The sequence below is a fragment of the Phycodurus eques genome, chromosome 19 (genome assembly GCF_024500275.1).
Source record: "Phycodurus eques isolate BA_2022a chromosome 19, UOR_Pequ_1.1, whole genome shotgun sequence".
NCBI classification, from domain to species: domain Eukaryota; kingdom Metazoa; phylum Chordata; class Actinopteri; order Syngnathiformes; family Syngnathidae; genus Phycodurus; species Phycodurus eques.
Genome location: NC_084543.1, coordinates 12,339,524 through 12,480,000, shown reverse-complemented (window position 1 = coordinate 12,480,000; position 140,477 = coordinate 12,339,524). Strand labels below are relative to the sequence as shown.

Genomic DNA, 140,477 nt, shown 5'->3' with positions numbered 1-140,477 from the left:
TGAGCATGTTCAGCTCCAGGTTGTGTCGGCCGCACCACAGCTCCAGCCGCTCCGCTTCCTGTCGATATGCAGACTCGTCACCGTCCTTGATGAGGCCGATGACAGTGGTGTCATCTGCAAACTTCAGCAGTTTGACAGTCGGGTTCGCTGAGGTGCAGTCGTTCGTGTAGAGAGAGAAGAGCAGCGGAGAGAGGACAGAACCTTGGGGCGCCCCAGTGCTGATGCTGCGTGTGGATGAGGTGGACTCCCCCAGCCTCACCTGCTGTGTCCTGCCTGTCAGAAAGCTGTAAATCCACTGGCAGATGGCAGGCGAGACGCTGAACTGGAGAAGCTTGGAGGAAAGAAGTTCAGGGATGATGGTGTTGAGCGCTGAGCTGAAGTCCACAAACAGGATCCTCGTGTAGGTCCCTGCACTGCCGAGGTGTTCTAGGATGAAGTGCAGTCCCATGTTGACTGCATCATCCAGAGACCTGTTCGCTCAGTAGGTAAACTGCAGGGGGTCCAGCAGGGGACCTGAGACGCTCTTGAGGTGGTCCAGCACGAGACGTTCAAAGGACTTCATGACCACAGATGTCAAGGTGACAGGCCTGTAGTCATTTAGACCCGAGATTGCAGGTTTCTTGGGGACTGGAATGATGGTGGCGTGTTTGAAACAGGATGGAACTTCGCACAGTTCCAGAGATCTATTGAAGATCTGTGTGAAGACTGGCGCGAGCTGGTCCGCGCAGACTTTGAGGTAGGATGGGGACACAAGGTCCGGGCCTGCCGCTTTGTTAATCTTTTCTTGTTTGAAGATGCGTCTCACATCCTGTTCGTGGATGGTTAACGCAGAAGTCGGTGGTGTGATAGTGGTCGGTGGTGCGGCTGGGTGGGTGCGGGCTGTGAAAGTGTCCTTTTCAAATCTGCAGTAGAAGGTATTCAAGTCGTTGGCTAGTGCGCTATTGTTGTAATTGGTCAGCGATTGTAATGCATGCCAGACTCATTTAGACTGATCGTTAGCGCGAAACTGTTTTTCCAACTTTGCTGCATAATTCCTCTTTGCAATATTAATTTCTTTAGTCAGCAGGTTTCTAGCTCGATTATACAGGGCCCTGTCCCCCCTTTGATATGCGTCCTCCTTAGCTTGGCGAAGTTGCTTAAGTTTGGCAGTGAACCACGGCTTGTTGTTCTTGAATGTGCGAAATGACTTTGTTGGTACAAACACATCTTCACAGAAACTAATATAGGATGTGACAGTGTCCATATATATATATATATATATATATATATATATATATTCATTCTCATCCAGGCTGACACTCCAGTCTGTGCAGTCCAAACAGCTTTGAAGTTCTATCTTTGCTTCATTGGTCCACTTTTTCACTGTTTTCACTCTAGGCTTCACACATTTAAGTTCTTGCCAGTATGTTGGTATTAAGTGAATTAAGCAGTGATCAGACGAGCTCAGGGCTGCACGGGGCATGGCTTGGTATGTGTTATTTAGCGTAGTATAGCAGTGGTACCGTGGTCTATTGGTAAATTGAGTGTCACAACTTAAAAGCTAATGTCATACTGAGCCAAACAAGAGAAAAAGCAATAACATTTCCTCCTTGTAAATTCACACTGATGAAACACCGGAATTAGCAACTTGACGTTCCATAATGTTCCTCCTGGGCAGTTGAACAAGTGTGGGAAGTGAACCAGCAACGTTCCCATTACTTGAGAGCCACTTTCCACCCCTTAGCTTTGCGTGCCAGTCCTTGTGCATAATAAGCATGACCGCGGATGAAAGTTATGTACTTTCCACATCGAGCCTACAGGGAGCAGTGGAGCACTTTGATTTGCAAAAGTATGCTCCTACACAAGAGCTCCTCCGGAACGACGTGCGAGTGAGTGTGTTTGTGTGTGTGCGTGTCCTCGAAGATGAGCAGCAGCAGTTTGATGTCAGAATGACAGCATGATGTCAAACGTAGATGTGACAGCAAGAGAGAGAAAGCGATAAGGAGAGCAATACCATTTAACTTTTTTTTTGTTTTCATTACAGTTTTATAGTACTGTATATGAAAATAAATGGAATGGTCCATAAATGTGCTTGAGGGAAGGACTGTGTTGTGAGGGATGCATTGTCTGGTTTGTAGCACATTTAGGGATTCTTCATGTGCCATCTCTGCTTGCAGCTCACAAGCAGAGATGGCAGAAGTCGTCACATTTTGTACATAAATAGAAGTACAGACGCTTGTGTTAAAAAAAAAGACTGGTAAAGGTACACGTAGTAATTCAACTCATTTTCTTGAGTAAAAGTAAAAAGTACAGACAGACAAAAAGAATATATTTTTCACTGTCAACCAGTGGTGGTCCTATCTTTTGGATTTTGGGGGGCCGCACATATTGCACATACCAGAAACCACAACTGCCATGTGATTTTTAAGATTAGAGAGAGAGCTTTTGAACAACGGAAGCTGCTGATTTATAGGCTGGCACAAGACAATGCATTTGCCATGGATCATTCTTGGAGATGGCAACATCAAACAATTCTCTTGAAATGAAAGTCAGTAATGAAGTATTTGTACATTGTTAATTCCCACCCCTGCTTGCAAGTTTCTATAAGCACAAAAGCGTGCATCGATGCGGCACTGTTGTTAACGACAAGAGAACAGCTTGAAATTGATGGCAGGCCAGAGGATACGATGAAATGAGATATTCAACATTGCAGTTTACAGGGATGAAAAGAAGAGTGAGAAAGGAAAACAGCCAATGGCCGCTCGCAGCACTCATTCGGAAAAGAGCGGCGGCGTGCTTTTTGTTGGAAGTCAGATGCGAAGCCGGAGAGTCAACAGGCCCGCTAAGGGCGAACTCTTCGCCTCAGGAGGGGAACGCACCGTCTATCCCTCTTTGAAGACACCGGCATCTGCCTGCTCAGCTAGTTAGAAGAGTTTAGTGCGTGAGGCCATTTCGCTGAAATCAGCATAGAAATCTAAAACAGTTCGGAAACTAGTTTACTTATCGGAGAGTAATGGCCTTTACCCACCAGCAGGCCTGCAAGGAACCAATGCCTCATTCGAGCCCGAGCACAGGTGGTGCAAAGGTTCTCTTGGAATCGTTGATTATTATGACAAATTAATCGTCTTTCAAACAGGTTTGGCTGAGCATCCGATTAACCTGCAAATTCACTTTTTGTGACATTTTATTCAGTCATGTGGTCTGAGAGTTTGTCCACTGTAAAATGTGTGCCATAGTACACTACTAGACAGATGGGAGACTTGAAACTGCCAAGCTCTTTTGCCGATGGCATATATGTCAAACTCAGGCCCGGGGGCCAAATTTGGCCCACGATGCAATTATATTTGGCCCGCAAGACCATATCAAATGTGTATTAGAGCTGGCCTGCCAGTATCGAGCACATGCGCCACTAATATTACAAATCCCAGAATGTTTTGCTAGTGTATTGGCCCATCAGTCTAGACCGGCGAGCGCCCCTTCCCTTTCTGTCGCTGTCGTTAGCAACTATCCTACCAGTCTCCTCGGGCAAGTTTACACTTCCCCTTCCCAAAAATGGTCAAACAAAAGATGTAAAACGGTTAACTTCCAAGACGGGTGGGAGGCAGATTATCTGTTCACTAAAGTAAAAGACAGACCTGTTTGTCGTGTGCGGACCAACGTGGCTGTAACAAAGAATGTAACATAATTGAATTAATGTCTTTTTTTTTTTTTTTTTAATGCCCTTTATCAACTCCTAGGCAGGGACCATTAATAGTTCGAAGTTTGGATTTATATTAAAGGACATTCTTATTTTTTTGGGTTGTTTTGTTGTTGGCTTTTGAAAAAAGATTTACATAAAAAAAAAAATAGATTTGCAGTGTTTATGCAGGCGATGCATATAATCTGTAAACATTAGATCTAATCACGACTGCTACAACTATATGCTCATTTAACTTTTAGCTATTAAGATCCTTGCCATCATCTCATTGACAGATATTTTCCCATTAATTCAACCCATCCATCAACAATCCTACATTTTATATAAAATATACACATACTAAATATATTGCTAAAGTAGTAGCCCTCCGTATAAATTAAAAGTGAGCATTATTATTTGATTATGTTTTGATATATCTCTTATAATGTACAGTATTCCATGAGTGCAGTGGTTCTCAACTGGTGTAACCATGGGACCTGCCTTTTCCTATTGCAGCCAAATCGCGACCCACTTTTATAGAAGTCAAGAAAAATAAAAGATTTGTTCTTGTTGTTGAAAAAGAGCCAAAGGCTGAACCAGACTATATTTGTTTACTGAATAAACTAGCGACCTGTGCACAAGTAAGTAACATTTCCTGTTGCTTATCTAATATGTTCCATGTGGGAACTTGGTACACCTCTGTCCTGTAAAAATCAGAATATGAATACAAACAATGTAATTTTTTATTAGCGGTCTGCGACCAAAATGGTTCCGCAGCCCGAAACATTTGTATGCTATGACATCGGTAGTCTTCATTCACATCATGCACAATTTTTTTTCTTCCAACGAACATCACCTCTAACCACACCACAGATTGTATCAACCACCCAATAACAATTCACTGAAAGCCTTTTAGTGTTTAAGAGCAGCTCTGGAATAAAAAGTACTCCACTGCTGCACAGATGGTGGCTGCTGCAGGCACTACGTGTGTTCGATTTCAGCCCGTCACGACCCTTGTTACCCCGACGCCTTCACAGAATGGGAAGTAAGGTTATTATTACGGTGGAAATGGCGCCGCTGTGGCTGCTCCATGTTCACAAATTGGGATTATTACCGCACCCTCTTAAGTGCCGATGAGGACGACGAGCACATTTTTAGTCACTCTGAGCTGTGTCAAGTAGCACCGGGCAGATAGCAAAGTCACGAATAAAACCATGCATGAGAAATAAACGTGAATGGACAACTAGTCTATTAAAAGAAAAAGTATGCCTTTTATTAAAGAAATATTTTTCAATAGGACAAGATGAACACATTTCATGTCTGTTATGTTTGTTGATGTTGCAGTTTAAACAGTATTAGATGGATAACTCAAGACAGATTGGAGGTTTGGAGGATGGCGTCAGCATGTGACAGGGAAGACACGTTGGCAGGCCCAAGTGGTACCCGGTGACACATTATGGGATGGTTGATCACTGTGTACTGCATATGTAAGTGTGTGGCAAATCGAAAATACTGCACTGGGACTCACATGCATAGTTTTACAGTATATCGGGCGTCTCAAGAGCGGCGTCATCACGGCAGCCTCTGTTTTTACATTTTACAGCTAACAGCGTCTTACCCGGAAGCTGGGATGTAAAACTGTGGAAACCTTGGTCAATTTTCTCTGTAGAACAGGACTAGTTGATGAAATGCACGTATAAAAGTCACTTGATAGCCCTCAACTGAAACCAAGGCGTATTTTAAGAGCTATAATGTAAAACTCGAAGATGCCTTCATTAGTTTCCAATGTGGGAAATTCAAGTTTTACCGCAGCATAGTGGACTACAGCATCCATCCATCCATTTCCTATAGAAATATCTCAAAATGTACTGTATTTATATTATACAGCATTTGCAACATCAGCAATGACACTGAGCAGAATAAGAGCAGCGGCAGTGTATGAGTCAACTGTACAATCATAATGTTATACACAGGGTGTCCCAAAAGGCAATATGCGCTTCTATTTTGTTTCAGGTATTATTCTGGCAGATGTGAGGCCATCAGCATTTGACAACTTAGGCTTTGCAAATTTTCGAAAGCATATCATTCCCTTGCCCATGGTTCGCCAATTGGCAATGGCGCAGAGTTGCAAAAATGACGTTTTTCTGCCCCCCGACGGCAGTTCAGCGGCAATTTGAGAAGCTTTGCGTACACACAACGTGAAGTACAATTTACATTAAGTTTCTCAAAACAGGATCAGTTCTTTCAACCCACACAGTGCAAGGCCTGCGACTACCACCACTGATGAAAACGACAAACTCCCACAGCAAATTTCCGCACAACACCAGGTGACGTCTATTCAGAACTTGGAACTCTTCATAAGCTTTATCATACAGATTTCTAGTTCAGCAAGATCAGGAAGCTCATGGAGAAAACATGACTTTTTCATATGGTTATTGACACTCGAGTTATTTGCTGACACATTCAAAAGGCTCTAAAAGGTGATGCCGAAGATCGCTGCGGGAACATTTGAAAAAAGTCCCATCTCACTCCCATCTCAAAAGAAGACGAGCTAAGGAGTGTGACGCAAGGTCATGACAGTTGCAACTGCACACATTAGACACATTCCGACACACGTGCATGTGGAAACACAAGCTCCCGTGCACGAGAGTACCGAAATACACGCTTCTCCTCTTAAAGCCAGATATCTGTCAAACGCTTGATGCAGTAGGTCAAAGGAAAGCAGGATTTCAAACACTTGAATTCCTTCATAATTCCGCCTAATCCAAACACTAACAGAGCAGTTGGAAGTTCAATCTGAAAGCCAAGGATTCCCTGTGTGGGAAGAGATATGTGGATTAATTAGCATTGAGATGGCTGCATACGTGTGTGTGTGTGTGTCTGACCTCTGTGTTTGTGTACTTAGCGGTGTGCATGAAAGGGTAATTGTTTCCATGCGCTCAGCGTCCACTCCATCAGCGAATGTGTCGTAAGAAGCACGTTTGATTGGATTTTCCTCTTTTAATCACTCTGCCTCTATTTTTGTGGTGCCTTGCTAATTACAAAAACGGATTAAAATTAATGTTACAGGCATGCAAGCATGGCCATAAACACACAGAGGGTAATCGAGAGGTATCATTTCAAATTAACAAGATTTTTTTCTTTTTTCCTTTTTTAAATTTCTTCAAGAGTAGGGACTTAAATCCAGCTCTATTCAGGAGATGTGTTCTTCCAAAAATGAACTGGGAAATCAAAAGAAATGAAATGAAATGGAATTTCCATCCATTCTGCTTACAGCCGTGTACATTCCACCTGAGGCCGATGCTGCGACTGCCTTAGAGGAGCTCCACCATGTTACTACACTGAAAAAAGTCATCTTATCGTCTGTGAAACCCAGGAGTTACAAGCTATTTCCATCGTGGAAGGAGATTTTAATCATTAATTAACCTACAGTAAAAATGCACTATAACCTTTACAGGCGAACTCAGTGCAGTGTTTGATCCATGACAATTTCCAAGAATGTCCATGCCTTTCTGTGACTCCTCCAGTCTATCTGATGCAACCTGCTGAAAAATGAAATGAAATTCTAAGCTCAGTGGCCACCTTCCCAGATACTTTTGTTTCTCAAATTGAAGTCAAATTAAGTTCACTTGTAAAAGGTAGTGTATTCTAAGTTCATCTTGAAATTTCACCTGAAAGCCAAATATCCCTAACTTTTTGTGAGTCCAGCGTACATTAGAATTATTGAATTCTAAAACTCGACGTATTTAAGAACTCGTATGGCTCTTGCATTGTGCAATGGTAACAGAAAAGGGCCTTCCCCACAGTGTTCCCACAAAGTTGGAAGCACAATTGTCCAAAAGCCATCTTGAAAGTAGCAAATAAGAGGACCAATCCAATTCCTGATGAAGTAATTGATGAAGTGTGATACTTTTTGTCCATTTAGCATACCATACTTATCGGGGATTAATAGAACATCCACAATGCACACAGTATGCAATCTTCCAATCCTTACTTGACAAGGAATATTACATTTATGATGAGTGATTGCTGCCTTGCACCGCAGGCTCTTTTCAGCGACGCACAGCACCTGACAGTTTAATGTATCATTAGCTTCCATCTCCCGAGATGTTGTTCCACTCCGTTTATTGCTTGGCGAAATGGCCCCATTAGTGAATGGACGGCCATAGAGACGACATGCAGATGTGCCCCCGTGCGTCAAGGGTGCTGCGCACTAGTGTTGACTGACAGGCGGGAGGTAAAAATATCTGCATTCATACATCCTGTGTGTGTGTGTGTGTGTGTTTGAAATATTTGCCAATCTTTTTTGTGTCTGCCTGCACTGCAACAACTGATCTTAAATTTCCATCCACCCCTCCATTTTTGTTCCGCTTATGCTCACTCGGGTTGAGGGTGAAACAGTAATGAATGAAATATATATAACTTAATTCTTAAGAGATCTTTCTGCCAATAGAACAGGACAATTTGACTAAGTAAGATTTCTTATAACAAGCAAATAAATATAGCTATTCTTCCCATGTCGTGAGACTAGTGACAACCAGCGGTAAGAGTAAGTCTTAGTCTTAATTGTTTGTGGCAAAATCAAGCAAGTCAAGTCACCTCTAAATTTTCAAGAAGTTGAGTCAAGTGATCACAAGTCATTAAGTCATACAATCTTGCTCAGTCATAATGTATAGACTACTCACACATTAGCTACGTTGCATTCGAGAATGGGTACTTGAGTTAGTTAGCTGTACCAACACATTCACAAGCGCATCATTTATTTAATGGCTCTAAACCATAAAAGTTGACTTTCCTGTCTTTTAAAATGAAACCCATAACCAACATGGACCGTAGCTCTTGTTCGACGGCTACCGATGAGCTAAACTGTTACGTTAACATAGCTAACCTGTCTGTCAGTTTTACAGTGACGGATGAAGAGTTGAGCTGCAAACGTCGCATGTTGCCATTCTCCGTTCTCTAATTTTAATGAACATAATCCTTCAATTCAAATGTAATAATCTTTGGCGCGCCCGCCATGATAGTCGCTTTATAACTTGGAAATCGTCTCTGCACTTTGCATCACAGCATAATGCTGGATTGCCAGTTTTGCGCAAACTACACCAATGTTGTTGTTTTTTTTTTAAAAAAAAAAAGCAATATAAATGGAACTCTATCTTGAAAATTCAGATTTTCAACCAAGCAAGACTTGCCAAGTCCAAGTCAAGTTGGGTATATATTTTTAGCAAACCAAATCCCAAATGCTAAAAACTGGCAATATACAGAAGCGTGACTCAAGTCCCTCTCCACTGCTACCTACAACAATTGAAATATGGTACTTCTTATTTGAAGCTAAATTTAACATGTGAGCAGGGCAAACTGTGTGTGATATCTAAGTGTGTGCAGAGCATACACAAAGGCAGAGTATAAACAAAGACAACACAGCTGTGTGTGGACATTGTGTCCTCAGCCTACCCCCCTTCACCCCCACCCACCCACCACGTAAGGCAGGTGGATTCGAAACGCCGACATTTCCACTCAGCTGCAACACTTTTGCGGCTCCTGGGAGTCTGTGTAGCATTGAAGGGAGAGTGCTGTGGTGTCGGTGGGAATTGCTACATTGCGATAGTGAAAATTGATCTGCTGGCTAAAATAAACCAAAAGAAAAAGAAAAATTTTTTGACTGAGGGGGGCTTGCCAACTTCTTCAGAACAGGCACATTTCACCTGTGCCAACACACACATGCACTCGCGCACACACACGCACGACTCACACACCAAAATCTAGGCAGAACATACACGTTAAAACACAAAAGCATATACGTAACGTTTGCATAATTTGGAGAAACCTGCCCTCGTTCTGGGCCCACCAGAGCAGTGTGATCTGCATGCTGGGAATTTACAGTGTTTGCAAATCATAGACCCCTTCAATCATTCTCTGCTCTCTTTCCACTCTGAAAGGGTGAACAGTTGTTCAAAATCCTGCTTGAGTCTGGCTTTTCGCTACATTACTGGTTCTCCCTCGCTCACCAAAGCTGCACCTTCAGAAATAGAAGACAATTAAAATCAATTAAGGTTACTCATCTTGTTGCTGCAAGCGACTCGATCGCCTCCTCACAAAACAGTATGTCCCGTTTTTTTTTTATTTTATAAATATCACAATGTCAACCATTTGTGATTCTTTGTATAATGTTGCACTGTAGATTAAACAATCTTTTCACATCACTGTACGCACGCATTTGGCTAATGAAAACGTGATCATGAATATACCAGTCCCTAACCCCGATAATAGTGTCTGAAATGTGTTGGGCCGATAATCGTAAATACTGAACGTGTTCATTATCCATCCATCCATTTTCTTTACCGCTTATCCTCACTTGGGTCGCGGGCTGCTGGGATTTGAACCCCTGTCCCCAGAACTGTGAGGCAGATGTGCTAACCATCCACCGGCTGCGTTCAAGATTTACTACTACAAATCTTCATGTGCGTGGGGAAGCCGACGTCTCCCCGACTCATGACACCGAGAATTGTGACGTGAAAGGGAATGTAGCCCATCAAGAAGCGACCTGACTCAGGAACAAGGAAATGACTGTAAATAAAAACAAATATGTCTTACCCAGTGCTTTTTGGCAAATACTTCTTCGCCAGAAGCGAAGAAGTATTTGCCAAAGCAAGTCATTTTTGACATTACCACCATTTTACAAGGCTTTGGCAACCTTCGGAAGCATTTCTTCCTCTGAGGACTTGTTTGTAGATCAGCAGTAGAACAGAATCTTTATGTGTGGTGTTATGTGTTGACATTCTAATTTTTTTTTATCTTCGTGTGGTGGCTGTATCTTTTAGGATTTGAAAAATCCTTTTGTGTGTACCAGGCCCAAGTGAACACAAAAAAATAAGTAATGGCACAGGGTTTTCATTCCGCTCTGAAATGCAGCCCTATGGGGGCTACAAGCCAGTGCAAAATGTAGGCCGGTCCCAAGCCGGATAAATGCAGAGGGTTGCGTCAGGAAGGGCATCCGGCTTAAAACTTTGCCAAACAAATATGAGCGTTTGTCCGAAGAATTCCATACCTGATCGGTCATGGCCCGGGTTAACAACATCCGCCACCAGCGCTGTCAACCTGCAGGGCGCCGGTGGAAATTCAGCTACTGTGGGTCGAAGAAGAAGAAGAAAAGGTGGAAAGCGGGTTCTTTGGCAGAAAGTGAAGAGGAAAGCACAGAGCCTAGAACTGAATGTGGGGACTTTGAATGTTGGGACTATGACAGGAAAATCCCGGGAGTTGGTTGACATGATGATTAGGAGAAAGGTTGATATATTGTGTGTCCAGGAGACCAGGTGGAAAGGCAGTAAGGCTAGAAGTTTAGGGGCAGGGTTTAAATTATTTTACCATGGTGTAGATGGGAAGAGAAATGGAGTCGGGGTTATTTTAAAAGAAGAGTTAGATAAGGTGAAAAGAGTATCAATCGAGTGATGAGGCTGAAACTTGAAATTGAGGGTGTTATGTGTAATGTGATTAGTGGCTATGCCCCACAGGTAGGAGGTGACCTAGAGGTGAAAGAGAAATTCTGGAAGGAGCTAGACGAAGTAGTTCTGAGCATCCCAGACAGAGAGAGAGTTGTGATTGGTGCAGATTGTAATGGACATGTTGGTGAAGGAAATATAGGGGTGATGAAGAAGTGGTGGGTAAGTACGGCATAGAGGTAAGGAACTTGGAGGGACAGATGGTGGTAGACTTTGCAAAAAGGATGCAAATGGCTGTCGTGAACACTTTTTTCCAGAAGAGGCACGAACATAGGGTGACCTACAAGAGCGGAGGTAGAACCATGCAGGTGGTCTACATCTTGTGCAGACGATGTAATCTGAAGGGGGTTACCGACTCTAAGATAGTGGTAGTGGAGAGTGTGGCTAGACAGTATAGGATGGTGGTGGGGAGGAAGATTAGGAAGACAAAGGCAGAGCAGAGAACCATGTGGTGGAATCTGAGACAGGACGAGTGTTGTGCAGTTTTTCGGGAAGAGGTGAGACAGGCTCTCGGAGGTCAGGAGGAGCTTCCAGAAGACTGGACCACTACAGCCAAGGTGATCAGAGAAGCAGGCAGGAGAGTACTTGGTGTATCTTCTGGCAGGAAAGGAGAGAAGCAGACTTGGTGGTGGAACCTCACAGTACAGGAAATCATACAAGGAAAAAGGTTAGCTAAGAAGAAGTGGGACACTGAGAAGACCGAGGAGAGGCGAAAGGAATACATTGAGATACGACATAGGGCAAAGGTAGAGGTGGCAAAGGCCAAACAAGGGGCATATGATCACATGTATGCCAGGTTGGACACTAAAGGAGGAGAAAAGGATCTATACAGGTTGGCCAGACAGAGGGATAGAGATGGGAAGGAGGTGCAGCAGGTTAGGGTGATTAAGGATAGAGATGGAAATATGTTGACTGGTGCCAGTAGTGTACTAGATAGATGAAAAGAATACTTTGAGGAGTTGATGAATGAGGAAAATGAGAGACAAGGGAGAGTAGAAAAGACAAGTGTGGTGGACCAGGAAGTGGCAATGATTAGTAAGGGGGAATTTAGAAAGGCATTAAAGAGGATGAAAAAGGCAAAGGCAGTTGATCCTGATGACATTCCTGTGGCGGTATGGAAGCATCTAGGAGAGGTGGCTGTGGAGTTTTTGACCAGCTTGTTCAATAGAATTCTAGCGCGTGAGAAGATGCCTGAGCAATGGAGGAAAAGTGTGCTGGTGCCCGTTTTTAAGAACAAAGGTGATGTGCAGAGCTGTGGGAACTATAGAGGAATGGGAACTATAGAGGAATAAAGTTGATGACCCACACAATGAAGTTATGGGAAAGAGTAGTGGAGGCTAGACTCAGGACAGAAGTGAGTATTTACGAGCACCAGATTGGTTTCATGCCTAGAAAGAGTACCACAGATGCATTATTTGCCTTGAGGGTGTTGATGGAAAAGTACAGAGAAGGTCAGAAGGAGCTACGTTGTGTCTTTGTAGATCTAGAAAAAGCCTATGATAAAGTACCCAGAGAGGAACTGTGGTACTGCATGCGGAAGTCTGGAGTGGCAGAGAAGTATGTTAGACTAATACAGGACATGTACGAGGGCAGCAGAACAGTGGTGAGGTGTGCTGTAGGTGTGACAGACGAATTTAAGGTGGAGCTCTGAGCCCCTTCCTGTTTGCAGTGGTGATGGATAGGCTGACAGATGGGTTTAGACCGGAATCCCCGTGGACCATGATGTTTGCAGATGACATTGTGATCTGCAGTGAAAGCAGGGAGCAGGTGGAGGAACAGTTAGAAAGATGGAGGCATGCACTGGAAAGCAGAGGAACGAAGATTAGCCGAAGTAAGAATATATGTGTATGAAGATTAGCCGAAGTAAGAATATATGTGCATGAATGAGAGGGGTGGTGGGGGAAGAGTGAGGCTACAGGGAGAAGAGATAGCAAGGGTGGAGGACTTTAAATACTTGGGGTCAACCGCCCAGCGCAATGATGAATATGGTCAGGAAGTGAAGAAACGGGTCTAAGCAGGTTGGAACGGGTGGAGGAATGCGTCAGGTGTGTTATGTGACAGAAGAGTCTCTGCTAGGATGAAGGGCAACGTTTATAAAACAGTGGTGAGGCCAGCCATGATGTACGGATTAGAGACAGTGGCATTGAAGAGACAACAGGAAGCAGAGCTGGAGGTGGCAGAAATGAAGATGTTGAGGTTTGCTCTCGGAGTGACCAGGTTGGATGAAATTAGAAATGAGCTCATCAGAGGGACAGCCAAGGTACGATGTTTTGGGGACAAAGTTACAGAGAGCAGACTTCGATGGTTTGGATACGTCCAGAGGAGAAATATTGGTAGGAGGATGATGAGGATGGAGCTGCCAGGAAAGAGAGCTAGAGGAAGACCAAAGAGAAGGTTGATGGATGTCGTGAGGGAAGACATGAGGGCAGTTGGTGTTCGAGAGGAGGATGCAGGAGATAGGCTTACATGGAAAGGGATGACGCGCCGTGGCGACCCCTAAAGGGACAAGCCGAAAGGAAAAGAAGAAGAGTTTTCATTCCGCTTTGAAACTCTGCCAATGTATGTTATTTAAAATTAACTATTTCAGAGATGAATTTGTCAGAGATCACCAATATTTTGTACGAACTGATACACAGGCTGTTATTTATGTGGAAATATGAAGCATTATGCAACAGTTGGAGCGTAATCATGATTAGCAGCTGCATCAAATCCTGTGACTAGATGCCCCTAACGAATCTCCCAATCATCCAAACATGCTGGAGCTTAACGAGCCACTTAGGAGCCGACCCCCCCAGCACTTGTCCCAGTTTGTCGAGCTGGCTGCAGGGCACAGCGATGCATGTGGGCCGTCACTGGCTCTCTGCTGGCCAGATGGCTCACTCTGTCAGCAGGCCCAGTGCCAGCAGGGGTGGCCACACTGATCATTTGGATGTACAATTTGCAGCCATACGCCCACAACACCTGCGTGGATAAACGACTAGGCGGTGACACGAAGGGCCAGTCAAACGTGTATGTGTGTGCCCATGCTTGTCTTGTACTTAGTTCTATTTGAGAACTATACTACAGTATATGAACAAAAGTATTGTCTAATTAATGTATCAAGGGTTGGGCTAAATCACGTCTCAAATCTTCTCTTTCGAAACTAGACATTCGAAATTATTCTTCACCGGTTAATACGGTGAAACCAAAAGGTGTAACGGTCCGCCACAAATGGTTGTTACATACTTTGGTTTTAAGGTCCCGGTTCGGTTCACAATGGGTACAGTAAGTAGAAAAATGCAAAAGAAACCACTTTTGTGCAAATAGAAACACATTTAATGGCATAGAATGAAAAATCAACAGCTTGAATATTTTATTTTCATAATAATTTAACATCAGTAGTTTGTCTTCTTTTTAGGAAATGAAGAATACAGACAAGTACAAGAGTAACAATTTGAACAGTCTGATTATGCTTTAAAAACACAATTTGTTTGCTTTGCTTTATCGGAAGACATAAAGATAGGTTTGCCAGATCCTGCCAGACCCCTTCTGTTTGTCAATTACTTGAATCAACCACACCTTTCTTCCTTCAACTGGCAATCACATTCACATTTACACAATAAAAACAAACAGGTTTACTGTTAGTGAGATGGTGTTCAGGCCTAAAATGGTTTTGTTTCCACCAAAATCCCTCCAATTAAATGCAAGCCTTTTTGACTCAAGGTATGAATTTAAAGGGATTTTAGTCCCTATCCATACTTTCATGGCAGATTTGTGTTGTGAATTATTTTCTCTATTCAAACAAAAGGAGTGTCATGGAGCATGTCATAGAACAGCCTTTGATGGAAAAAGTGATGAACCTTGGATGAATACCTGCCCTGTAAGCTTGGATCAGCCGCAGGGAGCCGAGGAAATCTGGCACGCAGTCTGCGCTTATCACATCATAAGCACCATGTCTTGGCTTTCATTACGGAAACCAAACACTGCCCCTTAATGTGCGTGTCCCTGATGATTTAGTGGGCTCGCTGCGGCCTACATGGGTGTTCTTTGCCCTCAAGTTCACTATCTTCACTTGAATTGTGCACTCTTGTGAGGGGCAAACATCAGACTGGTACACTCTGGCAGAAGGTAAAAGTGCTATTGTGTCGTTTCCTTGAGTGAAGTGCCGATGAGTGTGCCTGTAATGCACGTTTCATCTTGTGTTCGAGCAGCAGAAAACACGGCTTCGGGATTGATAAACACCTCCTAGCTCTCATCAGCCACAGAAGAATAAATCTCCCGATAGACTGGAAGGGAGCGTAAAGGCCACGGTGCTTATCACGAGCATGTACCAAAAATTGCTGCCTTTTTTTTTTTTTTTTTTTTTTTAGGCCATTTAACTGGCAGTCTTAAAAACAAACTAATGATACAGCCTTTGTTTTCTTTTGAAAAAAATAAGCTTTTTTTCTGACAGGAGCATCATCATTTTGTGGTATTAAAGAAATGTTTCAGAGGAGAATGTATGATAGTACTCAGTTTTGTCTGTCCTCAATATATGCTCAGTGTCGATGATCGCTCAACTGAGGCGGCCTTAAATAACCTTTCGCACATGACCAAACTCAGTAAAGAGTCCGTTAGTCTCAGTGGAACTACTGATGTTCAACACCAGCATTCTACAGAGTGTTGCCAATTTATTTTCAGGGGATGTTGCTAAAGCCAGGTCTATTTGTTGCTAAACGTTGCTAGACCCGGTGATGAAGTTATTGTGTAATTTCATAAAACATTTTGTAGGACCACCCATTTCAACACATCCATCCATCCATCCATTTTCTACTGCTTATCTGAGATCGGGTCGCGGTGGCAGTAGCTTTAGCAGGGGCGCCCAGACTTCCCTCTCCCAAGCCACTTCATTCTGCTCTTCCGGGGAGATCTCGAGGGGTTCCGAGGCCAGCTGGGAGGCATAGTCTCTCCAGTGTGTCCTGGGTCGTTCCTAGGGTCTCCTCCCGGTGGGACGTGCTTGGAACACCTCACCAGGACGCATCCTAATTAGATGCCCCAGACAACTCATCTGGCTCCTCTCAATCCGGAGGAACAGTGGCTCTACACTGAGCTTCTCACCCAATCTCTAAGGTAGAGCCCGCCGGAGGAAAGTCATTTCGTCCGATTGTATCCAGGATCTTGTTCTTTTTGTCATGACCCACAGCTCGTGAGAATAGGTGAGGGTAGGAACGTAGATCGACCAGTAAATTAAGAGCTTCGCCTTTCGGTTTAGCTCTTTCTTCACCACAACGGACCGATACAAAGTCTGCATCACTGCAGACGCTGCACCGATCCCCCTGTCGATCTCCCGTTCCATTTTTCCCTCACTCGTGAACAAGACCCCAAGATACTTGAACTCCCCCCACTTGGGGCAGGATCTCATCTCCGACCTGGAGAGGGCATGCCACCCTTTTCCGATTGAGGACCATTGTCTCAGATTTGGAGGTGCTGATTCTCATTCCAGCCGCTTCACACTCGGCTGTGAACTGCTCCAGTGTGAGTTGGAGATCGCGGCTTGATGAAGCCAACAGAACCACATCACCTGCTAAAAGCAGAGATGCAAGACTGAGGCCACCAAACCGGACCCCCTCTATGCCTTGGCTGCGCCTAGAAATTTTGTCTATAAAAGTTATGAACAGAATCGGTCCGACTTACTGGCAGATATGCGGACCAAACTCTGACTCCGGTCGTACAGGGACCCAACAACCCGTATCAGGGGGTTCGGTACGCCATACTCCCGAAGCACCCCCCACAGGACTCTCCGAGGGACACGGTGGAACGCCTTCTCCAAGTCCACAAAACACGTGTAGACTGGTTGGGCAAACCCCCATGCACCCTCGAGAACCCTGCCGAGTGTGTAGAGCTGGTCCACTGTTCCACAGCCAGGACGAAAACCACAATGCTCCTCCTGAACTTGAGATCTGATGGACCCTCCTCTCCAGCACCCCTGAATAGACCTTACCAGGGAGGCTGAGGACTGTGATGCCCCTGTAGTTGGAACACACCCTCCGGTCCCCCTTCTTAAAATGGGGGACCACCACCCCAGTTTGCCAATCCAGGTGGGGTGCGGGGTGGCGGTGGGGGTGTTGTGCGTTGGGGTGGTACACGTGCCCCTCCCTTTGGGACTGATTGTGGCGCTTCGGTATGCTGGGTTCTGGGGAGTGGGTGGCGTCCCCCACAGGATGGTCTCGCGAGCTTGCCCCCCTCCTTACGGGTGGAGGGGGCCGGACCCACCCTTCCCCAATGTGCCAGCTCAGCAACTCCATACACCAGTTTACTAACATGCATGTGATAGGGTGTTCATTCACTAATAAGTTCCATAGACGCTAAAGTCTTTAATTGTTTGTGCTGGGACCACTAATAATAACACAGGTTATATTAAGATATCAACTCACAGGTTCTTACTGGTGTTTAGACACTATAAAAAGCATCCCACCGCACCACTCGTCAGTAGCACTGGCTTGCTCATTTCCCACATCCTGTCCTGCCCTTTTCTGTTCTCTCTCATTTTGTTCTCTTGGTTAGTTGTTGCAAGTCCTCACCGGGTGTCCCCCTCCCCCCATCCACAAATAAGAACACAATTTGACTGTTATAACATTACTTGTGGTCAAATATCTAGACTAACTATTGTTCTGTTATGGTTCACACCCCTATTCCCCTTGTCTGTTCTGTCCCTCTGTCTGTCCTCTAAAACCCTTTTCTGTCTGGCTGCATTTTCATTAAACATCCGAATCCATCCATTTTAGGTTGCAGCAATGCTGGAGCCTATCCCAGCTATCTTCGGGCGAGAGGCGGGGTCCACCCTGAACTGGTCGCCAGCCAATCGCAGGGCACATATAAAGAAACAACCACTCGCACTCACATTACGGGCAATTTCGAGTCTTCAATTAACCAGCCATGCATGTTTTTGGAATATGAGAGGAAACCATAGTACCCATAGAAAACCCATGAAGGCACAGGGAGAACATGCAAAGGAGAGGCTGGATTTGAACCCTGTCCTCAGAAATGTGAGGCAGATTTTCTAACCAGTCATCACCGTGCCTAAATATCAGAATAATTAAACTTTTTTTTTTTAAAAGCAGTTATTTCAAACTCCCCTGTTGCACAGCAAAACTGTTCCAGCACAAAAGGCATACAACTCCACCATTCTGTATGGCCATGCAGCTGAACAGGACATCCATCCATTTTCTGAGCTTCTCCTCACTAGGGTCGCGGGCGTGCTGGAGCCTATCCCAGCTATCATCGGGCAGGAGGCGGGGTACACCCTGACCTGGTTGCCAGCCAATGCAAGGCCATTTGCACTCACATTCACACCTACAGGCAATTTAGAGTTGTCAATTAACCTACCATGTATGTTTTGGGGATGTGGGAGGAAACCAGAGTGCCCGGAGAAAACCCACGCAGGCACGGGGAGAAGATGCAAACTCCACACAGGTGGGGCCGGGGATTGAACCCCGAACCTCAGAACTGTGAGGAAGACGCTCTAACCAGTGTAAATGCCTGGCCAATCAGTCTATTCTATTATACAAATCTAATGTGGCCCAGGAGCACAATGGACAATTGACTAAACAGCTGACTTTTTGGTTTAGATTCCATTATTGAAGTGATCCTTTTTAATGCAGCCCTATGGGGGGCACAAGCCAGTGCAAACTGTAGGCCGGTCCCAAGCCGGTCTACTAGTGCGCCGAATTGTCTTGTGAGGATAAAGAGCGTACAAGTACGGACCTTAATCTTGATATCAAAGGCTGTTTGAAGTATAGATTGTAATCAACTGTTAGTGTTTCTTTATAGAGAGGAGAGAAATGACAATGTGCAGCAGCAATCACATTAAAATCAACATTTATTATAAAAAATACCACCAATCATGTCATAGGCGTTATATGGCCATTCATTACAATAAGACGTTTCGAACGTGTGACATCTACGACACAGGGTGAAGCTATTAATGTGATTTCAGTTTGGCGATGAGGAAAACTTAAAAAAACAAGTCATGTAAGGTTCTTTCTCAGGCAGGAAATGAAGGAGATTGTCTTCCACACATCATGCTCATTAGCCAGTTTTTCTCCCCTTCACCCTCCCATCACCTGTTGACATTTTTGGAATGGACGAGACAGAACCTGTCAGTGTGAAATGAGGTCAGTGATGCTGATGGAAAAATCACCTGTGAAACCAAGCAGACAGCGGATGGACACAAACGCACACAAACGAATGTTCACTCTTTCTGGCAGTTTCTCCGAGACACACAGATGTGTTGCTAAAAGGTTGTCATGACAACTCTATCTCAGCACGTCTGTGTGATTGTGCGAGTCTCGGTGTGCGTAATTGAATTGAAACATTTGGGACTCACAAGAAAGCAGTTGTTACACTACAGTCATATAGATGGACTGCAACACAGCAAGATGGCTGCAGCTTTGCTCCGCTTCGAATCCCATGAATTTACACATAACGACCAAAGTGTTGAAATCAGCTCTTTTAATAAGGCTTTTATAACACGAGTTCACTTATTATTGTGCTGTGAAGACGCTTCAAATTAAGTGGAGAGATGTTGCAAGAATCACACAGAAAATCCGATCATAGGGATAAAAACACACCAGATACGACTCTGTATTCATTATCAAGCTCTGAAATATAAGAAAAGAGATTGTAATCCTCACCACAGAACAAATTAACTCAGGAGGGATTATTTGCTCAGAATGTTGTGGGAACAAGACATGAAGATTAGTTTATATCTGTGTACACAAATAAACTATTATAAGACCTTAATACTGATTTGATGTATAAAAAAAGCTTATCTTGTGCAATAAGATAACATTCAAAATTAGGATGTTGAAAATGACCAAATAATTCCTGCTTAATGCTAGACATCTGAATCATGTGTAGTATGTTAAGTTCTCAAAAACATGAAAAAAAAAAAAAAAAACGACAACGATTTATCATCCATCATCCAATCAGTTTGCGTTAATGTCATCGCAATGCTGCTCATAGCCCATAGGGGGTATAATTGCATAGATTAATCAGTTTCCGTTTTTTTTGTAGTTCTGATCAATAACATTTGATAATATTAATATGCGAGTTCTAATCGCTTTTTCCATTAAAAATATAGTTCTCTCAGTTTTGCCAGACATAAACAGCTTCGCTTCAAGTGTTGCAAACCTGTGTATTTGTAGCTGCACTTCACATTGCCATAACACTGTACAATGTCATGACATAAAAAGCACCAATATTTCGTTGGCATAGTATGACTTACGACAACACACGACTTTTGCTTCAATTCGGCACAGTTTGCCGTCTGTGATTCCTCAAAAGGAGAATTCACAGTACAGTGGAGCCTCAAAATTCAAACACCCCTACAGCTGTACAATCTGGAGGCTAAACAGGAAAAACAGGCCTTAAAAGTTGTATTAAACTTCAGTGCCAAAACGTTGAGACTTCAGCATATCAATGTGGTTTGGATCTTGGATTTCAGAGAAGGTCGCCAACTATGTAAGATCCATTGATTGTGATCATTTCGACAGAGCAGAGAGGTTATATGCCTGTGAGTATTGTTATATGCGCTGTTTGTATGTATTGCTGCTCCGTGTCTTTGGGTAGCAGTTGTTTGAAGGTTTGTAATTACTGCAACATCTATGCTAATTTCCGTTAGCCTGTCTATGGTGTATCGTATTATATGTCAGCATTAAGGTACCGGACTATCAAGACAGACAAAATTATATGGTTTAGTTACCCATTTTTGTGTTAAAATATACAACGTTCAATTTTCTTGTTAAATGTGTCGGTTTTACAGTAAAAACACTGAAGCATTGTATAAAAGCCAAAAGATAAGAAGAGTTGCAGTGTTAACACAAGATTAGTGTTAGCTATATATATACATATATATATATATATATATTTCAAATTTGAAGTTGTGTCAATGCACAATATGGTGTATCAACTGCCTCCATGCAAGCACATTGATTGCAGAAAGACAAGAACGCTAATTCTTGATGCTTTGGGTATTTTCATAAAAGCATGTTACGGACATGGTGTCAAGACACCTAGGAACTGTTATAAATTGTGAAAAAAATGCATGTCTCCTTTAAAGGTAAATTAAAATTGTTAAGTTAATAAAGGTTTTATGATAGAATGGATTATTTGAAAATTTGATTCTAAATCGTAGCAAATCGGAAATTGACCCAACTGCAATAAAAGGAAAATATGTTGATACAATAACACTAGGGGCCATAAAATATTTATGTTCTAACATTTAGTTAAGAATAATAATGAAAAGACTTGGCAGACCATCAAGCCTGCAGGAGCTTCCTGAGGTCCTCGTCCATCCCTCCAGTTTGCATGCGCTCCAGGCTGTGGTACCGGTGGACCACCCGGTCGGCTGTCACAACGACCACCCTGACGCCGTGGGTGTCCTCGCCCAATTGGCAGCCGATGGCCGAACTCACGACCATGTCGAGGCCGCCGTGGCAACCGCCTGCATTCCGGTGATAGTGGCCAGAGAAGACCGCCTTCACCCCTGGAGTAAGAGAAGATGAAACAGGTATGACAAACTTTTTTTAAATAAATGTGTGCTTATGTTTCACATCTGGATGGAAATATGACTAAAAGAGGCTAATATTATCCTTCAAGTGTCATTTGACACCACACCACGTCTGACCTTGGTAGCCTTTAGTCATCCAAATGACAATGGAAAAGAATAAATAAATAAAGCAGGAACACCTCTAAGCAGAAATTACCAAAATAGGCCAACACGGAGTGACTCAATCCTACAACATAGAGATGTGGATTTAAATAGCTCACTTAGAAGTACAGCGTGTGCTTAAAACGACACCCTGCTGCTTAATTTCTTTGGGTTAGTTATATTTACTAGAAGCTCACTTTCCATTTGTGCAATTCTCAATATTTACTATGACAGAGTAATGGAATAGTAAAGAATGTGGGAGGGAAAGAAAGTTACAATGAAAGATCTCTCAGCCTTCCACTTAAATATTCTAACAAAACAGGTATACGCATTAGGGAGTCAGGATTTTCAATTTATTTTCAATTACAAACTACATTTTCATCAGAGCAGCGCAGGTTTGGCTTCACCCTGCAGCGCTGCTGTGTCACTGTGGTGTGTAATAATCATTGGCCATGTGAAATTATGTGTGTAACATACTTTACCTTGAACAAGGGCTGAAAATTTGTTTATCTATGTAATTATTTTCCCGTGTTGGGAAGGGACATGCGCTTACATTTTGTTTCTTTATTGAAGTTATGCTTTGAATGAGAATGACTGCTGTACAGATGAAATTAATGTGTCAAGTGCTTTCAGGGACAGAATGAATTAGGTGAGCTACGATTTTCCTGCAATTAAGTGAATGTAGTGAACGCATGTACGTGGTTATCGTAAAATGAATTAGTAAATGCATCAAAAAATATTGGCACGGTGGTTGAGTCGTTAGCACATTTACCCCACAGTTCTGAGATTCGGGGATAAAATCTCGACTCTTGGCTGCCTGTGTGGTGTTTGCATGTTCTCTCCGTGCTCGTGCAGGTTTTCCGCAAATACTCCAGCTTTCTCCCACATTCCAAACACATCCATGTCATGTTCACTAAAGACTTAATTGCCCAGAGGTGTCAATGTGACTGGCTCGTGACCAGTCCCGAGTGTACCCTGCTTTTTGTCCCCAAAGTCAGCTGGGATAGGCTCCAGCTCATTCACTACCCTAATGAGGATGAGTGCTAAAGAACATTTAAATAACACAAAAAAGGTTACAAATGAAGATCAACTGCCGGTCTACTGCATTACCTCTCAGAAAAAGACATGGGATTTCCCTCTTGTGCAACTACTGCTGATACAAGCATCAGCATCATGAAATCGCCCTGATTCATCATGTCCACCACTCTGCATAATCAAACAGCACAGAATATGAAGGTGACCCAATTTTTATAAAATTTTCCATGACAGCGCAGTGGTTGCACATGATAGATCATTAAATAATAAATATGCCACAACCTACCTACAGTTAAGCCTGAATGAGTATACAGAAGAAGCTCGGTTCGTGAACGACTATGTTCACAAACAAACTAATTGATAATGAAGATTTGTGAACAAAAATTGTTTTGATTCACCAATTATGCTTTAGCTCACGAACAGTCACAACATATTCATGGAGTATAAACATAGTTAGCTCTATATTCCACATACAGGCTCTGTATCTTTTTTATTTTTTGCACTAAATTAGCCCTCAGCAGCCCTATGTGCATTTGATAGTACTATTAGGAAGCCTAAAGGCCTTTTCACACTGCACTTGTTTTTCTTGGTGTTTGCCGCATTGCAGCACGCAAGGATGAGAGCGCCACGATGCAAGGTGGCCCATAATTGGAAGTTTTTGCATAGCAGCCTACCAGGAAGTAAGGAACTGGGAGGTTTTTCCCGCTGGGTGGTCTTTTGGTGTCAGCACTCTGAAAACACACCGACAGCCCTCTCTCCTACTGGATGGGCTTTCTGACGTAATGGCAACGGTGCGCTCGTTGAATACTTTTTCAACTCAAGGGCATATCGCGTATGGTTTGCTAACTACTTGAGTGGCAGAACACAATGGCTTCAGGTTGATGGTCTTTGTTGAAACCCCTAACCTATTCAAAATGGTCTCCCGACTTCCTGAATGCTGCGAATATTTATGAAAAAATGTTAATAATACTACTACTACTAATAATAATAATGCATTACACTTAGCGCTGTTCTAGGCACTCAAAGACGCTGTAGAATTGCATGCACTATTCATTCACACTCTAGTGGTGGTAAGCTACTTGTGTAGCCAGAGCTGCCCTGGGGCAGTCTGACGGAAGGCTGCCATTCTGCGCCTATGGCCCCTTTGACCAACACCAAACATTCAACCACATTCATTTGCAGGCAATGTGGGTTAAGTGTCTTGCCCAGGGACACAAAAGCAACATGTGCTCGGGCGGGGATACGTACTGGCAAGCCTCTGCTTTCAGGGCATACACTTACCATCTGCACCACACCTCCCACAAACCAGATTGTGAGTTTATTTCTTCTCCATAAAGGATTCCAGTTTCAACTGAATTGCTCACGTTATAGTTCATGTAAAAGGCGGAAAATGTTCTGAAATCAATTAACTTACTACTACTATTTTACATGACATAAACTTGCCATTTTAACAGAGGTGAATGGACTTTTATATCCAATTATTGTATGCTCATACCTACAGACAAATGTTTGATGGGCTCACCAAATACATCGCGCGCAAATAATATACCTCCTGTGAAACTGGAAAAAGCATTCTCTGATTAATCATGCCAACAAAAGCACGTGGGCGTGTGTAAGCGTGTGTATGTATAGATAGATGTGTCTGCTGACATATCTTCAATAAACCATCACACAAAGCAGGACAGAATTTGTACAGTACAGACATTGTGGATGCACTATTTATTTGCTTTGCACATCACACTTGTATATTCAGAAGGTGGTTCAGCCCCAACAAGCATAAGTAAAACAAATTAAAAACTAGAACGGCACTTGCAGACTTGGGTTCAATTGTCTGTCTGTATATCCGCAAGTCCCTCTCTCATTCACTGTGGGTGATTTTTAACAATTTAACCTTTTTTTTTTTTTTTTTTTGAAATGCGAGCGACCCCACACATGAGGAGGAAAACAAATCAGTGAGTGTGTGCTTAGTTCTCTTTTCATGTGTGCTGTACTCAAGATGATCATCACAATGGAATAACAATATCTCCCCTGATACTTGACTGTCTATTCTCCTAAACCAGATGTCGGCTGGAATACCAAGACTGACCTGTGAGTACCATGGTGCCACAGGGCATCTAGACTGCCAGAAAATACAAAGAAGAAAGTAGTAGTAATAGTTGTAGTAGTAGTAGTACAGTTGATCCTCTATTCGTGTCTTGCAACAGAGCGAGTTTAAGGTCGGGCTAACTCAATGTTGACGACACACAAGGATTTCTGATGGGAAATATTGAACAGGTTTACACTATTTATGAATCTTGGCCTCAACTGAAGGGAAAAAAATCACTCCAAACACACCCCACTGTGCAGAATAATCGGTCAGGATAATTTTCCAGAGACATTCGACAACTGGGCCTTTCCTGACTTACAACAGAAGAGAGGAAACATTCAAATTGTGCCCAATTGACGATATGTGTGCACCCCACTTAGAATGATACGAATGTACTTTATTTTTACAAAATATTCTGGCAAAGGGTTTATAAACTAAATTTAAAAGTTGGTCAGCCTATTTGTTATTCACCGATAGTTAAGTAAGTAGGATGCAAGGAATAGTCAGATGAACATTTTCATTCTGGGGCTTTGTGTGCCAGACAGTACATTTCTCTATCTGCATTTCTTTTTCTAAATTTATATCCAAATTGAATGGGGTCTTCCACAGCACACGTGCCCACTACCAAAGTCATCTGGAAATCGGCAATGTTGTGTGTTACTGTAATCTGACTGACTGACCGACAACCTCTTGCCTTTGTGGGAGGTAACAAACAGCAGCAAAATGACTGAGCCAGGATACACTGTTATTACATTAATATGTGCATTTATATCTGCAAGTAAGCTTATTGATACAGAATTACAGTTTTTGCAACAGCTGATTTATTGTAAAAGCTTGTATTCTAATTTCATAAGCGCCCTTGGGGAACAGCACTGCTCGTCTAACTTGTCTTATTGTCCATCTAGCAGAATGGGTTCACTAGGAGGTCATCACGATACACTATAAAGGCTTTCTCTCAAGGTACAGCTGAGATGTCAACTGGACTGCACCAAAAGACAATTTGAATGAAAAATCAAGAGTGCTCTGTAGGGACATTTAGTGAAACATAACACAGAACTAGCACAGCATTGATGAACCTGACCTGAAATCAACAAAGCATGTTCCTCTCAGGCACGTTTGTGCACATGTCTGAGCTAGCTAGATCTTTTCCACCTGCGTTATTGTCTTATTAATATAAGAGATTGGTAAGCCTTCTTTCTACATTAGATGTTATATTCCCTGGAGAGACAGTCTTGTATGTGACTAGCTTTCTTAACAAATTTCCAAAAGGTTTACAATGAAGAAATTATGGAAAGTTTATTTTTGTGCCCAAAAGCCTTGCAGGGAGGTTGTTCGGTGGTTTAAACTTGCTGATGACAGGAATACTAATCCACCATAAGCATATTCATTGAAAATTCTGTCAGGGATCAATTTGTAGACAGATGAAAGTAAACCATCTGAGAAAACGTTCTGCAACTACAAGAGCCAAACCATGGTGATGGTGCTGTTATGCCTCCATGGACGTTCAGTTGTTTGTTGGTTTGTGTTTTGCCTTTCCTTTGTTTTTGTGACATTTACTCAAAAACAGGGACCAGCCACAACAAGAGGTGTTAAGAGAACAACAACATAACCAGAGAAGAATAGTTAATGGAAGATACTGAAATAGGTCACTTATTGCCAAAGTTGGGGCAGAGTGATTTGTTTTTTACAGCTTACTATGGTTAACGTTTTACACTACAGCAAACCACCCGATTAAACATTCAATATTCATCTGGAAGTCTGTTTTGTTGTTTTCACATTTTAATTATGACAAACACTAACTTGTTTTTACACTTGTCTATAATGTTACTTACCAATTACCTGTGCAGTAAGTCACATTTTTGGGGGGACGACAGTTACAGATTATTTCCATTTAAATTGTTCCTTAAGGGAATATTGTAAATCAACCTACGGGGCGGAATCTGAGGTTGACCAGTATCCCGAAACATTGTTTTCCACCTTAGTGGTTCCACTGTAGATTAGTCTTCATGGAAATTTGGGAGAGATGCAGTATTCCATTACACTGCAAGGCTTTTTTTTTTTTTTTTTGTACTAGTTAATAATGCAGTGCTGTGTGATTTGGTTCTTTTTCTTTTTCTTTTTTTTTTGCTTGTCCTGTTTAGCTGGTCATTCAAAATGGTGGTTGTATACCTTTTTTTTTTTTATGCCGGAACAGTTTTTCTGTGCCACATGGGAGCTTGAACGACTCCTACTTCCTCTGTTTTTTTTTTTTTAAAAAAAATTAAATTATTGTGATAGTCATTGAAAATACAGCCAGACAAAACAATGTTTGTGGGGGACAGACAGAGACAAAAGAGAATGTAACAGGTTAAAAAAGAATGTTATGCAAAGAGGCAATAGGACAGGATGGGTGAGGAAAGGACAGGGTTATCGAGCCAGGCAGTTCTACTGGCATGGAGTAGGAGTGGCTAGGCAATGCCTAAACACTTGTAAGGACTTTGGAGTGCAAAAGACAGATGAATCAAGGGGAGTTGATGTAATAATATAGGCTGTGTCGGTGTGATTGGCCTCAGATCAAGCGAGGAAATCCTACTGGTGTGTCTACAAAGATATACAATGCCTTGAAAAAGTATTCAGACCCCTTGAACCTTTTCACATTTTGTAACCTTACAATCACTAATTGGAATGCATTTTGGTGAGATTTTATGTGATAGACCAACACAAAGTGGCACATAATTGTGAAGGTGTCAGGTGTGTTATGTGAGAGCAGAGTCTCTGCTAGGATGAAGGGGGAAAGTTTATAAGACAGTGGTGAGGCCAGCCATGATGTACGGATTAGAGACAGTGACACTGAAGAGACAACAGGAAGCAGAGGTGGAGGTGGCGGAAATGAAGATGTTGAGGTTCTTTCTAGGCGTGACCAGGTTGGCTAGGATTAGAAATAAGATCATCCGAGGGACAGCCAAGGTTAGATGTTTTGGAGACAAAGTTAGAGAGAGCAGACTTTAATGGCTTGGACACACCCAGAGGAGAGATAGTGAGTATATTGGTAGAAGGGTAATGAGGATGGAGCTGCCAGGCAAGAGAGCTCGAGGAAGACCAAAGAGAAGGTCGATGGATGTCGTGAGGGAAGACATGAGGGCAGTTGCTGTTAAAGAGGAGGATACAGGAGATAAGTTTACATGGAATAGCATGACAAGCTGTGGCGACCCCTAACGAGACAAGCTGAAAGGAGGAGGAGGTGTAGTAGAAGAAGAAGGGGAAGAAGAGGAGGAAGAAGAAGAAATATGCATGTTCCTCATCTGGCATCTAGAGGAGATGTGTTGGCACAATGAAGAAGTGTGGACTCGTCCCCACCAATCCAACATGGGAAGAGAAAACACCAAATACACCCAGGGTGGTCCGCCAACCCCCAAGAGAGGGACACAGGGAACAACCAGCACCAGGAGTCAAAGCATGAGCCTTGTGAGTACCCACCTACCACCCCATTACTAGGGTTACTGGGTGCTCGGATGGCTGTTGGGCACTGGCTGACCGGCTGCCTACCACCCCCCACCTCAACCACTAAACCCCCTTAAGGATATACCGATGCAGGTGGTGCACTGTGTGATTTGGCTCTGATCAAATTAGGATTGTTCAATCTAGGCCAAAGAGGTCTGCAGTCTACTGAGCGTCATTCTAATTTCGGGTCAACTTTCTCCCCAAAACTTCCATTCTACTTTAATCATTGAGTTGATAAGGGCTCTGTAATTTGCATAGTCTAATTGTCTGCTATAATTTTCTGCAGGATTGAAAGCATCACAGCAGGTGGCCTTAGATGCTTTGCTATAGGTTACCTCTGCCTTTAGGTTAATGACAGCTGCCCACTTCTGGGAAAATAACCTTGATTTGACGAAGACAAAATATGAATAAACTAATTTCACTGGCATAAGCAGTATACATCACTTTCTGTTCATTGTTATCAAAGTGCCTTGCAGTGCAGTTGGTGTGGGTGGCCCTATGGGACATCAAACCTTCAAACGCTCGAGTCGCTGCTGAAGTCAGCCAAGCTATATCAAGGATAAGAATCTTTCTCATTTACAAACAATACCATGAAAAAACAATTAAGTGCTGTGAAATGTGTGATACAACCATAGTAAGTATAAGGTTCTTGCTACGGGGGATGCAAGTATGTGTCTCCAGAACACTTTTAATGCCGAGTAGGTAGCAAACATGCACATGATATACTTCTTCATCTTGTCTGGGTCTCTGTGGAAATATTATTTACCCTGTAAGCCACAAAACAGTCCCCCTTCTTCCATGCTTTTATGATTCCAACGTGGGGACTGGCCTTTGCTTTGACTGTTAAAAAAAAAAAAAAAAAGGTGGTGGTTGATGGAGGAGGGTCTGTTTGTGCATTCACGAAAAAAAATCCACAGTAAGCAGTCACAGTAATGACTGTATACAGAATGTAAAGAGAGAGGAGAGACATTACATGCAGTCAAATTGAATTCTCGTATGGGTGAGAAAATTCATATAAATGAGGGCAAATTAAATTTAAAATACTATAAAAATTTACTATTTTCCCATAACTGTTGTGTACAGGGCTGATTGAATCCATTTTTTACACAATTGCAGAGTCTGTTTTAATAATCGGAGACACGCTGGTACTTTCCCAACTGACAATGACTACCAAACGATATGATAGATTAAAGGAAAAAAAAAAATCAATAACCTTCAGGCAACTTATCATGTTTGATACCTACAACCCTTTCTTCAATGCAGCCTCCAACTCGCTTTCATCTGTTGGTCACTGATTTGCCGGCTGCAAGATGGGATTTACTAATTGTGCATTTGAGTTTCTCACAACAAAACAACCCACCTTGTGCATTATTACAGGAGAAGCTATTTACCTACAATGCTGTCCTCCTCTCCGATGCAAGAGGAGCCACTGTCACCAAAGTGCAGCGAAATAATTACAAATTAAAATGGTGTCGATAATTTGCATGACATAGGGAAGCAAAATGATGTCATGTGCTGAGGCATCTTGCAGCCACAGTCTCCCATTAATCACTATCAGTCATCACCAAGAATCTGTTTCCTACTGTATGTCCTCCAGTTAAACACAATCACCCGACACAGACACATAAAAGGGGCCTGGGAAATTGAAAAAGTCTGTGTGGCATACATGCCTTTGGGCCATTTGGACCATGGTAGTGAATCCTACTCAGTTTACTCAGTGATACATGTCAGAATCAGAATCATCTTTATTTGCCAAGTATGTTCAAAAAACACACAATGAATTTGTCTCCGGTAATTGGAGCCGCTCTAGTACGACAACAGACAGTCAATTGACAGAGAACACTTTTGAGACACAGAGACATTGACAAAAAAAAAAACAGTCACTGAGCAATAAAGGGTTGCTAGTTTTCTGGTAATCCCGGTACATTTTTTTTTTTTATAATTGTGCAAAAAGATGCAGTCCTCCAGCACTAAGAGCAGTTCGAATGACTAATATTACAATAGTCCGGTGTAATGACCATTGTGCAAAGGGTGCAGAGACTTCACGCGACGAGTACGATAGTCTGGAACAATGTTGATAGTGCAAATGTTGCAGATACGCCTCAATCAGTGTGCAAATGGGACAGATGCTACTCTGGCAGGAGTGGCCATTATTGGTCAATAACAGATATGCAAATAGTGCTGCGTGGTGAGACTAATACAATGAGTGTACGAGTAATATATAATTGGCCCGACAGAAATGTGACAACAAACTCAAGACAAAAAGACAAAGAATTGCCAGCATGTTGCAATCGAATTGTAGGTTAGGTGTTTAAGAAGTTGATTGAAAGAGGGAATAAGCTGTTGGAATGTCTGCTAGTTCTAATTTGCATTGATCGGTAGTGCCAACCTGAGGGAAGGAGCTGGAAGAGCTGGTGACCGGGATGTGGAGGGTCCGAGAGGATTTTGCATGCTCTTGTCTTAGTTCGGGCAGCGTGCAAGTCCTCAAGAGTGGGTCGGGGGGTACCGACAATCCTTTCAGCAGTTTTGATTGTCCGTTGCAGTCGGAGTTTGCCCTTTTTTGTAGCAGCACCAAACCAGACTGTGATGGAAAAACACAGGACTGATTTGATGACCGCTATGTAGAACTGCCTCAGCAGCTCCTGTGGCAGACCGTGCTTTCTCAGAAGCCGCAGGAAGTACATCCTGTGCTGGGCATTTTTGAGGACGGAGTTGATGGTGATCGCCCACTTCAGGTGCTGAGAGACTGTAATTCCCAGGAACTTGAAGGTCTCGACGGTTGACACAGGCAGCTGGACAGCATGAGGGGCCTCCTGAAGTCCACGATCATCTCTACAGTCTTGAGCGTGTTCAGCTCCAGGTTGTGTCGGCTGCACCACAGCTCTAACCGCTCCACTTCCTATCGATATGCAGACTCGTCACCGTCCTTGATGACAGTGGTGTCATCTGCAAACTTTAGGAGTCTGACAGCTAGGTGCGTTGAGGTACAGACATTTGTGTAGAGAGAGAAGCGCAGTGGAGAGAGGACACAACCTTGGAGCGCCCCAGTGCTGATACTGCGTGTGGATGAGGTGGCCTCCGCCAGCCTCACCTGCTGTGTCCTGCCCGTCAGGAAGCTGTAAATCCACTGGCAGATGGCAGGTGAGGCGCTGAGCTGGAGAAGCTTGGAGGAAAGGAGTTCAGGGATGAAGGTGTTGAACGCTGAGCTGAAGTCCATGAACAGGATCCTCGCGTAGGTCCCTGCACTGCCAAGGTGTTCTAGGATGAAATGCAGTCCCAGTTTGTGAAAGTGTCCTTTTCAAATCTGCAGTAGAAGGTATTCAAGTCGTTGGCTAGTGTGCTATTGTTCTCAGCTTGGGGGGGATCGTTGCTTGTAATTTGTCAGCGATTGGAATGCATGCCAGACTGATTTAGAGTCGTTAGCGCTAAACTGTTTTTCCAACTTTGCTGCATTGTTCCTCTTTGCACTTTAATTAATTTAATTAAATTCTTTAGTCAGCTGGTTTCTAGCTTGATTATACAGGGCCCAGTCCCCCCGCTTTGATATGCGTCGTCCTTAGCTTGGCGAAGCTGCTTAAGTTTGGCAGTGAACCACGGCTTGTTGTTGTTGAATGTGCGAAATGACTTTGTTGGCACACACACATCTTCACAGAAACTGATATAGGATGTGACAGTGTCCGTATATTCATCCAGGCTGCCAGCTGAATTTTCAAAGACACTCCAGTCTGTGCAGTCGAAACAGCTGTTAAGTTCCATCTTTGCTTCATTGGTCCACTTTTTCACTGTTTTCACCGTAGGCTTCGCGCATGTAAGTTCTTGCCTGTACGTCGGTATTAAGTGAATTAAGCAGTGATCAGACGAGCCCAGTGGTGCACGAAGTTTGGCACGGTATGCGTTTTTTAGCATAGTATAGCAGTGGTCCAAAATGTTATTTTCCCTGGTAGGACAGTCAATGTGCTGCTTGTATTTAGGGAGTTTGTGGTTGAGTTTAGCTTTGTTAAAGTCCCCGAGAATAATGAGGGGTGAGTCCGGGTGTTTTTTTTCAATTTCGTTGACTTGTTCGCCGAGCATTAGCAGTGCCGCGTTCGTGTTAGCTTGAGGCGGAAAATAGACGCCAGCTAGAATAAATGATGCGAAATCATGCGGCGAGTAGAATAGCTTACAGTTCAAAAACAACGACTCCAAATGCGGGCTGCAGTGTGTGCTGAGCTCCGTAACGGCCGTACACCATTTTTCCTTGATATGGAAGCATATCCCGCCGCCTTTTGTTTTCCCGATGATTCCATGTCGCAGTCTGCCCGGTGAAGATGGAAGCCGGGAAGCATGACGGCGCCATCGGGTACAGCGTCACAAAGCCAGGTCTCCGTAAAGCACATGGCGGCGGAATGTCCAAAGTCTTTACTGGTCTTTATCAGAAGAAGACAAGAAATGGACAAGAAGCTTGTCCATTTTGTTGGGTAGAGAGCGTACATTCGCGAGGTGGATCGACGGGAATGCCAATCTGTATCCTCTCTTGCGGCGTTTCACCTGGAAGCCGGATCGCTTCCTTCTGTGGCGCCGACTCCGCCTTCATACGCCGAAGACCGCGGACGCCGCTCCGGTGAGTAACTCGGGGAAAAATTTGCGGAAGTTGGTGAAAGTTGTTGAAAGAAAGTCCAAAGCAATATTTGTTCAAAAAAATTGTTCATAAAGTGATTTGTTTGTGAATTGAGGTTAAAAATTAAAGTAGCAAGCGGAATGTACCTCAATACAACGGAGTAAATGCAGTGTTTCTTCTTAACAAAAATACTGAAGTAAAGGTTTGTTGCATGAAAACTATTCTGACAAGTACAATGTAAATGTAACGGCATAAATGTAGAGCAATACTACACAATTTTTATTGCTGTATTATTAAGATCATGATGTTTAGTGGCATAAATGACTTAATGTGGTCTACTAGCACAGGCGCATGCCCTGGTTTCACATTCACAAATTTAAGCATTTCAATATTTAGACAGGAATCATGATGTGACTGAACTTCCACTTTCAGACCCACTTTCAAAATTCTGTTGTCAAGTAAACAAACAGCCATTTAATTTGTTGGTCTGTAGGCTACTTCATCATTACTAATCTTAACTGTTGGTTGAAGCATGAGGACACAACAGATACTCTGTGAGATACTGTATAGCGAAAAACAAAACCATTGTTCAACCTCGTCATTAAAACAGTGGGGTTAAAGGCTTAGCTGTGGCTTCTTATCAAATCCCCGCTGGCTGATAAATGGGCCTTCCCTTTTGAATAGTGGAAGACCCTTCCTGATAACGACATCCAGTGAGAGGAGGGGAGCGACAAAGAAAGAGAAAACAAGATTCAACATAACAGAACACACCATGACTACTAATTAGCTAATGTATGTACTATTCAATAACCACAAGCCATATTGGGAATCCCAATGACTTTACCAGGTGCGCCCTTGTTTTTGTATAGATTGTACTCATTTGGAGTTCAAACGTATGCAGTACCAATGGTGAGGGATGCCGTCAAGCTGAAGAAGGAGTCCTATCGGGCCTTTTTGGCCTGTGGGACTCCTGATGCCGCTGATGGGTACCGGCTGGCCAAGCGGAATGCAGCTTTGGTGGTCGCTGAAGCAAAAACTCAGACATGGTAAGAGTTCGGTGAGGCCATGGAGAAAGACCTCCGGACGGCTTCGAGGAAATTCTGGTCCACCATCCAACGTCTCAAGAGGGGAAAGCAGTGCACCATCAACTCTGTGTATAGTGGGGATGGGGCGCTGCGGACCTCGACTCGGGACGTTGTGAGCCGGTGGGGAGAATACTTCGAAGACCTCCTCAATTCCACCGACATGCCTTCCCATAAAGGAGCAGAGTCTGGGTTCTCTGAGGCGGGCTCTCCTATCTCAGGGGTTGAGGTCACCGAGGTGGTTAAAAAGCTCCTTGGTGGCATGACCCCGGGTGTGGATGAGATTCGCCAGGAGTTCCTCAAGGCTCTGGATGTTGTAGGGCTGTCCTGGTTGACACGCCTCTGCAACATCGCGTGGACATCGGGGACAGTGCCTCTGGATTGGCAGACTGGGGTGGTGGTCCCACCACCCCAGGGGGACCGGAGGGTGTGTTCCAACTACAGGGGGATCACACTCCTCAGCCTCCCTGGTAAGGTCTATTCAGGGGTGCTGGAGAGGAGGGTCCGTCGGGAAGTTGAATCCCAGATTCAGGAGGAGCAGTGTGGTTTTCGTCTCCCTTAGAGATAGGGTGAGAAGCTCGGTCATCCGGGAGGATCTCAGAGTAGAGCTGTTGCTCCTTCACATCGAGAGGAGCCAGAGGAGGTGGCTGGGGCATCTGATTCGGATGTTCCGGGCACGTCCCACCGGGAGGAGACCCCAGGGACGACCCAGGACACGCTGGAGAGACTACATCCTTTGGCTGGCCTGGGAACGGCTCGGGATCCCCCCGGAGAGATGGATGAAGTGGCTGGGGAAAGGGAAGTCTGGGCGTCCCTGCTAAAGCTACTCCCCCCGCGACCCGACCTCGGATAAGCGGTAGAAGATGGATGGATGGACGTATGCAGTATCTGTCTTTATATAAACCAATTTGTCCATGCTTGTATGTTGTTTTTGTATAGATTTTACTAATTTGGAGTTGAAACGTATGCAGTATCTGTCTTTATATCAACCAATTTGTCCATGCTTGTATGCTGAAAGTATTCTGCATGAGGAGTAAAAACTCTCAAAGGAGGAAGTGAAAGGTGGTGCGGGGGGGGGTCAAACAAATCTATTTACAGTCCTCCATCTACTGTATGGTGAGAAGAGAGGCTGAGAGCACTACTGGGATTCCTGCTCCTCCAATTACCTCTTGAATAGGACACACCGGTCCCCAGGCACAGGGTTTCAGTATTTATCCATGAGAAGTGTATCAAACTTACACAACAAATATGACACTGAACTTTGTGCACATCTTACTACTTCTGCTTGCAGCAACAAAAATGCTGGCTAAACTGCACACATTGCACTGAGAAGTTTAGTGTAACAACAGTAAGGCCTAAGGGAGCCTTATTTACAATGATTACAGGTATGATAGCGATGAAGCAGCATGAACGCACCCTCAGGAGCAATACAAAACTGCCTTTGGGGTCATTACATCAATACGGGAATGATGTCAACAAACAATACCAAAAGTTCACACCCACTATAACTCCAAACTTAAGTTATGTTAGTCTTTAGTTTAAAAAGAAATAAAACACAGGCATGAATTGCTACAAAAGGAACGGCAAAATTTAATACCAAACAAATTACTGTCACATCCCAACCCACAGTAAGCGCTTGTGCAATTAAAAAAGGGACTGTGTGATGCTTTACTAGCCCAACAGGGGGTCATAACACAGAAACAGTGTATCATTAATATGAGACGGAATGCAGTCAACAATCCCGTGGTGTAACTGCTCACTCTGACGAGCCTGACAAAAACTAATTGGTGTTGTTCCTTTTTCCGATGTGCAGCTGTGGTGCCGAGATAAAACATAGATACTTGTAGACAAATTTGTCATGCATAGAAAAATGCAAACCTGCACAGCCATTTACGCGTCCAAAAGCAGACATCCACATATGACATTTTTGGGGGGGGATTGCATGGACGCATCTTACTACAAATAACTGAGAAATGAAAAACAGATCAGCAGGGATACATTAATTACATTTATTATTTTAGTGTTATTTAGCAGTATATATGGCTCAAAATAAAACCACATTTGTTGCATGCAGTATTTTTGCATTTCTGATTATACTACATTGTACATATTTGTGTGTCTGAGTAAAATTCCCAGGACTCCATTAGACCCACAATAAAATAAAAATTGTATTATACTCTGTCCATTTATTCATCCTGTCAAGAGTCAGACACAAATGTAGACAACAGTTCAGTGTGATGAAAAAAGAATATAGAGTCATGCTCAATCTGATGCTAGATTTTTCTGCACTGTGCTTGAACAACCCACCCCTCCCTCTTAGTGCCTAAAGTTGTGAATAAGTGTGTGTGTGTGTGTGCGTGTACATGGGAGGTTAATGATGCTGCCCTTTACTGTAATGACAGTAATGATCACCATAGTACAAGAGCACATCTGGAAGCTTAAGATCATAGGGTGCAGTGGTGAGAAGAGCACACAGGGGAGGGACATGATGCATGTATAAATCAACGCAATGGGGGTAAGAGGGAAATTACCATAACCATTATATGTCTAAAAGAGACATGATTTAGCATGGATGAGAGGAAACTGGCTAGAAGACAAACAACATTATAATCCGAGCTCAACAATGCAGCAAATATCATTCATATTTTGCCATCCTTTAATATTTCTGTTATTATTGTCTGGCATGCTAAATTGGGACTTTTGAACGGTTACAACACAGATGCCATGCATCCATACCTTTTCTACAGCTTATCCGGGTCGGGTCGCGAGGACAGTAGCTTTAGCAGGGATGCCCAGACTTCCCTCTCCCCAGCCACTTCATCCAGCTCTTCCGGGAGGGATCCCGAGGCGTTCCCAGGACAGCCGAGAGACGTAGTCTCTCCAGCGTGTCCTGGGTCATCCCCGGGGAGGCGTCCGAATCAGATGCCCCAGCCACCTCATCTGGCTCCTCTTAATGTGGAGGAGCAGCGGCTCTACTCTGAGCTCCTCCGGGATGACCGAGCTTCTCACCCTATCTCTAAGGGAGAGCCCGGACACCCTGCGGAGGAAATTCATTTCGGCCGCTTGTATCCGGGATCTTGTTCTTTTGGTCATGACCCACAGCTCGTGACCACAAGTGAGGGTAGGAACGTAGATCGACCGGTAAATTGAGAGCTTCGCCTTTCGGCTTAGCTCCTTCTTTACCACAGTGGACCGATACAAAGTCCGCATCACTGCGGACGCTGCACCAATCCGCCTGTCGATCTCCCGTTCCATTCTTCCCTGACTCGTGAACAAGACCCCAAGATACTTGAACTCCTCCACTTGGGGCAGGATCTCATCCCCGACCTGGAGAGGGCATGCCACCCTTTTCCGACTGAGGACCATGGTCTCAGATTTGGAGGTGCTGATTCTCATCCCAGCCGCTTCACACCCGGCAACACAGATGCGATTTGATTAATTATGGTGGGTGGGAAATGTGAAAAATAGAAATAAAATTTTACCCTATCAGGCGCCATCTCATTGTTTGATCATGTATTAGGTGTGGGCGAAATTCTTAAGATGCATTGCAAAGCAGATGTTCACCATTCTGAATCCGTTAAATCATTCATTTACCGATCAACGAATAATGTAATGCTCGTGGAACACAAAAAGTGGAACGTTGAAGTGCAGCCCCCGACAGTCATTGTCGAACGTAAGCGCATAGTTATGTGCCATATCAAACCGTCCACGATAATAGCTGCATTTAAATCAAGTAATAATTTATCAAGTGGCATGAAGTACATCCACCCATTAATCTATCAATCTATATATACAAACCCCAATTCCAGTGAAGTTGGGACATTGTGTAAAACGTAAATAAAAACAGAATACAATGATTTTCAAATCCTTTTCAAGATACATTCAATTGAATTTAATATTTAATACCAAACAAATTACTGTATCATCATCATGTGAATACATTACAAAGACAAGGTATTTAATGTTCAAACTGATTAACTTTACAACAGCTAAACTATTTCACATGACAAAATGTATCGAAAAAAATTTTCCACATCAGTGACATCACATTATAATTTATACACCACTTTCATTTTGTTGTGATGAAAAATAATATTTTAAAAAATGATATGTAAAGTGGCGGTGGCCGACTGGTTAAAGCGTCAGCCTCACAGTTCTGAGGACCGGGGTTCAATCCCCGGCCCCGCCTGTGTGGAGTTTGCATGTTCTCCCCGTGCCTGCGTGGGTTTTTATCCGGGCACTCCTGTTTCCTCCCACATCCCAAAAACATGCATGAATTGGAGACTAAATTGCCCGTCGGTGTGGATGTGTGTGCGAATGGTTGTTTGTTTGTATGTGCCCTGCGATTGGCTGGCAACCAGTTCAGGGTGTACCCCGTCTCCTGCCCGATGATAGCTGGGATAGGCTCCAGCACGCCCGCGACCCTAGTGAGGAGAAGCGGCTCAGAAAATGGATGGATGGATGGATGGATCTGTAATGTGTTTTAAGTATGGAGATACGGGTGATCACAAATACTGTTTTTGAAGTAGTCACGCAGTAAGAAAAAATGAAAAGAAAAAAAAACTATACGAATTGTGTTAGGGCGTATCAATTCAATTGAGATTTTTGGCTCTCAGACTTTTAACCATATGTTACTGCTAAAGAAAACAATCAGAGAATTGAGCATTTATAAGATGTGAAAACACCTAACGTATTACACAGCTTAGACATTGATTGCAAGTAGAATACTTTATATTTATTCTGATTGGATGTGTATGCACATACAAGGACAGACATGAGGAAGACATATTGTACACTGTTTTCAAAGTCAGCAGTAGCATGAAAGTCATCAGTATTTATCACCTTATGTATTGCGTGTAAGTATTTCATGTCCTACAGCATGCCCTGTATCCTGTTTGAATATATAACTTCTGCCAAGATGTGTGTGGATGACACATTCAACATGTTTTACATGGCAGTGCATCTGCAAAAATACCCTGTTTTTTTGCATATGAAATTAGTGTTTTCCTTTTAATCATTAACTACTATTTGTTAGAAAAAGGAATCTATAATGTGAGAGGGGTCATCAGACCAACACGGGCCAACATGGTTAAATCCATGCAGACATAATGGATGGGTAATTTAATTAATACTCTCCCCCGGCAGTCACCTTGATGAATGATTGAGAAGAAGGTGTGCGTGTCCGTATGAGAGGCCCTGTCAATCAGGTGTGTAAAATCGGCCTGATAGTGGGACAAGAAAGTGTGTGTATGTGTGTTCAGTAAAGATTTAGTGTCCTTGTGAGTGTTCTGCTTTCTTACAAACTGTTATGAGTCCATAATAAAGGAATTTGAAGAAGGAATTACTTTGAGGAAGTCAGTGCATTATTTAAATCAATTGTAGCTGTCCTGTGTGTGCGAAATAATCCTCTCCTGTGGTTTTTGCTATGAATGATTCCTCTGGGCGAGGATCTTAAATGTGCTACAGTTTGGATAGGCTGGCAATGAAGAGGGCTGACAGAAAGCTAAGAAGCTACAAAGTATTAAGACAAGATATTTTAAACCATTTTATCTATCCATCCATTTTCTTTACCGCTTATCCTCACTAGGGTCGCGGGCTGCTGGAGCCTATCCCAGCTATCTTCAGGCGGGAGGCGGGGTACTCCCTGAACCGGTCGCCAGCCAATCGCAGGGCACGTAGAAACAAACAACCATCCGCACTCACATTCACACCTACGGGCAATTTAGTCTCTTCAATCAACCTACCACGCACGGCTAAAATCATCTTAAAGTATTATATTTTATAGTACTGGATGAGACTTAGCTCCTTGTTTTTGGCAACAACCTGGTCAAAGAACAAAACAATCAAGATCATTCTCTATTAATTTCACTGTGAGATGTAGGGCTGGCCTTAAAATGAAATTCACAAATTTCTATTTTCCAATTTTAATCCATTTTCTTTTGCCATTCTGGGATTGGCTTCATTTCTTCTGATACCAGACAAGTTTTGAAACAGTTTTGTTGTGAGCATTAACTTGTATCAACTTCCACAGAAATAATATTAATATTATTTTCTTTACTCATAATAAGAAAATAAGTGGCTCCGTGTGGAAAATGTCCCTTTAGTCAAAACATGTATGTAAACACAATCCTTCATAAATGAACATTTTAATGGTGACTTGACTGGTCCATACATAGAGCAAGAGGAATGCCAAAGCCCCCTCCGAGTTTCTAATGCTCTTTTCTTGTCTAGAAGTGTACAGGTTTGGCAAGGCCACCTCGGCAAACTATTTGTGGCATGGAAGCACATACCTTGGGTCAAAAGTTTCCAATATGTGGATAAATCACTGCATTTGCAACATGTGCAAAAAAAAAATATATATATCAACACTTGGCAACACTTATTCTGGTTTTGTAAACTCCTCTCTAGCCGCAGACATGCTATTAGTGTAAGCAGTGCACATCAGAGAGGACGCACTTTGAACTACGAAAGTTACTAAAAAAAATATTTAAAGAAAAATCTAAATGACAAATAAATTCAAATTAATCAATAAAACTGATAAATCACTCAGTCCTGATGAGATTGTTTATAAAAATGAAGGCAGAGTAACAGATATAGGAAAAGTTAAAACTGTCCTACCAGCTCGCTGAAATCGGTCCATCAGGTTTTGTCTGACTTCCCTCTGCAGGTTAAAGTAGTCATCGTCCTCATCAGGCTTCTTTATGTACAGTGGAATGTGCTGGAATACCAGGATGTGTTTTGGTGCCTGGACAGGAACAAACTTATGATGATCTTGTAGTAAACTTATTGATCGCAAATAAAGGGCACAATTTACAGAGGAAGAGGAGACTTTGCTCAGCTGCTCATCCAGCCATGTTTCCTGAGCCTCCTTCAACTGAGGGCAGGCCGAAGCATCATAGAACAACTGTGAGTTCAGAACCAGGAAAAGGACTCCACCCACCTGAGACATTAGAAAGAGCAAAATGATTCAGTCAGTGTTCATGGCAAAACCTCATTAATTCATGCTTTTAAACTATAGTAGCCACAGGCATTATATTTTTTTTTAGTGCTCAATTAATTGATAAATTGTTGTTTGTGCTTCTTTACACTACAAATTAGTTTGTTGTATTCCATATACTTGAATATCCCCATAGGGAAATTTGTTGTGGACTCTGCTCGTCCTGCAGTACACACCACAAACATACATGTAATTTGATTCAAGACTGAATCAACAGCACCACACCTCTGTTGCAGCCTGGTTGTCCACAAGACACAGTTATTCAATTCCACAGGTTTGATATAATCAAATGCAAATGCAATCCATATACAATCAATTAATTGATTATACCCATTTCAAACAATGACAAAAGTGCACGTTTAACACCAGAAAATATTGTCGCTTTAAAAAATTCCTTTAGAAATTCCTACATTTGGTAGTGCAGCACAGACCAAAACACCACACTCTCATTCAAAGAGCATGCAATCCTTTATGTTATTTTCTTGATTATCACTCATCCAGTCACCTTAAAACCAACAGTTCGACTAGCCAGTGAGTATTGGATGAACAATTTGATAAACATTTAAATGTCATCTTGATGACGTCAGCTAATCTACATTTAAATAGCTCCACAGTCGGTGGCGAGCAGGTAAAAGTGCAGACAACTCATTACGTTCCAGCGCAAGTACAATTAACAATTTCTGATGAGTGTCAAGTCTAAATTTAACCATCATAAACCCTAAAGGAGTCAAAAATGGCACACATTTAAATCTTAAAACAGAAACGGGTGACAGTGGCTTTGATGCTACATGCTACAAGCGCTGTGTATAAACTGCTATTGTGTAAAAAAAGAAGAAAAGAAAAACTAAACGTGAACTGCGTTAAAGGAATAACATCATAACATACACTGTAACATCTAATATCAAACAATTTCCTCCGGGACACTGGTCAACCTCCAAATGTTTCACTTTTAAAATTAATTTTCCCATAGAAAGTTGCAATAGAAAATCTATTGCCATCATAAAATGTAAAAACAATAAAACGGTCACTCAACTTTAATGGCATTTAAAGGCATTTGTACTGAACTAAGGTCTAGAAAGGGATTCTGGGGTGCGTCCTGCATGACGACATTGGATGACAGCAGTGTCCAAATTAAAACGCATTTTTGGATGAAAAGGTTGGTGGAATTCTAAATATTACAACTTCAAGAGTCAACTTTAGAGGTTCCACTAATTTAAAACGTGTGTTATATAGAGTGCAACTGTACTTACTGTATATACAGTGTAGTGGTACAAAATATATCATATTATTGTACAAAATTTGTGCGGTAATTGCTTACCCAGAAGCTGAAATAGTCATCCCCCCATGCAGTGCAGTACTGCTCTACTGTCCTCGGCGTGGGGGTGTTTCCAAGGTCATGATTGCCACTGACGAACACTAGTGGGATAGAAGGATCTGTCCCCTTTAGTGCCATCTTTAGGTCTCGCTCCTGATCATCTCTGAAAGGGGTGCCTGCAGAGGAAAAAAAGGACATTCTTGCTCAATTCATAACAAGGCAAAGGGCGTACCATTATCGCAGTCGTATAGATCATAAAACAACTTGGACTTGAAGGTTAATTCTTTATGATGCTATCTTACAACACCAATTCCAATGAAGTTGGGACATTGTGTTAAACAAAACAGAATACAATGTTTTGCAAATCGTGTTTAACCTATATTTAATTAAATACAGTACAAAGACAAGATATTTAATGTTCAAATTGATAAACCTTATTTTTTGTAGCAAATAATAATTAACTTAGAATTTTATGGCTGCAACACATTCCAAAAAAGCTAGGACAGGGTCATGTTCACCACTGTGTTACATGTTTCTTTTAACAACATTCAAGAAATGTTTGGGAGCTGAGGACACTTAATTGTTGAAGCTTTGTAGGTGGAATTCTTTCCCATTCTTGCTTGATATACAGCTTCAGCTCTTTAACAGTCCGAGGTCTCCGTTGTCGTATTTTACGCATCATAATGCGCCACACATTTTCAATGGCCTGTCGAATACCTGCACTCTTTTACTACGAAGCCACGCTATTGTAACACGTGCAGAATGTGGTTTGGCATTGTCTTGCTGAAATAAGCAGGGGTGTCCATGCAAAAGATGTTGCTTGGAGGGCAGCATATGTTTCTCCATGTACCTTTCAGCATTAATGGTGCCTTCACAGATGTGTAAATTAGCCATGCTATTGGCACTAACACAGCCCCATACCATCACAGATGCTAGCTTTTGAACTTTGCGTCCATAACAGCCCTGATGGTTCTTTTCCTCTTTGGCCCGGAGGACACGACGTCCACAATTTCCAAAAATAATAGGAAATGTGGAGTCCTCGGACCACAGAACACTTTTACACTTTGGATCAATCCATCTTAGATTACCTCGGGTCCAGATAAGCCGGCGGCATTTCTGGGTGTTGCTGATAAATGGCTTTTGCTTTGCATAGTAGAGTTTCAAGTTGCACTTACAGATGTAGCGCCGAACTGTATTTACTGACATTGGTTTTTTAAAGTGTTCCTGAGCCCATGTGGTGATATCCTTTACACATTGATGTCAGTTTTTGATGCAGTGCCGCCTGAGGGATCGAAGGTCACGGACGGGCATAGGTTGAACATGCTTTGCAAATCATTGTATTCTGTTTTTATTTATGTTTAACACAAATGTGGACGCTTAAGGAATGATAACTGTACTATACAATACAACTACATCATCATGGCTACTAACATGATGTGTGGCATTTTAATGGAAGATTTCTACAGCACCGTTTGGTAAACCCGACCTCATCGTTATGCTGAATGTAGCCTGAAGCTAGGTGCATTTATCTAATCTATGCTATAAAATAATCAAGGCTATTTGTTTTACACCAACTTAATGCACTCAACTGAAAGTAAACCACAGAAGGAGTCCTTGCGACCTTCATTACCCCATAAAATCCAATCTCTAGGCATTAACTTCAATATGTAAAACAGCAGAAGTTCTGTTGTGTTGGTAGAGGTCTATAATAGGTTTTCCGAGCTGTGAGCACAGTTTTTTTTTTTTTGTTAAAAAAAGCACAAGACTTTCTTCTTCTTCTTTTCCTTTCGGCTTGTCCCTTTAGGGGTTGCCACAGCGCGTCATCCTTTTCCATGTAATCCTATCTCCTGCATCCTCCTCTTGAACACCAACTGCCCTCATGTCTTCCCTCACGACCTCCATCAACCTTCTCTTTGGTCTTCACCTAGCTCTCTTGCCTGGCAGCTCCATCCTCATCATCCTTCTACCAATATACTAACTATTTCTCCTCTGGACGTGTCCAAACGAAGTCTGCTCTCTCGAACTTTGTCTCCAAAACATCGAACCTTGGCTGTACCTCTGATGAGCTCATTTCTAATTTTATCCAACCTGGTCACTCTGAGAGCAAACCTCAACATCTTCATTTCTGCCACCTCGAGCTCTGCTTCCGGTTGTCTCTTCCTTACACATTCCTCCACCCGTTCCAACCCGCTTTGACCCGTTTCTTCACTTCCTGACCACATTCACCATTGCTCTGGACGGTTGACCCCAAGTACGTAAAGTCCTCCACCCTTGCTATCTCTTCTCACTGTAGGCTCACTATTCCCCCACCAACTCTCTCATTCATGCACATATATTATGTCTTACTTCGGCTAATCTTCATTCCTCTGCTTTCCAGTGCATGCCTCCATCTTTCTAACTGTTCCTCCACCTGCTCCCTGCTTTCACTGCAGATCACAATGTCATCTGCAAACATCATGCTCCACGGGGATTCCAGTCTAACCTCATCTGTCAGCCTATCCATCACCACTGCAAACAGGAAGGGGTTCAGGGCTGATCCCTGATGCAGTCTCACCTCCACCTTAACTTCGTCTGTTACACCTACAGCACACCTCACCACTGTACTGTTGCCCTCGTACATGTCCTGTATTAGTCTAACATACTTCTCTGCCACTCCAGACTTCCGCATGTAGTACCACAGTTCCTCTCTGGGTACTCTGTCATAGGCTTTCTCTAGATCTACAAAGACACAATGTAGCTCCTCCTGACCTTCTCTGTACTTTTCCATCAACATCCTCAAGGCAAATAATGAATCTGTGGTACTCTTTCTAGGAATAAAACCATACTGGTCTTCGCAAATACTCACTTCTGTCCTGAGTCTAGCCTCCACTACTCTTTCCCATAACTTCATTGTGTGGCTCATCAACTTTATTCCTCTATAGTTCCCACAGCTCTACACATCACCCTCTTAAAAATGGGCAACAGCACACTTTTCCTCCATTCCTCAGGCATCTTCTCACGCACTAGAATTCTATTGAACAAGCTGGTCAAAAACTCCACAGCCACCTCTTCTAGATGCTTCCATACCTCCACAGAAATGTCATCAGACCAACTGCTTTTCCATTTTTCATCCTCTTTAATGCCTTTCTAACTTCCCCCTCACTAATCATTGCCACTTCCTGGTCCACCACACTTGCCTCTTCTACTCTCCCTTCTCTCTCATTGTCCTCATTCATCAACTCCTCGAAGTATTCTTTCCATCTATCTAGCACACTACTGGCACCAGTCAACATATTTCCATCTCTAGCCTTAATCACCCTAACCTCCTGCACATCCTTCCCATCTCTATCCCTCTGTCTGGCCAACCTGTATAGATCATTTTCTCCTTCTCTAGTGTCCAACCTGGCATACATGTCATCATATGCCTCTTGTTTGGCCTTTGCCACATCTACCTTTGCACTATGTCGCATCTCAATGTATTACTTTCGCCTCTTCTCAGTCCTCTCACTGTCGCACTCCTTCTTAGCTAACCTTTTTCCTTGTATGATTTCCTGTACTGTGAGGTTCCACCACCAAGTCTCCTTCTCTCCTTTCCTGCCAGAAGATACACCAAGTATTCTCCTGCCTGCCTCTCTGATCACCATGGCTGTAGTGGTCCAGGCTTCTGGAAGCTCCTCCTGTCTATCGAGAGCCTATCTCACCTCTTCCCGAAAAGCTAAACAACACTCGTCCTGTCTCAGTTTCCACCACATGGTTCTCTGCTCTGCCTTTGTCTTCCTAATCTTCCTCCCCACCACCAGAGTCATTTAGCACACCACCATCCTATGCTGTCTAGCCACACTCTCCCCTACCACTACCTTACAGTCGGTAACCTTCTTCAGATTACATCATCTGCACAAGATGTAATCCACCTTCGTGCTTCTACCTCCGCTCTTTTAGGTCACCATATGTTCCTGCCTCTTCTGGAAAAAAGTGTTCACTACAGCCATTTGCATCCTTTTTGCAAAGTCTCCCACCTTCTGTCAAGTTCCTTTCCTGGATGTCGTACTCACCCATCACTTCTTCATCACCCCTAGATTTCCTTCACCAACATGTCCATTACAATCTGCACCAATCACGACACTCTCTCTGTCTGGGATGCTCAGAATTACTTCGTTTAGCTCCTTCCAGAATTTCTCTTTCACCTCGAGGTCATATCCTACCTTGGGGCATAGCCATTAATCACATTATACATAACACCCTCAATTTCAAGTTTCCGCCTCTTCACTCGATCTGATACTCTTTTCACCTCCAAGACATTCTTAGCCAACTCTTCTTTTAAAATAACCCCGACTCCATTTCTCTTCCCATCTACACCATGGTAAAATTATTTTATTTTATTTAACCCTAACCCTAAACCCTGCCCCTAAACCTCTAGCCTTACTGCCTTTCCACCTGATCTCCTGGACACACAATATATCAACTTTTCTCCTAATCATCATGTCAACCAACTCCCGAGATTTTCCTGTCATAGTCCCAACATTCAAAGTCCCCTCATTCAGTTCTAGGCTCTGTGCTTTCCTTTTCTCTTTCTGCCGAAGAACCCGCTTTCCACCTCTTCTTCTTCTTCTTGGACTTCGACAGTAGCTGAATTTCCACCGGCGCCCTGCAGGTTCACGGCGTCGGTGGCGGACGTTGTTAACCCGGGCCACGACCAATCCGGGATGGAATTCTTTGGATGAACGCTCATATTTGTTTGGCAAAGTGTTAAGCTGGATGCCCTTCCTGACGCAACCCTCTGCATTTATCCGGGCTTTGGACTAGCCTACAGTTTGCACTGGGTTGTGCCCCCCATAGGGCTGCATTACAAGACTTTGTTTTATTCATTTTTTTATAGATTGAGACACAAACTCAATCATAACACCTACAAAAAAACAAACTGATAGGTTCCCTTCCATCAAAGTCTAATCTTTTCCACTGTTTTATGCGTAACAGGTAAAAATGAGTCTCTGAACTGGTTTGACATATATGCATTTGGTCAAATTAATGCAAAAGACGATAAACGGCATAAGGCTTGCCAAAACGACTGGATCAGATTTTTAAGGTTACTCATTATTTAAGTACCTACCCACTTTGCGGGTGGTAAACACCTACTCATCTCAGGAAAACTGGCTGAGTGACAATGCTGCTGCGTCATGTGCAAAGCTTTGCATCACCTGCCAAACTCAGATGAGTTGAGGAATAAATGGCTTCAACTTATAACTGGAGAAATTCCTAACAATTTCAGAACCATAATTGCGCTGTGTTTGGGACCATTTGGTGGAAAATAATTTCGGAAACAAGCTTCCACACGCTGCTAGAAGTGCAAATCCAGCTTTGGAGCGAGCAACCCAGCTGAGATGCAAATACAGAATACAAAAGCATATGTGTTGTGTTTTACAACAATACTTAACTGTACTTATAATGTTGAATGTAACTGTGGACTAAATAGCGAAGCTTGCAGTCCGAGAGATGAACGTCATGATGGAATGAGACTCGCCTTTAAAAATATTCTCCTCTCTTTTATTTCTCCCACATCCTCCTCTGTGGGTTTATGAGTTGTGGGCAAACAATCCAACGCTTGGTGGATTCTGCTTCACGATGATAGTAAGACATTCAATGATCCAAATGCAAGGTCGCTATAAATGTATATTCACATGCCACATATTAATTAGAATAATAATAATAATAATAATATTAATGAGGCCGACTCAACTGCTAGGTGTAAAAGACCAACTAGAATAGCATGAAAAGGACAGTATGGGCATTTTCAACCCAAATTATCTTCCAAACCCGATAAAAGAGTAACAAAGATTATAAAAAATAATTTTTTAAAATGATGGCGTGGGACCTTTAAGGAAATGGTTTTGAAGGTATTCACTATATGTATGTGTAATCCATATTCATTCATCCATTCTCCTTTCCACCTGTCCTCATAATGGTCGCAGGTGAGCTGGAGCCTATCCTTGCCGACTCTGGGCAAAAGGCACCATACAACCTGTACTCGTCACCAGTCAATCACACACATATACAGTATATAGGGCACATATACAGTACACAAACAAGCATTTTCAAATTCATACCTTTGCACCACTCTTCAATCAACCTAACATTTATTTTTTTGGAATGTGGGGGGAGCTGGAGTATGCACAGAAAACATAGAAATCTGAGGCAAAACTTGCTAACCACCAGGTAACTAGTGGAGGTAATTGTTGATGAATTGCCAACACGCTTTAAAGCCCTGTTTAAACCCAGGATTAATGTGCACCTTGTCATGTGTGATCTGAACAGAAGGAGACCGTCTGTGTGATTACAACAAATGTTGGAAAGTGTCCATACTTATGGCTCAAGTGACCACTTGTGACTGGATCACATTTCTGTGCTCTCTGTACAAATATGAATAGATTGGTGCGGACTGAGTATGTACATCTGCTAACATAGATTATGTTATGGTTCTATTTACAGACAATTCTGAGTAGATGTTAATGACAGGCCTAAACAGAGCAAAAGTGCACAATGTAGGCAAATCACAGTGAAACTAAAAAATTAAGCACTGGAGGATTTTCAGTTGAAGAGCTGCAACTGTGCTCTTTGCAGATGATGGGGTTTGTTTTGTTTCATTCCACTGTGACCTATAATGATCGCCTGTGACCTATAATGATTGCCGAGCCAGATGGCAGATGGAGGGTAAGGAAGGAAGTCATATTTTCAAGCTGGTTGAATGTAAATACATAACCAGGACATAACCAGGTACTTAACATTTAGGTATACCTGTGTAATCCTTGCTCGCGTAATTTTGAGCAGTTGGTTTTCGACGTCCACTTTTCCGCATTGAACACATCATCAAAGGCTAATAAACAACAAATGGATGAGAACAAGGTCTCTTGTATTTACCTCTAGGCATGTGGCCAAATTTCATTTGACAGTAGACTATGGGCAGCAAGAAACAGATGCACCAATGTGGCAACTGTGGAGTTTACTGAAGGTTCATTTCTTATATACATTATTATTAACTTTTAAAAGTTGTGTCTGTAACATATTTGGAGGCCCAATAAGCAATCAATAGTGGTTTACCACCCATATGGAATCGGCTTGACAGGTTGGCAGCCCAAATAGTACTGAACAGTACTGGCTTTTCCCCTCCTGGCTCCTTGAGCTGTCACCTATCGTGATGGAGAGGTTTGTGTGTCCCAATGATCCCAAGAGCTAAATTGTCTGGGGCATTATGCCCCTGGCAGGGTCACCCATGGCAAACAGGTCCTAGGTGAGGGACCAGACAAAGCACAGCTCTAAAAACCTCTGTGAAGATGAAAAATTCAGGAAGAAGGTTTCCCTTGCCCGGACGCGGGTCACCGGGGCCCCCCTGTGGAGCCAGGCCTGGAGATGGGGCTGGAAGGCGAGCGCCTGGTGGCCGGGCCTGCACCCATGGGGCCTGGCCGGGCACATCCCGAAAGGGTAACGTGGGTCGCCCTTCCCATGGGCTCACCACCTGTGGGAGGGGCCATAGGGGTCGGGTGCAGTGCGAGCTGGGCGGTGGCCGAAGGGAGGGACCTTGGCGATCCGATCCCCGGCTACAGAAGCTGGCTCAAGGGACGTGGAATGTCACCTCTCTGACAGGGAAGGAGCCCGAGGTGGTGAGTGAGGTCAAGAAGTTTCGACTCAATATAGTTCGACTCACCTCTACACACGGCTTGGGCTCTGGTACCAGTCCACACGAGAGGGGTTGGACTCTCTTCCACTCTGGAGTTGCCCACAGTGAGAGGCGCCGAGCAGGTGTGGCTATACTTATTGCCCCCCGGCTCGGCGTCTGTACGTTGGGGTTCACCCCGGTGGACGAGAGGGTAGCCTCCCTCTGCTTTCGGGTGGGAGGACGTGTCCTGACTGCTGTTTATGCCTATGCGCACCAAACAGCAGTTCAGAGTACCCACCCTTTTTGGAGTCCTTGGAGGGGGTGGTGGAGAGCGCCCCCGCCGGGGACTCCATCGTTCTGCTGGGGGACTTCAATGCTCACATGGGCAATGACAGTGAGACCTGGAAGGGCATCATTTGGAGGAACGGCCCCCCCGATCAGATCCCGAGCGGTGTTCTGTTATTGGACTTCTGTGCTCATCACGGATAGTCCATAATGAACACCATGTTCAAGCATAAGGGTGTCCACACGTGCACTTGGCGCCAGGACACCAGAGGCCGCAGTTCGATGATCGACTTTGTGGTCATGTCATCGGACTTGCGGCCACATGTCTTGGACACTCGGATGAAAAGAGGGGCGAGCTGTCAACTGATTACCACCTGGTGGTGAGTTGGCTCCGATGGTGGAGGAAGATGCCGGTCCGACGAGGCAGGCCCAAACATATTGTGAGGGTCTGCTGGGAAGGTCTGGGAGAATCCCCTGTCAGAAGGAGTTTCAACTCCCACCTCCGACAGAACTTTGCTCACGTTCCGGGGGACGCGGGGGAGATCGAGTCCAAGTGGACCATGTTCCGCCAATAGAGGCAGCCGACCAGAGCTGTGGCCGTAAGGTGGTCGGTGCCTGTCGTGGCAGCAATTCCCGAACCTGTTGGAGGACACCAACGGTGAGGGATGCCGTCAAGCTGAAGAAGGAGTCCTATCGGGCCTTTTTTGCCTGTGGGACTCCTGAGGCAGCTGATGGGTACCGGCTGGCCAAGCGGAATGCAGCTTTGGTGGTCACTGAAGCAAAAACTCGGGCATGGGAGGAGTTCGGTGAGGCCATGGAAAAAGACTTCTGGCCGCCTTTGAGGAAATTTTGGTCCACCATCCGGCATCTCAGGAGGGGGAAGTAGTGCACTATCAACACTGTGTATAGTGGGGATGGTGCGCTGCTGACCTCGACTCGGAACGTTGTGAGTCGTGGGGAAAATATTTCAAAGATCTCCTCAATGCCACCGACACGACTTCCCATGAGGAAGCAGAGTCTGGGGTCTCTGAGGCAAGCTCTCCTATCTCTGGGGATGAGGTCACCGAAGTGGTTAAAAAGCTCCTCAGTGGCAAGGCCCCGGGGGTGGATGAGATTCACCCGGAGTTCCTAAAGGCTCTGGATGTTGTGGGGCTGTCCTGCTTGATACACCTCTGCAACATCGCATGAACATCGGGGACAGTGTCTCTGGATTGGCAGTCTGGGGTGGCGGTCCCCCTTTTTAAGAAAGGGGACCGGAGGGTGTGTTCCAACTACAGGGGAATCACACTCCTCAGCCTCCCTGATAAGGTCTATTCAGGGGTGCCCGAGAGGAGGGTCCGTCGGGAAGTCGAATCTCAGATTCAGGAGCAGCAGTGTGGTTCTCGTCCTGGCCGTGGAACAGTGGACCACCTCAACACCCTTGGCAGGGTCCTCGAGGGTGCATGAGAGTTCGCCCAACCAGTCTACATATGTTTTGTGGACTTGGAGAAGGCATTCGACCGTGTCCCTCGGGTAGTCCTGTGGGGGGTGCTTCGGGAGTATGGTGTACCGAACACCTTGATACGGCCTGTTCGGTCCCTGTACGACCGGTGTCAGAGTGCATTGCCGGCAGTAAGTCGTTTCCGGTGAGGGTTGGACTCCGCCAAGGCTGCCCTTTGTAACCAATTCTGTTCATAACCTTTATGGATAGAATTACTAGGTGCAGCCGAGGCGTAGATGGAGTCCGGTTTTGTGGCCTCAGTATTGCATCTCTGCTTTTTGCAGATGATGTGGTTCTGTTGACTTCATCAAGCCGTGATCTCAAACTCTCACTGGAGCGGTTCGCAGCCGAGTGTGAAGCGGCTGGGATGAGAATCAGCAACTCCAAATCTGAGACCATGGTCCTCAGTTGGAAAAGGGTGGCATGCCCTCTCCAGGTTGGGGATGAGATCCTGCCCCAAGTGGAGTTCAAGTATCTTGAGGTCTTGTTCACGAGTGAGGAAAGCATGGAACGAGAGAACGACAGGCGGATCGCTGCAGCTTCTGCAGTGATGCGGACTTTGTATCGGTCCGTTGTGGTAAAGAAGGAGTTAAGTCGTAAGGTGAAGTTCTCAATTTACCGGTCGATCTACGTTCCTACTCTCACCTATGGTCACGAGCTGTGGGTCGTGACCGAAAGAACAAGATCCCGGATAGAAGCGGCCGAAATGAGTTTTCTCCGCAGGGTGTCCGGGCTCTCCCTTAGAGATAGGGTGAGAAGCTGTTAAAATGCAAGAAAAAGAAGCGGATTTGTATCGCTAACACTATGACCAGTGAGCTCTCGTACCATGGGTGAAGGTGGAACCCGGTAAGACTTGCACCTCTCTCACAGCGGTTAAAACTTACTAGCTGGCAGCGGTGACTCCTTCTTGAGTCTGCTAACTAGCTGTTGCTGTTGCTAGCTTCTTTTGCGAAGGAAAGACTTATTTTTTTTCAACAGTAATATGGTTGGGTTTCCTAATAACACTATCGTTTTCACTCTCTTTGGAGCCATAGTGGACTAATTTAGACTAAAAAAACTAAGATATCTGCAAGGTGTGACGCACAGAGCCAATGACACAGTGTGAGAAAAAGCACAACTGAGCATTCCAGGGCCATGCCAAGACTGTTTGTGAACCGAAAGTCGTGCTTGAACCAATGTTTTGTCAAAAATTGTGTTTGTAAACCTAATTGTTTGTCAACCGGGTAGTTCGTAAACCAAGGTTAACTGAGATATTAGTTGAACATACTCACAATGACCCTTTTGTCTGTTAAATTTTCAGAGGAATGTTTCCAACACAATGAGCAAATGTGGCATCTTTGCATGATTGCTGGTGTTAATGCAAGTGATAAGGTTCGAAGATTCTAACATACAGAAACAATCCTCTGCTTTGTTTTATGAACAATTCGGTTGAGGTGGTAACTTGAATAGAATGCCAACTAGAATCCTCCAAAAGTACCATATACAATATGTATATATATATATAAATAGCTGACAGCCTGACTACAGTCCTAACTATGTAGATTTATCATTCCGCCATCACAGATTATGGCCACTTCTATAATTCCAGGCACAGAGCAGAGGCTGTCACACTAATGAAGCTGGAATGGAAGATAGGTAGCATGCACAGGTTGTCGCTCGAAATGCTGAGGCAAGTGTTGCACCTGCTAGCTCTGTAATAACCCCACTTTTACACACATTTGGATTTTAAATGGTACAATTTAGCATATTCACATAGTCATCATAACATGCTGATGTATTGACTCCACAGGAGAAAAATATTTTTCCTGTGCCCCCTGTAATTATTGAAAAGTATCCTCACACCTCACTGACTCTTCTAAATGCTTACCTTTAAGAGTTTAAGTACTTCTTTAGATATTGCTCCATGTTCTCTCTTTTTATAAAACATATCCAGTAGTAGATAAGGAAGTAAAAAAAATAAAAAATAAAATAAAAATAAAAAAAATCAAATCAAATTAAAAAAAAAGGTTTTACTGCAGAAAAAATAGATCTAATATGTTTACATCACCATGTCAATTATTGTGATTAACTGATTGAATGGTCTGGTCCAACACTGCAGTGCTTATATAATTGTCCGTTTCTTACAAAGAGCAGCTTAGTTTTTAATAAAGTTGTTGTTTTTTTTCCCCATCCAACAGGTGTTGAAGTATGCTAAGAAGTAAGTGTGAAGCAGGGCTGGGCTCGACAGTGACATCATGCCACTCTCAAGGTTCTCTGGAAGAGTGAATGTGACTAAACCTTAGTGAAAGCCATACACCAGATGGGGGTTTTAGGAAGCTGTGGTGCCTTCTGTTTCCTCACACCTCCAGCTGTCTGCCTCAACTACAGCCATGAACTAACGAGTCTATCTATATGAGTCACCCTCATTCAGGAGTCCCTTAATCTACATTTGAGACACCATGATGCACCTGGCACTAAGGAAGAGCGATAAGAAAAAGAGATACTCTGGGGATAATTGTCCAGGTCCACTCCAGCAACAATATATTGTTTTTTACTCATGAGTTGCCGAGCTAGTTTGGTTCACAGTGAACCACCATTTATCGTGGAGGATACATCCCGGACCCAACCAACGTAATAGATGAACATATATGATATAGACCATATAAAAACATGTTTTAAATAGTTTTACCCCTCCCATATGCACACATTTAAACAAATGAAAATAAGTTTATTTAAACACATTACCATTAAACAACACACCCCAAAATGTTGCAAGTAGGGTTGCAATTAACAATTATTTTAATAATCGATGAAACTGTCGATATTTTTTTTCCGATTAATCAATGAATCAGATAAAGAACAATTGTTAAATACGGCTGGTGGGGTCCCACGTGACTTCGGCGAGTCTGCGAGTGTCTTGGTGTGACCGGTGGCTGACAGCACCTCCTACTTGAGAGTGCTTATTGTTTTTACTTTTTTTTTTTATAGTTCTCCCAGCCGAACAATAAATGGCTGAAAAGTGCATCGGTGACTGTGGCTCTCCTTTACCACATGTGAGGGCATTACAGTAAGTATATTGTAAAACCTATGAAAAAAAAACAATGGATTAAAATCTGACAAACAGCAGTGGCTGCTAGTACTCCTAGTATTTGCCTTTTTTTTTTTCCTTCCTTAACACAGTTACACTAGAATGCGCAGGAAATCAGAAATAATATGCTCCAAACTCATTACCTGTACAGGTGATGTTTTAAGCAACATTTTAACATTCTTAACCGTAAATATAGGGAAATTGTAAATACAATGAACGACCTTTCGGTAATTTATCACAATATGGAGATGCTGTTAGTCTGCTTTGCATGAGTGCCTTAAATTCACATAACATCAGGTGTATATTTTCTTTTACTTCTCTCTAATCAGCACCAGTCTCACTATGCTGATGTCTTACATGAAATCAGGAATGACAGGCATATGAAGCAGACATTTTTGAGATTGAGAGATTCCAGAAAATGTTGGTGGAATTCAAATGTATCAGTTGTATTTGAATTTAGAGGTTACACTGACATTGGGTTTAAAACTGTGCATACCAGCAGGCTGATATGCAAAGGCATGATGAATGTTTATTCAAATAAGTAAAAACAATATCAAAAGCTTATAGCTGCTGTCAGAAATTCATCTTGAGCTATCAATAGTATATGTTGTGAGGGCTACGACACTTTTTCCTTGTGTGATTCTTGGCAAGTGGCGTCAAACTGATGTGAGAACTGGAGGTGAGTGGGATCAAACTTGTGTGATATCAGCAGTAATGCAAAGGCTTCACTGGACTGTAAGGATGAAGAGAGATCTAAGCCTTTAGGTGAAGCTTTTGATCTACTAGTCGATCAACATTCCCATCTTCACCCATAGTGCTTTGAAGACTGAAAAAAATCCAATACACAGATAGATGCAACGGTCAGAATCAGTTCGGAAGACAAAAGTTGAGTCGGGGTGTCTCGAGGAGCTGATAAACATTGCTATTCTTGCAGAGGAAAGGGAGCACAATGGAGGAAACAACCTGGATGTGAATAAAGCCGGAAGGTTTTGGACTAATAAAAGTATTTTATGTGTCATTTACCATTGTTTCCTTACAGGGTCTCAAATGTACTAAAGCCTGAGCTCTTAAATCTCGACATGGATTCTATTAATCATTTTATAAGTATTAGTTGAGGCTCAGCTTGCCTGTAAACCAATTAGATAACATGCACACCCACCTTCCTAAAACCAAAGTCTCAAAAGCCTTTAATAATTCACTATTTGAACAAAGGTTGAGACCCATAGCCAAACACATACAGGAAGTAAAAAGGTAAGAAATGGTGGAGTTACCCCGCTTTGTAGTCATAAAAGCTTTTGCTCCTCTGGGAATAGCATGACACAGGTGGGTGTCTGTGGGAATGTCTATGCATTCATTCAGAAGAGAAGCTGTGATGAGAACGGTAAACCTATTGAGATTCATGAGCAGCTACAGTGTTACATCGCTACAGTCGATTGATGATTGATTACAAATATGTGGACATATTAATTACAATTATATCTTTGTTCATCTATCTATGCCACCGAAAGATAGTAAAAGGCAGAATAATTAAAATGTTGTTCCATTAGGTGGCAGAAGGTAAAATAAGTTTGTGCTTCACCTGTTGCAATTCATACAACAGAACATGTCGTGACTTCCTGTAAGTATATCAGCATTGTATTTAATTAAACAGTCCCAGATTTCACACTGTACAAGTCAATTTGTAGGTAAATTCAGACTAGATCATCAATGTAAAATGGATGTATTGGCTCAATAAAGGCTGGGAAATACTGGAGTACAGTAACTACTTATTCATCTACAGTTTGCCATTCACATCTGCATATACACTGTTTATTATTTATTATTCAGGTACAGTTGCCCCATTGCTGTTCTCATTCTGCTCAGTCTCATTGCCTGATGTTGTATGTACAGATATTTTTGGACTTTGGATTCTTTGATATGAAAGAATCAAAATAGCAGCTTCCCCATTGCGGGACTAATAAAGACTCGCTTCTTTGTGTTACGTCCCCTTACTTTTGTATAGTGTATTCATCTGCCTTCAGATGCAGTTATTCCATAAAATTTCGGTTTTAGTGAGGGGACTGATGTCCCAAGGAAATATGTACTTCACATTCATGAGCTTTACACACATGCCTGCAACAACAGACAACGTTTCTTCCACTGTACCATGAAGAAAATGCCGTACACATCCCCAGAGACACCGCTTGAATCCTTTGTAGTGCTCATTAGGAGGCTGTTAAGTCCAGCATGTTTCTCTAATTTAATCAGCTCATCATCTCTAACCTCCGCACCACGACACCCTCCCAACACCCTACTCTTTATCCTCTTCATTTGTCAGCTTTGAATGTAAGTGAAAAAAGACCCCAGAGGGTAAAAATGGCACACAGGTAGCTTTTATTACACCTACATTATTCCCAACTACAGTAGTACAGAGCTGCTCTGAGTAAATGTCAGAGCTGAAGAACATTGGCCAGCTAACTATATTGCAAAAACATCATATCAATGTTGGACAGCCATAACAAGAGCTCAATTAAAGGCTGATGCTGTTGATTTACCTCTGTCAGAGAAATTCGGACAGCTACATGAACTCATTTTACTGTGTAAACCAGCCCATGTACTGTATATTGTTGTAGTGTAACCTATATATAAAAGAAGCTCTGGAGGTTACTCAATGGTCAGTTTACATGGGACTGTAAAAATTGATACAAATTATGTCATTGTAACGGACACCCCATTAAAGATGACACCCAAGCAACCCCCAATCTCGCGCGCGCTGTTCCACATACCTGCCTGGGCTGCCCCGCTGATCCAGTCTGCGTACACAAGACATCTAAGGAAAGCCTGGTCCACTTATCAAAGGAGAAGCATGGGAGACTTAACTTCGCACACGGATGCTAAATGAATTATCAGCCAGTCTGAAGGAGCTCATCAAAGCTGAGACACAGACGTGGTTTTCACTCGGACGCTAAGTTAGTTAACTTTGACCCCGAGCCAGCCTGAAGAGTCTCACCAACAAAGACTTCTTTTATTGGGACACTGGGTTGATGACCAGAGGGTGAGCAACCAGCTGTTCGGTGGCTCCCCATGAAGCGACAATGAGATTTGTTCCTTCTGTCTGGGACAATGGATAGAGCACTAGCAACACACATAAGCGGTGAAAAGCTACTGTAACTCCGGGGGAACTTATCACAATCTGCACCGAATTCGAATGATGTATGATATTTTAAGAACTTTGCATGAACGTTCGCAGTGTTACCATCACAACAGTCCAACTAGTGATTGGATTTCTGCAAATTTGAATGTCTGATGTCAAATCTGTTTGTCAACTGAACAGGATGAGACGTTTCACCCCACACAACACAAATGTCACATTGCAAATATTACAGTATTCTCAACAACCACATTCAATTGACACATTTATTACAGGGATTAAGAGCACGCCTGACAATGGAAGGCTGGAAACTGGTTTCGTCAGCTTAGATCCAATAATTAGGGGCATCCTGCCAGCGCACTGCCAAGCTACCCTTTTGGTTGCCTGGGCAGCTCAGGGGCAAGCGTCGTTGGGAAGGAAGCGTGCGGCGCACGCCTGCTCCGAGCGTCTTGCGTACAGCGACACCCAGGCTCCGGCCACCCTGCCTTGAAACTATTTTTCCTGTTTTTTTTTTATTTTCCTTCCTCCTTTTTCCGTCAAATCTACCTGTTCCCCGTGCGGACAGGATCGGCCAAACATTCGGGAGATCGACCAGCCTGCCTAAATAGTGGTCCACGCACGTAAATCCAATTAATGGTCTACTAAAAGTACAGATTAGTGCATATTTGGGTTTAAATGAATACGAACAGGAACCCCCAGCTATATGCATTGTCAATTCCAATTCTAATTCCACCCTCACATCACAAGTTCAGCCTCCTCCTACCCAGGTTTGTCAGTCCTTTTTGTTTTGTTTTTCCCTGCCTTGTTCCCTTGTAGATTCCCTTGTTAGATCTCATTAAATGTTCTATAAAAACTGACTACATGTATCATTTGTGTGTGTTTGGGTTCGACGACAGACCTCTGGTTATTGAGCACTCATCTAATTTCTGTAGCAACCTTCAGACTACGAGACATAGAGCTTTTCGTCACTTTTTCCTGACGTTTTACACATCTAAAAAGAGACGTGGTGACCCTTTTACGAGATAAAATAACTTGATTTTAACGCTGAAACTTGCCCAGAGGTGTGAATGTGAGTGCGACCGATTCCTCCCGCCCAAAGATAGCTGGCATAGGCTCCAGCAGCCCGCGACCCTAGTGAGGAGAAGCGGTAAAGAAAATGGATGGATGGATGAGTTATCAAGGCGGCACGGTGGACAACTGCCTCACAGTTCTGAGGACCAGGGTTCAAATTTGGGCCCCGCCTGTGTGTTCTCCCTGTGCCTGCGTGGGTTTTCTCCAGGTACTCTTCGGTTTCCTTCCAAATCCCAAAACATGCATGGTGGTTAATGGAAAACTTTAAAATTGCCCGTAGGTGTAAATGTGAGTACGAATGGTTGTTTGTGTGCCCTGCGATTGGCTGGCGACCAGTTCAGGGTCTACCCCGCCTCTCGCCCGAAGATAGCTGGGATAGGTTCCAGCACGCCCACGACCCTAGTGAGGATAAGCAGTACGGAAAATAGATGAATGGATGGATGAGTTATCAAACTGTTCCCTGAAGAATCCCTGTTTTTTGTTTTTTGTGGATGCACAAACTCATTCATGACTCTACTGCCTCGTTTTTTTTAATATAGTATACGCTGCTGATTTCAGAAACTACAATCATTGTTCAACACAATCCTCCAATTTCTTTTATTTCTGTTAACAGTTCAATTATATGAGTGAATTTCTAGTTTCGATTGGGTCAATGACATTGTAGCTTGTAAGCAAAGGTTTCATTTCAAGAGAATGCTGTCATTGTTTTGCCTTAATTCATTCCTTCTGATGCATTAAAAAAAGATAAAGAGGAAGCAGGATCACAAGGGTACGTTTGTGTCATCAAATGACAGATGTCAAAATAAGGTAAGAGATTGCAAACAGCAGCTGTTTACTCAAGATTGAGGAAAGAAGTAAAGAGAAGATGTCAGAGTGAGGCAGAGGAGATATATAGAGGGAATTTATTTGAGAACAAATATACAGTTGACAAGTTCCTGTCACCGACAGGCAAGCAGCATTGACAATGGCAGTTGACAGCTCGCTTCCCATGGCCACCACTGATTCATTTTGCAGTGGAAATTGTTTTAGGGCAAATCAGGCAGGGTCAGACCGCCATTAGCAGGGAAGAGCTGTTGCTCTCATACTGTATGTAACTAATGCTCAGTGATATACAGTAGTTCCCTTTTGGGACTATGAGCAGTTGGCAAATGATTTAATGTATACAGTACATTATGTTAATCATCTTTTCCTTCGAGCTTGTGCCGTTAGGGGTCGCCACAGTGTGTCATCCTTTTCCATGTAAGCCTATCTCTTGCATCCTCCACTCTCACCAACTGCCCTCATGTCTTCACTCACAAAATCCATCAACCTTCTCTTTGGTCTTCCCAGAGCTCTCTTGCCTGGCAGCTCCATCCTCATCATCCTTCTACCAATATACTGACTCTCTCTCCTCTGGACGTTTCCGAACCATCGAAGTCTGCTCTCTGTAACTTTGTCTCCAAAATATCAAACCTTGGTATAGTATTTAAAAGTCCTCCACCCTTGCTATCTCTTCTCCCTATAGCCTCACTCTTCCCCCTCGACCCCTCTCATTCATGTACATATATACTGTTTTACTTCTCCTATTCTTCATTCCTCTCCTTTCCAGTGCATGCCTCCATCTTTCTAACTGTTCCTCTACCTGCTCTCACTGCAGACCACAATGTAATCTGTAAACATCATGCTCCACAGGGATTCCAGTCTAACCTCATCTGTCAGCCTACCCATCACCACTGCAAACATCCCTCTGTCTTGTCAACCTGTAGAGATAATTTTCTCCTTCTTTACTGTCCAAACTAGCATACATGTCATCATATGCCTCTTGTTTGACCTTTGCCACCTCTACCTTTGCCCTACGTTGTATCTCAATGTATTCTTTTCTCCTCTCCTCGGTACATACACCAAGTACTCTCCTGCCTGTCTCTCTGATCACCTTGGCTGTATTGGTCCAGTTTTCTGGAAGCTCCTCCTGTCCACCGAGAGCCTGTCCCACCTCTTCCCGAAAAGCTGCACAACACTCTTCCTTTCTCAGCTTCCACCACATGGTTCTCTGCTCTGCCTTTGTCTTCTTAATCTTCCTCCCCACCACCAGAGTCATTTTACACACCACCACACTATGCTGTCTAGCCACACTCTCCCCGACTACTACCTTACAGTTGGTAACCTCCTTCAGATTACATTGTCAGCACAAGATGTAATCCACCTGCGTGCTTCTACCTCCGCTCTTGTAGGTCACGATACGTTCCTACCTCTTCTGGAAAAAAGTGTAAGAAAAAAAGTGTAATAACCCCTACTCCATTTCTCTTCCCATCTACACCATGGTAAAATAATGTAAACCCTGCCCCTAAACTTCTAGACTTACTGCCCTTCCACCTGCTCTCCTGGACACACAATATATCAACCGTTCTCCTAATCATGTCAACCAACTCCAGAGATTTCCCTGTCATAGTCCCAACATTCAAAGTCCCCACATTAAATTCTAGGCTCTGTGCTTTCCTCTTCTCTTCTCTTTCTTCCGAAGAACCCGCTTTCCACCTCTTTTTCTTCTTTGACCCACAGTAGCTGAATTTTTTTTTTTTGTTGAACACACAGTTCCTAAATGATTTTAACTATTTCCATTACTATGTTAGTACAATTCAATCCCCAGCCCCGCCGGTGTGGAGTTTGCATGTTCTCCCCGTGCCTGCCTGGGTTTTCTTCGGGCACTCCGGTTTTCTCCCACATCCCAAAAACATGCATGTTAGGTTAATTGACAACTCTAAATTGCCCGTAGGTGTGAATGTGAGTGCAAATGGTTGTTTGTTTATTTGTGCCCGGCGACTGGCTGGCAACCAGTTCAGGGTGTACCCCGCCTCCTGCCCGATGATACCTAGGATAGGCTCCAGCACGCCCGCGACCCTAGTGAGGAGAAGCGGTTCAGAAAATGGATGGATGGATGGCTGGATGTTCATACAAACAAAAAGATGTTTTAGAGTGGACTGACAGGCAGCGCCTCCATGTGCCAGGGAATTGACAATCTCAAACTAAGTCGCAATTTATCAAATGAGAAACACGTTAAAACGAATCTTTCCTTAAACTACGTCATATACTGTATATTCTGGGTACAAGCTGAAACTGTAGAGACATTCACACTGCAATGGTTGGGGTGTGTTGATCATGGCTCTGTATGTTTGGTAAGATGAACACTCCTGGTTAACAGCTTAATTTGGACATGCGTTATCATTGGAAACTTTATGGTAGACACGTAGACTGGGAGAAAAAGGTATGTGAGGTTTGTGTGGTATTTATTTAAACAGACTGTTTATTCTTGTGATTTAGATGAAGATCAGACTACATTTAATAACCAATTTACGCCGAAGTTGAAGAAATTCCAAAGGCCAAAGGGTTGTTCAGCGGGATACATAGTGATTGTCCCCACTGATGCATTTCTACTTTGGCCTTGAACCAAACTGGAGACATGAATTCATGACTAATGTGTTGAGCACATGATGTATTCACTGTTTTAAAGGTAAAAAGAATGCACACTACTGTTGTCTAAGACCATGATATTAAAAAACAGGGCAGAGAACTAACATCTATATCTATTTATTTTTGCTTCCCAACGGTAACAAAAGCAAGAAGCACAGCTAAGCTGGCCTGATCAAAAGCCGAAATCTTCTTCAGAATAGAAACTAAAGCTTCCAGAGAATAGCCAGGAGGGCTGTGCTTTTTCATAGATAAATATCAGCCGCTGTCATAAGGGAGGATGTTGTTTGCAGACTGGCTGGGAAACAGTGCAGGCTCAGACTCAAACCTTCCTTGGCATGAAAAATCCTACATCGCTGAAGGATCCTATTGCTTTAAGACAAGTCAGTCAATTTGATCAGAACAATACAAACGAGGGAACCTTGCAATAACAAGAATCCATGTTGAAATACAGGCCATACAGTGTATATATGAAAAGTATATCTTTTAATCAGCCCTAGGAGCTTTCACTCTCTGCAAACATCAAGCAAAATCATGTTTCCTAGAAGCTTTCTGCTTGATATCATCACTGGTATGAAAAAACAGATAACTTGTGCATCTAATATATAAAATTAACAGGATTAACATTTTGCTCATTTTATTGGGGGGGGGGGCAATCGTTTATCATTTGTTTAAACACTCCCTGGAAGTGAGCTACGTGGAAAATACAGTGAATGTGTCACCATGCTGACAAAACAAAAGACAAAACAAGTTGATAGGAGAAATGGAGAACTGCATGGATCAGTGGAAGCACAGCTTTGTGTTTCGAAATAGTTAACCACGATCAGAAATTTGGGGGCGTCATTTCAAGCGATAAAAAGAAAATAAATAAGTGCTGCATTTTCTTGAGGCTGCCTGAGGTCCTGTATGATGCTCTTGGGGCCATTTCTGTATCATTTGTTCGGACTAAAGGGTTACACAGAGTTTAAACTCATGGAGCTGACATCTGTTAGTTGACATGAAGCCCTCTAACAAAAATTGCCAGCTACTCTGGTGATACTACCATTTTATTTTTACTGTCCATTCGCCTGCATATCTACTGGGTTTCCCTCTGGAACCTATAGCCATGCTATTTGCTGAAAAACTCACCTATTTGAGTTCCTTGCATGCCTTCTAAAACGCCCTAACATGCCAAAAGATACCGCCAAAGACTGGCTATCTAAATAAGAGAGTAGTACAGGGATTGATGTCAAGGAAATATGTCAACGTGATAGAGCTGGACTGAGACACATCCTTTGTATGTCTGGGAGGAGCTACGTTTCGCTAGGGTTGTTAGCGGAAGTTCTGTAGTCTTTACCGCATGTGCATATACATGCACATTTCCGGTGCATTTTTTTCACCGTTAAATAAATCATCCCCAATCATTTTTTAAGGGTATTTGAAATGACCTTAAATGATTTTGGCATACTGGTTTGTGGTGTATTTACGGTTTAGACTATTAATCGGATCGGTTCCTGTCCCCCTACGAGTACACAGTCTCGACTGAATCTGGATTAAACTTGGTTTTAACAGATTCTGACCCTTCAGAGATGTATGACATTTGTGACATATAGGTTTGACAGAGATGAATTGTTAAGATTTACAAGTATTTTTTCTGATAGGAAGTAAAGGAGTAATAGACCATTCCAGAGTTAAACTATGTAAGCAATTTTAATCTTCTTAACTCTTTTGTATGAAAATAAATTAACCATTGTTAATAACACATACAACAATAAAACTGTCTCAATTTCAATGACAAAAATCTAAATTTTTAAAATTATCAATTATCACTCAAGTGTAAAAACAAGTTAACGACAGTTTACAATTGTAAAACAACTAAACATCATCAATAACAAATGACAACACCTGTGGTGATGCTGAAGTCGTACTATGAATATTTTCCGCTGATTTCACATAACTTCTTGTGTAGAGTCTTTTCAGCTTTGTTTGGAGTCTTATTAGTTGAAAATAGTATGATCTGATTAGGGTGCCTCCTGTACGCCTCCCTGGTGAGGTGTTCCGGGCACGTCCCACCGGGATGAGACCCCGACCCAGGACATGCTGGAGAGACTATGTCTCTTAGCTGGCCTGGGAATGCCTCGGGATCCCCTCGGAAGAGAACTAGGAAGAGGCTGGGGAGAAGGAAGTCTGGGCTTCTCTGCTGAGGCTGCTGCTTCCCCCACGACTCTGATCAGCGGAGGAAAATGGACGGACGGATGGATGCATTTGTTGTTTCACCTTGAATTGTTTCCTCATTGTACTTTGAAAATTTAAATCGTTTGATACTCACTGAACTGAGCTCTTGTGATACAATGTGATGTTTCACATGACATCATTCACAAAGCAGGTTCAAATGTCTATGTTGACTTTGGAGGCAGAACTTACTCATACATTTTGTACAAATGTACAAACAACCTCAGGGATTATTTTTTTTATTGCATAACATATAAATACATTTTTTTAAGTATCTTTCTGTATGAATTCTCACCAAAATGTAACTCAAGAACACCTAACCATCAAAAACAGTGCACATCAAGAGGCACACAGGCAAACTGATCTTAACATGATAACATGCTGATCAAAAGCAAAACAGTCATATCATAAAATATTAAAGGGAATCCCAAAGGGCTCTTTTTACCTGGCATGGCATGGACCAGGTCGCCACACAGCACCATAAACTTCGGGCGAGGACCCAACTGGTTCATGGCTTCCACCACTTGTTTGGTAAGTACAACTTCCTCTGCCCATTCATCTCCACCACCGTCGCAGTTACCCTCTCGCCATGCCTTCATCAGGCCCAGCTGGGGATCTGCAGCCTGGATGAAGTAGAATGGTCCCGTCCACTCATGCTCGATATCTACAAAGGAAAACATTTATCAAAAATTAAGACACACCGTGGTTTGCATAATCCATATATTACATAACAGGAAGGCCCAAAAATCTAATCACTCTCGATAGTCATTAAAATGATCAAATTGTGACCATCTTTCTGTAAAAGGAAAAGAAGCAGACACCACTCAATCATTGATAGCAATGATACATGATGTCCTGATGGGCATATTATCCACCCATTGTCAATACCGCTTATTCTGTTCAGGGTCGCGGGGTGCTGGATTCAACCCAGATGACTTTGGGCAAAAGGTGGACTACACTCACATTCACACCGTCACTGAGTGGGAACTGAACCCACGTTGCCTGCACAGAAGTCAGGTGAATCCATGGCCACAATACCATCAGTGACATGGGCATATTAAAGGAGACATATTATGCATTTTTTTCAAAATATTAAAACGTGACTAATTCTTTGTCATTCTTCGGTCAAAATAAGGATTCTAATTATATCACAAGGAATTACCACAGGTGGCACGTTGGGCAACTGGTTAGAGCGTCAGCCTCACAGTTCTGAGGACCAGGGTTCAATCCCCAGCCCCACCTGTGTGGAGTTTGCATGTTCTCCCCGTGCCTGCGTGGGTTTTCTCCGGGCACTCCGGTTTCCTCCCACATCCCAAAAACATGCATGAATTGAAGACTCTAAATTACCCGTAGGTGTGAATGTGAGTGCGAATGGTTGTTTGTTTATATGTGCCCTGCGATTGGCTGGCAACCAGTTCAGGGTGTACCCCGCCTCCTGCCCAATGATAGCTGGGATAGGCTCCAGCACGCCCGCGACCCTAGTGAGGAGAAGCGGCTCGGAAAATGGATGGATGGATGGAATTACAACACTTGTTACACTCTGGGTCAGCCCACTCGGTTTTGGGTGGCAGTTCTGTCTCATGAAATGTGAAGTAGCCTGTAAGCTTTCGTTACCATGACGACAAGTGATGGAGCTAGGGCATGCGGCAAAGCGAGTGGATACGTCGCACATTTTTTGTTACATGTAGCAACTTTTTCACCCCTTAAAGAAGCATGTTCCTTTTTTTAAAAAAAACGCGAGGCTCAACAAATCGTTTGCCTTTTTGTGGTGTTATTGAAGACTTCTGGAATTTGGAGACTCCCTCCAGAGCAGATGCTCGCCCCACTGCATCCAGACTCCAAATGAATGGTGCTAGTGTGAGGCATCCACTGGCTAAGTTATTATATACACCCCTACCTCCCCATAATGCCAGCGCCCACACAGATTTTACTGAATGTTTGCTGGCGGAGGCAGCGTTTCATCACCAAGCCGTCGAATTAGACTTCACCTAAATATGAATAGCAGTGTGGCGCATGACAACACCAAGCACAAAGTCCCTCCACCTTTACAGAGACAACTTAGCTGCAAACACTCGAGTAAAGTAATTTCTCGTGTATAATGCGCACCCATGTACAACCCCAATTCCAATGAAGTTGGGACGTTGTGTTAAACATTAATAAAAACAGAATACAATGATTTGCAAATCCTGTTCGACCTATATTTAATTGAATACACTACAAAGATATTTAATGTTCAAACTGATAAACTTAATTGTTTTTAGCAAATAATCATTAACTTAGAATTTTATGGCTGCAACACATTCCAAAAAAGCTGGGACAGGGTCATGTTTACCACTGTGTTACCTCCCCTTTTCTTTTAACAACATTCAATAAACGTTTGGGAACTGAGGACACTAATTGTTGAAGCTTTGTAGGTAGAATTCTTTCCCATTCTTGCTTGATGTACAGCGTCAGCTGTTCAACAGTCCAGGGTCTCCGTTGTCGTATTTTACGCTTCATAATGTGCCACACATTTTCAATAGGAGAAGGCAAGTCTAGTACCCGCACTCTTTTACTACGAAGCCACACGTGCAGAATGTTTCTCCAAAACCTGTATTTCACCATTAATGGTGCCTTCATAGATGTGTAAGTTACCCATGCCATTGGCACTAACACAGCCCCATACCATCACAGATGCTGGCATTTGAACTTTGCATCCATCACAGTCCGGATGTTTTTTTTTCCTCTTTGGCCCGGAGAACACGACGTCCACAATTTCCAAAAACTATTTGAAATGTAGACTCGTCGGACCACTGAACGCTTTTCGACTTTGCATCAGTCCATCTTAGATGAGCTCGGGCCCAGAGAAGCCGGCAGCGTTTCTGGGTGTTATTGATAAATGGCTTTTGTTTAGCATAGGAGAGTTTCAAGTTACACTTATGGATGTAGCGCCAAACTGTATTTACTGACATTGGTAAAGTTTTTCCTGAGCCCACGTGGTGATATCCCTTACACATTGATGTCGGTTTTTGATGCAGCGCCGATTGAGGGATCGAAGGGCACGGGCATTCAATGTTGGTTTTCAGCCTTGCCGCTTACATGCAGTGATTTCTCCAGATTCTCGGAACCTTTTGATGATATTATGGACCCTAGATGATTAAATGTTGTTGACCAATACTGGCCACTCATGCCAGAGTAGCATCTGCTCCATTTGCACACTGACTGAGGAGTATCTGCAACATTTGCACAATCAACATTGTCCCAGACTATTGTACTACTCGCTTGAAGTCTCGGCGCCCTTTGCACAATGATCATTGCACCAGACTATTGTAATATTAGTCATTCGAACTGCTCTAAGTGCTAGAGGACTCTGCATCTTTTTGCACAACTGTCCAAAAATAAATTTAAAAAATAATGTTCCGGCATTACCAGATAACTAGCAATCCTTTATTGCTTAGTGACTGTTTTTCTCAATGTCTTTATGTCTCAAAAGTGTTCTCTGTCAATTGACTGTCTGTTGTCGTACTAGAGTGGCTCCAATTACCGGAGACAAATTCATTGTGTTTTTCGGACATACTTGGCAAAAAAAGATGATTCTGATGAGTTAGGTTTCCTGACGTAATTAGAACCGTATTATACGTTTACTCCCCAAGCTCATTCTGGTTTTAAAATGTTCAAAGCCAATAGACGCCTCAATCTGCTTCTTGTCACACAGCAGCATATTCAAATCACACAGAAAGGCATAATTATGCAGAAACATTTGTGCTGCTCATGTGTGCATACACCTTTCTATAGAGCTGCATGGGGATCTCAAATTAATCCAGCAAGCTTTTTGTTGCTCCGGGAGCAATTTAGAGAACAATGGCTCTCTCTGTAGTCAAGATATATGAACTATTTTACAGACAAAGAGGAAGATTTTAAAACACACACACATAGGCTGTACACATCTGTACAAATCGTAGCTCTCCCATGTGGCAGACGCTGAACTCGAAACATAATTATCTTCATGTTGAAATTGTAACACAAAAACTTTGCATTCAGTCAATTCTATAGATTACTTTGCATGTCTTAAATTTTCCAAGATTGCATTAAAGGCAGCCATCATTGAACAAACTCAAATGGGTTAACTAAATGTGTGTGATTCAGCATATATTTATGTTGTGAAACTTCAACATGTCCCATTTCTTACATTTTAAACGTGAATAATAACAAAAGGGCTGCCGCTGTGAAACATAGTTCATTTTTGCACGTTTCAGTTCCAGTTCCCTTTTCTAGTAAGAGTTACGATTTGTCTCTGTTGCAAAGTTGCCGAAAGTAAATTTAGCACAAATACAGCGACCACATCGAATGATAACACGCAATGCATAAAATGACTGCGAAAATTCCATCACATATGTACTGTGCTTGGTGAAACACTAGAATCACAGACGTGAATGAATAAAGACAAGCTGATATAATAACCACTTAGCTTGGCTTTAACTGCCACGAATATACTGTTAATGCAACTAAAAACACAATTTATGTTGTGGTTTCAGACAACCAGCGAGCTCAACTTATTGCAGTGTCTGGAGAGCGAAATTGTTAGCCTAATGGTTTCGTAACCGGAGCTAAGAGCTAACGAAGCGCAACTACCTTTACTGAGTCCACTGAATGTCCGATGTTTAGCCCTGAGAAAGATATCGTCCGTCTCAGCCATAAGATTCAGGGGTTGTGAAGTTACTCCAAGCCTCAGTTATTTGGCGAGCTAGCCTCCTGTCACGGTTGCTGTGCGGCTGCTGCTCCGGCTAACCCGGATGACTATCGGTGATCGACTACAATGCCTGTTTGTCTGCCAGTGACTTCTGCTCAGGGGAGCCGGCGCTGTGACGTTCACTTGCAGCTTTGCTTGGGACATTTCAGTGTTCTAGGAATTGTACAATAACAACAAAATAAAAGTGTTCTATTCTTTCTGCAGTGTGTTAATAATTGAACAAAAAACGTTCAATGATTTGTGTTTTTAGTCTGTCATGACTAAGGTGGTGCAGAATTTTCATTTTCAAATTAATTTGTTGAGCCCAAAGTGGTCCCAAATCCCTAAATCCCCAAATCCCCCCAGCTGCTATGGTGTAGGTGTTGTATGGTATGGTGTATGATGTAGAACTGCACTTGGGGTGTTTCAAAACTATTGCCCCACTCGGGTAGCTAAATGAAGTAGCCAAATTATTGAAATATAACTCAGCGAAACCGATGCATTTGCTCCATGTTCCAAGCTTTGATTTGATTGTGCAAGTGGTAGGCTACTGCTGCGACTGTGGTTTCGTAGGCTATTGCTACAACTTCCTGTAGGCCTACACTGTATTTTTATAAAGCACATCCACAGTTGAAAAACACCTTAAACATTGGCACACTGGTTTGTGCCCACTCAAATTTAACAAGCACCTAGGACAGAGGTTAGGGGTTTCAGCACCATGGATAGGGCTTGTTCTAAATCAGTAGATCCCACCTATAGTAACTGTCTAGATTTGACCAATCCATCCATCCATCCATTTTCTATCCTGCTCATTCTGTTCAGGGTCACATGGGAGCTGGAGGAGACTCAGTGGTAGATCACCCGTATCCATCCATTTTCTATAGCGCGTGTCCTCATTTGGGCCACATGTGAGCTGGAGGCTGTCCAAGCTGACTGTGGGTGAGAGGTGAGGTACACCCTAGACTGATCGCCAGTCAATCACAGGGAACATATAGACAACCATTCATGCTCACATTCAATTTAGAGCAATGATTCTTAACCTGGGTTCAATCAAACTGAAACCCCACTGTGTCATACTCTTTTGAGCAAAATAAGTAAGGTCAGCTGTAAACATACAATATGGATTCACGTATAATGGAACGTGATGGGAGTCAGCGTCCTCAATGCATGAGTTGCAATGCCAGGTTGAGTAATTCTAGTCCTAAGGGAAGCTCCGTGCAGATTAGAAATGCAATGCTGAATTTCTGGTGAAGAGAGCCCGATTTGATAAAAAGGCTACTCAGCTTGTTCTCGGCTTTGTACCCATCAACAAACCAATCCGAACAGCATTGTACAAAGTTGATTGAAACCAGGGCAAGATACTCATGCTGTTTGTTACAACGGCACTTTGCGAGCAATCCTTTTCGAGGAGGGTAGAAATGCACTATGCGCCGCATGGGCTAAACGTGGGCAACACGGAGATCGGTCTGAGCTTGTGGGTTCGAATCTCTTTGGTTTTCTGCGCACAATTTGCATGTTCTTGTATGGGCTTTCATCAGGTACTCCAACTTCTTACCACATTACAAAAACATGCATGTTAAGTTCATTGAAGACATTATCCATGTGTGAATGTGACTGGTTGTTTGTCTATGTGCGCCCGGTGATTGGTTGAGTCCAGGGTCAGTCCAGGGTGTCCCGAGCCTCTTACCCATATTAAGCTAGAACAGGCTCCAGCTCACCTATGACCTTAATTAGAACAAGCACAGTAGAAAATAGATGGATCGTGTGCTACTGAAAATGTACCCTAGTAAACGATTGTAGGAATGCTACATGCCTAAATTACCAAATTTGGGCCCATTCCTGATTAAGATTAAAATAGATACAGCGACAAGTCACTGATGGTGTCATGGTTCACTAGCCTGACTTTCGTGCTGGCAGCGTGAGTGCATTTCCCACTCAGTGAGAGTGTGAATGGTTGTCTGTCTCTGCGGCTGTGTCTCAACTTGGGGTCTGCACCCTTCACAGGCTGCATTTGCAGAGTGGTCACATCCTCACGCAGTGCAAAGGCTGTCTCAATTCAACAACGCGCAAGGCTCCCTTGGTTGTGGCCGACAAATGTGTCCTAATCTGTTAGGATGGTCCTTTGGGAGCAAATTTTTTTTCTTTTCTTTTTTTTACCCGTGGTAGCTAATAAAGTGTTGAAAGTGATACTGCTCGTGTGATTAGTTTCCTTTTTTTTAACTGAAAAAAATTCCGGTATAGGTAACAGGGTTCACAAAGGAAATCAAGTGCTACATTTTAAGACAGCAATTTTTACGAAGGTAGCAGTTGGAGAAGCAGCAATTATATATTAAATGAATAGGGTACAATTTACAAAAAGTGAAAAGTTCAAAAAATATTTGTATTCATTGGATTGGTGCAGGCGGCACGATGGTCGACTGGTTGGAGTGTCTGCCTCACAGTTCTGAGGACCGCAGTTCAATTCCCGGCGCCGCCTGTGTTGAGTTTGGATGTTCTCCCCATGCCTGCATGGGTTTTCTCCGGGCACTCCCGTTTCCTCCCACATCCCAAAAACATGCATGGTAGGTTAATTGAAGACTCTAAATTGCCCGTAGGTGTGAATATGAGTGCGGATGGTTGTTTGTTTGTCTGTGCCCTGCGATTGGCTGGCAACCAGTTCAGGGTGTACCCTGCCTCCTGCGCGATGATAGCTGGGATGGGCTCCAGCTCTCCCACGACCCTTGTGAGGATAAGCGGCTCAGAAAATGGATGGATGGATGGATGGATGGGTTGCTGCAGTGGATACGATTTTAGCAAGAAAGACCATGGTGTCTTTTGTCTGTCATCGCGGGCGTTCTCCATTCTCCAGAGTACGGACGGGTGCATGTCCCCACTGTGCATGTCATGTTGTAGCCAATCTACACTGCAATGTCACTAAGAATGTTATAATAAAGGGGGAAGAATAAAACAAACATCCATCCATCCATTTTCTGAGCCGCTTTTCCCCACTAGGGTCGTGGGCGTGCTCGAGCCCATCCCAGCTGTCATCGGGCAGGAGGCGGGGTACACCCTGAACTGGTTGCCAGCCAATCGCACGGCACATCGAAACAAACAACCATTCGCACTCACAATCATGCCTACGGGCAATTTAGAGTCTCCAATTAATGAACAAACAAAAACAACTTCAAAACCATATTATATCATAGACAGCTCCATAAGCTATGTAATTAAATCAATTGTTTACAAAACTATTTCGAAAATCATTCACATCCAGTCCTCCATGATAACATGGATTTCTTTAATTCAATAGCCGTCAATGGCAGTGAATGATAGCACTAAAAAACAAAACAAACAAACAAAAACATCACACTTAAAATATCAACAAGTGTTAGGTAACTGAAGATTGATAATTATAAATTAAAAATGAACTATGACTCATGATAACATTTGTTTCGGTTAAAATACTGTAACAGGTTGAAAATGAATATGCAGACGTCTTTCTCCTGAAAAAAGCCCCAACACATTTCATTACATACGTATGACCACGTGATGCTATCACAACAAAATGTCTTGAAGGCTAGATTGGCACCCCATTTAACAAGGGTTGACACAGGCTTCGGAGGCACCAGTCATTTAATAATCATAGAAAGGTTTGGCAGTGATTAAAGCAACAATCATTAATTTGTTTTAACGTACTGTACAGTGGAACCTTCAAATTCAGAAAAAAATTAACACCTGGAAGGACAATAATTCAATTTTTACTTGAAGAGGCAGCACTTCATACACTGTATGTAAGTGACGTAGACACAACACCAGACACAAGTCCCCCCCCCAAGTCCAACAAAGCGCTATCTGGCCTCTGAAGTGGCTGCAAACTTCATTAAAGTTTTAAACAAATGTTTTCCACTCGTTTTACCTGCCCGCCTGTAGTTTTATTGCTAATGATTTTCACAGTATACTTGGTCAAGCCTGGACCTGGATACTAACAAAAAATACCCCCCCCCCTCCCCATAGAGAACTGAAGAGATCAAGAAAATATAAAAAGAAGCTGCAGGATAGCAGAGGGAAAATGGAGAAAAATATCAACTACAAAATATTCTGTGACCCACTTAAATCTTATAACAATGCTTAAAAGTTCAAGAAACACATCCTTTTCCTTACTAATCACCAACCATTAAAATAACCCCGTTTTATTTTCCACCACTAGCCACCTCTCGACTCTAATTTTAATACCTCCACTTTAATCCCAATTGACACTCTCTTAAAGGATTTTGCGGACCACTTTAGAGAAAAGATTGAGTGTATGATCATGTAATATTTTATCTTGTCGTAACGTGATTTTAAACACGTTTGTATGCTTCCTGCTTAGATGCTTAACAAAGTTCTCAATCTACCACGTCTTTTAGACGCAATTTCAAAGTAATCCCCCCAAAAAAAAGTTTTATGGATATTTTAGAGAAGAGCTTTCAAACATTGTAAACTTCTTTCTTCTGACCAGCACCTTTACTGCAGCCTTTAAAGCTGCAGTGGTGGGACCCCTCTTGAATAGGAGCAATTCAGATTTTAAGGACATTTACTGACCAATATCTAACCGAAGATTTTTCAGCAAGATTTTCACAAAACCTTTTATTCAATGCAATGACTTTTTAGCAAACTACAATATGATATTCTTGAAAAGTATTAGTCTGTTCTTCAGGGCGAACCACAGCACCTAGACTGAGCCAGTGCTGACAACATAACAAACACGTGTGTTCTCTACAAGTGGGTCTTCTTCACAGAGGCAACCAATCAGAGGAAAGTGGGCGGTCTTAGCCAAATATGGACAAAGTGGATGCAAAACTGGGTCAAACAGAGGTAGCTGTCAGAGGGGCCTTTTCTGGACACTCGTATGACAAAAGAAAGGTTTTTTTTTATTTTTATGAAATTGACACTTTTATACTAAGTCCATGTTAGAGAGTCACTCTATGGAGGTCTCAATAGCAAAAATAAGGGACCTTTAAGGTTCTCTGACAGTTTTTTAAGAGTCTTAATTGTCTTGGGCCTTCTTAACTTTCTGAGTTGCTGTTATCCTTTTAAGTGTGAGTGTGTTTCTGTGTGGACGAGTGATAGTAGTGGGTTGATTTTAACCATGTAAAGCACTTTATGTTCCATTTGTTGTTTGAAAAGCACTTTATAATTATACAGTTTGTTTGATTGAGTGATTGATTGAGGGATGGATGGATGGATGGATGGATGGGGGATTAATTGATTGATTGATTGATTGATTGATTGTTTAAATACTTTCCACACAGTTATTAAAGATGTTAAACAACTTGACCCTTGAAGAGAATTTAATTTCCTATAGGTTCGACTGTACTGTATATTTAGCTCTTTTTTCCCCCAAAATGTTTGGCTGCTCAAAAAAAAAAAAAAAAAAAAAATGTTTGCAAGAAACATGAAGAAGACACACTCGATTTGCTTAAGTGGACCAAATAAAAGGTTGTGATCGACCGGATCTGGCCCTCTGGCCTTGAGTTTGATGCTCGTGCTTTTAAGGAGCCTGCATGGTTGCCATGATGTCATCACTGTTACAGTTGCTCAGTGAAAAATAATAACACTCCCCCAAATAATGCAACCTATTAGTGGGAAAACAGAGTTCCCAAATAATTCCTTGGCACAAGGCGGAACATAGTAAACAGCATAATCGATGGCTCTTTTTTGTTTTATATTAATGCTGGACCTCTGCTCGGAGTCTCCCTCCCTCTCTCTCTTCCTCCCCCTCCCGCCTGTTTTCCTCCTCCTCTCTTTAGCGCACAAGGCTCTCTCACCACATTTCTCACTGCGCTCTCATCCTCGGTGGTGCATGTGTCTCTGGTGCGTTAAGAGCGCGCCGATGGATGCGTAAAGCGCAGCACTCTTTGAGTGTGGGGGGGGTGGGAGGGGGGGAGGGAACCATCTTTCTGATAAAACACACAGAGCAACTAGTGCTTTGAAAAAACAGATGATGTTAGTAAAGATGTTCATCAGCTCGGATGAAGGTGCTCTGCTGTTTGGGTGTATGTTTCTGGACTTTTCAGCGTGGCATGACCGCCTCCCGTCTTCGAGTCTCGGCGTTTCAGCGTGAAGTTCAACGGAGGAGGAAGCTACCATGAGAGGCGACTCCTTTCTCCTCGGCTTCCTGCTGCTCAAAGTTACCGCTCTGGTGTGCAAGGCTGACGGGGAGCCGGGCTTGCTCGGGGGCTTCGTGATGATCGCCACCTCCAACGGCTCCAGGGAGGAGGAGACCGTTTCCGAGGAGACCCCGCACACGGAAGACAAATGCCGGGGCTACTACGACGTGATGGGCCAGTGGGACCCTCCGTTTATTTGCAAAACGGGCAATTATTTGTACTGCTGTGGCACCTGTGGCTTCCGCTTCTGCTGCTCCTACAAACACTCTCGACTGGATCAGAGCACCTGTAAAAACTATGACACCCCACTGTGGATGAAGACCGGCCAGACTCCGTATAAGAAAATGAACAAGATGCATGACAGCACCAAAGACAAGACCAACTTAATAGTTTACATCATATGTGGAGTTGTGGCCATTATGGCGCTTGTGGGGATTTTCACCAAATTGGGTCTCGAAAAGGCGCACCGTCCTCAAAGAGAGAACATGTACAGGTAAATGTTGAAGGTTTAATGCTTCTCAAAAATCTGGCACGTGCACACGTAGCCACTTGGTGGTGCTCAAGCACCTGCCCCTTTGAACTGAACCAAAACGTGCCCTTTTTGCTGCAGCCCATTTTTGTCTTCATTCAGCAATATTAAAAAAAAACTCTCCGTCATCAATTTTACCCAGTGTTTTGAAACCTGACAAGCATTTATTTGAGTCTTTAGAATTGAGAATTGTACATATGCTTTTCCCCACCCCACTCCTTTAAAAAAACAAACTGTTTCAACAAGGCTGTGTTAACCTTTTGTATCCACTGTAGCCTCCCTTTATCTACTTTGTTAATAGTTTTATTATTGACTGTGTTGATTGTGTGAACATATATTAATACTTAAGTTAAATACCACAGTCTTGTTCTTAATTGTATGAATAATTTTGCTGATGGATGCCCTTTTTTGGCTAAAGCACATGCCCCCAAAATGTCTATGCAAGTGCCTGCTTCTCATAGGAGCCAACTAAAAAAAAAAAAAAAAAAAACGCACAAATAACCCCCTCCTTTTGTGTCAATCTGCTAAATTGGGTCTACATTAAGCCAACTGTGCGCAGGTTTACATCCAAACTCCAAAAAATCCAAGTGGATGGGCGACTGTTTTCCCTCTCTCAGCTCCACGCATCCGCTGTGCTATGGCATAACATTATGTGAGCCACGCTCCTCTCAACAGGCGGGGGCGCTTTCTATTTCAACAGAGTATAAGGCGGCTTTGCGCTCCATTTCCGCAAATACTCTCACAGGAGCTTAACGGCATGTGCAATGATCATAGAAAATGGCGTAACTTAATTTGAACAAAGTAGTAGTTGTGTCAATCTTGCATCGGCTATGCAACCAATTGTATAGAAAGATGCTGCATAGCACAGGCTTAGTGCAGTTCAGATGAATAATCAAATCTCACACATAAATGCACGTGTTACTTCATTGTGGAAAGGATGGGGGATTGTAAACACATAGTATGCTAAACAAATGCTACTGTATTAAGAAGTACGAATCAACATGCTCATTCAGCAACACAATAGCAGAAAGGTAAACAGAAACCCAAATTAAAGTGTCCAAAAAGGTAAAAGGATGCTGCATGGTTCCCTCGACCATCACCTCTGTTTCCCTCTTCCAATGTGGTACAGGGCGGTGGCCAATGTGCTGCAGGGCGGGTGTCCAGGTGAGCAGTATCGGGGAGAGGAGGCCCAAGGCATGCATTCCAATCACTATGTTTCCAGGCCTGCGAACCTCCGTAAGTTCGTTTGTTTTTCGCAACTGTTGTGCCCTGCTACTGTAATGCTTCATTTGGCAATCATTTACTGACGCTTGAGTCTGTACATTTTGGTGTCTGCGCAAGTTTGGTTATGAAACTCCGAGGTTTTATGATTCCAACCCCAAATGGCTGGATACGACATGTACTGTATGTAGCTTCAGTAGTATTTTTTTTTCATTTTTTTTTTTTTTTTTACTTTTGCACTAACCAGATTATGCATGATTTTCACAAAGTATGTGCATTATGTGGTTCACGACCACGTGATGTAACCAGAATAAGAAGTGGGTGTTTGAGTTGAAGAGAAGTGTGTGTGTGTGTGTGTGTGTGTGTGAGAGAGAGAGAGAGAGAGAGAGAGAGAGTGAGAGAGAGCGAGAGAGAGAGAGAGTGAGGGTTTGTTGGCTGGGAGTTTCAAGGGTGGTATATGGGGTAGAGCAGAGAGCATCCGAATGCCATCTATTTAACCAGAGTCCTGCGGGCTGCTTATACTGTACGACCAAGCTTCATTGTGTTTTAACATCCAAGATCACACAACATAAACGCACAAATATGAACAGACCTGATGATGCACTATTAATATGGAGCAGTGCTACCACTTCAAAGTACTTATAGGTCTTTAAAGCAACAACCAAAACCAATTGTCAATGTTTGGGTGATGACCTCTGCTTAGTTATACAATTAGTGTTCCTTTCCTTGTGTAGTTCCATTTTCTTAGATCCTTTAATGCTCCACAAGCCAGTGGACACTTACCAGTGAAGATGCTGATCTTTTATAGGATTTGACAAGCACTATTGACTGCTGCCAATGCCATAAAGCGTATCTTTTTGTGCTTATTATTTGGTTTATTTAAAAAAATATTTAATAACAATAATATTTTATCAAATTGTATTTGAGAAATACTGTCGCTGCATCACAATAGCCATTCCTGACAAACAACAAGAACAACTTTGTGATAACAATACATCATAGGGTGAGAAAACATAGGTTGCTATTATTTAAAATTGTTGGCATGAAAGCGAAAAAAATAACACTTGCAGTTTATTGCTCTTTGTGAGTGGGAATCTTTTTCTGTCCTCACAGTGGGAGAGATGAGATAGTGGGGCAGCCTATCACCTGAGTGGACGCTGCTGTGAAATGGCGATTACTATTTGCAGTGCGGAATCTACACTCTGAACCCTCTAATCCTCGGGCTTGTGGGTAATCATATGTGGACTGTTATTAACCTCTGAGATCGGAAAAAGGAGCCTCGATAGAAGACAGCCAGCCTGATTGGTTCAGGACTTCTTCCACTGGCATTGGAAACGATTCATTACAGGGGCAGAGAGGGAAGTTGGCTTGGATAGGAATTAGGTATGGATTTGCCGGATACACACATTATTCCTGTTTTAAATAATTATCAGATGCATAGACTGAAAGGGCATTATCGTATCAGTGTGAATGCAAAGAGAAGGCAAGAGGACAATGAATGCGTTGTAATTGCGACGCAAAGACAAGTGCTAAAAGGTTAAATGGCCCACACGCTTGTGCTGCTGAAAGGAGATTTGTTCCCATATAGCACTGGTTTGTGCTATAAAATCTATTCTTAGCACACATACTGATTATAGCTGATGGGAAGATTACCTCATTACTGGCATCAATGGACCTGGTCTGGCAACTCTTTGCGGTCCTTGTCAAGGGAATACAATTCCTTTAAGTCTTTTGTGAATGTCAATCAACAATTTTTCTGTGAATAGAGCTCTGACGAGGGCTGCTGTTTCATCACATATGTACTCCCCTCGACAGGACACTTTTCATTCTTTTGTCAAGAGGGATTCAGAACTGCAGGCAATCATGCTTTGCTGCGTCTGTGATCGTTTTTAACCACAAATGCACGTTCACAACAAGCGGGAGACAAACAATATTAATGAATAAGGCAATGGCCTGACGTATTAGTAATGTTGGGGAATCTTGTGCCGTTGCAGGCGCCCTGGCAGTCTACTAAGAATGGACATGTTACTTGTGTTTATATTCCCAGCTGGACTGACTGGCTGGCTGACTTTGTCTCAATACCCAATAGTGTCAGTTTGAATCCTCAAAGGCTGAAAATCCTGCAGCGTTTCACTCTCAGCGTCAAAGAGCTGAAGAGACAAAAAAGGGAGGCTCGGGGAAAGAGCGGAAGTGAGAATAGGCAGCGGGAACAGCATAATGTACTGGGGAGTATAAAAGATCTTAGTGGCAAATACCCACATTGATGGTAGCAGCCATCTCTGAAGCTCTGAAGGATTTCCTTTTACTAGTACTGTATGCAGAGAAAACCTCTTGGGCAATTGGAACTTAATTCAGGATAACTTTCAAATTGTCTTTTTGGACTAGAAACAATAATCATGTCTCATCTCAAAGTGAAACCTCAGGAGCTCAGTAGCATGCTGAGCTACTGAGATACTACTGATTTTCTATCGCGCTTGTCCTCATTAGGGTCATGAGTGACCTCACTTTGGGCGAGAGATGGTGTCCACCCTGGACATAGTTTTCAATGACCTTAACAAGCATACTTTGGGAATGTGGGAGGGAACTCGAGTCCCTGAAGAACACTCTGCAAGAACATGCAAATGTCGCACATGAAGGCCAAAACTGAGAGTCGAACCCTTAATCTCTAAACCGGAGGCAGATGTGCTAACCACTACTGTAGATCACCACACTGCTTATGCTGATCTACATTTATTTTATTTATTTTTTTCCAGAATTCCCCTAAACATTTCCACAGAAAGGGGAGGAGGAGGGTAGCCATTCAAGGATCAAAACTGCAATCATAAACCTTCATTAACAGTCATACAAGTGAACAATTGGTATTCAAGTGTAAAAAACAACTAAACACTTTCTCAGCTTCAGTGACAAATGTTAAATGGGGTAAGGGTGAGCCATGACACAGAGGATCTCTTTCAAAAACATTCTTGATTGTCACACGAGTGTGACAAAATGTTCATCACTGGTTATAGTCCATCCATGCATTTTCCATACTGCTTATACTCATTCTGGTTGTAAGTGAGCTGGGGCTAACTTTGGGCAAATCGCAGTGTACAACCTGGACCAGCCAATCACAGGGCCTACACAGGCTAGAAACCATTCTTACTCAGTCACACTAATGGACAAATTAGCCAGAGCGAAGAAAACTAACTAACTAACTAAATTACTATGCAATAATAATAATAAAAAGAACCTGAATATATATATATTTTTTTTTTCTTCCAAATATTCACTGTCTAGTTAAGTAATTATGGCACATTTCCACTTACCTACAAATTCGGGTTACGTCGCAACCGTAGGAACCGAACTCCGTCGTAAAACCGAGGACCCCTGTAACGCAAGGGTGAGTTGTGCACTTTAAAATATATGAAAACTGAAAGAAAACACATTACCTTAACTTTAATAACAAGTCATACCATACCATATACATTGTGACGCTAAATGTAAATGTAAACTTTTTTACGCAAGGCGTAGTTTCCACTGCATATTACTGACAGAAGGTAGAAATTTAAACAGCAACCGATCTTATCAGATTTTAGTGCAGGGTTGTTCTCATACATTTAACACATGAGCGGATGGAAGTCCATTTAGGAGTACAGTTGCTCAAACAAGCGGTGTTGTCGGTAATTTCATTTATTATTTAATAATTTGACAAATGCCTTTCATTTGTCAAACTTGAAGGATGAGATGATAAGTTCCCATAAACCCATAAAATGCTTACAGGCTAGAAATAATACCGCACTGTGGTGCACCGTACACACAAACCAAAATATCTGCGGCAATGGATGCTTTGACTGCCGAACAATTAACAGCAATACATCCCAGTCGGATTTAATTAACAGGGTAATTGTATATTAGTATGAATGAATCATTGCTCCGATTTCTCACACTTTAATCAATATTGACAGTGATGTATCTGACATTGGGGGTCTCACATTAGAGCTTCAGGTGCACGGGTAGCTGTAATAAGACAAAAGAGATTGCTGCATGCACATGGAGTACGCTGTATTCACAATGCAGTTCCCCATTTGCAGGATTAATTATCTTCTCCCAGCAGTTATAATATTTTCCTTAACATTCCGAGATAAGAAGATAAAGTTTTAATAGGTAATTTCTTGTGAGATTGCACAGGCATGAGGAAAGGCCTTGTCTGCAAAATACTCCATCTTCGTCTTATGAATATGAATATTTGTGTGTAAGCGGAGGAGCACACATGAGTGGTTTTTGCTACTTTTTTTTTTTTTTTTTTAATGCACTCTGCAAACCTGTCAAAAAGAAGCTGGCTGTATCCCATAAAAAAAGTGGCTTGACCTTTCGGTCCCTGCTGTCACTGAAGCCTTCACTGTTTCACATCAGATTGCAGAGTGTCAGAGCGGAAGCGAGAGCCTCAGTTAGAGATCCGAGTCACAGGGCAGGCTGAAAATACATAGGCGAAGAGAGGCTGTGAAAGCGAACATGACTGCGCAGGACCAAGCTATCTGTGACGTGTCTGTGGTGTAGTGCTTTCTGCTTGAAGCTCAGCCTGATGGGAAAAGCAGAGAAATCTGAAAGGAGGCCTATTAGGCATTTTTATTTTACAATTTAAAACAGTTACCAAGAGTCTTCATAACATGTCTCCGGCATGCTTTCATAAAAAAAAAATAATTAAAAAAAAATAATAATAAATACAAATGAAGAATTACGTCCAATTTACACACCCTATTTCGCCAGATTTATACTGCTTGGCCAATGGTGAGTATGGATCGACCGTGGTGGAGCTAGTGGATTAAACAGCAGCTTTTCCCAGAGCCTATACAGTGTGGAAATTTTGCACCTATCAAAAAAAAAAAAGCGTTTTCACTCATGTAGGCAAGTTCATATGCTACACTGTGTGTATGTGGCACAGTTATTGACTTTACTGATTATTTGAGCTTAAAAGTAACTTAGTTACTTAGCTGATTAATTTTTTCAAAAGTAACTAAGTTCGAAAAAAGTAACTTTTTAGTTACTTTCGGCAGCTGCCAAGTGGCAGGAATATTACTTATCTACAGTACAAAAATAGCATTAGCTTAACCATACCCATTACTTGTACTTACGTACTTGTTACGCCACACAAGTTACAGAATCATGTCATCAACATGAAGCAATAACTTAAAATAAATCAGCAACAATCAGCAACTGACATGCTAGCACAATAGAGTAAGTTCCTAAACGTAAACAAGCACACTATTCTCAGTACACTGCCGATTGTGGTCCATGAACGCAACTGTGTGTGTGTGTGTGTGTGTGTGTGTGTGTGTACGTAAACGTGAAAGTGAGTCACATACACACACACAAACACACCATTGCTCCCACCACAGTAATTTTGATGTGAAGAGCGAGAAAACTTTTTTTCTTACTACGCGACGTCAGCCGTGCAGTGTGTTCAACCAGCTCACAGACGAAGTTGAGAGTTCTCACTTTTCATTGTAAATATTATTCAAGCTAAGTATTGTGATTCTTTCGGTGAGTCAGTACTGACCCTCGATGACCGAATGATGATCGCGCACTCGGTATGAATAATTAACCCACAACGGGCAATTTAGAGTCTCCAATTCATGCATGTTTTTGGGACGTGGGAGGAAACCGGAGTGCCTGGAGAAAACCCACGCAGGCACGGGGAGAACATGCAAACTCCACACAGGCGGGGCCGGGGATTGAACCCCAGTCCTCAAAACTGCGAGGCAGACGCTCTAACCAGTCAAACACCGTGTCGCCTGCGCGTTTAACACGTCAGTAAAACTGTATTCTTAATGTGTAAATAAAAATAACAACAATCAAATACACTTTTTACTCAGAAAAATAACAAAAATAGTGTGGCGACAGTGAAATCGTGCATTTCTTTGCACTTTTATGGTATTCCACCGTCACTGTGCATTGTAGAAACAACAATCACTTCCCAATCACTTTCTTCCTTTTGTTGAAAAAAAACCAAACAAAAAACAAAAAACAATGGTCTTGGTTAAAATGCGACTGCACACTCTGACTGCTCTTTGTTTGAATCACCAGCTACTAATTACTGTTTGGTGAGAGACAATGATGATGCAAATGTAACTATTGTTGGATTGAAGAAGTAACTGTAGTCTAATTGCTTTCCTAGGAAAAGTAAAGATTTACTTTGCTTGTTACTCAAAATGGTGGATTTTTTGAGTTACTATGTAACGCGTTACCGGCATCACTGGTGGTTACTATGTGTATTAGCCCCAATGTTACGCAACAGTAGGGCTCACAGACACAAAAAATGAGTAGTTTACAGAAGTAGGCAGATAAAAGATTTACTCCAGATTTAATCCAGATTAACTATGTGATAGAGCATGGCAACTTTTTTTTTAGAATTGATTTTGAAAGTTTAGACCTTAGCGGACGTCTGTTCTCTGTGTGTTCTTGTTTGGCATTTTGGCATAATAGCATATTTTAGAATTCATTTAGGGTTTTTTCATACAAGTCAAATTTCAAAGTCTTTCTCACTAACTCCCATGCTTGTAAAACAGCTAAGTGTGAGGCAGGAACATTTTGTACCCTTTGTGTGCTTATGCCTATGCTTGTTTCTCTTATTGGAAATATATCATTTACATACGAGAACGTAGCTGGATTGCTCCGATTGTATGGGCTTCAGATTGCACTCTGTCACAGGTTATTAGCTACAATATACCTTGGAGAAGACAACCAGACAAAGGCAAGGCACAAGACAACAAGGCAGTAAGTCTTCAGGCTGGGAACCTTGCAGTGTTCGGTAGTGCCTCTTCAGTCTCTCCAGGGTCTCTTTCCTGCACCCTTTCCCTGCCTAATTATCTTAATTGAGGCCCCACAGCAGCCACAAGACCCCATTAGACGCCTGTTCGTGAAGACCCAGGCGCCGCACAGTCAGCATCAACTTGATGACAGAAATCCACTTCGTTTAGGCACAGAGGGAGCGTGGACAGGAAGCTGTCAACACAGAGAGACCGTGACTGGGAAGCTGTGAGAGGAGAAGGAATTTTAGTTTTAGCAAATGATGAGAAATAAGAGAAGTATAGTAAATGAGTGGATTTTTGTTTTTTTTTTTTCTTAAAGAGCTTTTACATGTAGACCGAGGCTTGCAGTCAACTACCCCCTGAGTTCTAGTTCACTTGATTTGATGGAACACCTGTGTAATGTATCTGGGCAACCTGTGAAACAGGTCTAGAGTACTGCCTGTGTACATGAAAACCACAAACCATTGAATGCATTTTGCTAACATACAGGTTATCAGTAAAATCTCTATTGCTTGGTGTAATAGCGAATGACCCGAGCCGACAGTTTGAAAAAAGGTGAGAAAATAAACTAGTTTGGCTGAGTGGAGCGCAGACCTATGCAAAGGTTGATCCATTAACATAATCCAGTTGTGTTAGTTTGTTGATATTATAAAGCCACTTCCTGTTTCAGAACAACGGGGACCATATCATTATTGATCCTAGGTTATCAAAATAAATCATTCTAACAAAAAGGAAAACCTTAAAAAATTGTATTAGTTTGCTCGTCCATTTGTTACTTTGAAGGCGACTTTCTGGTTGACACTGATGTAAGATGTTAGTAATACACTCTCCCATTTGCATTCTGGGGCAGGGGTTCAGTGATTGTTTAAACAGCAGAAAGAGAAAATAAATTCTTCTATCCACATTTTTCACAGGATTTTACCAACATTTCTGTTCTCTGTGCTAGTCCTCCACGGGATTTCACAGAAATTGGCTTTGTCGACAAAAACCTAACCGTCCTCCACGTGACAATCAAAACCATTCCCCTTGCCTTGACACGTTTGTGTTTGGGGGAGATAAAAATGTCTTTACAGCGGTACCTTGACTTACGAGCAGGGCTTGACATTAACGCCCGCCAAGTAGCCAAATATCCAGGTCTGTGGGGAGGTGCAGACTCAGAAGTCTGATATGTATGGTGGTTCTTGTAGCATGGAAAATTTATTTCGTCTTGTTTTGAGTGTGCATGGGGATCATTTACATAGTTAGATGTAATAATATTAAATGTAATTATCCAACAACAAAATTGTGGCTAGTGAAAATGCTGAGTGGCCTCAGTGACTGTTGAGCAAAAAAGTTATTATCAAGCCCTGCTTACAAGTGCCTTAGCGTATGACTTTTTTGAGTTACCAGCCTTGGATTTTTGGAACGTGTTGCAGACATAAAATTCTAAGTTAATGATTATTTGCTAAAAACAATCAAGTTTATCAGTTTGAACATTAAATATCTTGTCTTTGTAGTGTATTCAATTAAATATAGGTTGAACATGATTTGCAAATCATTGTATTCTGTTTTTATTTATGTTGAACACAACGTCCCAACTTCATTGGAATTGGGGTTGTAGCACCATAGGAGTATCTACTGTAGACAGCGCTGCCAGGCTGTCACAGAATCGGATGAAAGAGCTCCCATCTTTGTGTTTAAACAGGTGGTTATTGCCACTGGATTGTAATTAACTGCGACACTGACTCGTTTTAATCATTCGATATAATAAGAGAATTACAAATATTTTGACACTTTTCTGTCACGGGAAGTCAAGCGCAAACCTAATTATTAACCAAAACATGTTGTAATAGCCGAAAACACAGTGGGTTTTATTTGCGACGCTTGTGTGTGTTTGCTCAGTTGAATGCAGGCATCTTTATTATTCAAACCGCAACGTTCCTGTGAACGGTAATACTGCTGACTGTTGAACATACCGTGAAGGCAAAGATCATATGGGATTGTTAGTCCACATGTGGCTGTGTTGTGCCGTGTTAAATCCGGTGTAATCTGCTTCTGTTACAACATTGTTATTCTAATGGTTGCAATGCTCTGTGCTGCTTATACAATCATACAATATCACTGGCAGAGCTGTACATGTTACAGCTATGTTCTAGAATGATAATAGACTAGAACTCATCATCTGAGAGTGCGTGACGAGTGAATGAGGGCGAGTATGAACAAAACTGTGCATTCTTACGTGTTTTTAATGATTTAATGATAGCCTTGTTTTGAATGATTTGGCAAAAAGCAACAACATCACTTTTCGTTTGTAGATCCATCAAAAACAAAACAGCTGGGACTGTGGACTAACTGTGTCATGGTGGTATTGTGAAAGTAGTCCAATTGTGACATCATAATTCAAAACAGTTTGTGCAAAACAATGGGTATCTCACATTTAATTAGTTGTGCAATTTCACACTTGTGGGTGTACAAGCACACTAGAGACCCAACTATTTGAATAAAAACAATTAAAATGTCAACTTTCAATAAAATGCCCCTATTAAATGTATGCCCCAAAAAAAAAAACCCAAAACAATGCATTCCAATTAAGATGCGGTACGATAAAAATGAAGAAGGAACTAGTTTGTTGTAGACTCCAGACAAGCCAAGCACAGTTTTATTTTCTACTTACGGTATTATGACAACGTATTCATGCATAGTGCTGATCTTCCTAATCCCTATTTCACACATGCATATGGACACCAAAAAGCTCCCAGTCATGTGCCACTGCAACATGCACACACTTCTCGTCCTGCAGCCTGAGGGCAGGCAGCAGATTTTCCTGGATCACTGCTTGATGTAAAACTCCATGTAAAACTCACAGCTCACGCTGAGGCACATTTGTGAACCTTCGCGCGATCCGCACGCCGCATCCACGGCACCCGAGTCTTTAGAGGGGAGGCTCCGTTCGTCTCTATCTTGCCCACAGGCGTCAGTATGCCCTGGCTCATACGCCACCCTGCCCGGAGGAGGAAGGGCCACGTTGGCGCCCCTCTTCAGCTCACCCTCCCGCCCTCATGCATACATATGGACACCAAACCCACCACCCCCAGCCCTGCTGGTGCCGGCCTGCGGCTAGGGGACATGTGGCTGGTCAAAATGCGTCATGATGCTGGGCTTTTTGCGCTGACAGAGCTTGTGTCTGTCTGCGCTTGTGTCACATTACCAGCCTGGAACGCCTCACGAAAACACCACAGTTTTGTTTTTTTATTGCTCTGATCACAGCGCTTATCCTGCTTCATTTCTCCTCTACCTTTTAACTGCTGTTTTTGTTTTTTTCTTGAGATTTATCATCAAAATCTGTTTACCTCCTGTTAAGAAAAAAGAAATAAGAAATAAACAACGTGTTACCCGATTTTATAGCACAAGCATAGAATGCATTTCGGTTGTATACAACCAACACAAAAAGCTTGGGGGATTTACACCAGGATATTTAATAACCTGCTTTAGGAGCCAATGAAAGCACTGAAGGTCATATCTTGTGCTTTATTTTGTCCACCTGGTATCATCACACAGCCAGAACTACCTCAGTATCACGAGTAAGGGCCAAAGGAGAAAATGCCGACTGAATGCATAATGAGACTCTGTCCATACAGGACAGCGCATCCAAGGAGGCCAAAAGAAACAGTACAAGGACAACATTAAAATAGACCCTGAAACCTGGGAGGCCAGAGCAGCCAACAGGGCGACATGGAGACAGCTTGTCCGAGAGGGAGCTGACCAATTTCGATGTCGATCTCCGCCGTGCTGCAGAAGTGAGAAGCAGCCGCAGAAAGGAGCTCGTTTCCTCCACAAAGGCCAAATGCGCGTCTTCTACACCCCACCGCTGCCCACACTGCACCAAAGTACGCGGCTCCAGGATCTGCCTCTACGCCCACCTGAAGACCCACAAGGACCAATGAAGGAGGATCGTTGTACTCACCCACAGTGACCGCCGATGATGAAGATACTTTTTTGGTCTGTCCCAAGTTCGTCCGTTACTTTTACACATTATTAACACATTTAAAGCTTGAGAACAAATCTATAAACACTCTTGAACCCTGAATTGTCTGAGAGACTCCGCCTCTTCCCTCTTTCTGCGGAACCCGTATGGCATCATTGTCGCTTAAATTGAAAGTATGGATGTTTTTTTTAGATAATAACACGTGAAAATAGATTCGATACATTTGAATATGCCTATTTTGTAAAACTCAATTGTGAGCCATGGAGGTAAGTATGTGTGCAGATTAATATCTGCCAAATACACAGGGTTCGTTAGCTCATCATTTTATTTATTGCTCATGGCTCTAAGACCTTTGCTTTTGTGAAGTATTAAAGGTTTTTTCGCGCGGTCGGGGACTCAGTGTGAGCACAGATTGTGATGACGACGGCTGGCACCTGGCGTCATATTCGACCGTTGAATCACAGTCCCCCAGGAATCTTGGGAAATGAATGGAGAGATTATCTGATCCTTCCCCACCACATTTACGATTCTCCCCACTACTGTATTATTATGCTCTGCAGTTGAACAGGTTAAATAAAAATAAAAATAAAAACGCGCAGCGGCAAGGAGATAAGGCCAACCGAGCATAAAGCTTGGAAAAGAGAAGAGAGGAAAATAAAGAATGGAGTCAACAGACGTGGTGTGAAAAGGTGCAGTGAAGGAATCTATACTTGGACCTGTACATAAAAGCAGGAACCACATCGGATTGGAGCTCCTGCTGCTTTTAGCCTTGTGTTTTCAATGCTTCGAAGCTTTCACATTCAGTCTAGTCTTGAATTGGACCCCCTGTACACAATTGTTACTTTTTTTTTTTTTTTTTTTTTGCTGTATCATGTGTCGAATAAATGTTTTGTGTGCATTTCATGTGTGTATGATGAAATGTGTCAGAAATGGAAGTGAAATTTCCTGCCTACTCAGTAGAATGTTACAACAATAATGATAATAAAGTGCAACCTTCAAGCACTGCAGCATGCATGACATCACGTCAAACCTCTGCATATCTCTCAAAGACTTGCAGGCAACATGAGTCTTTGAGATACTTCGAGGATTACCTTAATAGTTTTCCCATTTTAATATTCACCATTTTCTTCCTTTTGTTTTATGTTTTCTTTTTACAGGTCCATGTACAGTTAATAAAGAGTCGATGATAGCAATAGTTTTACACTTGATCATTTCCATTATTTCCGATGGGCAAAAAAATGATTAATTCCAACAAATAAGAGGTCGACATAACATCCTGAAACCGATTTTTATTCAGTTCTATAAATGTATACCTAAAAATGGATGAATAAATGCTTGAAACTGACAATGTGATAGTAATGCTAGGTAGTAGCAATATATTTGTCCATCCATCTTCTACAGTAGCGCTTCTTCTCATTAGGGTTGTGGGTGAGCCGGAGCCTATCCCAGCTGACTTTGGACGAAAGACAGGTTCACCATAGACTGGTCGCCAGTCGTCATTCGCGGGGCACATATAGACATACAACCATTCCTATTCATACATTTTGAGTTTGTAATGAACCTAACATCTCCAGTATCTATTTTTGTGGGTGCAAAACACAAGTGCTGTGAGAACATCCAAACTCTACACAGGAAGGCCATAGCCAAGATTCAAACCTCGATGATCAGACCTGCGAGACAAACCTGGTATCGTCCAGCCCACTGTGGAACAACGTATGACCAAGGAAAAATGTGAAATAAATGGGGCTTACTTTCAGATGTGGAGAGATTGACATTCGCATTCCCGTCTGCACATCTTCCTCTCCACACACGGTCGCAGCTGTTTCATATTAATCGACAGATGATGCATGCATGCATGGGAGAATGTGAATGTGCAGGTGTGATATGATGGAAATCATTCTGTGATGTCAATATTACTATGCTTGGGAAATTTGAGTGAATATTCACAAACATCAGTAGAAGGAGCTGAAGCTGAGAATTTTGCATACATGCGAGAGGAATCACTGTGCTCAAAGATTGTGCTCCTCTGCTTGTCTCTCTCTCATGTTATACCAGCAAGAAATTGGATTTTATTTGGCTGTGCCAGAGTCATTTAGTCCAGCTGCATGTTTGTATTGATTTTAATCTTCAGTGCATTCAAACAAGCTGAGATTTCTTCTCGGGAATTCCAATATATTCTACTGTCTTTGTTATCCTGTCCTCTTTTCATGTTGTTTTTAAATTGTTCCACCAGCTCTGGTCTGTCCTAAGATCAACAGTTAATTGTTATAAATGATACATAATTCATTGCGCAGAGCACTGCCAGCAGCGCAACAGATTTGATTTATGCATGACTGCCTCCTCTGACCCACAATATCTATCTTCTGGTGCCTAAATGTAAATGCATCTAAATACCATTCCAGGTTCAGTTTGAACATTTTCTTCTTTTGGGGAAAAAAATGAACTTTCCAGTGTTTCATATTGATTTTTTTTTTTTTTATATGAATTTGACTGGAAACAAATCATAGCACAACTAACTACCAGAACAGCCACTGCTTGATATTTTTGTTCTCTCTTTCTTTTCAACTAATTATGGTAGATGTAATGCAGAAATTGTGATTTGGAATTAAGTGAAGTGGCAATGGCATCATATAGGATCTACACTAATTCCTCAAGTAGTGGCCATATGGAGAGATGAATGAAGTGTACATAATTTGTGATAAATTACAAAACCAACCAAAATAAATCTATCCATTTTCTATAGTGCTTGTTTGTCTGTCTTGGCTTAAGGCGAGGTACATTCTGGACTGCTCACCAGTCCATCGCAGGACACATACAGTACAGAACAAAGCATTCACACCTGTAGACAATTTTGAGTCTTCAATTAGCCTTTATTTTGTTCATTGACTGTTTTTAATTTGAAGCTCCTTGTAACATTGTTTTAAAAGGTGCTATCTATATATAGTTATTATAAGTGCTACAGAAAATGGATGGATGCAATTAACCAAACATGCATGTTTTTGGAACGTGGCAGGGCAAAGTGCATCACATATTGACAAGGCATTTTTACACTGATGTAAGGTAAAACCGTCGTATAGATTTTATTGTAGTTGTCTTGTACGAGGGCAGTGTAATTTTTGGCATTGTGTCTGACGCTTGCTTATAGTCAGTTATTGTGTAATGCGTCTTATTCACCACATGACACTTTTGTGTGATAAGTATAAACCAACCTCCAACTCTTGGAGGTTCAAAACAGGCACTGATAATATTCCAAAGTCCACCGAAAACTCAAACTGCAGGTAAGCAATGGAGCTAGAGAGAAAGCAGAAGAAACTAAAGGAAGTGATGCGTGCTATCTTGTGTTTTTATAAAGGATATTTTTCTTCCCCAGAAGGCAGCTGTTAGCAAATATTACCCAAAAGGTGCGGACAGAAACAAATCTCATAATTAAGTTCATTTGGGAAGAAATGCGTGGGTGCAGAATTCTTAGTAGATTTGCACACGGGCGCTGCAAGCATGTGCTCTCGGCATGTATTATTTATACTGTATACATTGCATGCGTGGTAAACAAAGAGTGCATATATTGTGCTAAACTAAATATGCATATACTGTACACCCTTGTGAGAACTTGCGAATCTTGTTAACCTGGCTACAGCTTAGTTTTTCGGAGAAAATTAGAATCAAAGATGAGTGCATCAATATTATATTGCAGTAAAGTATGAACACATTTTGGCATACTAATGGAAAGTAAAAAAAAAATTGTACACCACATACCTAAAGCCTTCCTTCCCCCTGGGTTATTCTTGTTAGTGGTAGTAGAACTAATAGGCCTAGCACCCGAAAATATGTCCCATTCAGAAGCAAGGGAATAGTACAAGTTTCAAGCACAAGTGAGCAAGTGACAAAGAACTTGCTTGACAGTACCATTTGTGGTTCTTCATAACAGTGTCAAACATCCCCTGTGCTTCTCTCGCTCAAGGCTCTGGGCTAGTTTTTCAGGGCTTTTGGCAGTGCAATCAGGCTCATTGGCAATGAATGGACGCATGGTTGGATGGAGGGGTTTGGGGGTTACCCATCTGGGATTTACGAGTGACCCACTTCTTATCCCCATGTTGTTGCAGAGAAGCCATCCCTTGCCTGTCTGCCTCGCTGCACTGCAGTGTTCATCAAGCAGTCTTTGTCCGTTCACACTCCTTGTTGCCAGGACACGACTCTTACAGTTTCCACCGAGCACTACGCTTTGGTTCAGCTTGTTAGTGCATGCAATTTTTGTGTTTCCCAATGGCTAAAGGCGTACCTAATACCATGCATCCATCCTCTTTCTAAAGCTTATTCTATTCAGAGCCACTACCACATTTTGGCACCCTTTTGAAAGCATATAAATTTTTGTAAACAGTACCAAAATTTGTATTCCATAACACTTCACTTGTTTGGCAACCTTTTACAAGGGTACCACAGTAATGGATCCATACCATAACATGTTTTGGCACCTCTTACTGTGGAAGTTAACTCCAGTGGTATGCACTGGAGAGGTACCAAAATAACTGATTCGTGCCATTCCACTTTTATGTACCTCACCCTCAGGGTACAAACTGCAGTGGCGTAGTACACATATTTATATTATTTATTCAATTTTATAAATGTTTTATATATATATATATATATATATATATATATATATATATATATATATGTATATATATATATTATGGGGGTTCAAACAAAAACCTGTGAAGGGTACCAAAATAAATCGATGTGTCACGTTTTGCACCTTCACATTAGGGTACCATCTGCAGTGGTATGAAATGCAATTTGCTCGTGTTTCAAATATCAAAATGTAAGGAAACCAACATTAGACTATACACTAGTGCCTAAGGGACCCAACTTGGAGTTTTTCGAGATCCAAGCCATCGCTCTGTCAGTTTTCTGCTCTGACTTGCGTGCAAACATTTGAGAGACGAGCGCTGTATGATGTCTGGCAGTGAACTCAACTAAATTCAACAAGCAGCAGTTTGGCAGATTGTGAACAATTCTGCAAAAACGAGGCTTCACTCTCATTTGAAGTTTGCTGTCAAGCTAAACATCAAACAAAGAGAATCACACATCGTGTATTAAAAGCAACCACGTAACTTTGCCTTAAAGTCAGCTAACTTAATGTTAACATATGTCGGAAACACCATAGATGGCGTAACGGATAGCCTCTATGTGTATATTTGAATACAAAAGGTGCAGCAACACACACAGACAGACAATATAACAATACACACAGGCATATATTCGCTATCCTCTGTGGAAAAAAAGACTAATACCAGTATTACTGCAGCTTACTGAATCACCTACTGTAGTTGTGAAAGCTCTTTGTTTGTGGCCAAGTCGCGTACATCAGAAGGAGCCACAATGAATTAATCATTATGCATAGACTGTTTAATTCCTTACATTCTATTTAATTATATATTTTTGCTTTGTTTTTTAAAAAAAAACAATATTATTGTGCTATTTTCCTCATTAAACAACAAATTACACATAAAAATGTGTTTTGGGGGCGGCTGGAATGGATTAATAGCATTTCCATTCATTTCAATGGGGAAAGATGATTTAAGTTACAAGTGGGGTTAAACTCATACCACAAGGCACCACTGTATCATATCTTCTGTCAATAACTTTTGTGAAATGCATCAAAGTATCTAACTTTTTTTTTTTAGCAACCTTTTACAAGAGCGCTACATTTTTGGCTGGGTCGTAAAATAATGAATCAATTCATTACATGCTTATCTCTATCTATTACATTTTAACAAAGTAAGAATTCCATTACTAAATGCTACCGGTGAGTTTTTACTGTGGATATGACAATAAATATCTTGAACCCTTCCCATATATTATTTGTTAAGCCAAATCATTCTGCCATTGCAAACCATAATGTGGCAAGCTAAAGTGAACAGTAGCATTTGGTGGAAAGATGGATTTACATTGGCACTCTGGAGGACCATTGCCTTGCAAGAATTTGAATACCAAATGCTGTCATGTGACAAGGCTTTCAGTAACAGGTATGAAGGTATTCTCACGGAAAGCAGCTCTAAGCTCTTGCGCAAATAGGCTAACACACACAAATGAGTCAAAAAAAAAAAAAAAAACCACTCACGACTAGAGTACAGAAGACAGTGCCACTGTTTTGAATTGTTGATACTTTCAGTCAAGGTCTTTCGCACAAAGGCACATTTACATACGGAATACAATGACACTCACACGCTGGACACTACTTCCTGCCAGTGCTTGTGTTCATCTGCCCACAAATTGAGCGAGGCAGCCTTTCTTACTTCAGTAACCTAGTTTTTGCCTCTCCCCTCTCTATTTTAGCCTCCTCTCTCCGAGGGAGTATGAATGTCTTGCCCAAGTCGATTACGGCACCGAGGGCCATCAATACATGCCACGTTTGGGTTACATCGCTAATAATAGAACATCACCGATGTGTGTTTGCGGATAGAAAAGACAGGCGCGTGCAGTGGAGTGTGGTATTCACTACGGGGCTAATCTGTATCTCTTAGTGAGGAGGAGTCCCTCAGGGCCTCTTTGAGGTTCCTGAAAAATATTCCATTCCTCCATTTTATCAAATGTATCTATGAAGCTGATGTGTGCTTCAGTGGTGCAGTGAAGGTACACTGACCTTCCTTTTAGAGCTAGACAAGAAGGCAAACATGCGGGGAGATACATAATGAGGATGGCGATTAAGAAAGCACGGCGTAGGATAAAGCTGTACTTAAATAAACAGCCAGATAGATAAGAGTTGTGTGCCTGCCATGTGCTGATATGAGAAAAGCATATGCTGAGAATGCATAACATAACATATCACCTTGATGATAACGATTCAAAACAGTGGAGTAGCATAGAATGGACAAGAAAAGTGGTTGCAGACAATCCGCAAGATGCCCTTTGCTTCCACAGTATGTGAGAAAGAGAAGAGAAGCAATGCAAGCATGCAACTCAATGCAGCATTTAATCACCAACCGACCCAATTACACTGAGCGATTAGTGTGGTGGCGTGCCGCATGACATGGCCGAACACAAATACCCCCCAACCCTACGTCAACAATGACCGAATATTCAGCATGTGCTTTTCATCAGAACCTAATGGTGGCTGTACTGTTTTCTAACACTAATCTGTGCTAGCATTGCAGCTCTGCTTAAGTATAGGCTTTGACATGACAGTGCTTCGGCCGCTGCTTTAAATTGGTTCTTTCACCACACACGGAGTTTTCAGAAACTCCGTGTGTGGGTGATTATTATGTTCATAAATGAAATTATGAACCCTAAACCAATTAAAAGGTCAATTTATATGTGTTATTTACATGCCTTTGCAAGCTACAAGTACATATAGTAGGAGGAGACCATGATAGCACATACACAGTGATTCTGACTTGGGCTTTAATGTTTTTGTTAAAAGTTCCCATGTCACATAGTGTACTGTGTGAAACCTCTGGGAGGAAAAGTTTTCCCAATTTAGATAATTATACTTTACAGCAAATGAAAAATCCAAATTCAAAAATCTCTCCAAAAATGTGTATATTAAAAGGAAACAATCCAGATCATTTTGAATCCCGTCACTTTCCTAGATGTTTAATGAATCTATATATGAGTTTATTGTTTAACTGAAGGCGGCACGGTCGACGACTGCCTCACAGTTGTGAGGACCGGGGTTCAATCCCCGGCCACGCCTGTGTGGCGTTTGCATGTTCTCCCCGTGCCTGCGTGGGTTTTCTCCGGGCACATCCCAAAAACATGCATGGTGGGTTAATTGACAACTCCAAAGTGCCCGGAGGTGTGAATGTGAGTGCAAATGGGTGTTTGATTATATGTGCCCTGCGATTGGCTGGCAACCAGTTCAGGGTGTACCCCGCCTCCCGCCCGATGATAGCTGGGATGGGCTCCAGCACGCCCGCGACCCTAGTGAGGAGAAGCGACTCGAAACGTATGGATGGATGGATGTTTAATTGAACTGCTGAAATAAATGATTTATTTTTTCTAATTTATTGAGATAGAACTACTTGGAGTTTACCTTATAAGTAGAAAGTATGTAAGCTGTGGTTATTATCTCCGCAGCGTTTGAGGGGGCCACTTTTGTAAACAGGTCTGCATTTCATTCAGTTCTATTCGAGCTTGTATGGTAGCTTGTAGCGCGGGAAAAACTTTTCTTTGTTCCCCCTAACTGTTAATTGCAGTTCAGGATTAATTTGACGGATTTAATACCATTTGAATGGCGTTCAACAGTTGCCGCCTAAATTCACCAATTACCACGATGCATTTCTTATCCGCATGCCACTGCTGCTGCTTTTGCTTGGCATGCTGATTGAGGAGGATGAATAAGGGGAACTCTGGCTCCTGCCCCCATTTTTGTCTTGGGAAGCTGGGAAAAGCCCCCTCACAGCTGTGTTCCAACATACACACACCTGCCAAGCATTCAGCCTGAAGACCAGGTGCAGCAGACTGAAGCTTATAGACAAAGCATCACTTTAGCAGAGCCAGAGGAGCAGATTATAAAATACTGCAGTGGGATGGCTGCAGGTAATTAAATACTATCAGCATTCTGCCTTCAGTCTGTCTGCTTTGTTACTACAGAGGCAGTTGGATCAAATATGAAGCTCGGACAAATACTTCAGTTTAGCTTATATCGGAAAGACAATTCCTTGATATGGTGGCATATTCTCCAGGAATATAAGTAATGACTTTCAATTGAAACTCTACCGAAACTAAATTTGTAAATTCAAGCGAGGCCTTTATAGGGTAACGAACCATATTTTGTTGCCATGTTTGGTTGAAAATGGTTACCACATGCCTCACTATAAGTCAGTATAACATTACTTTCTCTCAGTCAATCAACAATAAATAGTTTATATTTATAATATTTGAAATATACTGTAATGATTATCTGGACTTTTTTCATCCTTATCTTTTGTAGCATTCAAGGATGAACAATAAAACCACATTGTAGTTCAATCTTCAAGCATGATGGATAGTCTAAATGGAGCAGAAAACAAACATTAAATATTCTAAACACTGATTATCTTAGTGATGACTGTATTTTTGTTACAGCTCTTGCACTGGCATAATGTTGAAACCTGTCAGCATATACCACAGAACAACATGTCATGAACAGCATAAGAGGCAAGCTTCAAGGCGAAAGAGTTAAAAAAAAAAAAAAAAACTCACACAGTTTAATAAGTCAAAGGTATGAAAAACCGAGAGATAAAAAGGTAAAGTTAATAAACAAACGGGGTCAAGAGCCTATGTGAGTCAATGGCACGAAAAGGAATGCTGGAAAGTGACAACGATGAACAACGAATTGCCAACAAGACAGAATGAGACGAGGTTAAATACAGTACATAACGTAAATGGGAACACAGGACCAACAAGACACGCAGTGTACTGAACTGTGTGAGTGTCTAGCAAGAAAGGCTTTCCCAGTTTTAAGATGTGGTCAGATCAGATGTAGGAAAGCATCAACAAGAGCAGGTCAGCACAAGACAGACATGACGCAGAAGGCAATCAACAAAATTGATACAACAACACTGGTGAATGGCATACATATTGCCTTTGCTAAATGAAACAATACAAGACAGCTTGAAACAGGGTACTATGGTCTGGGCTGCTGACTCGATGCCACCCATTCAAGAATGTGCAACATACGCACCAATGGAAGAGAGATAGGAGCCATGGCAACGACAATGGCCAAAATAACAGGAATAATTATTGGCTTTATTTAAGTATATTGTATTTGAAAATCTGACTTAATGAATGTCAAATTTTCCACCGGTCCAGAGTGTACCCCCCCCTCTTGCCCAAAGTCTGCTGGGATAGGCTACAGCTTTTCTGCAAACCTTATACGGAAAAGTGTGATAGAAAATGGATGGATGTATAATCGTATGATACAATCCTAACTGGGGTACACGAAGTATGGTAATATGATGTTTCCATCCATCCATTCTCTGAGCCGCTTCTCCTCACTAGGGTCGCAGACGTGCTGGAGCCTATCCCAGCTGTCATCGGGCAGGAGGCGGGGTACACCCTGAACTGGTTGCCAGCCAATCGCAGGGCACATATAATCAAACACCCATTTGCACTCACATTCACACCTCCGGGCACTTTGGAGTTGTCAATTAACCCACCATGCATGTTTTTGGGATGTGCCCGGAGAAAACCCACGCAGGCACGGGGAGAACATGCAAACTCCACACAGGCGGGGCCGGGGATTGAACCCGGGTCCTCAGAACTGTGAGGCTGACGCTCTAACCAGTCGTCCACCGTGCCGCAATACGATATATATACACCATATAATATCGTGTCTTAAGTGTGCTGCCATAATATTTATTCTGCATGGCTAAAGTTGCAATATTACACGAAAAAAAAGCTTTAATATTATGAGGATGAAGTCCTTTTTTGGAGCGAAATGTCAAAATCTTACAGGAATAAAAATTTAGTTTCATAACAATAAAGTCGTAATGTTATTATAGTAAGGGTTAATATGGGGACTGTCAAAGATCTTCCAGAAACAATGAATACACAATGCTAAAAATTCAGTTTTCATTATTGAATTGTGGGTGACTCAAATAATGTAGCAACTTTGTTGGGTTTGACCTGTGTGTAGTTATGTTTATGTTGTTGTGTTTAGTTGATGCTTCCTTCCCTCCAAATACAGCTGACAATTTGCCTTTTGCCATTTAAATTGTTAGTTCCTAGCATCCATCCATCCATTTTTTTTTTTTAAATATCACTTATCTTCATTAGGGTGGGTACAACTAGAACTAGTTGCCAGCCAGTTACGGGGCATGTATACACAAACTACCATTCACACCTATGGACAATTTAGTCTTCAGTGAAACTATTATGCATGTTTTTAGAATGTTGGGACTAAGCTGGAGTTCCTGCTGAAAATCCACACAAGCACTGGGAGAACATGCAAACTCCACAAAGGTGAATTTGAGAGGAAATTTGAACCTGACCTCCCGACAGTAAGGCAGACATGCTAACCACTTGCTGCTGTTTTTCATCCTATCCAACATATCTGGCTATACTGTATTTCTCTCCCTACAAATAACATAAGACCCAGTCAAGTCGAGAAGAGAAGAGTGAAGCCTTGTCCTCCAGTGGTAACTGGGTCACAACTGCTGACGTCTTGTCAGTGGTGTCAGCTTCCTGTGGTGACACACATCCTTTATCACGGCCATCTTTCCAGACCTTCCTTCCTACCTGCCACTCTTCGTCTTTGTCGCTTTGTCTTGAGCAGGATGTCGTCTTCAATTGACGGAGCAGCAGCGCTCACGCTGCTGACTCACAACGTCCGATGGGGAAGCCCGAACGGCACCATTAGGCGGCGGTACTAGTGAATGACAGCATGCTGCGGAGTTCGCATCTTGTCAATCAGAAAAACTTACTTGGAGCAGCACTCGTGGGAGGTGGGAGAAGAATAGGGAAGAAGGAAGAAAGATGGCTCACTATTATTTTTCACACTCTTTTTATTTGCAGGGCAATATTTCATAGCGAATTAAGTCTTCTTTGTGTGAATGAGACAGAAAATCGTTGAGACACACAATAGGCCTAGATGATGTTGTTGTGACGTTCCCTTTCATTGAGTGGTGCTCAGTCATCGTGATGAATAAGGGATCCTTTTGTCAGTCGTGCTTTCATGGAGCAGGTATTATTTTGCTTTGCGTTGGTCCCTCTTGGTGACTCTTTAAATGATAAATGCTGTCTGGAGATCGAGTGCAGCCCAGCTTGTCTGAATATATGCAACAATAACCGATCTGATGTGTCCATCGCATTTTCTATTTATCAATGTAAGTGTATTTCATTACTGATTAACTCTAAAATATCACTCTGTTGAGGATGTCATTTCAATATAAAATGACAGTTATTACATAGTATCCCGTCTGTCTTTTTCTTAGCCTGTTTCAATTGCTCCCCTGCCCTTCACACGTGAGTTATATCACTCAAGCATGATAGCACAAGTTTGATTCATTTTGCATTTAACATGAGTGTGAAATGAGATGAAATGACACATTCTAATGCCGCTACAAATGGTTGCCCCCATCTGTTGTGGCTTAGGAATGGAAGGCAGACTAAAAAAATACTAGTGCAGTGTGCTGTGTGAAAAGGGAAACCGTTGAATATGCTAAAATAGGAGGCTATGTTTAAGGGATATTAGTGTCTCACAGGACACTAAAAGTTCATATCGCAACATTTTTCATCTCGATAAGTGATTCCCCCCCCCCCCCCCACCCCCCCCCCCCCGTTACACAGCTTTCCAATTTTATAAATGTCAGGGAGTTTTCTTAGTGTTGATTCTGCTGCCGGGCTTCGCCACGTTCTGCGAGACTCAAGTCAATGCATTGGATTGTGGCAAGAAAATAGAAACAATAGAGGGCAGGTACAATAGAAATCAATGGCTTTAAAAATGAGAAAGAAAAAAATGACATCTGGACCTAATTGCAGAAGGATGCACCCGAGGCTATTGTGCATTGAAATGCTCCGGAAGGAACAATTAGGTGTTAAAAATCCACACTCTCTCTTATCATCTCCCAGAGCCATTGCCCATGACAGACTTTTCAATAATCCTTCTTTCTCATCTCAGTCCTATGTGTTTAATGGCAGACTCAAGGGGATTAGTAAAAGACTTGGTATTGTTGGTTTCTTTAAAGCACATTTCAATGTAACTCTTGTGCAGTTCCCTAAATGGGAGCATAGTGCTACACTAATGAGTGAAGCCAAAGCCAGTGACATATGGTGATGATAATGAGATAAGCAGCGTTGGGAAAGCAAAGCTGCGTATAAGGTGCAGAATTTGGCACGTTCCCATGAAACAGACAGCGTTGTCCAATGAATTTAAGAACTGCAGCCCTTGAGCTCAGCTGGATATCATTTATTTTTCAGGGCCCTGTATCCTCAAGTTCTCAGGGTGTTGTTGCTGGGCACAAATGAAAGCGTGTGCCAATGACATGCCTTTGATATAAGAGAAAGTTCACTGTGGTTGTCAATTTACAGCTCTAAAGTAATTTATTTTACTGGAAAGTAAATGGCTTTCATCTCAAGTGGGGTACACACATAACGATAATCAGGACGAAATTGAACGTCCCCCGCCTGATTATTGTCAGCAAAAGTCCGATAGCTTTAAAAAGATAATCCTAGCTGACAATCGCAAAACCTCGTGTGTGATCAACAAGAAGTTCGGCCGAACCACAGACTTTCAGCGTTGTTGCTGGACACAAATAGTGGAGCATCTGTTCATGTTGAGTGTTTGTATAATGTGTCTCCCAAGTCATTTACTACATTAAACATGACGAGGAGAACAGTTTAAAACTGCAATGTAGAATTTGCTGCTTTGTTTGTAAAACGATGTGGGACAAAGCACACAGGTTGGAATAATTTAGATGATTGTGGACAATTGCTTGTTTATTTTAACGTGCTTTGAAGTAACTGAGGCAAATGGATTGCAGACAAGTAGGTCTGCAACCATCACACACCCACTTGATTAAAGTTATATTCCTCGCAGACCACCGCTGTGGCAACATTTTGCTACATTTGACACTATATCGGAACAGCAGCCGAGGAAAGTTAGAGAAGGAGTTGCCCAGCCCATTATTATTATTTTGAAATAAAAAGTATAACAATCGAATAATGGATGATTCTTTTTTTACAATAGTGGATCAGGGACATTTAATTACATTCTTATCCATAGGTAGGTTCTTGTGCTTAGCTGTAATTGAGGTAAGTACATTTTTTGGGATGCTGATGTCACGTTAACTTTTAACATGTGAGGAATGGTTTGTGGTTTAGTTACATCACTGACAAAAGACTGATATACAGTAATTATTCTTATTTTGTGGCCACATTCTATGTGTTTGTCACATTGCACAACCGTCCATCCAGTCACATGCAGCAAAAACATGAAGCAAGCATCAGTATGAGAGAGAGAATATGATCGTGGTCCAGTCTATCCAGAAAATGGTTGGCAGCTACATTATATTAACAACATTATCCTTTGCAAGAAGACAAGAGTTGGTCTCCCCTATAACAGCTTCCGGAAAACTTTCAACAACATTTTGGCGTGTGTCTGGTCTGTGTGAATCTTATTGGTTAGATCACTGATGTTGGACCTGACAGAAGACATCGCTCACAATCTCCTTAGTTCTTACGAATAATAGTTTCTTTCGCTACATTTTCACCTTCCTTTAGTTACAATCAGAGGGTGATTGGGAATGGGATATTAAGAGGGACTCGATCTGCATGCTAACTATGGGAACTGCTATACAGTACTTCAAATTGCCCCATTCCAGCATTTATTATGTTTTTATCTCAGGGAATGAGAATTCTCTTTTTTTCACACAGTTATTAGCCTTGCATGGAAAATTCGCGTGAGTGTCTTACAGTGAGGCCCCTCTTCACTCCTAAACGTTCTGGTGCTGCAGAGGGGAGATATGGACCGAAAGGATGAAGACCACTAGAGCAACGGACAGAAAGATGCAACATTTCTCGTGTACCAAACAGATAAACAGAGAGCGAGCCAAATAAGAAGCACTTGACTCCCTCTACTCACAGACTCACACATAACCTGCTTACCATTTGAGTGTGACTAAAGACGATTATGCTGAGACACAGAAGGGACCACACATACTCCTCAGCACAAGGGCGTACACTGTGCACCCTGCGACCCAAAGTGAATGATTTGGACTCAGGAGAAAGAAAATCAGGGTCGACAAGCTCTCAGTGCTGCCTTTAATACAAGCAGCAGATTAGGAGAACTGTACAAAAGCACAAGGCACTATTTACACGTTTTCATCATCTGTGCAGACTTTTTTGTCAACATCTATTCATCATCAAAATCTTTTACTCAGTTAGGTGACTCGTGAAATAGTTTTTCTACCCAAACAAGAGCAGCTTTTTAATACAACTTTTTTTGGACAATGCCTGACAAAAGTGACAAATTTGACCCAGAAGAGGCTCTGAGGTAGCATGTACAGTAGATATGTAAAGCAGAGCTGGAGGGGAGATGAACAGACCAACTGACAACCCAACAAACGTAGGTTGCATAACAATGACTTTGTCAGCACAGTACAGGCCAGCCTGCCTGCCTGCCTGTTGATATGTGGGCGTGGGTGACTGCACGACAATGCGAACTACTACACGAGGAAAAAAAATATTGTTGCCATGACAAAAGAGAGGAGCCAAGAGATGAAGAGGCTCCAGTAATGACAGAGAAGCAGTTTTGCAGATGAAGGGAAAAAAAAGAGGGTTTATGTGTTTTGCCGCGTGCATAAAAAGAGGGAATAATACATGAGTCAGCTGCTTGCAATTTTTCTGTGCAGAATAAAAAATGTAAAAATTAACAGAGGAATTACACTGTACCGCCAGTAGCAATGGAGCCAGGCCAAGTATGAGACAGGAGCCCTCCTACATACTGTATACTGTATATGTGCTTTTCTCTTTATGTCTCTGCACCAATAAGTTTCTGCCGTCTCCTTTTTTTCCCTTGTACAGACACAACACAAGTTGAAGGAGTGCAAGTCTGTTCACTTCTTCAATAGAATACACTGGATCTCTCAAGATCCAACACAATCTGTTCCAGGACACATATGTCAAAGAAATATGGTCATATATAAAAATGGAAATAGAATCAACCCGTTTCAGGGCCAAATTGTCACCATCATAATATATGACCCATATACAGCTGGGTCAATGGCGAGTATAGATGTCATTATCATGACAACCAGGTCTGGCACTAGGGGATTGAATGAGGCAAGCAAGTAACTTCTAGTTGCTTAAGTGGAGGTCAGAGTGTTGAAAAATAGCGGGCGCCTGCAAAGACAATAAAAGCGTTTTCTCATAGGATTGTATTATTGTGACAAGATTAAATCCAGCCTGCGCTTGGTGTAACTGTGAGGAGACGGCCTAGACCCGGTTTTGGTAATTCTGTAGACCGGTATGCCCCTAGCGCATTTAAAAGTGGGACATTTGTACTGGTCTGAGTGTGTTCACAGCTGCATTCAGTCCTGTCCAATCGAAGCAGCGTCTTTCATTTCCTTTAAAAGCGGTGCAATAGTCGCAAGGCCTCTCTGTACTTCCGCGCGAGCGCGGCCGACAGCGCCCGCATCGGATCACGTGACGGACGAATTGTCCCGCGGAGACCATCTCTCGCGATTGGTCCGTTTTAGTCGCATGCTGTGATGACGTATTCGGCGTGCCCCTTGGTTCTACATAGCATCTACGCTGCCGCCTTCTTGATCGATTTTGCAGCATAATTAAACATATCATCTGGTCATCTAGGTCCATTTGTTCGAGCAGACACTCTTCCACGGTCGCCATTGTTGCTGCTTTGTTCCTTGTTGCTGAAAGGAAAGCTTTCTGATGCCAAAATCTCAAGCGCATCTCAAAGGGCACACCCTCGCTTCGTCGACACGCCCATCTTGGCGCAGATGTGTCTGTTAAATTGGTAAACGAGAAACACTTGCACGAAAACCAAGATGCGCTAGTTTTTCTGCTGAAGTGCAGCTACACCGTCTGTGAAAATAGAGCCCAAAGAATCGGTGTTTTTCCACCAAGCTGCTTTTCAATTAGCATGCAGATCTGTGCATATTGACAAGTCGCCAATCAAATACCACTCCCAATTTCCAAGTGTTGGTTATCACTAATCTCTAATCTATGTGTCCAACAAAACTCAATGCTGCTCTTCCTACTGTTTTCCTTTTAGGTAGGGTTTCAGATTTTTTTTATACTTCATGTTTTGTTGGCATTGACATTGCCTTAATAGGATTAACTTTTTTTGTGAACTAATTTGGACCTTCGGTGACTGATGTCGTAAATCGGTCTGTGCGGTTGGCAAGAGTGAAGATGTACGCTTTGTATTCTGGCCACTAGCCGGCAAGTCCCAGAGTGGGTATCTGCCATATAATTGTACTATAAAGTTTTTGTTGTTGTTTTTTTGCGTTTGTAGTAGTGTGTGTTAGGTTTTAATGTTTTACATTGCATTAGTAGGTGGTTTCGTTTGATACTTCAGTGACAGTTAATGTTAAATCATAACGTACGCTATTTGTGACATAATCAAGTTAAAAAGGTTCTTAAAGAGTGTTCTGTTTCTGTTAATGGATTAATATTACACTGGGAAGAAAAGTGGTTAGCATGTTTGCCTCACAGTTGATAGATCCCGGGTTTGAATCTCACGTCAGGCCCTCCAATGTGGAGTTTGCATATTCTTTCTGTGCTTGTTTGGGTTTTCTATGGAAACTCTAGCTTCCTCTCACATTCCAAAAACATGCATGTTGGGGTTATTCATGTGAGTGTGAATGGTTGGATGTGTCCTTTGATTCATTGACGACCAGTCCAGGGTATAACCTGCCTTTTGCCCGAAGTCGGCTGGGATAGGCTCCAGCAGGGCCGGTCCTGGGCATAGGCGACATAGGCGGTCGCCTCGGGCGTCATCTGCTGGAAGGGCGTACTGCCAGCGCCCTCCTACATGGGAAAAATATTTCAATAAAATCATAAAATACCTTTACGTTTCTGTCTTGAAAATAAATAAAATTACAAAATAAACTAAAGTAACTATGTTTGTCACTTGGCAAGTTACGTCACATGCGGTGGGGCCGTGTCTCAAGTCAGCGAACGAGCGATAAGTCAGAACAGGACAGGAGATTTTATTTACAATTTGTTTTTTTTTTCCATCATGAAGCCCTCGGGCGTACAGTTCCACAAAAGAAGGGAACCAGAGGAGGAAAAGAAGTCAAAATATAAAGGCAACGTTACAACATGGCAACATGTTTTAGCTAGCTAGTTTGAAATAAAGTAAGAATTAGCTTAATACGCTGATGTCGGGTGACCAGACCTCCTCTATTAGCCGGACATGTCCTCTTTTTTGACACCTAAAAATGTGACCGGCCGAAATTTCAAACTAGTCACGCCTTCTCGAAGGACGGCTATCTTTCTTATACTTTTAAAGCAATGTAAAAGCAATTGCTATTCGACTTTTTTATAAGCGTATTTAAATCGTTAATGGAGGTGGGCGCTATATAAAATCTCACCTAGGGCGCCACATTGGCTGGGGCCAGCCCTGGCCTCCAGCACACCCGCGACTCTATTGAGGTGAAGCAGTGTAGAAAATGTATAAGTCGATGGATATACTGGTTATACTGGTTAACAACTGCTTAAACATGTTTGGCAATTAATAATCCAGAAATCCTACTTACAACATTGCCTGTACATTCAGTTATTTAAGCTTTTATGATGGTGACTATTTGGGTTTTGACATTTTATTTACAATTTATTCAGATTACTATTGATCTCAAAGGGATATTTTGATTTGAAAGACAACCAAATTGAATGCCGGAATTTCACCATGCATCATTCACCAACATTTAATACGTTCTCCCTCGGCCTAAGTGCCAATCCTCTCCAAACCTTCGAGAAAATAAATTGTGACGGCAACCTCTGTGGTTGAGTCAATCATTCTTTCCTCTTCCAATCCCTCACCCATTTTTTTTTTTTTTTTTTTTTTTTTTTTAACCAAGCAATGGGAATCTACATATTTTCTGGGAACTGTACAATTTTACTTTTAGAACTTTTCTCTGTACCCTATTTTGTTGACCTTGCCATCGGTGCGTTACATGTACAACTCTTTCAAACTACGTTGAATTTGCCTGTTTGTGCAGTACCATTTTGTTTTTGGTTTGCTGCAGCCTCATTTTCAGAAACAAACAACATTAGAAAGAGAGTAGAACTCACACAACTCTAAAGTGCAACCAAACAGAAAAAAGTCCAACTGATCAGCTGTAAAACAATGAAAATGACAGACCATTTTTAAAGCTAATTAACCATTTACTTTATTTCATGCACCATTGGAGGCTGACAATACGTTTTTGTTAAATATATTTGGGTATCTTATCGGCTACCACATAAATCGAAAACCGGACTTAATGACATCAGCACAAGGAAAAAGAGTGTCGAGATATATATCGTTTGTGCTGGTGTATAATTAGCATTTTGCCAGGAACAAATTAAAGGCAAAAGGTCATAGAACAAAATTATACAACGAGGCATTATGCGATAACATGGTTCCAAATAAAATAGTAGATTATTAGGCTGCTCTCTGTAATGTGTTGATTATTCATGGTAGGAATAAGGCTATCCAGACGACTGTGAACTCTGTGACCTGCTTAATGTTGGCTTGCTCCGGACATTATGAAAATTAGTCCACTGCCACAAGGCACACACTAACATTTCTGCTCAAAGCTAGCTTGCATTACAAGACCACGAGATGATGATATCAAGTTCATGTTTTTGCCATTTTACTCTTGAATCCGGTAATTGTTAAAATGGAAAAACAGAAGAGCTACCTGACTTTTGTATTTAATGCAAAAAAAAAAAAAACTGTTCCGTATTGTTCAGTCCAGTATCTGGCACTTCAACTATAAAGTAATTATATTCCTCATTAAGGAAACAACAACAAAGAGAGGCACTTAACTGATACTGTCTCTCGTTGTCCAGATTAAATTTGAACAATTTAGATGTGGAAGGTCACGATCTAAGTATAGTCAGGATTTTTACTCGATTGCATCATCCACCAATCTCCTTTATGACTGATCTTGAAAGAAACTTTTTTTTCCATTGTTATGCCTACACAGCCCTTATGTGGTGGCATGTTTTCAATAATGCTTTGTTTTCAATATGCTCCGAGCATAGTCATGCAAATGAATCAAATCACGACCTCATTATGTGCAGTTCATATAAATTAAAGTGGTATTTATCAAAATGTATTGATTGATATTTGGATTATCGAAAAATAAAAATGCACACACACTGAGTGGCTTCATGTATCAATTACTGACATGTAGAGTATCCAGTGATTGCATGAACACTGATTTAAAATTCGGCCAATGACAGTCAGACCATGCAGAAAAGGTGGGATTTAAACGGAAAAACAAGCCACAGTGCAGAGGAAGGCTACATGCCGACCGCAAAAGTTCTAAAATCCCGTCCGGACATTTATTGTCGGTGCTGACAAGTGGGTGTAATCTTAATTTAACTTTACTAAATTTGAATCCAGACTTGGAACATCAACAACACAAAAACAAAAACAAAAACAAAAAAACTATTGCTTTCTGCCAAAACACAAAGTTGTGACTGGATGTTTATATGAGACTCGCTGAAGCTATAATTTCATTTACCAGTTGTCACATGCACCTTGCCAACTTGGCTTTTGAAAAATAAATCATTTCATTAGTCTGTGACTATTCAAAGTTAATCACATCGCGTTTCCATATTCATGGCCGATTTAGTATGTGGCCAATTTCTTTATAATTGAGTTTTGAAAGGCTTTCCAATTCTTTGCTGCCATTCCATTCGCGTTCACGGATTCAAATGAGTCGATGGCTGACAGCCTGAAAATAAGGCTAATCGAGGCGGTACAATTGTGCCTTGATAGGATAGGGGATTTTAGTTTGGTGCTCTTTAACTGGATACAATCCAGTATGTGCTAAGAAAATGGTTTAGCCACTGCTGTCCATTTTGAAGTTGCTTGACCCCATCAATGCTGCAGTGAATGTCGACGTATGAGAAATTCGATCAAATGCTTTAGAAGAAGGGCTTCAAGCTCCTTTTCCCAAATTTCCCCACACCCCACACATTGGCACACATTCTTAAGCTGAGCCTGTGTATGAATCTTTGATCACGTCCAGAAAAATCAAAGCTTGAATTTTATTCACATAATTACAGAAACTCACGACATTGTGGGCGAATGCGTGCGTGTGTGATTTGTGTGTTTAAGACCTTTTCTCGTGGCTCAACGACACATTGTCTTGAACAATGGAGGAAAATGGTGGCGTCGATCAAGAATGTTGGGTGGCATACTGTAAATGATCAAATCTCCTATTGATTCACACTTGTAAAAGGATTGAAAATATTGTTATAGGACTGTGTTCATTTTCATGCTTTCTGACTCTCCAGGCTTACACAGTATACAATACAGTTGTCACGCCTCTTTTTCTATGCCTCTCACCACCATCCTTTTCACCACCTCATTCCTCTGCCATTCTGCAGTTGCACTTGCATGTATCACTGTCTTTTTGTGTTTTCTTGCTTCTAAAATTTTTAAGTGGCAGTGTTGGGTTTCTTTTAACACTGCATACTCACATTTGCCGTTAGTAACAGGACTTTACAATTATCTGTCAGGGTTGGGCAGCAGAACAAAGCAGAAGTGAAAATGTCCCACATTTCTTGTGACATTTGGCTGTTCTCTTTTTTGGTTTTCATTTTTCATCCCTGCCTCACTAGAATAACAGTTTAGTGCACCTAATATTTGGAAAGTGTGTTATCTTACCAACTCTTTTTTGGCATCATCCAGTACAGGCTCAGGGTTTGGCATTACAGTATTGCATAACTAAAATGTGGAGGAAGACTGATCAATTATTAGCATGGTTTGAGCTTTTAACAATGTGGTGAAGTGCAGAGACCTGATCCCTATCGCAACAGCAAAGCTTTCTTTGTATTTTATGTACTCATTTATTGTTAAAATGCAGCATTTTTAGAGCATCATGCCCATTAAAGATAGAGCGTTATCAAAATGTGGCTTATATAAAGCAAAATTATTATAATGGTTAGCCTAAACCTTTTCTGAATTCAATGGCTGATGTAGTTATCATTATAAATATATCTATAGCTTTGTTCAGCCCCGCCACTAAAGCAACAATACACATGTAATGGAATCTCTAATGGTGACGCTAACCTTTATTTAATGTACAATCAACTTTTTAAACTAACATTTTAATATGCTTCCTTGTCACAAGTTAACCACCGTTTTTTTTTTTTTTTTTTTTTTTTATCAGGATGACAAATTCACTGCTAAGATAATGTTTATTATTGTGTCCTTGCCCACAGAGGGTGCTCAGATTAACAACAATGTGGGGCCAGTGTCAAACATGGTCCAACAGCACCCGTATCCTGCCCTCAGCCAGTTGGCTCATGCGTACGAACATCAGCAGCAGCAGCAACAACAGCAACAACAACAGCAGCAGCAGCAGCAGCAACAGCAGCAGCATCAGCAACAACAGCAGCAGCAGCAGCAGCAACAACAACAACAACAACAACAACAACAGCTACAGCTACAGCAACAGCAACTGCAACTGCACCTGCAGCAGCAAAACAAGGATTTCAACAAATATGCCTCCCTGAAAGCTGTGGGTGAGTGCCAATCATCGTCACACTTTTTATATTGTTATTTAACCAAAAAGGTTTGTTTTGCCACAGTTTTATGGGCCAACGACATTTCTGTAGCATTAGAGCGCTGCAAGCTGTTGTTTGCTAGGAGAGAGGGGCATCACTTTCACACTGTATCCCTGGTTGGCAGTTCTTTATATAACGGACCACAGATGTCTTTTAAATACAAATCGCTTGTGCTATCTGATTGTTTCACTCAAGATTCCGATACTCTTCAAGACCCGAGCCTGATGGTCAGGGGAGGGCGTGCAGGAACTATACGTGAACAAGATGTAGCAGATTTGCACACAGATTTGACAGATGTTATTGATTGTGTTACCAAAGCTGACACGCTGTAAAACAGAAAGAGGCTGTTTATCAAGCTGTGTGACAGCTTCACACATGCCATCAAATTCACTGAGTTCGCATACCAATTTGTAGCTGATTTAAATTCCGTTTGCCCAGCACATGTGCTATTGGCAGAGGCTCTGTTGTGTCACAACCTGATTTGTCTTTGTTTGAAAGCGTGTTTATGCAACATGGGTACACTGGCCTCACTTTATTCAGCTCATACAGAGAATATCTATTATAATTCTGATGACATATGCAGCAAAGACATTCTTCACACTTAATTGTTTCCACACGCTGTTGTAATGGTCATATTTGTTTATGCTGACAAGGATTGTATTGTGTAAATCTACAGTATATATCGTAATGGAGAATGCATCTGATGAGCAAGGTCTCTCTTGATGATGATATACTTCAATTGGTCGGGTATATTTGCAGTTTCAATGTCGTCCACTATATGACAATGGTTCCGCCGACTGTGTTTGCCTGGAGAAAATAATCAATAATCAATAATGAGTGTGAAAGTCTTTGTTTTCTTCCTGAGCATCAAAAAGGAAAGTGATCAACGAGTAATCAAATATTACAAGTTGGAAGAGTAAAGCCCAATTGAAACCTGTTTTCCCATTTTTATATGTAAAAATGGATAGCATACAGGATGGCCTGATGTGCTTTTTAATTTTCAATATCCCTAACGAGACACACATTTGATTCTTTGACATCATTTACTCTAGAATTTAACAGTAACTTTGTAAGTTCACTTGACTTTAACATGTACGTCAAAGGTGTAGCGCTAAACATCCACAAGAAACAAGTTTTATAACACTGTTTTATTTCTACTGGCGGCCAGAAAATATGTCTGCTTTGAACGGTACAATAACGCAATGCATTGATGGCATTATTAAACTGCATATCTGCATATTAAATATGGTCAATAATAATTATTTAGTAAAGAAAATTGGGACAGCTCCACTAAAGCGGATACCTGCGGACGTTTAACTGCAACCTGACATAAATTCGAAGACAAAACTCATTCATAGTTTTCTTATGCTGTCAAACTGATCTTTTTCCTGTTTTGCATTCAAATCTTCTCTTCGCCATTTGACTCTCTGAACATCTGACTTTCTTCACCTTCCATCTACTGCGCTCTCTCGCCTGCTCTCACCCTTTCCCTCACGCTCATCCTCTCACCTGGTTTGACCACTATTCAGCCTATTATTCTAATCACTCACTTATCTCTAAAGCGAGGTATTGGTTTTTAGTAGCTCTAAGAGCCATTAGCCTATGTGGCGTCCAAAAATAATGATGTCATACAATGTGATATTGCTGGAATTGGTTGGATTCAGCAAGATTCACTCGATTTAGTTCCGCAACCAATATAGTCTCAGATTTGCTACTTGCTGTTGTCCAAATTGTTGACAGGAAATAGCTTGTTGTTGACAATGAAAGCTTTTTGTTTGTTTGTTTTATAAAGACTTAAAACCTTGCAACAGTGGTGTAGAAAATCTATACTTTCATGGAGAAATGTGATAAAGATAAATGCTGGAGCACTGCTGTGTCATCCAGCATGTCTATTTTTTTTCTAGATGCAGCTCCGACTCAGCTATATTCGAAACTGCATCCGCCTGGCATCCCAAACCTACCCACACAAATAAGATCTGCAACCCGAAACCTGCAATTAAAACATCATTTAGAGAAGCTGTTATCAAGAAAAATACTTCTGTTGCTTTAATTTAATATTTATGACATATGTGGCTACTTTCATAACCACATATGCTCTATGTTGCTTTTGTTGATTCCCTCTATATTCTCACACAGTTGGGTTGCTGACGATCAAACGTAGCAGTAACAGGGGGAACTAAATAAATACTGTAGCAGTGAGATGATGCTTCTTTCCAGAGGGTTTATTTAGAAACAACAACAGATTACCATCAGCTATAACGAACAACAAACAAAACAAGCTTCCTCTTGTCCCATATGCAAGCTAGTTTGCTATGGTCACACCCTGCAAAATTTGGGAGGGATTTATATGGGCGTACACTCTGCGGACATATTAGGCTATCCAGCAGTTGTTATTGTCATACATGTATGACTACCTGTGTAAGGACATATTTTCCCCAAAAAACTAAATATACACTATGGTTAAGTACTGTACTCCACAAATGCGTCCTCGGAACGGAGAAGGATGATGCGCACATGCATCCGTCCACTAGAAAGTCAGCGGATGTCGGTAGAGCACTTTCAAATTTGAGCCGACTGTCAAAACAAATCAAGAAGAAGGTGGACTCAGAATAAAATAAAACTCTCACAGCAACAATGAGAGACTATAAAACTCAAAGAAAGAGACACACATGCTTCATAATATGAGTTTAGCTGGCTGTTAACTTATAGTTATTGGGAAATGACTTGGAGAGGGAAATCCAGTCATAACAGTACGAGACCACTGTTGGGACCGCCCAAATTTCAGTCACATTCGTCAACTGACACAGAATTGGAAGTGAAACAAACAGTCAAATCGTCCTCTGAACTGCAGCCCCACCTGCCGCATCATTCCTCCCTCCTTGTCACTTTCATTTCCTCTCACCTTTCCCAGTTGCCCTTTACCTCCCACCATCCTTTCTTCTCTTTTATACTGTCTTTATCATCTGCATCGCACCTTCTCCCCGAGATTCTTGTCTTACCTAATCCTTTTTTCCTTGTTTTTGTCTCTCGCTTTCTCCCTTTCCGCTTCACCCTCCATCTCCAGTCCACTGCTGATCCCCCATCAATCCATCATGATCCGTATCACTGCTTGAACAATCATTGGGCTGCTAATCTCCAGCCTTGCTTACTTCTAGTGGTTCGTATCGGGCTCTACTCCTGCAGTGGTAGCACAGAGCCTGTCTACCATCACCTGAGTTACAATTGATTGACAGATTACTGTTCGACAAGTGGAATTCAAAGAGTTCCTGCGAAGTGACTGGGGAGCTGATTCCGCAAGGCAAACTAAAACTGAATACGCTACGAGGAACAAACAGGGAGAAAGGGGGACACAAAATGCGCTTGGTTGTGCTAATCTTGATCAAACTGAACGACTCTTCTTTACCACCAGTATTGTCAATGCGTGTTCCCTCCTGAAGAAATACATCAATGTCTAAGATAAACACTTCCCCCAACACTCCAAACCACTCTTTTTCTTTAATTGCCTCTGCCTCTTTGCCAATTGTACAGCTGATAAGCAGCACTTGTGTCAATCAATAGCCATCTCACTTCGTCCCCGGTGCATCTACAGTGGATAAGGCCGCTTAATCGAATCCTTAACAGCATCAAGCGAGGTTAAAACACACACGCATGCACTCACGCACGCACACACGTACGAATGAAGGTCCCTGAATGCGGACTTGTGGCGAAACCCGTTGGAGTAAGTTGTCTTCTGCAAGTATAAATCACCAATTATGATAGTATTGTTGAATTCGCATGTGTCTGACAGAACAGCTGCCTTAAAGCCCAATGAGCCTTCGACTCCTACTCGTAATATAATCCATAGAGCAAAGCGACTGTAATTAAAAGTAAAGGCATTTGTTTATTCCAGATGCACTACCACGCTTCTTGGTTTTTTACTAATGAAAATAGGATTACTGCCACAAATAGAAGTCATTTTTTTTCTCTGCAGATATAATGTCCACTAATGTTTCCCATAGGGCTAATTATTAGACTGTAATAAAACCAGAGTTGTTCCACGACCCCCAAATAGTCAGGCGCTTGAAGGGAGACGTTGCCTAGACCTTGTAAAGTGAATTCAAAGATTTGTTTCCAACTACATTATACATATTTGAAGATAATTGCTGAAAACAACTGAGAACTGTGTAGTTCTCAATTGTGGAGAAATACTGTTAAATTATTTTTCATCATTTCAGGTTTCCTAATTTTTTGGGGCGTGCACGCCCAGTGACGCACTTGGGCGAAGTATTTTAGAAGTCGCCAACATTTATTCATTCATTCATCTTCCATTCCGCTAAACCCCACTAGGGTCGCAGGCGTGCTGGAGCCTATCCCAGCTATCTTCGGGCGAGAGGCGGGGTGGACCCCGAACTGGTCGCCAGCCAATCGCAGGGCACATATAAACAAACAACCCTTCGTGCACACATTCACATCTAAGGGAAATTTAGAGACTTCAATTAACCTACCCTGCATGTTTTTGGGATGTGGGAGGAAACCGGAGTACCCGGAGAAAACCCACGTAGGCACGGGGAGAACATGCAAACTCCACACAGGCCGGGATTTGAACCCTCAGAACTGTGAGGCGGATGTGCTAACCAGTCGGTCACCGTGCCGCAACTCATCAACATGACTCCCCAAAACTTAATTAGTTAAAACAAAAACAAACAAAAAAAAAAATATATATATATATATAGCAGATTTAGCTGAGGAACATGAAATCAAGTGTACATGTCTATCATGACAGGATACACAAAAAAGTGGGAAGGCCCAATGCTGAAAATTGAACAGAAAGTCGGCCATTTTACTTTGAAGCATTTAAGGTAAATTTCAGGGCTCGCCCAAAATGAGCTAACTACATTGGTACATTGCGAAGCTTTTTTGCCTAAATTTGGTGGAGCATGGCATCTAAGTTTCATTTTGGGGATTGGCCATGAAGAAAAAGGGTGCAAGTGCGTGTTTATCGCTGATTGTGTCTTTCAAGTTTTTATGTTATCGACACCAATGGCTATCCATCCATCCATTTTCTGAGCCGCTTCTCCTCATTAGGGTCGCGGGCGTGCTGGAGCCTATCCCATCGGGCAGGAGGCGGGGCACACCCTAAACTGGTTGCCAGCCAATCGCAGGGCACATACAAACAAACAACCATTCACACTCACATTCACACCTACGGGCAATTTAGAGTCTCCAATTAATGCATGTTTTTGGGATGTGGGAGGAAACCGGAGTGCCCGGAGAAAACCCACGCAGGCACGGGGAGAACATGCAAACTCCACACAGGCGGGACCGGGGTTTGAACTCGGGTCCTCAGAACTGTGAGGCTGCCGCTCTAACCAGTCGGCCACCGTGCCGCCCACCAATGGCTAGTGGGGATATTTCTTTCCCCCCTAATATATATTGTTTCAGTCTCAGCACGATGCTGGCCTTTCATGGACAGAGGCATGCGGAGCCCACTGTGCGTAACAGTGACATTTTCTGTTTCTTGTCACGTACGACACTGGATGTGTGCATCGTTGCGCTGACTGCCGCCCAATTGATTCACCTGTCGCCTGAGCAAGTTCGATCCCCCCACGGGCAGCCATTCGAGCAGCGTCTCAGCGGGTGAGATGCTGCCCTCCCTCCTCCACCATTTCCGGATTCTCACCCGCCAACATCTCCCTCGCTTCACAGGGCCGCTCACTTGTCTGTCTTCTGCTCTCACTGTGATAAAGTAGATCTATAGCTACACTAGCAGAGAAAACTCGCTGAGTGTGTTAACTTTATCTCCAAGGGTACAGAGGCAGCAAGGGCATAAGAGTAATGACTGGAGAGTGAACATGGATACGACAGAAAACATTTCATACCGATAAGCCACACTAGCTCATCGAGGGTGACTGACAGAGAGGAGTAAATGTGGGGCTGTAAAGGAAACCTCATCATGCCAAGACAGACATAAACCTCATTTGGATCAGCATCACACTATATGCCCATACCTACCCACTTCCTACATTTGCCTGATTGTTCTCAGCAAGGCTCATGCATTATTTACGAACAAAAATTAAAAGGGGAAAATGCCCGATCTTGTATTATTAATAAAAGTGAACTTCTGCAACTGCAGCTTTATCTGGAAATTAACAAAAATGTAATTGCTACCTGGTTGCCAGACCACTCAGTGTGCGACAGAGATCCGTTTCTCCGTTTACGTGCGCATACTGTCAGAATGCGCTGTAGTCTATCACTCCAGTTCATCTGACACACTAATGAGGAAATACTGTACAGTAAATGGAAGGATACAATAGATGGATGTTTTACATATCGTTTTGTACATTGTATGATTTCCATCCATCCATCCATCCATTTTCTGAGCCGCTTATCCTCACAAGGGTCGCGGAAGTGCTGGAGCCTATCCCAGCTATCAACGGGCATGTGGCGGGGTACACCCTGAACTGGTTGCCAGCCAATCGCAGGGCACATATAAACAAACAACCATTCGCACTCACATTCACACCTACGGGTAATTTAGAGTCTTCAATGAACCTCGCGTGCATGTCTTTTGGGATGTGGGAGGAAACCGGAGTACCTGGAGAAGACCCACGCAGGCACGGGGAGAACATGCAAACTCCACACAGGCGGGCCGGGAATCGAACCCCGGTCCGCAGAACTGTGAGCCATACACTCTAACCAGTTGCTTACCGTGCCGCTTGTATGATTTCAGATGAAATAAAAAAAATAAAATCATACAATGAAGTACAGCTATGCGATATAACAATGTACTGTATATCATAGTGTGATATAAAAACATCCTTTGATTTATATCGTGATTTCCCATTTCCCTTGCTGCTAGTTAGGTAATCCTGTAGTTTATTTTCCTCATTTTAGTAATATGCTTACGCAAAGCAGTAGGGGCCCCCAATGCTCGCCCGGCATCTGCTGCAGACTATGTAGAAATGCAGTGGTCCACTCAGCCGCGGAGAGCGGAGTGGGGGGCTGAGTGGAACACAACAATGTGGTAGTGTTCGCGTTGCTTTTGGAAAAATCAGTCTTTTTTTAAGGCTCAAACTACACTGTTTACTCTGTGATGCTATGAAGACATGGCTGTTATATTATTTCGGACCTCACATGCGAAGAGTGGATTTCGCTATTAGCGACTCGAGCCGGTGCAAAGTGGCACACGGCAATGCTAATTTGAACCACATGCCGTTTTCAGGAACCTACAAGTATCCCTCAAAATAAATGTACAAATTCTTCTGACAGTTGAAGCATTTATATTTTCTGTTCGTCTATGCTCCTGTTCTGTCACATTAGCTAGACTCACATTAGCATTCACGGCGCAAGCTTCGTTCTTAAACAATGCGGGAGCCAAGTGATCTACCGCTAAGAGTGGTCCCAGTCAGGCCGGTTGTGGGCCATCACTGTCTGGGCCACCTGTGTCACACAACAGTCGTGTAAACCAGGGCCTTGAGATCAAGATGGCAAACTTGTGTTCCTAAAACTTTGCTTAAATGGTTCGCAAACTTGAAGGTCACTTGAAGCACAGTGCACGTTACTTGACAAGTGGTTATAATACTGCTACATTTGCATTTTATTTTATTTGTATTGATATGTTATTCGTTTTACATACTATATCGGGATATATTGTTATCGGATATAAGAACAAAAATTCCATACTGCACAGCTCTACAATAAAATACATCATGATATAGAAATAAAGTATATCATTATATAGGGAATGTTACAAATAAGCCATTTGATTTGTGATGTTTTATGATGGAGTTCTGGAGTGTCCCTAACGTGCCTTATTTTTTTGTCTCCATCTTCTGGCAGCTGCCAAATACAACGGTGATCAGTACAAAAAGCACAGGCTGATGGTGGAGCTACCGACAAAAGGCGGTCTTCCGCTCCAACCCATGGGCAACTCCCGACCCTCCATGGGCAACATGTCATCGATGACCAACAACCCGATCGCTTCGAACCACATGGCATCCCACTCCATGAACCAGATGACCTCCATGACCCCTATGTCGTCAATGACACCCATGACTGCTATGATGACCATGACCTCCCTCGCCCCAATGACTCCTATGACCTCATTGGGGCCGCTGACCCCAGAGCCGGTGGCAACTTATGTTACTGAGATGCCCAGAATCTCTTCCGTGTCAACCGTCCCAACAGACCGACGCGGAGCTGGAGTAGCGTCATTAAAGCCAAATGGCCAGAAACCTAAAACCAACCACGGCCACGTCGCCCACGGCTCCCACAGTGCCCTCACTCACCTTCACAGCCACAGTAGCAAGCCGCCAGGACTGGGGACTACCTCCCTGGCACACATGGCAGGTACTATGCCTGGGGGCACATCCCTGGGAATCTCCATGGTTGCCGAAACCCCCATCGGCTCCAGCTTTGCGACGATGGGTCGGCCATTGGCGTACAGTTCTAATACCATCTCGTCTGGGCATACAGTGGGTATGGGGTTAAGGGGTTGGGAAGGGACAGAGACAGTGGGCCGGAGGAAGACCTACGGGCACAAGAGGCCTCAGTGTACGGTGCTGGAGCCCAACCAGCTTCATGTCACCAGAGGCCACAGCCACAGCCAACACTTCCTCCCCACACAGCCCTACTTTGTGACCAACAGCAAGACAGAGGTGACTGTGTGAGTCAGCATATAAGGACGAGGTATGAAGAATGCATGTGGAATGGTGACAAGTAATTTCCGAGTGGAGACACCAACACCAGAGTTGGCCAAAAGGTGCAGGTCTGTTTGTTTGTGCGAAGAAGCTGAGGCTCGTTAATACTGGTAAAAGATTTCTACATATTTGTGATGCGATAGTCTGGTCCGTCACATTTTACATATAGAGAGTCCATCATTAAAATCACTGAACAGATTGCTGATGTTTGTCGGATGTTAGTGGTTAAGTTGGTGACATCAGCAACCATAACAATACCACTGAATTGTATCTTTCAAGTTGCTACACAAGCGTTACAAAGTAAATGGAAACCTGCTGCTAAAGAAATTAATGGGAAGCAAGCCCAAGGCAAGGATCTGATGACAGCACCCAGGCATTGCCAAGTCACAACGAGTCACAGCATCTGCTAGACTAGCATGGTTGAACTGAACAACATTCCAGTATGTTTAACCGCCAGAATCTCTTGATGGGTTCAAAACCGACACATGACAAGGCTCTGGGCTTTGGACTGCAGGCATAGCAGGTTTTGTACTGAGGCCATTCGCAAGCCTCTTCATAAGCTTCACAGCTGAAGGTCACCCTTCTCAAACAAAGCTCCAGCACCGATAATGTTGGGCTGAGTAGGATTGTTGCTGTTCAGCCTTCATCTGCATGCTGACAGCTGGCCCAGACGTGGGGCAGAGAGGCGGCATCCGGATGCTGCTGCAGCATCATTCTTCCATAGTCACACTCAAGTGCACATATTCACATACACGTGCAGGCATATGATTGGGGCAAACACAGAGCATACAGTAGAAATGTCAATCACCTCGGCTTTCACAAATCATGTACTGCTTTGTTGTATTTGTTTGCTTATGTGATCTGTGCATATTGAATTGAATTTCTAGTGGAACACAGAAATATGGAAATTAAAAGGTACATATATGAGGGGTAAGTAACTCTTAAAACTCAATTCCAATCAGAAATGCACAGGTGAAAAGTTGTCAGAATGGGGCCTTCACTAAACTGGGACTGGACATAACAATTTTTAGATGTTAATAAAAAGAAAAAGAAAAAACAGTATATGTTCAGGACGGTATATGAGATACTTAACCCTTCCTATAAATATATATTGATTCAAATATCCCTTACTCTGTATTTTAGTTGAGCAAGGACCATAAAAATGAGAGTGGAAATGGTTTCTTATTTTTTCTCGTTTTAAGGAACGAACGCTTGAAACTACGCTTTATTAGATCACTTGTACTCCAGCTAAAACATCACACCCTGCTGGGGGCAAATATTACTTATTTGACTCAAACACAAAAATAAATTCCATGTCTGAAAAAAAAAAATAGGTCCGATCATTTGAGCGCTTCTGTGAAGCCATTTGCTTTTTTTTTTTTTTTTTTGTAATGATGCAAGCCGCATTAGCTTTCAACATCCACCATTATTATCTTAACCTTGTAATCAAACCGCTTCAACCTGTAACACCCCTTTTCGCTTGCATTTAAAGGGACCACAATGAAACAACACTATTAGTAGAATTAAGGTTGTGCTGGTAGTGGACATGCAGTCAGTTAGAACATTCATTACACATGTACACACATTAAAAAAAAAAAAAAATGCTGAGTGCCAAATTTAGCACTGGCTATATAGTGCCAATCTTTTCTACGATGGTCTACTAAATCTTCGTGAGAAGATGCAGTTTTAATTTTCTTTTTAAATTCTTTTTTTCCCCATGTATCCCCATTGAATCGGATGCCTTTGCAGAAACATGGAGATAGGATTGGCCACTGAGAAGAGATTATACTGGAAGGTGCTTAATGATTGTTTATAAGTATTTATTATTGTGGCTGCGCTCATTTTCACTCACTATTTAAGTGTACTTACGTCTCGCTGAAGAATTCAGTTCTAAATCTCATACATGTGACTACTAGGAGTCATTTTAATCTTATTTTATTTTCCTTCTCAGATTTTCTATTCAGGTCGTTTTGAGAAATAACATAAAAGAAGGTCACTGTTTGCTTTGGATGTTATCTCAACCAATTGACTTAATCCAGCAAGCCGGAAATGTGGAACTATGAATCCGCTTACCAACTTTGATTGCTCCACCATGAAAGCTCATCCAGTTGTGCAGAAGGAGCCACTGGGATCATTGTGAAGCGGGTAGAGCAGTGGAAGCAATTGGTTCAAAAACTTAAAAGAAAGGTATCCCTTACCTTTATCAACAAGCAAAAACCTAAAAAACAAGCAGGGCAGCTGGAATTGCTTGCACTGACGGGTCGCGGTTGATAGGGTCATGGCCACAGATCAATGGGTTCAGGACGCAGTCATGTTTGAAATTCTCCCCTCAGACAGATCAAACAAAACAAAAAAATGTCATAGAATGATACAGGTTTACGACACAATGTGCTCACTAAAAATGTCATTCCGAATAGGCATGCGGGCTGTTACGATATGAGATGTTCACTTTGTAGACAAAATTCAAACACAAACATTCAAATTCATGATACCCTTTTATTTGACATTGTCTTGCTTTTATTGAGGAGGATTTCTAGCTCAGAGATGACTCTTCTATTTAACATTCATATTCGAAATAGTTTTTCTCCAGGCGGCACAGTGTATTAGTGGTTAGCATACCCGCGTCACAGTTCTGAGTTTCTGGATTGTAATCTGAACTCCGGCCTTCCTGTATGTTGTTTGCATGTTCACACCTTGCTTAGATGAGGTTTCTCTGGCTTCCTCCCACATTCTAAAAACATGCATGTAAGGTTCATTGACGACTCTAAATTGTCCTTACGTGTGAATGGTTGTTTGCCTACATGTGCCAGGGTGTATGTACCCCGCCTCTCGCCCTACGTCAGCAGGGATAGTTCCAGTTCACTCGTGACCCTAATGAGGATAAGTGATATAGAAAATGGATGGATGGATGGTTTTCTCTCTTTTGTAATCTTATACATTGGTACATTCCGTTCCAGGAAGCTTGTTGACCTCCTACTTGTTCAAATTGACAATCAGTTTCCCCCCTTAAGAATACAGGAAGCAGAAAGACAGGAAAAGTGTCAAGGCATACTGTTCCTTTTTTTGTAACCTTTTGTTTTAGTAGAATAGCTGAGTTGCAATTGACCCGATGAGAGCAATCCAGTTCAGATTTGAAGACTTGAGCCACAGGCAAACTTGATCAGCAGCATGGACAGAGGATTCAACACACAAATTGGCAGTGTTTATAAACGGGGCAGATACATGACTTTTCCATTTTCCAATCAACACTGCAGGAACTAGTTTAAAGGTAATACTTTAGACTAGAACTAACAAAAGGACAATGTAATAAAACCAGTTGTTAGTTACAGTATGTTATCAGTATACTCTAAAGTTGACTTCAAACTACGTTGAGAGAACTGTCTTGGCACAGTAAACTAGAAAGAAAAAAAAAAATAGAAAGGCTGGTCTCACTCTAGGTAAAGTAAAACACCGACTGCACATTGCTTGCAGTACACCACTCTAAGTTGCAGACTGGAGTGTTATAATAAGTAATGTTGAATATTAAATTATATATTGGCTACAGCAGTTATGGAGCTCAGCATTCTTGATAATAACGCTCATTTTAGCCTCAGCAGCTTTCACTCTTGATTCAGCCTGTGTTGTTTGGAGTGACTAAACATACGAGTCGACGATGAGCGCGGCAACTTCTTTGCTGAGTCTGTGCACTGCGAGTTGTGTCAAAGCAATAACAAAGCACAAACGACACAATGGGGGTGGGGTGATAGAGATTGAGGAACAGCTCAAAAGCAAACACTCACAAACCTGCACACCTTTCCTTGAGCCTGAAGCACAACACACCGAAAGCACAGAGAAATAGACAAGCAATGATTGAGATGAATTATCTGCATTTGCACTAGCAGGAGTGTTAAGCCAGCTGCACAACGAACGACGCGGCCGAACACCACTGAAATGATTTTCCCACTAGTTTACATGAGAGGCCACCCGTCGGTCACTAGTTTTGAAATTTAAATCCCAGGTAAACAGTGTCGCAATGTCGCAGATAATGGCCAATCAAAAATGTCATGTCATATCACATGAGCTTTCACAACAAAACTTAAGTTTCCAGGTATGAAATCACATCCAGGCGGCAGCCGCACCAATACAGTATATACGGTATATATATTCTGTTTTTCAATAATACTTTCCTATGTACCTTTGGCTTAAAAAGGCTTTAGTAATGCACAAGTGCAGTCAATGAATGGAGCCGACAGCCTCTCAAATATCCACACCTTTATTTCTCGCCCAATTCCTGGCTTTATATTATTAGAATTTACGATGGGAGGAAAAATGATGCTTCTTGACAGGAAGTTTTTCTAACCTGATGTGTGTTTTCTGGTGGCCAGAGCAGCTTTAAGCCACACCTCCAATCTTTGTCATTGATTGGACTCCAGGTTGGCTCACACCTGACTCTGATTAGCTCTTGGAGAATCTGTAGCCTGTTATTGTTTGGCCTTAGGCTTTTAGCATGGATATTCAGAGAATACAAAAATGGTTTTATCCAGTTTTCTTCTCTCTTAAATACAAAAAAAAAAGGATTCCTATTAGACAGGTTACAATGAAATCAACCTTTGTTGTGTTGTTGTGTGGAGAAGGAGAAACACACACTGCGAAACATCCACTAGGGATATTCAATAAGTCGAGCAGTAATAGAACTTGTGCCTGGGGAGGATTGGGAGGTCTCATTGTGATCTTTAATCACCAAAATCTTAAGAAACACTGGCAAGAGTCTGTGCTGCTACTCCACAGTGGCAACACAAGACTGAAAAGGGACCCAATGTCAACACTCGATAAGGAGGAAGCATTGAATAATTGATACCGCTGGATGTGCAAAGACACTCAGCTCCACATGGAAAGTTGGGAATCTGACATGACTGTTGACATCCACACGTGCATGAGGTGTACCAATGCAGCATCTTAAATCATCCACACAATTAAATGACCAAGGAGTATAAGGGCCACACGGGACACAAAAACGTAGCAAAATTATACAAAGAAATAATAATCACTTACTCTTGTAATGACTTATTGTTGTATAAGTAGGTCTTCAGTGTCATACAATTCTTTTCTTTGTCAAATCATGACTCTTGTACAATTATGAGCTCTATCTAATATAACAATTTCTAAAATTAATATTAAAACTTTTTTCTTGTAATATGATTTCCGGATTTATGACTATTCTTGATAATTGGCTTTATTAATACAGCTTTTTAAAATCAAAATAATTAGACTGTTTCCAGAATAGTTAACTTTTTTTCCCTTTATTCTCATAATATTTTAATCATTCTCGTATATATTATTTTATTTTTTTATTTTTTGGACACTATACTCCTTTGTAATTTAATATATTTGTAGTCTGTATATATTAATTTCTGAGTGAACAGGATCCCTCCTCACTTAATCAGTGATATTTGTCATTTATCAAATACTGCAGCAGCAGTTTCATGATGATAAAGTAAAACAGAAAGTAGTACATATAGGAGGATGAATCTTAAGGGCTCAAATACCAATAGTTAGAAGATTAATGTATGGTAAAAAAAAATAAAAATCCCTCCCCCCCATGTGGGGGGATGTGGGGGGGGGGGGGGGTCTCTTGTCAGCAATGTTTACAAGTTTGTATAGCCTCCGTCTGTACAGTATGCGCATTGTTTTCACCAATTGAGAAGTTTTGGCTTTCGGCTTCAGCACATGACAAAAAATAAGAAGAAAAAAATTAAATAAAAAAATCGGAGGAGATGTATTGTTTTTTTGTGTCTTGTTCCTATGATGTTCTTCATATTTATTGACAACAAATGCTAATACTATGTAGAATTTCTCAAAGCATAAACAGGAAGAGAACTGGTGAAAAATAGCCCAGTTATTGACCCCTGCAATGTCCAGAGCCAAGGGATTTCACATAACTGCAGCAGAATCAATAAGCTATTTGTGAGATGATTACGATCCACTAGCAAGCTAATCTTTTTATAGAAAAACTAACTGGCTCATTTTGTGTGTTCACTGTCTACTGCATACAAAGATATATGAGATTCAATTTGATATTTTTTTATGTCCAGACCAGTTTGTGCTATTTATGCATATGTGTATATGAATACATATGGCCCTGACACTGGATTTACATGTGGCTAGTGAAGCATATTTTCTAATGGTAGAAGCCCATCTCCCACTATTGTTTGCACAGTAGCTTATAATATGCACCGTGATGCCCCGTTGTCCTCTTACCATTTACTGACTTTGAATTCTGTGAAATGAAGTTATGAGAAATATGTATTTTGGTACTATTTGACTATTGTTAGAAAATGACATAGCAGATGTTTTGTCCCAAAATATATTACCATAGTGTTGCTAGGATGAACTTTTTTTGTTTTGTTTTTCCTTTTTACAGGGGGAGGTTTCACAAGGATATTTTGGATTCTTTTTGTTGTTGATTTGCCATCTGAAAACGTATTACTATTGCTCTATATACGACTTTCTTACGTGGCAATAAAAAGATGACTTCTGCAAAAATCATCTCTATTTGCCTTTTTCCATCTTCTTCCGTTGCCTTTACACCTTCACACTTAATTGGCTACACTGGAAAGATCCAATACAAGGCTTGTATCAAACATTCAATCAAAGCTAAATTCTAATTTATACTATAAGGAAAGTTCAAAATGCTTTTTCTTCATGGTTGTAGTGTCCAATTACATAGAAAAACTGCACTGCATTACACTAAAAATGTTTCTAATGCAGTGCCCATTGTGGTATGCAAATGTTTTTTTGTTTAATTTCTTAGGCCTTATTTACTGTATTTGAATACATACTTTTGAATGTAACCAAAGCAATTGATCAAAACTGAGCATTTATTCTTGATAAAATTAAATTTGTTGGTGTAGCTCTTCGGATTTAATTGGCTCTCAAGTGGGTTACATACTGATTTAACATTTTAACCATTTTTACACTACAAACACTCAACACAACCAGTTGCTCCGACAACAGCGCGAGGTGCAGGTCGCTTCTTAATTGGCTCTCAACCAAGCCAAGCCTCTCTCTCTCTCGCCTGCCATTTCTGTCAACCCCTTACTCGTGCAGCCACAGCACGAGTAAGGGGTTCTACAACTCACGACGACTAACTTTGCTTTGAGCTTTATGACCCTATGATCTGAAAATTAAAGTGAAGATGAGATTCTATACTGCAGGGGTGTCAAACTCAAATTCACAGCGGGCCAAAATAAAACATTGGGACAATGTCGTGGGCCAAACTCAATAGTTAATGAAAAATCACTGCGGTTTGCACGTTTCCCTTCTCTGCAGAAATGTAGCATTAAAGTTTGTCATATGACAACAAACCATTTTTGCCATTTTTGAGAAGGGGAAGTGTAAATTTGCCCGAGGAGACTGGTAGCATAGTTGCTAACGACTGCAACAAAAGGGGCGCGCGCCGGTCTAGACTGATGGGCCAACACACTAGAAAAGCATTCTGGGATTTGTAATATTAGCGGCGCATGTGCTATATACTGGCGGGCCAGCTCTAATACGCATTCGATATGGTCTTGCCGGCCAAATATAATTACATCGTTGGCCAAATTCGGCCCCAGGGCCTGAGTTGGACATATATGTTCTATGGGCTATTTAGTGTTTAACAGTTTGTTTAATCTCTTGCAACAAGGTTGCTGATAATATTGATATAGAAAGAGTGACAGTAGTAAGAAGTATGTGTGAGAGAGTAAAATTCAGTGATTCAGTGATTTATCTGAACAAAATGGTGGAACATTTTAAATACTCTGTGAGCTCATTAAAGCCCTGAAGGCTGTTTGTGTTCTGTCAGGGGTTTTATTGCACTCATAGTAACTATTCTGCTTTTTATGTAGCTTTTGTCATATTCATCATTAATAATGTAGCACCATAGTTTTCAATGACAGGGTCCTTGCTAGTGTATTGTAAAATATAAAATTGAATAATGAAATCAACTTTAGGCTACTCAAATGCTGTAATAAATTAAGCATGGTGAGTTGAGCATATGTCAGCATGTGACCCACCTTAAACAATTTCTCTTTTATTCAAACCCTTGTTGCAGATGAATGGACCCAAGTCTAAAAGCGCAGCCTGGCAGTATTTCAATCAGCCAAGAACACCAGGGAAGGCTGTGTGCAAAACATGCAATGATGAGGTCAGCCTGGGAACAACCATAGCAAGATATGTGTATTTTGTTTGGTTAATTAAACATGCTTTTAAATAAACAAGGCATTTAAACGAAGTGTTTGTATTATTCCAAATGTTTACGTCAATTTTTACACGTTTACTGCAAATGAATATCTGCTCCAAATATCGGTTATCGGCCTTCTTAACTACTAATAATCGGTATCGGTCCTGAAAAACCCATATCGGTCGAGCTCTAGTATGTACCCCACTCCTTCCAATTGTCTGGCTCCTTTTATTAAAAAACAATCACGTAGTGTTAAAATAGAATAGGTACATTTTGTAGAATATTGTATATATAGCTGCAAGGTAAACGTTAACACAGAAGCTGCGAGATGGTTTGTTGTTGAAGTCTACTGCAGTCTAAAATGTCAATGCCAAACCTCATTTTGTCACCATTTATCTTCATCGTCGTCTCTTTATATAATTATATTTGCAAATCTTCCTGTATTTCCTGTACCCAGTATTCAGGTAAAGCCTTTGACAGAATGCATTGTGCACAGTATGACTAAACTGGTCTCGACGAGCATAACGTTTAATACTACATTGGAAGCGTTCCAATATTTGAAGTACAGGTCCTCTTGTGTTTCCCATGCTGCTTTGCAAACCAATCTAACGCCAGCGAGTTGAACTATCGTTGAACTGAACTGAGAACATCCCTGCCACACTCAATCGCACCCAGTGTTTTGGTTGTAAAATCGGTTTCCTCTTTTACCTTGAAGTGAACCATGCAAGGTGTACAAATAAAGAAAACAAAATAGTAAAAGCTCTCTTTCATCTGTACCCCAATGGTGCCTCCAGGGCCAATAAAAGCACCACAGTGGACACATGCATTTGCGCATTGGGCATTTACGCTAATTAAACACAATGCCGGTACTTTTGGCAAACAGAAAACAGTCTGCGGAATTGAACTCAACGCAAAGCTTCCTAGCCCAGTTTGTTTTTGAAGAAACCGTGGAAATAGCAAAAATGTCCCTAAAATGGCTGCTTCAAGCCAACATTTGGGGGTCACGCAAGCCTCCACACCATATGTTCAAGCTTGAAATGTACCCCATCAGGCAGTCTGGTGTGAAGTGTGCACACTAAAACGGCAGGAGCACTGCCACAACCCTGAGTACAATACCAAATTGGCGTTGTACTAAATCAAAGTTGACAGTTAAGCAACTCAACTAAGACAAACCATAATATGTACAACTACTGCATTTACATTACGGTGTCCGTGCTGCGACAATACATCCCTCCGATAATGCATTATCGCAGCATCAGCATCATTTTGTCGTGGCCCACATTGCAGTTTTGGTTTCCCTCAGAGGGTCTTAATAACTGTAAACCCATATAAATGTTTAATGGCCTCATCCTATTGTCACATATACACAACAAACTGATTTATAACCAGTTTTTAAATTAAAAGTCAAGGATAATAGTGTGTTTAACTACAGTGTTGCTCAAGTTACTGTAAAAAGGCTAAGAAAATAATGCCATATCTCAAAGTTATTATTTATTCCATATGACAATTTGAATCATGGAAGTTGACGGGCATGATTTGCTTTTGCAGGCCACGTAAAATGATGTGGCGGTCCCGATCTGGCCGCGTCTTGAGTTTGACAGCTGTGTTCTACCCGATGTGATGATAGCAAGGTTTAGGTTAATTGAAGACTACATTGTCATTGGGTGTGATTGGTTATTTGTTTTTATTTGCCCTGCAAACGGTTGGCAATCAGCCCAGGGTATACAGCGCCTCTCGCCCAAAGTCAGCTGGGGCAGGCGTCGGCTCGCCTGTCACTGTGATGGATGGTTATTATTATGTTAAAAAAATATATTTTTGACATACAGCTCTTGTGCTGGATCTCATAAGATTGTGCAAGTAGTTGTAAAATAGCAGCCCGGGAGTTATACATGTCATACTCCTCGCTCAGAGTTAATCATTTCATTCCGTGTTTGTAAAATATTAAAACATTTCCAGGACTGCTGAGGAATTACGTTTTACAACGTCGCACATGAATTATAAAATTAAGATGGCCCTCGGCTTTTCAGAGACCACATGTTATTTTCATGGCCTAGGGCCCCCAAATCAGCATTTGCGAAAATGAACCATTTCCTCAGTAGCTTCAGACTAGGAGTTGGGCTCTTCTTATCTGTGAAGAAAAAGTGATGTACAGCCTAGAGGGAAACCCTCACAGTGACGCGGGGACTCGCTTTGTCATTTCGTACCACTGTTTGTTTGAACTGCACATCCAAAAGAGCGCTGCCTCCTAACAGCCCTAATAGTCAGAATACACAGTGTCATTCCTTATCCAGTTCAGATCCCACTTGACATATTGCGCCAAGCAAATTCTTTTTATTTGCAAGTTCTAACACTTTGTATTTCCGCCTAGATCACTGTTTCGGGGCCCAAATCTTGAATTGAAGGAAGATAACGAAGATTGAAATACTGACATTGGGCATGTGCACATGTATGGACTTTGACACGGTATTTTAGTCAAGGCCTCCAAAGTACTATAATAAATATGTTATAAAAATTGAGCATTTGTAAACATCATCAGCAACAACATTTTGAACATCAGTCCCAGAAAATCAAGACTAGAGAGTCGTGACACATAATCCAACTGAAAGAGGAATTTGTTGATTTCAAATAAGACAAAAATAAAAACAAAAGGCTCAAAGAAGGCTCTCAGATTGAAATAATGAATACTTTTAGGGAACTGCATTATCTAAAGTGAAAAAAGGTCATATGCAAAATATAGCATTTAAGCAAAAGAATGTCCTGTTTTCATATATTAACATTTTAATACTAAAACTGCGATTATCAAACGTGCCCGCTACTAGTCCACCATGCTGCATGTTAAATACTGTATATCTGGACCATTGTACTGTATTAGCAAAGGTAAATAAATAGAGTGTATATACAGTATAAGCTTCATGACTTGGATATTTGATTCAAACCCCATGGCACCCTTTTAACCAACTCCCATTTTATGGCCTCAGTTCTGCATCATGCCTTTATTTGGCATAATAATCTGTGTTTACCTCTTACGTCCCTTTTAGGCATTTCTCCATCAAACACACACAATGAAGCATAAGCAGCTCCACAGCTTTTAGCCTTTTTACTCCAAATATTGTTGTGGATCTCAAACGTATGTGTCACCCGAATAAAATGTTGAAAACCGAATCAGACGAAAAGTGTTCCACAGTCGTAATGGCCCCAACTATAACTATAATGTGGTCCGCGACAAAAAAAATAATTTGACACCCCTGCTGCAAGGTGCCTCACCAGAGAGCGCTGTGGGTTTTCTCAACGTGTCCTCTCAAGAACCTCTTTGAAGTCTGGACGTTGCAGATCTTGTACATTTTTCATCAGCGCAATGGGACAGAACTTGACAGCTTGCATTGGATGGCTAAACCGCAACAACAAACAGCAGAACAAAACAGATGCTGTTAATTGCATATTTAATTAGGTTTGCAAAATAAAAGGCATATAGAACATTTGGTACAATTTGGCGATGCATACGTCATAGTTTGTGACTATTATCGAATGGTTGACCTATAGTCAATTTGTTAGTCGGAATGTGCTATAGTCTAGGCACGCGCACAGACATTTTCAGTGGCAGATGCTCAAGCCAGAAAAAGGGCACCCATCACCAATAATTGTGATCAGATAGGAGGACATTCGGTCACATTATACCGCTCAAAAAACGTGCGCAATCAGAAGTGGAGGTGATTGCAGAGAAAAGACAGTCGCCACATAAACAGAACGGACTTGTAACTTTGCGGATTTACTAGGCCAAAAAAAAAAAAAAAAAAAAGACCAATAAGTTGATTTTTCGGATACCTGGGACCGAACAATCCTCAGCCCAGTGGTTGCGGACCCCTGTTCTGTTTGTGTCTTGCTGCTGAGAGAGGAGTGATGGCCAATGACAAAACAGAGCTTTAATACTTCATGCTGAATACGTGTATTGCCTTCAGGGGTCGGGAAGCTGCCTTCGGCCAAGAGTGAACGCCAACATAATGAGACCGCAACACACAGACAGAGAAACACACAAACATACACATGCAAACACAGAAATGAAGGCTAAGATCCACCTGGATGCCAGATGGTTCATCAGCAGGTCTCCCTTCGTCCTCGCTAACAGGAAATGGATCACTGAGGGCCAAACTCATTTTAAAAAGGACCATGCGCAAACACATGCACACACACACACACACACACACACACAGTCTCACACACACATGCACGCACACAGCACACAGCCTGTAAATAGGGCACCTGGATAAGGGGCGTATACACACACACACACAAATACACAATGACATTTAGTTCATCAAACATACTCATGAGCGTTAAGGAGGCCGGTCTGTGGTCTACAGAGCCAAACTGAAAACATTCCACTCCATCTGCAATGTGCTGTACTCGTATAACGCATCACGGGAGTTGATGCTTTTTAGTGTCAGTTTTAAACAATCACTCATGCACCAGCTGTCAAAAGAATATAATTAATGGACAAATAGCAGACTTAATGTTGGTTGTGCCTGCTGTCACAAGGGATTGAGACTATATGAACGCTTACTGACCGTGCTTAACTTAACGTAGCGAGCTTCAACGAACTATCAGGAACAACGTGAAGTTGACAAATATTAGACTCAGCGATGCCTCCTGATCCAAATAACATGGCCTTCATCATCTGTGGTCAGTCAACAGTCGGCCACCTGCTGCTGAGTAACAAGGCAAATCAGTGAAAAAGGTCACTTGTTGAGGAGAGAAGAGCAAACAGTTCAAGAGAAAGAAGCACAGTATTTTGTGGCTAATAGCCAGTGTGACTCTGGGCGCTTGTATTGTCAAATATTGTCAATAGACACAAATCAACAGTGCCAACAACAGTGAGTAACTTCATTTAAATAAGGTATTTTATTCCGTGAACACGTGTCACAAAGAATGGGGGGGGGGGACAATTCAATGTTGGCGTATTATTACACAGAAACTACTTAATTGATTTTCAAGGTCAATAAAACATGAAAAACTGCTGGAGAGACAGCTTTTTTTTCTGCTTGTTCTGTTCACCGGTGTGTATTATAAATCATCACCACCTACAGGACTGGGGTGGAACAGCATCAAATATGAAAACGCTCACCTGCAACTTAAGCTAATTTGTTCATGAATACTTTTGCCGATGTCGAACATTCATAAAGGACACATTTTCTAAGAGCCAAGTCGTGAAAACACGTACATGTGGGTGAACGCTATGTTAGGGATCAGAGGGTACTATTGCAGATTTGGTAATGGAATCTCTTCTTGGAGACCCTCATAGTGGATCACATTTGTTTTGGAAACAAAGATGTTTCTATGATACAAAAATAGCATCAAATAATGTTGTGGAACAACACTCGTCCATGTGAAATGAATCCAATACAAAATAATGGTCTGGTGCAGTATTTGCGACAGTGTATGTGCCAAATGTGGCCTTTTATACCCACAAAATCCAAAGCTTTTGCTAAAGCCTGCCAACATACAAAATACAATCCCACCACTGAAGTGAATTTCACACACTGTCATCATAAATGAAAATGTCACATCCCGTGCTGTTGCTGTGATCTCTCCCCAACATCACTGTTCCACCAGCAGGGGTGTGGCAAGCAATTATGAGACCTCTTGACGGGGTCTGAGACCCTCTTTATCTCCTAAACATTATCATGACATTTACCTCATCAACTGTTACCCCTTATTTATCTTATTTGTTGTTATTAAAATCTTATGTTTGTTAGTTTTTTCCTTGTAAAAGTCACGAGCCATCCATCCATTTTCCGTACTGCTTATCCTCACTAGGCTAGCCTTTGATATTCATTTACAAGTGCAACAGCACCATTGCAACAAGTGCAATATTTAACATATGCTTACAGCTGATGAAAGCCGTATACAGAATACAGTAATGTATTCTTTTTTTCCACTAATGCTGATTCAACATGATATTTTAAAGTGTTTAAAATGTATAAAGTAGGATGTTTCTTACCAACTACTAAGATTGAATATGTGTGTTAACATTTTATATTTCATTTATAATGACGTAGAAACAAAAGCATTAGAAAGCATGCTAAGATATGGGGGGGAAGAAAGAACATAGTCTATGCAGACTTTTGACTCTGAGCAGTGTTTTTTTCCCTCTCTTTTTCTCCTAATTGCATCAGTGAGTTTGAATTGGTTTGTGAAAAAAAATGGCAAAGCCATGCCAGTAGACTCTTTGATAACCACTGCAGCCAAGCTTGAAACAAAGCAATGAAGCTTTTGAGTTAAGATGCTATTTGACAAACATGGACCAATCAGCATGGAGTGTCTGTATCTTCTCTGAAGCATCATTACTTAAGCGTGACATCCAGCTAATGGATGGCCTTCATTTGTACAGCGGTCACTACAATCTGGCTGGAGTGGACCGAGGGGCGGCGCACTTCCAAAAAAACGCCTGGAGGAAAGCCAACCGTTGCCACGGTGACAGCGCTGTGAAGAAAATCTCTTTGTATTGTTACCAAGGCAACTACTGTAGATAGGAGGGTGAGGGAGGGGAGGATGGATGGATGAGAGAGAGGTGACTTGGTGAGGAGTGAAAAGGAATGTGAGAATAGGAAGGAAGGATGAGGGAAAAAAACAACAACATGAGGAGCTGATGGTGAATTGTATGAAACAAGGATTTGAGTTCATGCTTTGTTATTGTGTGCGTATCTGCCTTGTTTGGATGGCAGTTGACTGTTGTGTAGAAAAGCTTCAGCTGGAAGCAACCACAAACATACTCAGGACATTCAGTGACTCTATTTCAATATATTCACATGAATAGAAATCTTATGTAATGTGGACAAAGGTTTTTGGACACCTTGCCATTACACATACAAGGGACATCAATGAGCTGGAGCCGAAAGTGGAACCTTTAAAGTCAAACACAATCTGTTCTGTTGCGGTGATTTCCATCCATCCATTCTCCATAGCGCTTCTGCTCTTAAGTTACATTTACACTATGTTCATGGCAGCCCAATTTCAGGCCACTGTGGACAAAACGGGATGGTCGTGAGGCAACGTGCGGGCACTGGGCAAACGTGATATGCCGTGATTGCCGTGGATGCCTAGCGAGACTTTTTTTTATAGTGTTTATGTGAATACCAGGCTTTTTCGCATGTTTTGGTACGAGATGGATTCGTGAATTAGTTGTAGACAGAGAAATAATTCCCACTGTTACTTAAATCTATCGAGCAGCCCCAACAACACCCAGATGAACAGAATTGCTCCGATTCCTTTTCTTGGTCACGTCATGGTCCACTTCTTGCTCGGCAGAATTTGTATAGGCCGGTCTCACTCACTACGGTATTTTCTTGGAAATTTGGGGCAGAGGGCTCCTCTGCATCACAGACCAAAGGAAGGACAGGGAAACCAGGATAACCATAAGTGCTGGGGCAGTTGCCCTAATGTAAATTTGCCACTGACACGGTCACTGTATGTTACAGTCGTCTCTGTAGTTCTTATCCAAGAGGAGTTGGTCTTTTGCAAAGTGTATGTCTCCAGGCTGCATAGTGTGCTAGGTTCCCTTACAGTAAACATATCTCGCACACTGTACGTCTCTTGAGAATCACTTTGTCTTTTTATTGTCTCTTGCTGGTCTTCCTCCACCTTTTTCACCTGAAGCTACAAACCAAGTCCAAAGGTTCTGGAGTTCCGGATTGGAATTTCCAGACATATTGGAATCATTTTTTATAACTTTGAACTGCTTTGCTGTGGGGCCCCACTAATTCCCACTGTGTTTGAATTGACTGCATAAATCTAGCAGGGGAAGAATAACTGTTGAAGTGTTTCCTTCTCGGAATTAGCATATGTGAGAGTGTCTCTGTGTGTGCGAGATGAAAAACACAAAGTGGCTCCATCGAGGTTCAATCTACACCATAATAAATAGAATGAATAATGTAATAATTTTACTTTCTCACCAGCCCAGAGAACGGTGAGTTGACAGAGTGTCTTGACAAAGAGAGGATGAATGACTTTATTGCAGCAAGTTACATTCGGTTATTTATGCAGATTTATGCAAGCCTCGCTTTTCCAGACTGCTCGTTACTCAAAGCAAAAGGAAATTCTCATCAGTTTCCCTTAAAATTCTACTCTTTGCATGCGGCTCAACTTATTTTCATGTGCAAGCTCTGGGAAGATTAGAGATTGAAATTGAATAAAATGAGATTGCCACCTTAAAATATACATACAAAAGGCAAGGTATCAGTTATCTGACTAGAGCAGCACAACTGCCAGGAGACAATCACTCACATGCCGAACAATAATGGAACACTTCAACCCGGCGAAAACTTGGGTCACATGAAGTCTGACACAATCAGGCGGCTGGCATGTTGAGCGCAGCGGTAGAGCGACGACAGGAGAAAGTTGGGAGCGTCGCTTGGGCCTTAATTGATATTCCTAGCGAGGAGTCTGGGTATTTAAATGTCAGTAAGCTCCGTTATCTCACTCGGGAGTTGGCAGAGATTAGGGGATAGGTGGAAGAGAGACGCCGGAGGGGTATCACTCTGCTTCAACTCCTCAAATGTAAATACAAACAAACACAGAGGTTTGCACATTCATGAGAAATAGAAAGATAGTCTCTTTCATCATGCATTGACCCATACATACTGTTCATTCGCATGCACACATAGGGCTTGAGGTACTAGTTGATGCGGAAGAAAACATGGCTTTTATGCGTTTGCTGGCCTCCCTAAAATTATTGGAGGGATCGATTTGTTTTCTGTAACTCAGTAATAGATGATGTTTGTTTGCCTCTTCCACTAACACTTCCAATTCCATCACTTCCAACTTGATTTTGTGCTTGCGCTGCTCACCCAAATGTTCTATGCTGAAAACCATCAAAGCTACCTAAAGCTCAAAAGCCTATTTTAAATACACAAGTCTCCACCGCTTTTACGACTGTTGCCTACAGCGTGCGCAATCGGTTAGAGTAAGTGAGCACACAATATAGAGCCCTAATTTGGGATCTACTGTATGTAACAGATCACAATCTTAGTAGATCAAGTGCAATACACCCATCAACGGCAATCTTTTTGAGTCAACACGCAATTTCTTTATTTTTAATTTGGCATCTTAGTAAATCAGGCCCATAGTACGTATGCTACGGGTCAATTTAAAACCCACTCCAAGAATATCTTCATAATTGCCTGTATCAAATTATGAACTGCGGATCTTTTCAAAATGTATTAATAGTCTCACATTTATGAATGGATGATTAAGCCTTAATCAATGTTTCACAAAAAAGGGAAAGTCACATTGAAGGGACAGTACGTGTTTTTGTAAGAGTAGATGTCAAAGCTTCTGTGTCAAGTCGTTCCTCTGACCTGTGTATGATTTCTCTTCCTTATGTTTAGTAGATTCATTCTTGTGCTATTTTAATCTTTCAGTGTTTCAAGATTCACCTATTGACCCAACAAGTGCTTGTTTCTGTGGGAACCTTTTCAAACATGATGGAAACACATAAAGTTCTCAGGACTGTTTCAAGAGCCCTGAAGTACACTGTTACCACTGTCCCCCCATAAGATTCGGGAAAGTTGACCTACAACAGACTCAGTGTACACAAACTTTGTAGCCCCTGTACAAACGAATGCCTTTTAAAATATTTTAATTTGTGTATATTTGGTTCACTTTAGGAAGAGTTGTCCAATATCAGGGTGAAAGAATGGCATTTAGGGTATTTTTTTATTGCTCTCAAATGTCAAAATCGGTCATAATTGAATAAAAAATGTAATGTATGTAAGGGTTTTCTAGTTCATGTGGTTTTGCATTTTATTTGCAACAACTCTAATTTTCCTGGGGGCAGTGAGGGCCAGGGTGGTTGTTGAGTGAAGGCTATTTGCTCAGCAGGGTCTCCAGCTGTCTGTTTGGGCTCCGCTACAAAGACGGATCTCTGTGTCTAATCAATAAAGCTGTGGCTGGATGAAGGCAATTACACAGAAAATAACATGCATCAACCTTCAGCTTACACCGAATTGGCTTCCTCTTGGTCCGCTCATTATTTCAAATAACCAAGAATCTCTGTACCCTACAAAATAACTAAAATAATTCTCAAACTAAGAAGTACTGGCACATTTTTGGCAATATAATGTACTACTTGCAGAGTAATACCAATCTATGACATCGGCATTACTCGACAAAGTCGAAGTTTTACCAAGGCAGCCATTAGACATTATTAAGCAACAAGAAAATGATACTGTTTTGAATGTTTTGAGTGTTTGTCATCTTCAAGAGTATTAAATGGTTCCTCTGAATGTCCAGACAGCAAAGTGCCATCTGTAAAAATGTGCAACTAAATACATTCAATCAGTGATGAAGTTTAAAGTACAAAAACATTTTTTTTTATTAATTTTGCACGTTTACTTTAGTATTAAATGTAATTTTAGTAATAATTATTGTCTTTCCTTCTTTTTTATCTTTCCCATTAAAGGTTTATTTGTCACTGCCAAGCAGTTGGTATTTCTATTGCTTGATTACATTGAGGCGGCACGGTTGCCCGACTGGTTAGAGCGTCAGCCTCACAGTTCTGAGGACCCGGGTTCAATCCCCGGCCCCGCCTGTGTGGAGTTTGCATGTTCTCCCCGTGCCTGCGTGGGTTTTCTCCGGTCACTCCGGTTTCCTCCCGCATGCCAAAAACATGCATGAATTGGAGACTCTAAATTGCCTGTAGGTGTGACTGTGAGTGCGAATGGTTGTTTGTTTGTATGTGCCCTGCGATTGGCTGGCAACCAGTTCAGGGTGTACCCCGCCTCCTGCCCGATGATAGCTGGGATAGGCTCCAGCATGCCCACGACCCTAGTGAGGAGAAGTGGCTCTGAAAATGGATGGATGGATGGATGATTACATTGAGTCATTCCCAGATTTTGTTCATAATCTGTTTCGTTGGAGTATCCCCCCACCCCCACTCGATAGAGTGGAAAATGAAAGTTGGACATTCCTAAGGTTGTAAAATTTTCTGACATTTTTTTACATGTCAAGGAAAAACACACCTCTGAAGACTGCACTAAACTTTTTGTTTGATTGCACAACAGAAAAGCAGATGAGAGGAAACAATAGATTATTGGCTGCATGTTGTAGTGCAGGTACATGAGCAAGTTTTGAGAGACAAAACTAAAATTATTTTTAGAAAACGTGAATAACACGAGGACTCAAATTATAGCTTTCCAGTCCAAGAAGCAGGAATTTCTGCCAGCTAGTGAACCGCCAAGCGAGTTATACAAAACATGAGTTCAACTTACAGAGGGTCGAGCAACTCATATACTTGCTCGGAATGTTGATTCTTCTTTCTATGCGCAGACCAAGCCTGCTGCCAAATCAAGTGTGCTGCTGGCGTACGTTCATTCTAAAATGTTGCGCCACATGAAAGCCAGACATGGTAGAAATTATGTACCAATAACTTGAAACCTTTCTCAAAACTGTAGTATTAAATGAAACAGCTTCGAAAGCATATTTGTCAAACTCAGGCCCGGGGACAAATTTGGCCCACGATGTAATTATATTTGGCCCGCAAGACCAGATCAAGTGTGTATTAGAGCTGGCCCGCCAGTATATAGCACATGCGCCACTAATATTACAAATCCCAGAATGCTTTGCTAGTGTGTTGGCTCATCACTCCAGACCGGCGAGCGCCCCTTCTCTTTCTGTTGCAGTCGTTAGCAACTACTGCTACCAGTCTCCGCGAGCAAAGCCAGAGCTTAAAGAGTTGCTTCAAACATGACCCGCTCTTCAAACTGAATGGTGCACCGGCTTTGCACAGCACAATTTAATGAGTAGCCTAATGAATAAGTGGGAAATTGCGATGGCTAATACATTCTCTCTAATCGACTGGAAAATGCTGTTGTCATGGTAAGAAGAGCCAGACTCAAGAAGGATTGTTATGGAACGAAAATGAAAACAAAAAAATAATATACTGTACACTGGAAGTAAATGGTTTAGTTAAACGCCAAGCGTATCACATACATTATCAATGTTATAAAAGTTGAGGTTGAGAGTTTATCACATTTTACTAATAACAGTAGTTACTGTAATTTGTATTAAAATGTTACCGAAAATACTTCCTATAGTTAATTAAAAAATCATTTCCAAATCCAAACAAACGAGGTCGATAGCATCCCAGAAATAATTTTGTTCAACCCCTAACATATTCTATCCCAATTTTTGTCCCAATATAATTCCAGATACAGTACATACTGTACATAACACACATAAATAGCATAAATATAGTGTAAATATACACTATTACCTGTAGGTGAGTACTCGATGCACCCCTGCAGATGTTTCTTGCAGCAACTAGAGGTGAGAGAGTGAAATGTTACATTCACTTTGGTCATGACTGCCGCAACATGCGAGGAAGAAATCTGACAGAGGAATTTTTAAGGTTGGTCTGGTTTGAACAAGCCTTCATCGTTTGCCGCTTTTAATGAGCTTTGCCAGTAGCCGGGGTAAAAGTGCAGTCAGATCCAATGATAATGAGACGCCTAATTCTGCTCCCGCTGCTTCCATATGCTCGTACTGGATATTTAGTAGCGTAGTTTGAAATTATACTTTCAAGATTGCAACAACAGGGTTTTGTTATTTGTCTCTCATTTGTAGAATGCGCTTGTCTTTCTTTTCGACCTTCCCCAGGCAAAACTATTGTTCGGAATCCTCATCATCACTCCAACTGCTGAAAGTCATCCTCTGGCACTTCTATAGTTGGAATGTTGAGGAGCTAAACTATGTCTTTTAGTTCAGTAGTTGTAGTCCCTGTGAAGCAATGGAAGAATATAATAGGATTCGGCCTTGGTCTGTCGAGGGTTCTCACCAATCTTCCTCAAACTTCCACAGAATATTTTTGAGAAACTAAGAAAGGCAATGCTCATTTTGAGTAGTATCAAAGATCTAGCGCGGTACCGCTCAACTCTTGTCACCCTCGCATTTTCCTATTGTTGCGACCCACTTTCCTAGAAGTGATTCCAACTTAGCGATGTGTTACCCAAGTGTGATTGGTTGTCAATCGCTCTACAATATTTTCTGGAAACCAGTCCAAGGTCTATTGTGCCTACCAGATGAGCAGATTGTGCTTAAAATTGTTTATCCCTGGCAGAGGTCCACCCTTTCATGAGTACTATTGTAGCATTTGATTGAGGAGTAACATGTCAAACAATGTTTTGTTATGGGTTCCGCATCCAGACTTGTCATGCGTCATTGAGGAGGATTCTCAATCCCCAGTAACTCCCATGTTGTGTCATTGCGAATTCTCACACTGAGGGTCTAATATAGGATTTTTTTCTTTCGGT

General features: G+C 42.0%; 2 protein-coding genes across 3 annotated transcripts; one reads left to right on the top strand and one right to left on the bottom strand.

Moving 5' to 3' along the window:
- Positions 1–18,973: 18,973 nt before the first annotated feature.
- cpped1 (calcineurin-like phosphoesterase domain containing 1) lies at positions 18,974–69,526 on the bottom strand. 2 transcript variants are annotated; one of them, XM_061706046.1, is made up of 7 exons: positions 69,342–69,526; positions 65,176–65,394; positions 42,419–42,591; positions 40,918–41,043; positions 40,722–40,848; positions 21,430–21,658; positions 18,974–19,235 (listed from the first exon to the last, which is right to left on the bottom strand). In XM_061706046.1, the coding sequence occupies exons 1-6, from the start codon at positions 69,403–69,405 to the stop codon at positions 21,432–21,434; spliced, it is 936 nt and encodes a 311-aa protein (XP_061562030.1). In that variant the 5' UTR covers positions 69,406–69,526; the 3' UTR covers positions 18,974–19,235; positions 21,430–21,431. The 2 variants fall into 2 exon arrangements, with proteins under 2 accessions (XP_061562030.1, XP_061562028.1); XM_061706044.1 differs by having other exon boundaries at positions 18,974–21,658.
- Positions 69,527–75,440: 5,914 nt separating this feature from the next.
- shisa9a (shisa family member 9a) lies at positions 75,441–120,230 on the top strand. The gene is made up of 4 exons (XM_061706372.1): positions 75,441–76,059; positions 77,225–77,331; positions 109,954–110,256; positions 118,117–120,230. Exons 1-4 carry the CDS (start codon positions 75,545–75,547, stop codon positions 118,944–118,946), a joined length of 1,755 nt encoding a protein of 584 aa, XP_061562356.1. The 5' UTR covers positions 75,441–75,544; the 3' UTR covers positions 118,947–120,230.
- The last annotated feature ends 20,247 nt before the right edge of the window (positions 120,231–140,477 follow it).

Coding starts and splice junctions, on each gene's coding strand:
- cpped1 (XM_061706044.1), bottom strand. CDS start 69,405: ATGGCTGAGACGGACGATATCTTTCTCAGGGCTAAACATCGGACATTC. Junction 40,849..40,917: donor GCAAAGTCTCCTCTTCCTCT/GTAAATTGTGCC, acceptor GTTCCTGTCCAG/GCACCAAAACACATCCTGGT. Junction 21,659..40,721: donor GGACCGATTTCAGCGAGCTG/GTAGGACAGTTT, acceptor CTCTTACTCCAG/GGGTGAAGGCGGTCTTCTCT.
- shisa9a (XM_061706372.1), top strand. CDS start 75,545: ATGAGAGGCGACTCCTTTCTCCTCGGCTTCCTGCTGCTCAAAGTTACC. Junction 77,332..109,953: donor TTCCAGGCCTGCGAACCTCC/GTAAGTTCGTTT, acceptor CCTTGCCCACAG/AGGGTGCTCAGATTAACAAC. Junction 110,257..118,116: donor TGCCTCCCTGAAAGCTGTGG/GTGAGTGCCAAT, acceptor ATCTTCTGGCAG/CTGCCAAATACAACGGTGAT.